This window comes from Stenella coeruleoalba, assembly GCF_951394435.1.
Source record: "Stenella coeruleoalba genome assembly, chromosome: 10".
Lineage (NCBI taxonomy): Eukaryota > Metazoa > Chordata > Mammalia > Artiodactyla > Delphinidae > Stenella > Stenella coeruleoalba.
Window position 1 is genome coordinate 58,246,657 of NC_137156.1, and position 144,179 is coordinate 58,390,835.

At 46.0% G+C, this 144,179-nt stretch overlaps 1 long non-coding RNA gene across 1 annotated transcript; it reads right to left on the reverse strand.

Annotated features, from left to right (window-relative positions):
• Nucleotides 1–647: 647 nt before the first annotated feature.
• On the reverse strand, nucleotides 648–112,852 carry LOC307192727. The gene is made up of 3 exons (XR_013830166.1): nucleotides 112,617–112,852; nucleotides 108,454–108,512; nucleotides 648–750 (listed from the first exon to the last, which is right to left on the reverse strand). It is a non-coding gene; the product is annotated as an uncharacterized lncRNA (long non-coding RNA).
• Nucleotides 112,853–144,179: the final 31,327 nt, after the last annotated feature.

Consider the following 144,179-nt stretch of genomic DNA (forward strand, 5'->3'; position numbering starts at 1 on the left):
TTCTTCGAAGCAACTTTCATTTCATAGTTAATGTTTCTCATTTTCTTTACTCTTATGATGAGTTCAGACTAGCAAAGTGAAGAGGAGATAAAAAAAACGAGGTGGCTCGTCTGGGCCACAGCATTTATTCAGACTGAGTCAGCGGGAAGTTCGGGGCAGAGGGCTGCCCTCCAGAAGGACTTGGAGGGAAGGCTCGTCACAGTGATACCCAGAGTGCCGACAGACGTTTCCCAATATCACTTCTACTGCCTTTTTCAGCTTGAATCCCCTGTTAGTAGGATGACGGTGAGCTTAGGGGAGGATATGAGATCATGACTTGCTTCTTCAGGGGGAGCCCTGGAGTCAGAAGGCAAGAATTGCTGTCACTTACCCTCACGTGACCCTGGCCACTTACTCATTTACCCCAAGCTTCCGCTGCATCACGTAGGACAGGAAACTGGGTTATCATATCTGAGCAAGGCAATATGTGCAAGTAATGCTTTGCCATTTGCGAAAGGCTCCCCCGCATCCTCTCCCAAGCACATTTAGCTATGAAACACTGCCCACCTTTTGTGGCTGGTTCTGAGTGTCTGACCACCTTGTCCTCATCCAATAGAGGGCAGTGTGGCTGGAGGCCCGGGGGAACTCACCCAGAGACCTCCTGCGTACCTGGGGTGGAAGGGTAATTGTCAGTGAGACAGACTTCCAATGATTAGCCGACAGTTTCCTCATCCGTAAAATGGTGACAACGGCAATTCTCCTCCTTGGCCACTAGAGGGGATAAAAGAGAGAATCCTTGGGCTTAACAAATACACACAGCCATCATCGTGAACAGCATCGGGCAGCTCACCCGTTGGTGCCCCTAACCCTACAGAGAGAGGCCCAAATACCGCAGTGGGCAGTTCCTACAGCCAGCTCTGCTCAGGGAGCCCAGGGGGAGTGCTGTACGCTTGGCACACTCCTTCTAAATAATGCCTCTGCGCTCGGAGTTCATTACGCCAAAGATGACATGTTGGGTAGACCCATGATGGTTTTGGAAGTGTTCTTCTCCAATATCAAAGATTAGGAAGAGAGAGAAAAAAGGATCAAAGTAGAGGCATCCAGTTGATTTATAGCCAAGACAGGCTACACAGTGTTTAGCTATAGTAAAAGCAAAGAAAAATAATGGAGTAAGGAAACATTATACAAATAATGTTGGTAGGAGAGCTGGTCAGCAACACTGAGAAAACATTTTGATGGTCATTAGGTCACGGTGCCACCTTGTCCCTATAAGCGAGCAGGACCCTACGGGGCCTTCTTGGGACAGACCCCGCCCCCATATCCTCTGCTGTAGCTCCTTGTTGAAGTACCTAGGTAACAGTATCTGCTACACGTTTCCTGAGTCGTTTTGCAGATGCGGAAACCCTCACGAAATGGAAGAAATGAACACATCCCCTCCAGAGCCTGGCAGAAACCAGGAAATATGCGCAACAACTTAGTGCCTTTTTACTTCACCTCGCCATCAACCGATCAGAGACTTGTGCATGAGCTGATTACATATCCTGGGACTCCCCTCCCTTGCCTGGCCTTTAAAAAGGCTCTGCTGAAACCCATCGGGGAGTTCGGGCTTCTCGCGCATTAACTGTCCCAGGCTCCTCGTCTGGAGCCTTGCAAGAAACGCTGCACTTTGTTTCAGCAAACCGCGTGTCAGTACGTAGGATTTACTGCGTGCACGTGAGTGGACCCAAGCTTTGGTTCAGTAACATCCCTGTCCGTGTCTTCTGCCACGCAGTGACCCCATCATCCCGACTGAAACATCTCAATGGCTGCATTCCCCTGGCATGCCCAGCCTACAGAGTTCAGCCTCCCCAGAGCTCTTTGGAGTAGGAGTGGCTGGTGCCCCCTCAGTAACGTGTTTCACAGGGCCTGAGCGGGGGGTGTCTTCTGAGCCTGTTTTGGGGACAAGGTGAGGAAGTGGGTGTGCAGGGCACATATGATAAATGCACTCCAACCCGCCGACCTCGCTAAGCCTTGGATGCCTTCCTTCTATGCTATGCCAGGGACGTTCTAGAACCTCACTGAATGTAGAACCATGAAGGCCAACTTTCAGCCAACCAACAAAGCAATCTCTTAGAGCCACTTCCAGCTGCTTGAGGGAACACATTCCATCCAGAATCTATTTCATCCTCCTTAATCTAATTTCCTTAGAATCCATTCCTACCTGTGTTCTTCAGGTTTTCTAAATTAGCAAAATCTTGCAGTTCTTTTGGGGGAACGCCCCTTCTGGCCTCTCCCCACGTCTGTGCTCTGGCGGCCGTGCTCTGGGGACTAGACGCTACCCTGTCCACCTCCTGAAGGTCTAGGCTGAGGCAGGACTCCTGGGCCCCAAATCTTTCTGCTCCCCCACTTACCACCTGTGTTTCTGCCTGTAGAGACAGTTCTCTGGGAAGCGGAATTTGCTGACAGAGATGCTCAACTCGATTTCGGTGTTTTTTGCCAGCGATTTTACTTTGATTTTGAAATTGAAGAATCCTTTCGATCAGGAAGAAGTCCCAGAAGACTGAGTCTTAGGAAATATCCAGAAGCTCTCTGGCCAGACAGGGCTGCTTTGCGGGGTTTCAATATTTACTGTAAAACTCCCACCTTGGTACTCCCTCCAGATGCCGAAGACCTGGAATTGTCATCAGAGACAGACTGTGAGCTCAGGTCTGCTGAGGAAGGTAGCGATGTTCTGGACCAGCTGCGGGCTTCTGGAAATGCTTCTGTGGCCGTAACCACTTTTCACCAAGCCTGACTGTGCCGGGTGGCCCAGTGGCTCCACACATTTCCTGTCCAAGCCTCCCAGTAACCCAGGGAGGGAGGTATCGCTCCCTCTTATGGATCAGGAAGTGGAGACTGGGTCTCACCCACGTGCTTCCCTGACATCCATATGTGCTCCCAATGGCAGTGATGACAAGGCAGGGAGGTTGGTTCTGTCCTCCCCAGATGACAAGACAACAAAGCTGGATGGTGGAGGGGGGTGAGGTGAGGTGAGAAGAGAGAGTGGGCTTCTGGGTCAGTCTGGGGGGATATGACTTGTGCTCTGGCCATGGTCCTCCAGCCCCCAGACACTGGCAGGAAGTGTCGCTCTGCCTCTTCTCACAGACTGGCAGGTTGCCTACTCTCTATTGCTTTTCCAAATTCCCAGGATGCAGAAGGGAGACCAACTCAAGCCATTCCAATTTTACTCCTACTTCAGAAGCACCTCCTTAAATGTTAGCTTTGAAAAGCCTAGAATTGGCAGCAACATGGATCTTTCAGATTATCTAAGAGTTGAGAAACTCATGCTGCTTCTGAAATGTACACGAGGAAGTGCATGAACTTCCAGATGCAAAGCAATCCTCTGTCGAACAGACTCAGTCTCGGGCTCTCGGCCGCCATGTTAGATGCTTTCAGACTAATTACTGACCAGAAGGACACTAAGTTAAAAAAATTTTTAGAACAATTCAACACCAGTATATAAGTGTAATGAGAACTACTTCTTTCTCCAATCATCTTTTAGCAAGTAACTTCAATTCTACATTATTTGAAAATTGTTGGAAATAGTTCCAAATAGTTGGAAAATTTCTCAAAGGTAAGGCTTTGGTGAGAGAGCTGGGACTTTAGGTCAGACAGACCCCGTACGTGTGATCCTTCACTGTGTGGTGTCTTGGGAAAACCATGAGAGTTCAGTCTCCTCATCATATAATGAGGATGGTAACCCCTTCAGAGGGCTGTTGTAGGGATCAAACTAGGTAAGTATGGGGTACAAATGTTATTAACTAACAGTGAGAACAGTTGAGCCCAACACACCTCAGCTTTTATTCTCTTTGCCCTTGGGACTCTGGTCACAGCAAGAGAATTTTCGTACATGTCCTAAGCATTCCTGCAAGAGTTTCCTTCTGATTCAATGTCTTAAAAAAACTGCCTTGGACACAAAACCATTTGGTAACCAGTGATTCAAAAAAACAAGCAAAACACAGGTAAGCACCAAAGTCAAGTTAACAGCCTGGTCCTTGGTACTTGAAGGGAAAACCAATTTAATCTACTAGACTTTGAACACGGAGGCTTCCTTCACGATGATTGCTGGACAGAGTGTTAATTGTTACCTACACAACCGTAAAATTAGTCAGCAACTTCCAGTTAAGCTCCTATGCCAAACAATGAGAGAATTAGCAGAAACTAAATCCTCCCAATCAGGCTGAAGAACAGATGAGAACTAAGGACACGGCATATGTCAGTCATGAGGAAGGTGAGGATTTAAATCCTTGGGGGACAGAATTCTGCCGGTGCTTCTGTCTTTATCCTGCTCTTCTGATACATCCCACAATGCAAAGTTGCAAAGGCAGGGATGTACGGGGAAATGAGAAATCACAGCTCGGCCTGTGGGTTAGCAGTGTCTGGTTTCTGTCGGGATGGAACCCAGCGGGAAGGGGACAGACTCTAAAAGTACAGCTACTGAGACTCGGTTTCAACATCCCAGCTGAACCGCAGCCTTAGACGCCGCAACGCAGCTGCTCACTTTCCTTCCACGGAAATTGCATCTGCTCGACAATGCAACCTACATGCAAAGAAACCCTCCTCCAGGTGGAGGCTGCTTTGAGCCTAATTAACGACAACAGGTCATCTCAACGTGGCAGGCTGATTTTGTTTTGGGTTTACTTTCAATTTGGGTTGTCGTGAACCGAATCCATTGGGAAGGGATTACGGAACACTTCCCCAGCCCTCTCCACACACACAGAGCCTCCCACCCTTCCCCCATCCCTAGTCCTTGCTGCTGGGACTAAATCTACAAGCGTGCAAGTGCCATTAACTGACATTCATCAAAACACTCTCCATTGTTCGCAGACATGAGCGGCCGAGAGGTGGAAATTACTTGGCATTTCATTTTAATCTGTATGGAAGACTTGCCTGACAAAACACATTAAGTGTAAGAATTGCCGGCTTGGGAGTGAAGCTATGTTTATGGCCTGCCCCCATCTTCCTCTGCTAAAGGAACGGCAACGACACTTCCCCCATCCTTCCCTACCTTCTACAGCTTACCTGCCCCTACCCCGCCATCATCATCCACCTTAACACTGAATTTTCCTTGGCGAGTGCAGCTTTTGTTAGCAGTGCCTGCAAAACTGTAATCAACATTCTGTGCCTCTGCAACCAGCATCTGAGATTAAAAACAACAACAACAAAACCCCAACAAACTCTGCCTTTAATAGGGTGTTATCGGTGGCATCTCCCTCGGCGTGCTACCCTGTGGCCACGGAGCTGCAGACCACAAGGCTGTGTGCTTCTCCGGAGACAGACTGTCACCAAACGCCTCTGACAAGGAATGGATGCCAGGCTAACGGATGCGCATAATTACCAAGGGACCCTGATTCCCCCTGCTGCATCCGACGGTTGCCGAATGCAACAGTGTACCTACAGTGCTCGCCATGCTAGCGCGTTTTCTGGGGACCCTCAAGTTTACACTTTTATCGTTCATGGTAATTTCGCACGGTACTGAAAAATAAAAGTAATTAAAGTCTCTCAGGTGTGGAAGCCTGTTTATTTTTCCTCCTTTTTCGGGTCTCTTTCTAGATGAGGAGGCTGTTCTCGGGGTAAGGCACAAGGTGAGCGGTCCACATTTTCTATTGCTGTGGCTGGCCAAGTTCAGACCCAGGGACCCAGGGCAAAGAGAAACGATGGCAGACGTATGGCACAGAGGGTGGGGGGCTATTAGAGGTCAGCAGGGGACCGCAGGGACACCTGGGCTTTGCCCGTTTTATGCCTTCTTTGCTCAGGGGTCTACTGATCGTGCCAACTGGTGCTGCCAGAGCATGGGTGGGGTGGAGAAATCCTGTCTTATGTGTTTTACTGTGATGAAATCTGTGCCCTGGGCCATTCCGGAGTTCTGCTTTTGGAAGAACTTTGGATTTCCAAGCTTTGAAGTATCACAAGCTCCCCCAGGCAGGAAGTTTGACATTTTGGCCTTGCTTTGTTGACCTTGGTGAGGGTTATGCGGGCCATGGTCTCTCCAGGGAGGCCTCTGTTGTCCTCCACCTTGGCTGGAAATACATCAGAGGTGTTCATTTCAGCCCTTTCATTGGGCCTTTGCCGTTTCCAGGATTTGGGGAATCAGGCGATCAGAGCGGAGGAAAGGAGAGGAGACAGGTGCTTCATGTTCTCCCCCAGGGAAGGTACAGGCGTCAAGGCCTCAGCCAGTGCTCCCCTGGAGGGCGCTCCCCCATCCCTTCAAACTGTGAGCCCTGGGTGGGTCTGGCCAGGGCTGCCCGCGCGGTTCTCGTGATGGAGTGAAGACCACAGGAATCCCGAGGTGTGTGCGTGGGGCGGCGGGGAGGAGCGGCACCAGGGGAAACCACTTCAGAGTGATGGAGAAGCCGCCCACCTGGGTGAAAGCCTGTGGCCTGGATGCCGTGGTCCTATCCCACCACAGGCATCAGACCTGCCTTGCTACCTCGCCCCAAGTAAGCATCTTCGGTCAAGTTTTGGTGAAAGCGTATATACGTTTTTTGCAGAGTGTGTGTGCTTTTCCATCATAGACAAGATAGAGCTGCTCACTGCTGAATTCATAACGCGACTATCTCAGGCTGACACCCCAAGAGAAGAATCCATTTTGTTATGAGGGCTTGGAGGCTTGGTACCAGTCACGCCCTGAACAGATCCAGCCCTTCTTTCCTCTCATGCCCCATCCAGGTTACCATGATGCACCTGAAAAATTCATACCTTTGCAGCTCAAAGATGTGACCTTTTGAAAAGATCTGAGAAGAATAACACCCACCCTGCTTTAAGTCATCATTTCAGTCTGTTACCTTTGGATTTGCAAGATAAATACTATAAGAGAGACTTGCATATGGCCCGTTTTTAAGGGCAGATGTGAATGGAATGGTAATTACTTGCTAAGAGTCACAGAGAATCACTGGAATTAACCATGTGGTATAGTCACATCGTGTCTAGAAAGCATAAGCAAGACAACGCTTATTCTACTAAATTTGTTGTGCATAGCTTTGATTCTTTGTCATATAAAAAGTACATTAGGGCTTCCCTGGTGGCGCAGTGGTTGAGAGTCCGCCTGCCAATGCAGGGGACACGGGTTTGAGCCCCAGTCCGGGAGGATCCCACATGCCGCGGAGCGGCTGGGCCCGTGAGCCATGGCCGCTGAGCCTGCGCGTCCGGAGTCTGCGCTCCGCAACGGGAGAGGCCACAACAGTGAGAGGCCCGCGTGTGGCAAAAAAAAAAAAAAAAAGAAGTACATTAAACAAATAATAATGCTCTATTAGCTTCCCTTGGAACAAACGGAAAGTCTTTTTCTTCAGGAAGGTAATTCCACAGATTATCAAATGGAGTCTTGTCCAGTTCCTTGACCCCTGCCTGTAAGATGAGGGCATCCAACTGAGACGACGACTGGAGAAGCTGGGTGATCACCCTCCCCATTTCCCACCGCCTTTCATACTGGCCTGTTTGATTCTCATCACGGTGCTTCCTGCCATCTGGAACTACGTCTTCCTGGCTTTACTTACTAGTACATCACGTGACTCTCCGCGGGAGCATAAGCCCCGTGAGGGTGGGAATCTGGTCAGACCTGTCACCTCTATCTCCAGCTCCAAGAGCAGTGCCTGGCCTAGAGTAGATGCTCAAAGCGTGCTTGTTGAATGAATGAACGAATGAGAAGCAGCGGTACCGTTCCACAGAGCTGACCACGCTCCCTTTGATCTTTGCAATCCCCCTGGCTTTGCACAGAACGGGGCTGAGGAAGCAGTACAGGAGAGTCTCATGGAAGCCGAAGGAGAGCAGGGGAGAACCTAAGCTCTGAATTAATTAAGCTAAGAGCTATAAATCAAGGAGAGGCACCAAGTTGCCATGGTTAAAAACCTCAAGACCCGGGTATCACGGCCTAGGGACGATTGCTGTGGTGCTTCCAGTCTGCATTTTTAAGACCGGAAATAAGTGCAGAAAAACAGGAAGGGAAAGAGTTGTAGAAAACAACGAAGGTGAGGCACCAAGCAAAGAGTCACACAGCCAAGCCCAGAAGAACCGTGTGATTCTGTCCAGGATTTAGAATGTGCGTGTGCCTTTGGGTGTGGGTGAAACTGGCCCACCCCAGTGAAGGCCCTGGAGGACTCAGACACGAACCTCTTCAGTTTCAAGGACAAGAAACAGACCTTTGCCTATTTCTTCTTCCAGATCTTACCACGGGTAAACATAAACTCTCACACGCATGTCACGTATTTCCCACAAAAATTTCTCTTAACCTAACCCATCATTCAAAACCTGGGTGTGGCGTAAGTTTTGACTTGCAGACAAGTAGGCTATAGATTTAATTCCCTGGCCTGAATGTGAACATCCCTTGTAAGTCTTATTCACTGGTTTCTCTGCCTTGCCAGTGATGTCTGCTTGTGATTCCCAGCCCTTCCATTTATCAGCCAACCTTTCTATAGTTAAGCAGCTAAAGTTGGTTATCAGTTTAAAAACTTCACTTGCTAATAACTACTAGTAATAGAAGAACATTACCTAGCTGAAATACTTTTGGTCATGTATGTGGCCTTTTCTTTCATGAGATTTCACATCTCTAAAACACTTAGAAAGGGGAGGGAAAAAAATAGGTTTTGGGCCGAAAGGGTTGCTTTCCTATTTTGGAATGAGTCCCTGGATCCTTTGTTAGGAAATGCCTACTGTGTGCTGAGTGGGGACACGCCAGAGGGCTGAGGTCAGAGCCCTTGGCACGTGGCAGGGCTGCCAGCCACGCCCAACCACAAGCCACGGTCGACCCAGCCACAATTTGGGGTGACAGGGCTCTGAGGTTTGCTAACCATCTTCCGCTGCATGATCCTCTTACGAATTTAGACTATTTAAAAGAGTATCGCAATTAATGATGGAAAAATAGGTCCTCATCTCATCATGAGGAAACGTCAGAAAAACCCCCAATGAGGGACATTCTCTGTTCTCTCTTAATGTGTCAAATGTGACAAAAGAAAGGCTGAGGAGCTGTTTCAGATTACATAAGAGCAAAGAGACATGACACCCAAATGCAAGGGGCGCTACTGGACTGGATCCTGGATGCTCTGAAAAAGAAATTGCTTTCAAGGATAGTATTGAGACAGGTGGCAAAATCGGAACATGGACTGTGATACTCCGTCAATGCAATCAACACATTACAAATACAGCAGCATCAATACAATACTATTATATCCATGTTAAATCTCCTGAATTGGATATTGTATTTGATTATGTTGTCAGGAAATACAAGCTGCAATATTTAAAGATAAACTAACTCTCAAATCGTTTAGGAGAAAAATGTCTGTGTATATAAGTACGTGTATATGTGTGTGCATATATAAATGTCTGTGAGTGTGTGTGTGTATGTGTGTGTGTGTCAGAGAGAGAGGGAGGGAGAAAAGTGATAAAGCAATTACTAATCTGGGTCCAGACTATATAGAATTCATTGTACTATTCTTACAACTCTTTCTTACGTTTTAAATTATTTTATTTTGGAGGGAATAATTTTTCATTTTCTTTTTCACCTTCTCTTTGGAAATATGTCATCTGTAAATACAGGCAACTGTGGGGTGTTTCTTCTCAATTTTTTCAAGGAGGCGGAAAAACGTCATACCTGAAGTAACTGACATCACATTGAACGTCACGGTATTTCTTTAAACTCCAATATTATATAACCCCAGTAATTACTTCATGTACTACACAATCTTAAACTGTTTCTTAATTTTCCATCTTGTTGAAAAGCTGCTTTGGGAGGAAATATATTTTACTTTTATATGGAAATAGATTAAACAGACGGTTTATACATTTTTCCCCTTAGTATCGTGTGGCTTAATTAAAAAGGAAGGGCATTACGTGATTTAAGTCAAAAAAAAAAATTCCTAGTAGTCACTCAAAGCGTCTTCCGGCCCCTGCCCCTACCTGGCAATTTCCGGAGCTAGTGGGGCTGGATGTCTTTGGGAAGCCACCCTACCTCTCATTTATGTCTAGTCATCAAGGGATATTCACTTTCAGCAAGCAAGGTCAACACAAATGTTGCGGATCTGACGCTAAAACATCCTTTCTTCCATTCAAATGGCAGATGATCAAAAGGATACAAGCGAGAATATTTTGCCTGGCACACGGCCTAAAAGTTCTAAATTTATGTATTCTATTTTTGCTTCTTTCTCAAATTGGATTAGTTACTAGGCAACTGAAGTATTTAATTTCATTTGCTAATAGTTACATTTTAATAGAGGCAGCTAGCCTACATGACCGACGCTGCCGATACAAACACAGCCCCGGCTCCAGCCTTGTCGGGCAGTAGTACGCACCCCTTGATTCTGGCTGCAGACAGAAACACTACTCGTATCCTTGCCTTTTACTTATTTGACTTTTAAGTACAGGAACAGGGATGTCTATTTTGGAATTCTTTATAGAAAGGATATTTTAAGTGATTTGTTTTCCTCACTCAAAAAGCTACCTGTTTGACTCGCAGACATAGAGAACAGACTTGTGGTTGCCAAGGGGGAGTGGGGGAGGGATGGACTGGGAGTTTGGGATTAGCAGATGCAAACTACTGTCTATAAAATGGATAAACAACAAGGTCCTCCTGTATAGCACAGGGAACTATATTTAATATCCTGTGATAAACCATACTGGAAAGAATATGCAAAAGTATATATATACACGTGTGTGTGTGTGTGTATATATATATATATAAATATATATATATATATAAAACTGAGTCACTTTGCTGTACAACAGGAATCAACACAGCACTGTAAATCAACTATACTTCAATAAAATTTAAAAAAAACCCAACAAGCCATTAAAGAAAAAAACAAGCTACCTGTTTCTGGCATCCTAAATAAACCCTCTTTTAGATTTCTGGTTCAAGATGGCAGACTGAGCACATATGTTTTCTTCCCCTCAGCAAGAAGGAAAATCAATCCTTAGTAGCACTGAAAGGGCACCATCAGTGACACAGACATACTGGTAGGTGGGACAGGTTGATAGAAAACCTGGAGTGGGGAAAACTGCTACCCCAAACAAGCCCAGCACAGCAGCAGGCTCGGTGGAGTCTTCTCAAGGCTGTGTTGAACCCCTCCAAATTCAGGGAGAGGGCAGACCACGGGGGCACTTAGGAGGGAAATGAGTTACAAGATAGGCTCTAAATAACCTGGACCAACATGTCCTCCCCCTTCCCCCAGTGTGCAGAAGGCTGGATGCAGTGTGTTGTGAACGTAGCTCTTAAAGAAGGCTGGGAATTGGCCAGGGTAGGGGCTACCCTCCTGGATTCTGAGTCTAGAACATCAGGTAGGGAGTACGAAGCTCCTCAGCAGGCAGAGTCGAGGGTAAGGAGAGGAAAATAGAAACATGAGCTGCACAGAAGTCAGCTATGGGAAACTGCTTCACCTCAAGGCAAAGCTTCCCTGCGGGGCCCCATGAGGGTTCCCAGCTGGCCTGCCTGCTCTCTTCCTAAATGCCTTAAAGGGAAATCTGCTGTTACGCCCCCCACAAACTGACTTAGGGTCTTAGCCATCCCTCCCATTCAGAAGAGGGATCTGCAGTGGAAACCAAGCATATGACTGCTGAGGAAACACGTGACGGTTACCAGCACCAATCCACAACTTTCTGCATATTAAAGAACTAGGAGATATTTGAGGAAATATTTTCCATACGAAAACAACCTGAACTGGCCTCCAATGCAGAGAATAGAACACACACACACACACACACACACACACACACACACACACACACACACTATTGTCATCTTTAGAGGGATACGGCACTGAGAAAACCCAGAGTAGGCTGTTGTGAAAATGGAGCCATTGAGAGCAAGAAAGAGTCCTCGGAAGCTAAAAACTGGTAAAAATTTGCTCAAGATTTTGTCTCGTGGGAAGGGTAGGTTACAAATTCTGATTTAAATTACATTTTCCTATAAGTGATGAGAGTTTGATGCTCTGCTTTCAACAACTAAAGAAGAATAGGACGTAGAAATTCCAAAACACCAAAGGAAAAAAAAAAAAGAAAAAACATTATGAGTACAACAATATAGAAAAGGGAGGCATGTTAAGTAGGAAATGAAAATAAATGACAGGGATAAGTTCAAACATACCAATATTTATAATAAATACAAACAGTTTAATTTTCCTATTAAAAGACAGACTTTGTGACGGGAAATACTTAGAACTGAGCTTTATGTTATTTACAAAAGACTTAAAATGGCACAAAACAGAATGACTGGAGATAAACCTAATATATGTTATCAAAAAGAAAGCCAAAAAATTCAGTCTTAATATTAGATAAAAATAGAATTCAAGGTCAAAAGCAAAGGGACTATTTTACATGGATTAAAGATACAATCTAGAAGATAATAGTCACAAAGCTTTATCACTGAACACCGCAGCATGGAATTATGTAACAAGGGTTAGAAATGCAAGCAGAAACTATTAAATCCATGATCATGGTGGGAAACTTTAGCACGTCCTTCTCAGAAAGTGATAGATCAAGTAGACAAAAAAAATAGGTAAGGATACAGATGATTTGAATACACAATCATCAAGCTAGATGAATTTCAAATTTAAACTCAGTTCCCAACTAACAGACAGCGTATGTTTAAATTTTCATGGAGCAGTTAAAAAATCTGACCAATTATTTGGCCACAAATAAAATCTCAATAAAACTCCTGGAAGAGAAAGAGTACAGGCCTCTTGGAACTCTAACCCAAGAATTAATTTATAAAAGAAAATCAAGCAGAGGGGGAAGGGAAAGTTGGGGCAAAGTGAGAGTAACGTCGACATATAGACACTACCGAATGTAAGATAGCTAGCTAGTGGGAAGCAGCCGCATAGCACAGGGAGATCAGCTCGGTGCTTTGTGACCACCTAGAGAAGTGGGATAGGGAGGGTGGGAGGGAGACGCAAGAGGGAGGGGAAATGGGGATATATGTATGCATATGGCTAATTCACTTTGTTGTACAACAGAAACTAGCACAGCATTGTGAAGCGATACGCTCCAATAAAGATGTATTTAAAAAAAAGAAATAAAAATAAATTGGAGACCACGTAGCAATGAATGATCATGACAGCACTCAGCTCAAAATCAAAGAGGGACTCCACGTTTTACGTGCATTTGGAAAACGAGAAAGATTAAAACTGCACTAAACAATCATCTCAAGAAATTGTTTAAAAAGAGCTCAACAAAGTAGAAGAAAGGGAATCAATAAAGATAAAAACAGAAACTGATGAAACAGAAAACAAACAAGTCAGTTTCATCATTAAAACCAAAAGATGTTTATAAAGACCAACCAAAGAGACCAGACTGGGGGCGGGGGGGGAAGTAAACAAAATAAAATTAGGACTAATAAAGAGAATAAAACTATAGATGTGGATTTCATTTCAAAATTATTAGAGAATATATATGCAAATCCCAATAGATTAAAAAAATAAATTTGAAAATAGAAATAAAATGATTTTCTAGGAACATATAAATGACTACAATGACTCAGTAAGAGGCAGGAAACCTGAAAAGACCAGTAACTATAGGAAAAGAAAATTGAAAAGGTAGTCAAAGTTTACCTCTTCCACCTCCAACCCCATCAACCAGGTCCCAGGACCAGATGGTTTTACTACTCACTCCTTCTTTTTTCTCACTTTTAACACCTTTAAAGTTTAAAGTACATGTTAATTCCTGTGCTAGACTGCTGTGGAATGTCGAAAATATGTAAAGATTCTCAATTTCTTCTACAAACCTAGTATAACCTAGATACCAAAAATGGATAGGATGGCACGAACACAGCAAAGTACAGACCAGCAACTCAAAGTGCCTATGAAAGTCAGACAGGACATTGAATAAAAAGAAATATAATATTTAATAGGAAATGTAGTAGGGATCAGAAGCACAATTTTATTAATGCATACGTGAGCAAAAATCCTAAATACGGTAACCAATCAAAATTAGTAGTGACAAAAAAAAAAGTAAAAAAAAGAAAAATTAGTAGTGTCTTAAAAGAGTAATACACCATGACCTGGCAGTGTTTGTCCTATGAATGCAAGGAAGACTCAACATCAGAAAAATTTATTATTATAATTCTATTATTAATAGATCGGAGGAGAAAATCACATGATCATCTTGGTAAATTCAGTAAAGGCATTTAATAAAACTGCACATCCATTCTTAATAAAAGTTCTTAATAAGTTCAGAGAAAACATTGATAAAGGATATAAACAGAAACCTACAGAACAATCTACTTAACCCTGAAAGATTAGAAGCAAGAAGGATGGATGCCTGTCATTGTCACTGCTCTTCCACATTACACCGCTGGTCTTGGGCAAGGCAGTGATGGAATAGGAAGTGAGGTGTAAATTTTGGAAAAGAAGAGAAGAAAACACAGTTCTTTTCAAAGTATGTGACTGTTACCCTCCAAAATCCAAAACCATCATTTGAAAATGACTAGAACTATTAAAATTGTTCAGTAAGGATCTCTTTATCTGTACCTCTATATCTCTACATCATGGAGATAGAGATATGAAAAGTGGAGAGAAGAAAGGAGACTGGCTAGGGACGTTGGGTGCCGAAGAACGACATGGTGGTGAGTTTCCCGGGTTGTCTTTTTGCCTCATATATTCCAGACTTGGAGTTGAAGAAGCCAACAACTTGGAAATGTCAATAGGTACAGACAAACATATTATAAAAAAAGCTGCTCTTTACAGCCAAAGGACCAGAAAGGGGTATCCTAGCAAGACAGAAAACTTTTAGACAGTAACCGATCTACTCTAGCCAAACATTGCAGAAAAAACTGGGACCCCACTCCAACCAGCAAAGACCAGGTGGGAAACCTAGGCTTTCAACCAGGCCAGGCTGTGCTAGGTACCCCCAATATACCCCACCTCCACCCCTGCTAGAGCAGTGTCAGAAGAGGCTGAGTAGGGAGCCTGAACTTTCATTACCACCCATTAATAATGAAGTACACCTCTTCCTCCATGCTGGGGTGGAGTCAGGGGAGGCCTTGTGGAAGGCAAGGACTTTCAGCAGGGGTAATGAGGCAAGCTACTCTCCCCAAACTGAGGTGTCAGTGCTGGCCATATGAAGAGCAACAAAAGGCACTCATATCCTTCCCAGACAGGTGATATCAGGTTTAGTGGGGAGTTGACACCTCCACTGCTGCCCAGAAGGAGCTCCTTCTTCCTTTGGGTATCAACAACAGAGGCTGAAAGGGAAACCTGGACTTCTACAATCACCTGGCAGTAGCGAGGTGATGCCATTCCTTCCCCTGCTGGAGCAGTGTTAAAAGTAGTCACCTAAAACAGAAAAAGCTTTGAATAAGATTCTGAGTCTCATAAAACCCAAAGTGTCCTGGTCTCAATCTAAACTCACTTATACCAAGAAGCAGGAAAATTTCAATTTGAATAATAGATAGATAGATCGATCAATGCCAACACTGAGATAACAGACATGTTAGGATTATCTAACAAAGATTTTAAAGCAGCCATCGTAAAAATGCTTCAATGAGCAATTAGGAACACTCTTGAAACAAAAAAAGAACAGTCTCAGTAAAGAAACAGACCTATAAAGAATAATAACCTAATGGAAATTTTAGAACTGCACAATACATTAATTGAAATAGAAAGCTCAGTGGATGGGCTCAACAGCAGAATGGAGGGGACAGAGGAAAGAATTTCTCATCTGAAACCAGGGAGGTCAAGTAGAAAGCGGCACAACATTTTTCAAGTGCGTTTCAAAGAACTGCCAACCCAAAATGCTATACCAGTGAAAATATTCTTCAGGAATTAAGGGCAAATCAAAGCATTCTCAGATGAAGGAAAACTAAGAGAATTTGTTATCGATCCTATAAGAATGGATAAAGGAAGTTCTCTAAACACGTAAGAAATGAAAATGAAGGAAACTTGGAATTAGGATGAAAAAAATGGAAGTAAAAATATGGGGAAATACATTATCCCTCTCCTCCTGAATGTTCTAAATTATGTTTGATGGTTGAAAAAATTATAGCACTGTCTGATGGGTTCTAAATGTAGGTAGAGGAAATATTTAAGACAATTATAAACAGGGGAGGGTAAAAGGATATAAAGGGAAGTTAGGTTTTTATATGTCACTCAGACTGGTAAAATGCTGATACCAACAGATGATAAATTACATATATACACAAGTACACACATATACATACATACATACAAGCTTGTAATACCTAGACAATCCACTAAAAAATCTATACAAAAACACACTCACAAACACTATAGATAAATCAAATGGAATTCTAAAAAAATGTTCAAGTAACCCACAGGAAGACAAGAGAAAGAAAACAGATGAAAAAGAGAGGGAGAAAGTACAAGCAGAAAGGAAACAAAATGGCCAACTTGAGCCCTAACATATCAATAATTACATTAAATGTAAATGATCTAAATATACTAATTGAAAGTCAAAGATTGGCTGAGTGGATAAAAGAACATGACCCAACTATATGCTGTCTACAAGGAACTCCCTTCAAATATAATGTTAAAGACAGGTTAATAGTAAAAGGATGGAAAAAGATATATTATGCAATCATTAATCAAAAGCTAGCAGGAGTAGTTATACTGATATCAGGTAAAGTAGGCTTCAGATTACCAGAGACAGAGATGAATATTACATAACATCAGAAGGGTCAATCAATCAAAAAAACATAGAAAATCTTAAATGTGTGTGCACCAAACAACAGAGCTGCAAATATGATAACCAAAACCTGACAGAACTGAAAGAAGATACAGAGAAATCCACCATCAGAGTTGGAGACTTCAACATCCCTTTCTCAAAAGTTGATAGAAAAACTAGACAGAAATAAGCAAGCGTATCGAGGAACTCAACATCATCATCTACCAATAGGAACTAATCAACGTTTACAGAACACTCCACCTGACAGCAGCAGAATGCGCATTCTTTTCAAATGCTCTCGGAAGTATTCAAAGAAAAACAATACCTAGAGCCAAACGTCAACAAACTGAAAAAACAAAACAAAACAGAAACCATACAGAGTATGTTTGTGACCACAATGGAATCAAACTAGAAATATTGTAAATAACAAAAAGATAACTGAACGTTCTCTAAACACTTAGAAACTAAAGACTTCTAAGCGATCCATGGTTGAAAGAGGAAGCCTCAAGGGAAATAAAATACATAGAACTTAATTAAAATGGAAATACAACATATTAAAATCTGTGAGACACAGCTAAAGCAGTGCCAAAAGAAAATTTTTTAGCACTAAATGCTTATTTTAGAAAAGAGGAAAAGTCTCAAATAATCTAAGCTTCTACCTCAAGAACCTAGAAAAAGAGCAAAATAAACCCGAAGCAAGAAGAATAAAGGACATAATAAAGAGCAGAAACCAGTGAAATTGAAAATAGAAAAATAAAGAAATGAGAAACAAAGTCTGATTCTTTGAAAAAACTTAGTAACATTGACAAATCTCTAACAACACTGATAAAACAAAAAAGAAAGAAAACACAAACTACAAATATCATGAATTAAAACAGAGGCTATTACTACATACCCTGAAGATATCAAAAGGATAAGGAATTACTATGAATAAATCTACACACATAAATTTGACAACTTAGATAAAATGAACCAATTCCTCAAAAAATACAAACTACCACAAACTCACCCAATATAAAGTAGATCATTTGAATGGCCGTATAAGTATTAAAGAAATTGAATTTGTAATTTTAAATCTCCCAAAGAAGAAATTTCCTGGCCCACGTGGTTTCCTAGGAGAAGTCTACCAAGGAAGAATTAACAACAACTGTATATATTCTCTTCCAGTAAATAGAAGAGGAGGAAACATTTCTCATCTTATGAAGCCAATATTATCCTAATACCAAAACCAGGCAGGGACAATATGAAAAAGAAAACTAGAGATCAATAGCCTTCACAGAAATAGATGCAAAACTCCTTAACAAAATATTAGCAAATAGAATTCAACAATATATAAAGTAATTATACACCATGACCAAGTGGGGGCTTATTCTAGGGGTACAAGCCAGTTCAACATTCAAATATCAATCAACGTAATCCACCATATTAACAGGCTAAAGAAGGAAATTACAAGATCATATCAATCAGTGCATAAAAAGTATCTGTCAAAATTCAACACCCATTCAAGATAGAAACACTTGGAAAAATAGGAACAGAGGGGAACTTCCTCAACTTGAAAAACGGCATCTACAGATTGTTGTAGAGTTAACATACTTCATGGTGAAAGACTGAATGCTTTCCACAGACATGAAACAAGGCAAGGATGTCTGCTTTCACAACTCCTGTTCAACACAGCACTGGAAGTTCTAGCCAGTGCACTAAGGCAAGAAAAAAGAAATTTATAAAGAACAGAAGGTAAGAAATAAAACTCTATTTCTAGGTAACATGAGATTACGCACAAAATCCCAATCAATCTAAAAACAAAACAAAAGAAAAATGAACAAATAACTCCTGGAACTCCTAAGGAATTTCAGCAAGGTCACAGAATACTAGATAAATATAATAAATATACAAAAATCAATTGTATTATTATATGCTAGCAATGAACATGTGAACACCAAATTTAAAAATATAATACCATTTACAATTGCTCAAAAAAAAAGAGAAATACATATTAATCTAACAAAACCTGTACAGAACTTGCGTGCTGAATACCACAAAATGCTAATGAAAGAAATCAAAGATCTAAATAAATGGAGAGACATACTATGTTTATGAATTTGAAAATTCAACATAGTGAAGATGTCAATTCTGCCCAAGTTGATATAGGTTTAATGTAATTCTTTACAAAATCCCTCTACTTTGTAGCTCTAGACAAGATTATCCTAAAATTTTTATATAAAGGCAAAGGTAGTAGAATAGCTAAAACAATTGTGAAAAAGAATAAAGTAAGGATCACTCTGCCTGATTTCAGGACTTACTGTAGAGCTATTCTATGGTATTGGCAGAAGGAGAGACACAGAGAGCAATGGAAAGAATAGAGAACCCAGAAATAATTCTACATTACTGCCTTACTGATTTTTGACAAAGGTGCAAAAGTAATTCAGTGGAGGAAGGATGGCTTTTTTTAGCAAATGATGCTGGAACAGCTGGACACCCACAGCTAAAATAATCAACCCCCTGAACTTAAACCTCACATCTTACACAATAATTAACTCAAAAGGAAAGACAGACTTAAATATAAAATGTAAAACTATCAAACTTAGAAAAAAACATGGGAGAAAATCTTTGGGATCTAGGGCTAGGCAAAGAATCCTTAGATATGACGTGACACCATAAAAGAAAAACAAAGTTGATGATTGGACTTTAACAAAATAAAAACCTTGTGTTATATAGGCTGGGAGAAAATATCTGGAAGCCACATATTCCACAAAGGAGCATTATCTAGAATATACAAGGAAATCTAAACTCAATATTAAAATCTCAAACAATCCAATTAGAAGGTGGGCAAGAGACATGAACAGACAGACATTTCACTGAAGAGGATGCAAAGATAGCAAATAAGCACAGGAAAAAACGTTCAACTCAACCATCCATTAGAGAAATGCAAATTGAGACCATGATGAGCTATCACTACACACCTATTAGTCCAGATGAAATTAAAACTTGTGACAGCACAAGATGCTGGAGAGGGTATGGGGACGTCGCTCATACATTGCCTATGGGAATGTGAAACGGTACAGATGCTTTGGAAAACAGTGTGGTGGTTCCTTCAAAAAATAAACACATATTTGCTGTATGACCCAGCAATTGTACTCCTGGGCATTTGTCCCGGAAAAATTAAAACTTATGTTCACACGAAAACCTGTACACACAATTGTTCGTAACAGCTTTACTTACAATAACCCTGAACTGGAAACAACCAGAATGTCGCCACATAGGTAAATGGCTAGACAAACTCTGGCCCATCCATACCATGGAACACCACTCCACAGTAAAAAGGAACTAGCTAATCAAAACTACCATGAGGTATCACCTCACACTGGTCAGAATGGCCATCATCAAGAAACCTACAAACAGTAAGTGCTGGAGAGGGTGTGGAGAAAAGGGAACCCTCTTGCACTGTTGGTGGGAATGTAAATGGATACAGCCACTACGGAGAACAGTACGGAGGTTCCTTAAAGAACTAAAAATAGAACTATCATATGACCCAGCAATCCCACTACTGGGCATATACCCTGAGAAAACCATAATTCAAAAAGAGTCATATACCACAATGTTCATTGCAGCACTATTTACAATAGCCAGGACACGGAAGCAACCTAAGTGTCCATCGACAGATGAATGGATAAAGAAGATGTGGCACGTATATACAATGGAATATTACTCAGCCATAAAAAGAAACGAAATTGAGTTATTTGTAGTGAGGTGGATGGACCTAGAGTCTGTCATACAGACTGAAGTAAGTTAGAAAAACAAATACCGTAGGCTAACACATGCATATGGAATCTAAAAAAAAAAAAAAAGATTCTGATGAACCTAGGGACAGGACAGGAATAAAGATGCAGACACAGAGAATGGACTTGAGGACACAGGGAGGGGGAAGCATAAGCTGGGACGAAGTGAGAGCACGGCACTGACATGTATACACTACCAAATGTAAAATAGGTAGCTAGTGGGAAGCAGCTGCACTGCACAGGGAGATCAGCTCGGTGCTTTGTGACCACCTAGAGGGGTGGGATAGGGAGGGTGGGAGGGAGATGCAAGAAGGAGGGGATATGGGGATGTATGTGTACATATAGCTGATTCACTCTGTTATACAGCAGAAACTAACACAACATTGTAAAGCAATTATACTCCAATAAAGATGTTTAAAAAAAAAAGGAACTAGCTATTGATACAACAACTTGGATAGATCTCAAGGACATGATGCTGAGTGAAAAAAAAAAGCCAATTAGAAAAAGTCACATACAATATGACTCCATTTATATAATGTCCTCAAAATGACAAAATTGCAGAGATAGAGAACAGGTTGCCAAAGTTAGAGAGGGTGAGGGGAGAGGGGTGTGTGTGACTATATAGGGGTAGCATGAAGATCTTCATAACGATGAACAAGTCTTCGTCTTAAGTGTGGTGACGGTTACACAAATCTACAAATGCAATTCCATATGGTTGGTTTAGATAACGTCCTATGATATTGGGGGAAACTGGATAAAGGATGTACAGGACCTCTCTATACTAGCTTTGCAACTTTCTGTGAATCTATGATTATTCTGAAAAAAAGAGGGGTTTTAAAAAAATCACTAAAGGTTAAAATATAAGCTATCCAAAACCAGGGACTGCGACAATTCTTGCATGTTGTATCTTAAGCACCTAAACATTGCCTTGTCTATAGTAGGTGCTCAATTAATATTGGGGAACTGGCTGAATACTCATTTATGAGAGTCCCATCTTTGGTTTCTGTTTGTAAAGGCACATGATTATAAATGGCAAATGGTGGTTATTTCCAGAGATGGGGAGAGATGAAGCAGGGAGGACGTGAGGAAAGGGAGATCTTCTAAACAATGCAGAAAAACACAGAGTAGAAGTCCGTTTTCCACTCATTTCTACCTCCATCATTGTAAAAGAGGATCTTTCTCATCTTAACGATTTTTAAAAACTGTAATATGTGCTTATCCTAAAAAAGCAAATAAATACATATATAAAGAAATATCCCCCATGTCTTCCTTCTACTGTCCTGACAGACGGCAAGTGGAGTAGTCTTGTGGCAAAAACACAGGACAGTGAGTGAGTTACGGCAGCAACCAGGCCAGGGGGCACCATAGTGTTTTCCAGCTATAGTTATCTCCCTGCTTTCCAGGCTGTCTCTGAATACACACTGGTCAAATTCAGGGTGGAAAATGCATGTTACATATGAAACAAGTCCAGGTAACTTAAAATATTCATGAATTCTTAGAATAGAAAAATTATATTATGTAAATAACATCTACCCATTTGAGAATCCTTCTCTCTTCCCAACACCCCTTGCCTTTCTGTCTTGACGCACAGCGCAAGGCATTTTTAAAGCACCGACTTGAGTGATAGTGGTCTTTCAACCAATTAATTGCCCTCTGCAGGGGGTGATGTAAATTCCCCTTACCATCAGGGAAGAAGCACTGAAATGTTATTTGTTATATTATGAATTTCCCTTTTAACTTCTGTTCTTCTGCTAGATCATGGCTTAAATGTGCCTATTTTCGGGCAGCCTCGTACCCAAGTACAAAAAGGCCGCAGCAGACAGTGAACCCTTAATTAAATAACATTTTAATTTTACATTATATCATATAGTACTTCAGGCTTTTCAGCGTGTATTCACCTACGTCTCTTTGAAACCACATAATAGCCCTGTGAGGTAGGCAGTATAAAACAATTTCAAGAAATGAAATATTATACCTAACATTTCACGTTCAGAGAGTGCATGAGTCAGAAACTGAGCCAGAGATTTCGGCCTCCCATTATCCCAAGCTTTTATGTGTTCTAGAAGGCGTACTGGTGGGGAAATAAACACATTATTGGTTACAGCCTTATGAAAAAGGAATGCCTAATTGCAATGACTGTTTCGCTTTGTTCTTCCTGTTTCACATAATGCCTCGACTTTACACCTGTTCTTCTCTCCTCAGATGTAAATTTTAAAAATTGTCAGATATTTATTAAAGCCCTACTTGTACGAATTTAGAGACCCAATATTCTAGTGCTAGAAGGGCTCAACTCACTTTCTATAGAAATACTGCTGGGAAAATTCTAGAATAAAGGAATCTTCTCCCATGCCCCCGCATCTTTAACTTTTAAAAATTACAACCTTTTCAAAAGCAAAGCCAGAGCACATCCTTGCTTTTAGAAAAAAATCTGGTGAAGTACAACAAAATAACTACAATGAAATTGTGATGTCTTAGTGACTACTGTCAAGCAACCGCATAGCACAGGGAGATCAGCTCCGTACTTTGTGACCACCTAGAGGGGTGGGATAGGGAGGGTGGGAGGGAGGGAGATGCAAGAGGGAAGAGCTATGGGAACATACGTATATGTATAACTGAATCACTTTGTTATAAAGCAGAAACTAACACACCATTGTAAAGCGATTATACCCCAATAAAGATGTAAAAAAAAAAAAAAAAAAGCCAGCAGATTTACTAAGCTGGACAAAAGTGTAAAGGTCACATACTGCTTCAAGCTTTAAACGATCTTCTTGGTGAGAAACGTGACTATTAAAGGTTGTGTCAGCCGTGGAGGAAAAATGGAGCTGGCAAAATGACATGTGTCACACATACAAAAATCAGTGGTGAAACTATAGCAAATCTGGAGATTCTGCTAAATAAGTGGGACTAGGAGGCAGGGCAGGCGTTATTCTGAATGACACCTTCCCCAGAGCTGTCTCGGGAGGTGCCCCGAGATCAGTGGCTCTCAAACTTGGCTGCACAGCGGATTCCAGGGGCCTGTTTGAAAATGCACAGCTGCCTCTGTCCCTCTGCCAGTTAGTCGGTTTAATTAGTGTGGGGCTGGTCCTGGGAGAGGGTTTTATAAAAGCCCTCGCCTCTAGACACTATTGATTGCGCGTCTTTTCCATACGCCTCCACCCTGTGCCTGGCCCTGAGGTGACTGCAAACCTGGGGCCCCTGGAGAGTTGACAACATGGGAGCCGGAGGGCCAGGCTTCCCAGGAGGAGCAAAATGCACTGTGAAGCAGCTTGGGGAGCCCCGCACACTCCCTGGGGTTCAGCGTGCCTCTCGTATCTCTGGGTTATAACTCCGTGATCTTGAAGCAAAGTGGAAACCAGGTGATGTCCACTGTGTCTCGTGAGCGGCCAGCTGCAGGGTGGGAAATGTGCTAAAAGTGGGATCCTTGTGGTTTCTTTTTAATTTTTAGAGACCCCCCCCTTTCATCTTCCTTTGTAAGAAAAAAAAAAAAAGAACATGACCGTTGACAAGGGTTAGTAATTCATCACTACCCAATCTGGATTTGGGAAAATCAGCCTTATAATTAATCGGCCAAGAATCACATTTTCCCACGTTGACTGGCAAGAACATTTCCAGCGTCACAGCTTAGACACCTTTCTTTAAAAAAAAAAAAAAAGTGACTCAGGATTAAGGGAGGAAACCATCCCTTTCTCTTGCTACCACTGGGAGTGAATTCTGACACTTTTGGTCCAAGAAGCAAAACACTGTGAACACCCCAGACTAAATAAGGTACAGTTTGCTGAACAGAAAGACACACGGAGAAAGGCAGTTAAACCATCACAGCTATGCATAAAAGGCTGCTGGAAAAATGTGCCTCGAGAGGCAAACTTTTTAGGCCTGGCCCAAGGAGGAACAGGAGATGAAGACCAAGGACCCAACTGCAGCAAGAGCACGGCGAGTCACATAACGTCGGCATCATACGGCTTAATTATGCAAGAGGGAGCAATTAAGCTTTTGATTAGGGCCTTCAAATACAAAGGCAGAAATCACCAAAGCTTTCATCTCTCCCGTGCTTTTTTCCCTCCCCTCTTCTCGGGCCTTTATTAAGAAACAGATAAGCAGAGAAATGCTGCGATCCTGACCGGTACCATTCCGGCTGGCCACTCGCCTTGGGAGCTGCCCTCGCGTCTGTCTGATTGGCTGAAGACCCACGGAGCCCTCTAGAACTTGCTTTGCATCTACAAGGTGATGGGAGCACTTCACCACGGCTGATTTTACCTCTTCCAATTAAGTATTACTGTTGTAGTTCTTTTCCCGATTCATTATTCATTGAGCATTAATCCCCTTAAAAGTGGTCTTTGCAGGGAAACTTTGCTTTTTAAAGATCAGTATGTGTTTAATCAAGGGAGTGGGTCCCGGCTTTGCTGATGGGCAGGCAGCTCTATAGAGGCAAGCCGCGGGCCTCCCCGCTTTTCTCTGCTTACGCTGTCAGCCCCCCATCTCTGCCGCTCTATGAAATACGTTTTCTGCCTCTCTCAGCTAATAGACTCTTCAGAGATGGAAGTTAATCCTTGGGCGAAGCAATGTTAAACCGCCCAAGGAAGAATTAAATATTTCAGAAGAGAACATGGTAAAAAATAGCATGTGCTATTTTAGATTCTTTGAAAATTTAAGCAGAAGAGCAAAAAATAGAAAGCGGCTTGTCTGCAGTACAATGGCTCTAAGTTCACTTTCGTGAGATTCTTAATAATGTGGAGGGAGACCGGGAAAACAGCCATGTGCTTGGACGCAAAGAGGGGATCTGGCCGCTCCCGTCAGAGGGGGCACCTCACATTATTAAGAACCTCACAAAAGTGAACTTCGATCCACTCTACCAAGTATAAGGCTGTTCCGACCCCTTAGGTGTGAAAAGAACACGCATTCGAAACATGGAGATTGACCTATATTTCCCTTCCCCTCGCAGTAACAGAGCGAAAAGCAAAACTTTCACCCTTGGGAGGAGTGGGCTCTGGTGTTCGATGCCGTGGGTTAGGATCCTGGTCCACAGTCACCAGCCCGTCAACTTGGAACATTGCTTGGCTTCTCAGCTCCTCGGCTGACGCCTCCGGAAAGCAGAAGTGCTAGGAGCCCCTGTGGGTGGGTAGCTGTCGGGGTGACATGTGACAGCGCCCTGTGTCTTGCTGAGCGGTGAGCAATCAATACAGGCTGGATTATAATGGTATAGTAATGAAACGGACTTAACCTGGATACATTTTTTTTTTTTTTTGCGGTACGTGGGCCTCCCACTGCCGTGGCCTCTCCCGTTGAGGAGCACAGGCTCTGGACGCGCAGGCCCAGCGGCCATGGCTCACGGGCCCAGCCGCTCCGCGGCATGTGGGATCCTCCCGGGCCGGGGCACGAACCCGTGTCCCCTGCATCGGCAGGCGGACTCTCAACCACTGCGCCACCAGGGAAGCCCCTGGATACATTTTTTAACCGCCAAAGTACAGAGAGAAAGCACTCTCGCCTCTGCGGACCGAGGAACACCAGGTAATTGTCAAAATGCTGCAATCATTTTTCTATCCTGCACTTTTACGATCCAATTTCTTGCTCTGCTCACAGCTGCTTTCCAGAGCCCACAGACTGTGGTTAAAACATATTAGCTGGAGTCCGATTAGCAGGCTTGAGTATGTATGTATTTATGGGTGACTCAAAGAGGCACAAGTGATGTGACTTCAATTGTTTTAATTTGCTAGGCTTTCTCTCCCTCTGTCTCGGCGGGGATCGCAAGAGACAAGCTCCCTGGCGCCTGGGGCTCCGCGTGCTTATGCAAGGGCCGGCGGGGAGAGCGAGGGCTGCTGTGACCGTGCCGCTGGCCTCCTGGGGATGTTCTACCCTGGAGGCTCATGCCACCCAGGCAGGGGCTCCTGAAGGTCCCGAAAGCACCTCCACCTCCAACACCATGCAGGTGTGGGCTCAGCGCTGCATCTGGCCTGGACTCGCCTTGGTTCCCACGTGGTGAGGGCAACTCTCACTGCTTCCAGCCTCTGTGGTTTGGGGACTGGTTTCGGGTCCCCAGGACAGGGGTCAACAACGGTGTGGCAGAAAGCCCAGATGAGGAGCAGGGTCTCCCAAGGGTACCTGCTGGGGTTTCACTCCTCACTTGGCCTTGGGCAAGTCCCTTAGCCTCTCTGGGTCTCAGTTTCTCCATCTGTGAAATGGAGGTAATAAAACCTACCTTCGAGGGTGAGGAGAGGAATTGAATTGAGGATGCCTCCAAAGTGCTTCGTGGTTTAAGACTAGATATTGGCTCTGATGTCAGAGGATTTAGATGTCTCGTCCTCTCCAAGGCCTCGTGGCCACACAGCTGCAGGCCCTCAGATGCCCCTGGACTGACTGACACTCTTCAAAGTCTTGCAGGGGGAGACTCCCTGCTTCTACCGGCAATATCCCACCCCCTGGAGGCTTTGCCCGTCTGAGTGCTACTGCCTCATTCCAGTCTTTTCTCAAATGCCACCTCCTCCTTGAGGCTTCCCAGGTTGCCTGCCAGCCAGCTCTCTCCCCTTCCTTTCCTGGCCTCCCGTCGTACATTATGAAGCCACGTGGTGTGCGTTATGGATGGACACGTGTCATCATGGGCCCCAGACACAGGGATTGTGTCTTATTTATCCCTCTGGCCTCTCCACTTCACCCCATCCATGGCTTGCACTTAATAGGTATACCCCATGCTCCGGCTGAACTGGAAGTTTGCTCACCTGAACTCAGCAACCCATCTTTCCGAGATCCCCGACTCAGGGTCTGACAGTTTATGTAGCAGGTGCCCAACTCATTCAGACATAAACAAATGCACCAGATCCAGCCCCTCCCAGAACCTGACAAGAGCCCTGCTGCCGCGGGCACTGGGAAGGACGCCTGACCGAGAATCCCTCGGTGTCTCTGCAAGGGTGCACAGTGGCCTGGGGCAGGAATGGGACTTTTCATGGTAGGAATGTGTCTGTGTCATAGAGAAGAACAAAGCTGATTCCATATTGACTATTCCTTTAGCTCTAACCTTTGTGTTCTGTCGCCTGTGCTTAGTCATGCTGACTCTGCACCTTTTGTAAAAGAAGTTGCCTACAGCCTGAAATACGCAGGACAGCCCATTCTTCAGGCTCTGACCTTTAAAGGTATAACACTTTCCCTTTCATACAGAGATAAAAAGTTGCAGAACAGAAAATAGCATTTGTCTTGTTGGAGGTTTATAGGGGCATTGTGACTGGACCTAGTGGACAGCTGCAAGAGCAAAGGAATCCAGCACTAAGAAGTTTACAGCAACTAGTCACACCCCCTGCCCTTTTAGAGTAAAAGAAGCCTGAATTCTAACTCTGGGAAGATGGTTCTTTGGGACACGAGTCCACCACCTTCTCGGTCTGCTGCCTTTTCGAATAAAGTCGCTATTCCTTGCCCCAACGAACTGTCCCTTCATTTACTGATCGACCTGTTGTGTGGCAAGCAGTATGAGCTTGGACTTCATAACAGCTAGACAAAAGCCCTGGAGGTAGACGTTTGTGAAGCACACAGGGGAAGGCACAAGATAGCTAGTTCTCCCGCGGCACACTGCAGACACTGTTAGTGTGCAATGTTCTAACTAAGGGGCTGTTCAAATTTGGGTCTCCTGAACTTCCAGGAGCGCCTCTTGAATTTCCGCCGAGCATATCTGATGAGGGTGGAAGCTGCTCAGGCTGCCATTGACACTAGACAGGAGTGTTGGGAACCCGGCTTCTGGGGCCGGGCAGGCCTAATACCGCCGTTCCCAACTGAGTGCCCCTGATCAAAGGTACCGATCCAGGTATGTCCTGGGCTTCTCTGTGAAGTGGGGAAAGTGACATACCCCACCTCACGGAGTTGTCTGCCACATCAATGAGCTGTTGCATGGAAAGCCTTGGTATAGCACATGGTAAGTGCTGAGTAATGATCACTATTAGTGAAATACTGCTGCAGTGAGGAAACGATTCCACTTGGAGTGAGTTAATTTTCTATAATCTAGTGTGAACCAGAGATTACGGGTGAACCTGTTTTGCTTGGTGAGTTTGAACGGGTATGAAGAAATCAGGAAAGAGAGAAGAAAATGACGATTGGACCCAGGTGTATCCAGACCACGGCTGCCCGCAGATGCTGAAATCTGCTTTTTAAAAAGACAGTTCAAGAAGAGGCAGTGGAATGGGGTGGGGGTGAGAGCAGGGCTTGAGGGAGCCATTTGAATGGGTTTTTCTCCCTCACTGACCTTAAGTTTCAAAATAAACTTATTGTCTCATGACAATAAGTACACCCTAGCTCTCAGCTCATCATCCAAAGATTAGAACTAAATAATAACAGATAACAAGTGAACACCTGTTGTCCTGGGATGGGCTTACTCTTAGCCAAGGAGGGCCCTAAGTGAGGGTCTGAGAAATCTGCATCCTCAAATGCCCTGCGCTTTTTAAATCCAGTAGAACTACAACAGCCTCCTTCAGTTACTGTGTGAAACGGATGCTGGGGAGCTGCCTTTTCTGAAATTTATTGGTACAGTCAGAGGGGCAGGAGGCCAGCCTTGCACAGTGGTGTTTAGAAGGTGTTCAGAGGAGCTCATGAACTGTCTGTCTCCATCCACGGATGCAGATCAGCTCAAGAAATGGAAGAAAACCACTTTTAGTGTGTGCAGGGGACCAGGGGGAGAGGGGTGGTGGTGAAAAGTCATCAAGCGTACAGACTAGAGAATCATTTCAAGAAGAAGGAAGTGTCAAACCACTGTGGCCAATCTATTTAAGGTGCCACTGCAATTAACAGGTAATTTACAATGTGCAGGAGAGGTTCTGCCTCCAGAAGCACCTGCTTTTAAGCAGTACGCAATGTGTACACAGTGGAGAATATCTCCTGGAGATGCAGGGCTTTATATGTTCAGAAAGGTGGCGGAGGGTACAGGTGAGCTCACTGCTTTTAAATGCTTTTTTTTTTTTTTGGTATGGATGTTTGCAATCTGGTTCTCATACCTGTGATGAACTCACTGCTACTAATCACTGAAAAGGCCTCCCGGGACCTCAGTACCCACAGTGGCTCCAGAGACCGTCAGCACCTCACTGAGGAGTTGGTAGAAATGCAGGTCCTCGGACCCACCCCTGGCCTGCGGGATTGGAATCTGCACTTTACTCCCCAGGTGAGCACAAGAAAGCGGGAGGAGCCGGCTCGAGGGCAGATTCTGATGAAGTGAAGAGCGGGAGACAGGCTGCCTCCTATCAGACTGTTTGTTCAAAAATATATTCTCAAGCACCAGTTGGGTCAGACTTTCAGGGAAAAGCAATTAAGTGCAGGTAGAGTTTGGAAATGCTGGTTTCTGCTAATTTCGCTCATCAGTTGCTGGGAGCTCACTTTGTATTTTTCATCACTATTACTCAGTCTTCGTGGGTTACAAATCCATTGCTTCTCTTCTCCTTAATGATGCTTTTTCTGGAGGGAGGACTGACCAGGGACGCATCCCTGTGCCTGATTATTGGACTCCAACCCACCCCTTTCCCAATTTGGTTGCTCTCCTGTCATCTTCTACTCCTCCCCTGCTCCTGGGTGTGCACAGCTCAGCTCTTAGCCAACAATCGTCATCTGCTTAGGCTGTTCAGCCTCCCTGCTCCCCTCCACTTCGGCTCTTACCATCTCCATTAACCTGCCACCGAGTCCGCATCATCTCCCGTCTCCCTTACCCTGCAGCTTGGCTGTGGGCATGCCATGTCTTTTGCTTGCCCCTCTGGGTCCCCTCTCCTCCCTTTGTTATCCAGCTCTGGGATCTGGGAGGCTGACACAGAGTGGGAACTTCATCAACGGCTCCCTTCCCTCCTGAAGGGAAGGCGAGGGAGGGCAAGATATCGATGCCCTGGACTCAGCCTCTGCCGGGTCCCTTGCCACACCACTCTCTGTCTCAGGTTCTGGGAGCAGCTCCCTGCTCTGGTCCTGGCAGGCTGGCTGCCGCTGCTACAGACCCTGAGTCGGCACCATCTCCGTGGTTCTCCTACACCCTGCCCACACCTCTGCACACCATCCCTTCATTAAACTCTCCTCAAAGGACCCAGCTTGAGTAGACCATCTGTCTCCTCCCATGCCCCTGACCCGATACACATCTCTGCTACCCTACGCATCCTGCATTCTCAAAGGTCCCCACGGCCCCCTGAAAGACAAAGCCAATAGTGCCTTCTTTCACCTCCATTCTCTTGCTGCTGCATCTGAGAGATGGTTCCCCTTGGATCCAGCCCCCACCCATACATCACATTCAGGATGTCTGAAAGAACTCATTTTGCTCCCCAAATGTGTTCCCCCTACCCCCTTCTGGGGGCATCGCGACTTGCCTGACCCAGGCTTCTACCCTACCATCGCCTCCACTACCCCTCCCTACCTCTGTCAGGGAGTTTCAGAATCATCAAGCTGGGGGAGACCTGAGACTTCCTGGTCCATCCCAATGGGACACTGAAGCTTGGTGACCAAGCTGCCCAAATCTGATCTGGCTGTTTTAGGATGTCGGTCGGTCCTCAGATGAAAGGTTCAGGCTCTTTCCATCTCCCTGCCTCCCCTTTCCTGACATGGGTGCTTCAGGGTGACGGGCACCTCTGCTCATTCCCATCTCAATTTCTTGATTCTCCCGAAACATCCTTCATCAGCTCCTTGATGGTTTGTTTCTCCAGCCCAGTCTCTCTCACTCTAAGTCATTCCACCCACTGGGACAATTAAGTCGTCTGAAAAATACCATTTTGAACATATCACCCACCAGCTCCAAAAAGCTCCTGGCTTCCCAGCTTGCCCGGGCACACAGTTTGGTGTTCTGTCACCTTTCCAGCCCTAGGACAGCCCACCACCTCCTCTCTCCTGTGGAAATAAGTCCTCCACCGAGGCTCCAGGGCGTGCACACTGCCACCCATTCCACCACACCCATCCTGCCCCCTACTCCTGTTCACACTCGTTTCCCAAGCCCAGCATCCTTCTGGTGTTCAGATCTGGCTTGGGAAACCCTAGAGGGTTCTCTCTTTCTCTCATTTCCTACAGTCTCTTATTTTCTGTCCCATTTATCATTAAACAATTAGTCATGTCCTACTTCTGGCTGCCTTGATCGGCTATGAAAGACACACGTTTAACTCTTCAGCTGCCGCTACCTAATGTTTCCAACTAGATCCGCAGTGCTCTTATCGTTGTGTATCTCTACATCTCTCTTGCCATCTAGCAGAGTGGGATACAAACGGAAGGGGCCAGAAAGACAGCATGCCACCCTCCTCCACTTCATGACAGGAGCATAGATGAATAAAAGATGGTAAAGCCCTCGGGGAGACTCTGAGTGCCCTGGGAACCAGAGAAGGTGCAGTGACAGTCATTCAACTCCTGCTGTCCTCCAAACCATCTAAAATGAGGTCTCCAGTTTCTGTGTTTTATATAAATCTGGCCTCGTTACAGCTCATTAAATATATTGCAAACTCTACTTAAATAGAGGTTATGACATCCAGATGTTTTGCTCATCCAAAGATGCTGAAATGTTTCTATATTCTGACTGTCATGTGACAGTCAGAGACCAGTAACACTAACCCTGCTCAGGTACAAGCCCCGCACCCCACGCTGCCTCTCCTTACTATCGCCCAGTCTAACCAGCTCCACGCTGCAGCAAGACTGACTGTGTCATTCTCTATCACCTTGACCCTTCAGTTCCTCGAGGCCAACCCCTGCCCCCCACCCTGCTGTCCCGTCAGGATGGCTCACCCCTCCCCCAACTCCTTTGCAGCACCCCTCTACCTAGCAGCCTCATTAACCCATCCTTCAGATTTTTTCGTAAATGTCACTTAGTACCTGTCTACAGGCCCTCCTGCTCACAAGACATAAACTAAGCGGCAGAGACTTTGGTGCAATTCTCTCAGCATCTGGAAGTTCCTGCACATAGTAGGTCCTCAACGTGCCTGTTTCACTTGCCTCAAGATAAAACTGTAACACGGTGGAATTCACGAGGCAGCCATTCTATGTGCCGAAAAGTTCATTCTTGTCTCAAATTCATCTCAGCTATAATAGGAAAACCTGCTCTGACCCTGCCGTGGAATCCTCAGCTGGCGAGGAGGTGACAGGCTGAGTGAGGGCTCCTGGCACCTGCAGTGGCAGCAGACACCTCTCCTCAGGCTTTTACTGGCCTCACCGGGGACACCTAACCACTGAGCAGCCTTGGAGAAGTCACCCAGATACCGGGCCTTGGTTTTCCTCCTCTTTTTAAAAATGGTAGTAAAATATATACATATATATAACATAAAATTGACTATTTTAACTATTTCTTTTTGTGTGTGTGTGATTCCTTTCGCTTTATTTCAGTTTCTTCTAGTTCGATGTCATGTTATTTTAACCATTTCTAAACGCACAGTTCTGTGCATTCTCATCTCTATGCAATCACCGACATCCACCTCCAGGACTTTTTCATCTCGCCAAAGTGAAACTTTGAACCCATTAAACCCGTTTCCTCTTCTCCCCTCAGCTCCTGGCAAGCACCATTCTACTTTCTGTTTCTATGACTTTGTCTACTCTAGGCACCGTATACAAGAGGAATTGTACAGCATTTGTCCTTTTATGACAGGCTTATTTCACTTAGGAGGACGACCTCAATGCTCATCCACGTTGTAGCATGTTCCTTCTTTTTTTTTTTTTTTTTGGCGGTACGCACAGACTCCGGACGCGCAGGCTCAGTGGCCATGGCTCACGGTCCCAGCCGCTCCGCGGCATGTGGGATCTTCCCGGACCGGGGCACGAACCCGCGTCCCCTGCATCGGCAGGCGGACTCTCAACCACTGCGCCACCAGGGAAGCCCACGTTCCTTCTTTTTTAAGGCTGAATAATATATTCCATTGTACGGACAGACCTCATTTTGCTTATCCAATTCATCAGTTCAGGGACAACTGGGTGGCTTCAACCCTTCCCCCGGCGAAATGTAGCAGGTGCTGCTGCTATGCTGCCCATATACCTTGGCACTCGCTGGTGCTTCCCAAGGCTTCTTGCCCTGGATCCCCTGCCTGAGGCTGCAGGGGACAGGCTGGACGTGCTGGTACATTCACAGCCCCAGGAGCAGCCCTCATGGCCCTGGGAGTTGGTGGGTGAATGCCCCACCAGCACCCTCGCCCTCGGTGGCTGTACATACCTGCTCTCGAATGAATGCCCGCTGTCCTGGCTCCCTTCTCTGCCCGTCTCCTCTCTCCTCCCCGCACAAGCAGCGCTGCCTGGGCTCACCTCCCAGATAAAGCAATTGCTCCCGAATCTGCCCGCAGTATCCACCCCTGGGGGAACCCAAATTAAGGTCTCACTCATGCACAGAGGCCACGATGGAGGCGGCGCCGGACACACAATGTGTACTCTGCGGATGGAGAACCCCATTTTCACCCACAGGGGCAACGGTCCCTGCCCTGCCACCCAGCGGCATCTCAGGAGAGGGATCCTGACCAAAATCACCCCGGAAAGCCTCCTGGGAAACGAGTGAGGGGGGCCCTTTCTGCCTGCCCCAGGCTCACGACAGCGCTGTCTGCTCCGGCGGAGACCAGCCAAGCTGCGCTCGGGTTCATGACGTCCCCACCCAACATGCTGAGTAATGTCTCCCCTGCACAGGGAGAGACTCAAGGGCAGTCCGGCCCCAAGCACATCTCACTCCTGCAGTCGGGAGCCCGCCTTCCTTTGGGGGCTCGTCACACGCTCTGTGCCGATGCCAGGATGTGTCCCGGCAGCCGGGGGAGGGGCTGGCCGCGCGGAGGTATGGGTCCAGACCAAACACCAAGCCTCGCCCACCGCAAGGGCAGAGGACTGGGTTTTCCTTTGAGTCATCGAAGCCTCCTGGCTACCTTCCTCTCTCTTTTCAGCAGCAAGGCTCGTTCTGCCCCACTAACCCTTGCCTGCAAACAGAAGATTCAGTGACATAGCCCCTGGGCTCTGGTGACGCCAAAAAAGGCAAGAGCGGGGGGGCGGGGCTTTTAAAGCAGCAGCCACCCCCCCCACCCCCCCCCCCGCGCCCAGCTCCAGTCGCCTTTATAATTGTAAGTGGACGTCCTGTCGTTACTGAGGTCACAAATCTCGCTCCCCGCCATTCTGATTCAGTGTCTGCCTGTGGGAACATGACGGCTTTTCGCAGATTCAGCTGGGATGGACCCGCGTGGTTGCAGGGCTCCTGGCTGCTTCGTTTAAGAAACCACCACTGATTATAAAATGGAACTTACTAAATTCCACAAAGCCCACACGTTCCTCTACTTCTTTATCCATGGACGACTTACTCCACCCTGCCCACCAAGGCCAGAAGCAGTCCCCATTTATTCAACAGGTATTTATCAAATACCCTCTCTCTGACCTATGGTACTGGATCTGGGAGCGCAGAGGGAAGCCTGACACAGGGAGGGGCGTGCCCTCCAGAGCGTCCAGTACAGTGAGCGGTGGACCCGTCAGGACCCACAGCAGCGAGCGCTGACAATGTGTCACAGCTCTTCCAGACGCTTCCGTCTGTTCCACCCTCCAGCAGCCGTCTTCACATCAGGAGTGAGGAAGCGACGGGACCCCACTGTTTCAATTCACCCGGGGTCACCTGGCTGTCCAGGGTCAAGGCAGGGTCCCACCCAGACAGCAGGTCCCAGCACCACACTCTCAACCTCTGTGTCACATGGCGTCCCAGAAGCCCAGTCGAGGGGTGATCTTGGCCTTTTGCACGGTCACTGTCTCTGCATCTGTTGTCTCCTTTCTGAGTCTCAGGACAGAGCTGTCTCACTGCCACAGGGAACCCACATGGAAAAACAGACGTCTGCTCACCTTTCTGAACGGGCCAGGCTCTTCTGACCCCTGTTCAGAGCAACTCAGCCTGAATCATGGCTGAAGTCAGGGTTTTGATGGAGAGAAACAAACCACAGACCTCTTATGAAATGTTAATCGGGACGTCAGGGCTCTGAGTTTTGATGGAGGCCTTCCTGGACGCCGAGGGCAGCCCCTTGACAAGGCCCTGCCATCTTGCTTTCATGAGTCGCTGAAATAGCCTTACCCCATCTCCTTTGCCAAGTTACAAATGTTTCAAAGCAATGACGATCACGATAAAATGGCCACAACAGAATATGTGTAGAGAAATATTCATGCACGTATGCAAGCCCCTACACTCACGCCTTGCATTTGGATTGTTTCAAAGAATCTACACATCTCTCATCAGAGGCAGAAAAGACGTGGACGTTCACACGGGGCACTGTGCCAGGTAGTCGGAAGGATGCAATGGTTTCCGACTTGAGGATCTCAGAATCTAATGAGAAAGAGAGACCACCAGAGAATTTGCTTTAAGATGCTATGATGAGGGCACTGGGTATCATGATAGCATAGGGAGAGGGGCCACTGATCCTGCCAGGAGTGGGGCGGGGGCGACTGGGAGTCAGGGAGGGGCCCCCCAGAAGGAGACTGATGGTGGGGTCTTGAACATGAAGTAGCAGTAATTTATAGTTAATAAAAAAAGAGAAAAGGATGCAAAGCAATGCGCTAATGAGGAAGGGGCATTTCCTAGTCAGGGATGTGAAGGCAGGAGCTCAGGGTGTGAGCTAAGGAGCTTAGAGGCCTCGATCTGGACCCTTGCCCCAACCTGCTGGGCCTGGGACCTTGAGCAATTACTCCATGTGTCTCCTCACCTGTAGAATGCTGACTGCACACACCATCTCATTTAATCCTCACTACCATCCTTAGCCAGCCCAGTACCTGTTCAATCACCTGCTTATTAGAATGGTTCACATACAAGTCACTGTTTATTTTCAACCACGACAATGTCACTTTGATCTAGCGAAGGCTGGGCAGTGCCCCTAACCCAGTGTCTCGGAGTTCTGCAGCATCCTGGGCTCCCGATCTGGGTCTTGAGACATCAATAAAAGATGACTCTTTCGTCTTCCTGTACCATGCTTCCTGGCAGAATAATACATGAGAGTACATAATAGCTGACATGCTACCATGAACAGGAGGGGAAATTCAGCAGGCTCCGACAGAGCTCGTTATTTAAATGGTCATATGCTTTGCGGGAGGTACCGTGCGTCGGAATGGGATGGGGAGCTTGGCTTGAGGGAGAAAGAAATTTCCACCAAACCGACAGTTAATTGTAGTGAACTGCAGAAAACCCAGAAGAGGAGCCCCTGTTACAAGAAAACAATCCACAAATAAATCGCCAGTCAACACAGCTCCAGGTCCACGGCAAAGTCCTCTTCCAAACGGCGCAGGAAAGGAGCGAGGGAAATTTATGATTTTTTTTTCCTGGGCATATATCCGCCTATATTTCTGACAAGTGGTAATGGAAAATAGGCTTACTGCATGCTCCTATTCTCATGGCTGTTGGTTCTCTGACTTGCTTTCTGCCTCTCCCTGCTCTGGTAACATTCAATCTATTTTGTGATGCTGACATGTCTAGTGACCCAGACTTGCAGGAGGCTTGCTTAGAATTTTAACTACAGTTCTCTTCTTGACTCTTCCTGGCTTATCTGTTTCTTCAGTGTTCCTGGCCTCTGGTCCTTGGCACGAAAGAACCCAGAAGGCAGCAAGTATGAATGAGCAGTGGCCTTGACTCTGGCGGGACTAGGGACCAGAACCGTCCTCGAGACAGGCTTTCACAAAAGGAACTGGGGGGAGAATGACAGGGAAGGTACAGGAGAGTCACCGTGGTTTCGAAGGCACTGAATGCGAGGCTCCTAGAAGGTACCTTAATAAAACCTACAGAAACATGGTGATGGAGGAGAACCTGGCTTCTCTGTCCCCTGACAAGATCAACAGTTAGACAGCTAGCCATGAACAAAACAGCTCTGGGAGAGTCCAGAGTCCATTTGAGAAATTTTAACAACACAGTGCAACAAAAACCCTGAGGAGAACCACACAAAAGGCAAAAAAGAGAGCTTCCTTCTGCCTGCGGCATCCCATCCCCCGAAGCCGGCACCAGGAGGGGATGTCCCAGCCAGAAAGAGTCCCCACACCCACCAGGAAAGGAAGGGTAGAGCGAGCCGCTAGTTTCCCCAGCTTCTGGGGGCACTGTGCAAAGGTCTCGCTTTGGTTTCACCCTAGTAGGTACTTTCTAGAACCTTACAGAACCGTGCTTCTCAAAATTTACTGTGCACACGAACTCCCTGCAGATCCTGCTTTGGCAGGTCTGGTGTCTCAGGTTCTGTGTTTCTAACCAGCCCCTACGGACCACACTTTGCAAGATTCTAGGTAACCTAATTCAACCCTCTCATTTTCAGGTGACGACACTGAGGTCCAGAATGCGGCAATGACTTGGGGAAAGATGGTTAGAGAAAGAAATGAGTCTAAAATCTGGGCCTGTGATTCCTAGCCTTGCGCCCTTTCAAAGGAATCACTTAAGTAAACAGGGAAACAACAGGGGTGAGGGGCCTGCCCTCCCCTCGTATTCAGTCTTAGGTAGCATTTTACTTGGCTATGTCGCTGAGTTTTGGATCGTGGTAAGTGAAAGCCTGAAGTGGGAAATACCAACTTCAGAGTAACTGCCTTCTCTGTGCTGAACCTATATCTTTGTTGGGGCTCTGGAAGGAACCAAGGAGGGCTGATTTTATCAAGTACAGTGCTCTCAGGGCCATAGAAAAGGAGCTGTCTCCTGTCCCCTGAGGTCACACAGTAACAAGAAATTCTCAGATTCTGCAGGAATGCGAGGCTCCCGCCTTAATAAGAAGACATTTGATAACACTCTGCACACGCTTTAATGCGACTGCGTCTTCCTGATCTGGGTCACAAACAATCAGAGGGTTAGCAAGTATCAGCATCTGGAATACTCTGAGTGTCCCTCAAGTGGAGGAAGGACGGGTAGGTGAAGTGACTGAGACCAGTGGTTCCCAAATGAGCTGGCCTCTAGCTCCACGCACCAGTCATCCAGGAACTTAAATGTGCAGCAACTCCGCAGCGGATTCTAACGCCCGACCAGTTTGGGGGAAGAGCACCTTAGCTGGCCCCTCAAACTGCCTTTCAGCCTGGGATGGTGCAACCACCTGAAACCAGGGCTGAGACCAGGTGGCTCGTGTGCCACCCGGCGAGGAGGGGGAGAAGGGCCCCTTCCCATTATTAACAAAGGAGTAATGGGGGGTGGGGCTTGGGTCCCTGCCCTCTGCCTCTGTTTGAAAAGGACCAAAGCCACCCAAGATAAAGAAGGGCCACTGATGAGCTGCCATCATTGTGAGAGAAGGGCGATCTGGATAGCTCTGAATTTCTCAGAAAAGAAAGGGAGCAAAACCGAGGCTGTGATCTCAAAGTGTCCAGGGAGGCGCTTCTAGAAAAGACGTGCCTTTGAAAAGCTCTTGAGAATCGAATGAAAAACATCTGACGTGCGACAGATCTCCTCTGAAAATGGGAGCTGCTTGCTGGGTGAATCCTGTGCTGGGGGATAGCATGGTTATGGGGATGGCGTATTGGGGAGGGGCGTGGCCCTCCAGGCTCCCCCACTGCCTGCGAGGGGGAAAGGGCAGTGAAAGAAGATTCCAGCAAATGAGCCTCCAGGGAGGGGTACGGGGCATTATGGACCTGGTTCTGACCCTCCAGCCCTGCGCTTTGCCACGTGAATTGGCCGACTCCTTCCACTAAAGAGGGGAGGGGAGCACGGCCGTGGGACTTGCTTTGGCCAGGAAACCGAGGCGGAGTGACGGTGTGCAGTCCGGAGCCTAGATCACGGGGGGTCTGACGTGTTTCCACTTGCCCTCTCTCTCCTCTGCCTTTGCCACGAGCAGAGCTTGCCTGGCCACCCGACTGGTCCACAGAGAACTAGAGATGTGCAGAGCACGGCCTCCCAGCTGCCACATCTTGAAGCACAGGGGCCCCGCCGAGCCAACCCTGCCTCAGCTGAGCCCCTGCAACCCTGCAGACACAGGATAACATGAGTGTTGCTGAAGCTGATAGTTTCTGGGGCGGGTCCTCGTGCAGCCCTAGATGACCAAGGAGACAGGCAACAGGCAGCCAACGTACATCCTGCCAAGTCAGTGCTCTGCAGGGCAACTCCTTGCTCTGGAGGATAAATCACTGAGCCACTAATGGAGGGGACAGGACAGTGCCACTAACGGTCATCGCTGACTCCGATTTCGTGATCCCCTGAGTTTCAGCCCTTTGCTCAGATCCCTACACGTAATAAAGGAGAAACTGGACTTTTAATCATGGTGGTTGGCTGGAAAGTGTGACACTTTTGCTAATAATAAACACGCGATGGTTAACGCTTTACCGTGTCACACACCTTCCGCCCAGGTCCCTTGGTGCGCCATAAACACTTGGTCATTCAGCATCTGGAGGCCTGCGGCTTCTGCTCACTCTCGCAGCAAGGAGAGGCAGCTAACTCCTGGCCTCGGGGACAGTTCCCAGGCTCCTGAGTTAATAGGTTTCTCAGAGGGAAGAAGAAGGATGAGGAATTACCCACAGCCTTGTTGGAGAAGGAAGGCATTGACTGTAAATAATTTCCTATCCATCCAACTGCTTGCCATGTCAGAGCCTGGCTTGGGTCTTAATCCGGCTTACCTTCTTTCTGACTGTGTTAACTTAGGAAAATCAAATTTTCAGAGCCTCGGTTTCCTCAGCATAAAACCTTAAGAGCTGCTGTCAGGGTTTTAGATAGTAACTATGTAAGAAAAAATTCCTGGCCTTATGATTAACAAGTAGGTACTCAAGGGTAGCTAGTTTCTTTGTCAGAGCACAGAGTTAAAGCAGGGTTGCAATGTGCCATTGCATAGGTTGTTAACTGCGCAAAAACTCCCAGCCAAGGAGGGACAGGGGGCTGAAATCCATCCTGGGCTCTGCAGGCCATGTCTTGTGTCCTGTGTGGTCTGTACCTGTCAGGGAAAAAGGGTCCCTGCTTATAATCTGCACAAAGGCTCTATGGCAGCCGTGAGGGCAAGCTCAGTGTACTTAAAGCTATGTTTGTGCTGAAACTTCTCTGAAAGACCGTGAAAAAAACGATCACCTAACTGGGTAACTTGCAAATACTTACAGAACTTAAAAAAGAAAAAAAAAAAAAAGTCAATTGATTTTTGCCTTCACCCTGGAGATTTTGATTGAGTAGGTCTGGAGAAAGGCCTTGCAATCTGTATTTTTAGTCCAAGTCCCAGGTATCTGCACACACCAAGGTTCACTGTAAGGTTTCTGGTCCCCTTGGTCCAGGCCTGGGCTCCCAGGAGCCAGGAACAGGTCAAACAAACAAACAAACAAGAAATAATCTCCAGCAGTTCGCGTTTAAATCTCAGAGTTAAAAATGCAGAATTAACCCCTGTGTCTTGTTAACAAAGGTTTCGGTCAGCCAGGACCTCCCAGAGGTTGGGGCACGGAAGGGGATGCACGGCAGAGGGGGCAGCTTGGGAGGTGGATCTCTGACCAGTAGCCTCTGATGCACACTAATGACAGGACAGAGCTCGGCCACCAAAGGCAATTACAGAGGATGAGACATCTCGCGCAGGCCAGCGAGTCAGGGGACTGCGGCGGGATCTTATTATCTCTCTGTCTCGCTTAATAGGAATTAATAGTTGGAAGGGGATAAAAGAATGGTGTGTGACGTTTAGTGCCAATGCAACCTAATATGCATGCTATGTTTTTATTTCAGAGAGGATAAAGGCCCAAATTTTATACTGAAAACAAATGTTAAAAATTAATTATAAAGAAGACACCAGAGGGCCTCAAGCCTGTTCCCTGGGTGACTGATTAAATGCCTGCCTCATTTAGACTGGTATAAACCCAATCTCTTGGAAGAAGACCAAAACTATTTGCCAATGTCCACAGAGACTCTCCAAGAAAACGATCCTGGTGCCAGGAAAGAGAAAAACATACTTGCCACTGCTGCCCGGAGCCAGCCACCGCCAATGGCATTGAATCCAGTCACGGGCAGGAAAGCTGAATGATTCTGCAAGGTCAGTGTGGGTGCAAAGCATCCTTCATCACCTGAAACTGACCATCGATGAACCAAACCAATGATGCTGCTCGGGCCTGTGAGAAAGTGGCCTGAGGAGCTCCTCCTCTCTACAGGCTTTGAGGGGATGGGGGCTTTTTTCTAACCCCTGGATTTTGTTGGGTTTCAGAGAATATCTTCCCAATTCTCGGAATGGGCAGGCTCTAACTGAAAACTGCTGAGCTAGGACGTAAGCCAACGACTCCATTATCTTTTGAATGTTAAAATTACATTTTCATGTATTGAGATGCTCCTATGTTGGGTACATAAATATTTATAATTGTTATATCTTCTTCTTGGATTGATCCCTTGATCATTATGTAGTGTCCTTCCTGATCTCTTGTAACAGTCTTTAAAGTCTATTTTATCTGATATGAGTATTGCTACTCCAGCTTTCTTTTGATTTCCATTTGCATGGACATGGTGGGGAAGGGGAGGGTGGAATGAATTGGGAGATTAGGTTTGACATTAACACACTACTATGTGTAAAACAGATAGTTAGTGGGAACCTGCTGTATGGCACAGGGAGCTCAGCTCGGTGCTCTCTGACGACATAGATGGGTGAGATGGTGGGGAGGGGGGCAGTGGGAGGGAGGTCCAAGAGGGAAGGGAAATAGGTATACATATAGCTGATTCACTTCACTGTATATAAGAAACTAGCACAACATTGTAAAGCAATTTTACTCCGATAAAAAAAAAAGTGAAATTACATTTTAACGGCAAGATAACATTTTCCTTGTTAAAATAAAACTGAAAGATTACCAAAAAATGCTGAAGTCCCCCTTCAACACTCCCCACCCCACCCAAACCCTAGTTCTTTCTTTTTGCCCCAAAGGTAACCGCTGTTAGCAGTCTGGTGTGGTCCTCAGACCCACAGAGAACACCAACCAACAGAGGTGTTCTGTGTAGGATTTTTCCACTGGTGATAGCACACCGGGCATATTTTCCTGCAACTTGCATTTTTCATTAAATGACAAGTCTTGGAAACTGATTCATGTTGGTACGTATGCTAACCACAGCATAATATTCCAAAATACGCATACAATTATTCCATGTTCAATGGCAAAAACATCCATGTTTCTTAGGCTGTTCATAATAAGGTCCCGACCTACATTTTCTACTTTATTTCCCTCAGGTCCCCCCTACCACCTCCATGGAAACTATACTCAAACCAGAGAACCCACCTGCAGTTTCCTACAAGGGAGGGGCGGCATTTCAGCCGAGTCCTGTCTGCATCATCAGCTCCCAGTGGGCAGGCATCACACCTCCTTTATGTGCCCCTTGCACAGGGCCCTTACCACTTCTGCTGGGCATCTATTTCCACTGTCCCTTCTTAGTAGCGAGCTTTGTAGGAGTATGAGTACGGACCAGGGATATAGTCGGTGCTCAACAAATTTTTGTTTTTAAGAAAAGGAAACAAAGTCTTAACTGATTCTCTAAACTGCTATGGGAGGAGGAGAGAAAGGTCCAATAGAAGTTGGACTGTGGATACAACATTTTCCTTCTTTCCATCATCCATCCCTCCATCCATCAATCTAACCTCTATCCATCCATCCAGGCATCATCCATTCATCCACCATCTGTCCATCCTTCCGTCCATCCATCCATCCTCCATCCATTCACCCATCATCCATCTATTCTCCATCCATCCATCATCAATCCAACCTCTATCCATCCATCCAGGCATCATCCATTCATCCACCATCTGTCCATCCTTCCGTCCATCCATCCATCCTCCATTCATCCTCCATCCATTCACCCATCATCCATCTATTCTCCGTCCATCCATCATCAACCCAACCTCTATACATTCATCCAGCCATCATCCCTTCATCTACCATCTGTCCATCCTTCCGTCCATCCATCCATTCATCCATCCATCCTCCATCCATTCACCCATCATCCATCTATTCTCCGTCCATCCATCATCAATCCAACCTCTATACATTCATCCAGCCATCATCCCTTCATCTACCATCTATCCATCCATCCACTTTTGCTTCTTTTTCTTTTATGCTTCCTTTCACCTCTCCCTCCATCCTTCCTCTTTGGTGGCAGCTATGAAAATGTGCCTTTCAGATCTCTAATTATAGGGAGCATATTGATAACCTGCACTGTGGGTTAATTCACGAGAAGCATGAGACTGTGCCCGCCACATAGATGTCTGGCACCCCCTTGGCCACGGCTGAGGTGCGACAGGGTGGGAACAATGGCTCACGTCTGCTGGGGCGCCTCTGTGAGCCATGTCCCAAGGGTGCACCATTCCTGGAGTCCTCACGCAATGGGAGAACGCCTTCCATTTTTGTTTTATCCTGCTGTGACCCGGGATTTGATCGTTCCTATTTTAGAGTCAAAGGAAGTGACCGCGTGGAGAGACCCGCGCTCGGCGCCCACACGAGCCCAGATGCTCAGACCTCTCTGAGCTCCTCCAGCCTGAGGCTGTGGGGGCCAAAGAACAGCTGAAGAGCCACTAGAACAAAACCGGTTTCCTGATTCCTCTCAACTCCGTCTGGCTGCCGCTTGTCTAGGAACATACAGTATGCCCAGTACCTACTGAAAAAAGTTGGATTTTAAAAATTTTCTTATAAATTTATTTATTTTTAAATTTTTGGCTGCATTGGGTCTTCGTTGCTACACGCGGGCTTTCTATAGTTGTGGTGAGCAGAGGCTACTCTTTGCTGCGGTGCGCGGGCTTCTCACTGCGGTGGCTTCTCTTGTTGTGGAGCACGGGCTCTAGGCATGCGGGCTTCGCAGTTGTGGCTCATGGGCTCAGCAGTTGCGGCTCATGGGCTCTAGAGGGCAGGCTCACGAGTTGTGGTGCATGGGCTTAGCTGCTCCGCGGCATGTGGGATCTTCTCGGACCAGGGCTCTAACCCGTGTGCCCTGCATTGGTAGGCAGATTCTTAACCACTGCGCCACCAGGGAAGCCCCTGGATTTTTTTTAAACCAGATTATGCCCCATAGCAAAGATGGGCTCCTACTCCTTAGAATTTTCTAGATTCTGAGATTCCACAGCCTCCTTGGCACACCCTCCTTCAGTTCTAGACAAGCGTTTACAGCCTCAGGTTCTTTCACCCAGTCTAAGAGCTCTCCCTTTCCAAGTATCAGTGTGAACAGCGGTTCCCCAACCTCAAAGGCTGGATCGAAGCCTCTGCCTTCCTTACTGTGTAAGTTCCCATCACTTACACACTGATGCAGCCATCGCCTTCTTGACTGTATCGCTGGAGGAAAGTGAGACCCTGGAGGGCCAGAAACAGGTGATGGCACTGTCAAAAAGTGGGCTGGAGACAGTGTGCAGGGTGACTCCTCAGAGGTCAGGCTGCAGGCACTCTGTCAGGTCAGCTAAAAACGGCAGATCCACTGTATGTGTACACGTACACACGTACACACACACACACACACACACTGGAATACTACTCAGCCATAAAAAAGAACGAAATAATGCTATTTGCGATAACATGAATGGACCTAGAGATTATCATCGTAAGTGAAGTGAGTCAGACAGAGACAAATATATGATATCACTTGTATGTGGAATCTAAAAAAAAAACCAATACAAACGAACTTGTTAGGGAAAACACTGACCGAAACTGCCCACCCTGGCCAGGCAAGATAGTAGCCACTTGCATGAGTTATCTTAACAACGGGAGGTCCTGATAAGGAACGCGGAACTAAAAAGCTACCACCAACCAGAAGAATTTGGGAAAGTTCAAAAGGAGAGAGGAGATGCCAGCCCGTAAGTCCTACCAACCTCCCAGAATCCTTCTCTTGCCTGAGCGATGTGCACACCACCACGAAGGACTCTGAGTCAGAATGACTGGCCAGAGACAGCCCGGAAATTAACCCCATCACCATAAAGCCCGAGACTGCGAGCCACGTGAGCCTGGGTTCCCTTCCCCTCCTGCTCTCCACCTGGGAGCTCCTCCCAGTAAAGTCTCCTCCTTTGTCAGCAGGTGTGTCTCCCAGGACAATTCATTTCTGAGTGTTAGACAAGAGCCCACTCTCGGGCACTAGAAGGGGTCCCCTTCCTGCAACAGACATATTTACAAAATAGAAACAGACTCACAGACATAGGAAAAAACTTACGGTTACCAAAGGGGAAAGGTGAGGGAGGGATAAATTAGGAGTTTGGGATTAGCAGATACGCACTGCTAATATATAAAATGATAAACGAGGTCCTACTGTATAGCACAGGGAACTATATTCAATATCTTGTAATAACCCATAATGGAAAAGAATCTGGAAAAAAATATATATGTAAAATATATGTGTTATCTTAACAGGAGGTCCTGGTAAAGAACACGGAACTAACAAGCTACTGCTCGTTATATATATATTATATATAATATATATATAACTGAGTCACTTTGCTGTACACCAGAAACTAACCCAACATTGCCAGTCAACTATACTTCAATAAATTTTTTTTAATTTTAACAACTTGAATCCAACAATATAATAAAAATATAACATATCATAAAAGAGCAGCTCCATGTAAAGGAATGGCCAGCCCTCTCTGGACTGTCACCCCCAAGTCTATCCTGCTCACCTCTTCCGTCCTAGCTTCCCTCGGCTTCCGGGACTGACCCTCTCTCTCAGACAGCAGTGGCTGCCCTCTGTGTCTGCCCACCCTTCCAGGCCTCTGCAGATAGATCATGCCTTGTGTCCCCATTTCCCAGTTTCCCCTACACTTATTTTTGGGAAATAGGCTTTTAAAAGCATGTCTGCTTGTCAGCATCCCATCAGCCGTTTTCCTGGCTGGTTGCTTCTTCTTTTCCACATTTCGACTCATATTCTCTATGACAGGGACCCTGTCCCCACTGCTCACACGCCCCCTGTGTCTCCCATCTCTGCTCCTTCTAATTCTCTCACTGCCTGTTTGGCACACTTGCCCTGTCTCAGACCTCCGTTCCCATCTTGCCTAAGTGGACAGGCCCCTGTGTCCAGTATAGAGCTGTCTCTCCAGGGGGCAGCCCTGCCACCATCCTGACTGTGACAACCTGACCCCTAGATCCAGCTGAGCCCCTAGGCAGCTCTCAACACACCATCCACTTTCAGGGACGCAGTCATCATATTTTAGCAAACAAGTGCCTGAGGGCCAGCCTGGGAGTTACTGGGCAGGAACCAGCCGTTTGAAAGGACTGAAACAGACACAAACAAGACCTACCCAAAGTGTTTTAGCTGATGGAACTGGCGAATAGAGAGGGTATGTCTGCATATGGAGAGAAAAACTAATTTCCATCCATTTTGTTTTTCACACCCCAATAAATGAGCCATGGGTGCTGGCAATGATAATAACACGAAAAGAATGAAGGTTAAACCAATAAATTTCACTTTGAAAAGTCAGATGAATATTAACTATATTCCTATTTTAATGATTCGAAGATAAAGTAGAATCTAGGAGAGAATCTAAAGCAAATAGTCATTTGTGACTATTCCATTTCCAAAGGAAAAGGTAAATGAATTTTTTTTTTTTTTTTAAACAGAAGAATTTAAATTCCCCATAAGGGTTAACTTACTCTTTTAATTTTTACTTCACGTGTACAAGAACACAAAAAAGTTATTCTGATCTCGATGTGGAAAAGACAAATTATTTCAAGTTCGTGTTGCCTTTCAGATTGTTGCATAAGCCCCTAAACAATTTGCAGGGTATAAGGGGTGGCATCTACCACCACCCTAACACCCAGGAAAAGTCCTACCCCTGGGACTTCCGTGGTGGTCCAGTGGTTAAGACTCTGTGCTTCCAATGCAGGGGGCCTGGATTCGATCCCTGGTGAGGGCACTAAGATCCCGCGTGCCACGTTGGTGCAGCCAAAAAGAATTCTTTTAAATAAAAAATAAAAATATGTATATAAAAAAAGTCCTACCTCCGCCTTATATTTTATTCATCTTTGAAGAGACTAAGACATCACAAATTCCCGAGAGCACGAGGTGACAGCTCCGTTTTGCCCTTGCCCCGCCGTCGTTATCGTTTCAAAATGACTGCATTTTAAACGTGGCTTTCTCTGTCAGCTGAATGAGAAGTTCGATTCTCCCCACTGAGAGATGAGGCTACCCAAAGAATCACCAAAATGTGTTCCAGAAGCCTCTGCTGGCAGCACAAATGAGCAGCCCTTGCCCGGCTCCGGGGTGCACTGGGATCCGGCAAGAACCAGCTCTTTCACTTTACAGGCAAAACCAAACTGACCGTCCTTTACACATGTCGAGTAGCATGATAATTGATTCAGGCAAGCTTAAACCCCCCATCTTCCCAGGCCACCAATTATTGCTGGTTTTCTCTTTTCTTTCCATTAACTCTTCTCACAGTGACCCTCCACCCAAGGGCTGGCATTTCTCCTCGTGTGCTTCTTGGGGAAAGTATCCCTCCCTTTTCTGAAACAGCATCCTTCGAAACTGCAGGCAACGGGTTTCTAGGATTGCTATATTCCTGCCAGGGAAGCGAGAAGCTTAAGCGAGCTCAGACCTTCACTGGTGTGGACTCACATCCTTCAACCTGCACACGTTTTCACAGATGAAAGGCAAGCCATCATCGTCTTGGCAAAGGGGCATCGATGTTATCCCTGTTGTCCCATTAATCACATTTAATGCTTGCGTCTAATAGTATTATCTTTGCTCCCAGTTCCAGAAGCCTATAATTTAACCTGAGCACTTTTCCCCAAAGTGTGAATCAGGTTCATACACTCTCTCTCTCAACCTCCTTTGTGTTTCTAAATTAGAAAACCAAAATGTCACTTTTCTCAGATATGATATACTCTCAAGGTCAATGTAAAAGAATAAGGCAATTAACTTCCTGGGTAAATTGCAGTAGGGTGGGAAAAACACCATACCTGAAAAAGTGGTTAAAAAAGAAAACCCTTTCTACAAACGACATCCCTTGCTTAAGACCAAAATGATGAATGCAGGTCCCAAGGCTCCTATGAAATGAACAACGGAGAAGGAGTCTGCACCCCGATCTGCCGCCAGCTGGCCACAGCAATGTGCTGTTTTTATGCTGCTGGGCACAGTGACTGGAGTGGTTGCTGAAGCAGATCTGTGGCTAGTTTCTTTGCTTTTCTTTCTTTTCCTCCCCTTTTGATAACTTCTTTCAAATTTTCTTTTTCTTTTTTTTTTTGCGGTACGCGGGCCTCTCACTGCTGTGGCCTCTCCCGTTGCGGAGCACAGGCTCCGGAGGCACAGGCTCAGCGGCCATGGCTCACGGGCCCAGCCGCTCCGCGGCATGTGGGATCTTCCCGGACTGGGGCACGAACCCGTGTCCCCTGCATCGGCGGGCGGACTCTCAACCACTGCGCCACCAGGGAAGGCCCTTTTAAATTTTCTAATAAAACAAGTTCCATTTCTGAATTTCCACTGGGGCCATTGTGGTCTCACAAATAATGGGAACTCTATGCAGTGACTAAATACACTGAGTTCTGTTAGCGACTCTAGTAATTATAAAGAACCAGACCTACACAGAAACAAAGACAGAGGCAAGGTTCCAACTAGTTGCTCCAATCTTGTGAGTTTTCTTCCACGTTTGATTACAGTTGGGGTTTAAAATTTTGCTGTCTCCTCCTTCTGCATAAATAAAAGTGAAAACACATTTTTATTTGTACATTTCTTTACAAGAGTCACATTGTGACTCCAAAGTTGAAAAGATCTGCTTACTGTATTTGACTGAATTTCTGAACCACGGTGTGGGGCACACTGGGCTGGCCCAGAGCCCTGGAGTTCCCGTAACCACAGAGGTCAACAGCCCGCCAGTGACTGAATTTCCTAAAACCTGGCCAAAGGCGTCAGTGGTTCTGTGGAAGAGCTTGACCTCAGACTACAAGATAGCCTTTGGAGCACGGCTGCACCTGGCAGACCCAGGTGTGCCCCGAACACAGGCAGGAGGCGCTCCCAAAGCAGTTTCACATCAAGGTGCGGGCTGGTCCTATCACCTTAACTCGCTTCAGAAACAGGAGCGGGGCACGCTGAACTGAAGGGCTATGCCAGCATCGTCTCTTCCCAGGCCCCCGGGTGGGCACAGGTGTGTCCGCGTGGCTGTGACGGTGGGTTCTCATTAGACTCTGGGGAAAGGCAAGCCTGTGGCTCAGAGTCCCCCTTCAGTGAAGGCCCCTGAGGAACTGGCCGTGGCTTCTAAAGAGATATGGATACACACACTCAGGCTTGGGCAGCAGCTCCCCCAGGCATGTGGAGGCGTTTTAAGAACTCTCCCCAGCTGCTCCAATCCCCAGTTCCCCATCAAGTCACTCATTTTCATTGCTCTCCAAACCCATCTCCCACCAAACGTCTAGGTATTCTCCCCTCCCATCAGTGATGGTCTCCCCTCTCATTCCAATCTCCCTGATGAGTCCCACACTTCCTACACCAGCTATGAGCCTGCCTGAACACACCTCAAAAACAGCAGGCTCGGGCTTCCCTGGTGGCGCAGTGGTTGAGAGTCCGCCTGCCGATGCAGGGGACGTGGGTTCGTGCCCCAGTCCGGGAGGATCCCACATGCCGCGGAGCGGCTGGGCCCGTGCGCCCGGAGCCTGTGCTCCGCAACGGGAGAGGCCACAACAGTGAGAGGCCCGCGTACCGCAAAAAAAAAAAACAAAACAAAAACCCAGCAGGCTCTACAAAAGTCCCCAGCTTCTGCCACAGGGATGCCCCAGGCCCCAGCCCCACAAAGGACTGCGCACAAGTCTCCTTCCCACTCCTCTGGGGTGCAAGAAGACAATGCTGAAAGCAAGGACGGTGTGGCTGGAGGACATGACCATGGTGCCAAGGACTGGAGAGGCTGCATGGGGACCATAAAGAGAACAGACACTGCCTGCCCGGTGGCACTCTGAGCCCACCTTTTCCTGTGATCCCCAGTTGCAAATCTTCTCAGCCGTTCTGCAGGCACTTTTCTAAGCTCTACAGCCTGGCTCGGCAGGGCCACACCCTCCTGCTGCTTCCCCAGGGCTGTGATGAAAGATGCAGAGTGACACACAGCCGCTCACGGCTCAGTCTCGGCACCTGGGGCAAAAGCAGCCCACGGCTGGTTCCTGCAGCCCCAGCTGGCAAATAAAACCTCCGGCACTCAGATGAGCCCAGCAGGGTATGCAGGGGGCCTGTGTCTGCTGGGAGGTGGTGGGAGGGGCCCAAGGGAGGGAGACGATCACGCCTACCCCTGGGCCCCCGCCGTGCACGAGGTCTGAGCAAAGGGAACTGGAGAGCGGAGCTTTGCAACCAGCTCCACATGGCGCTGGCAGGCTCTCTTTCCCCATGACTCACGCCGCTTCACTCTCAGGACTTCTTAATGTCTTTTATCTGCCACAAATGTTCTCATCAGGGAGCTGGTAGGTGTTAGATGTTCAAGCAGACTCAGGGGTGTGAGCACACACGTACACACACACACGCACACACACGCACACACACACACGTACACACACACACACACACACACGCACACGCACACACACACACACACACACGCACACGCACACGCCATCTTCCGAAAAGCACATTTGTCTCACTTAAAAACAAACAAAAACGACACACCTGCCTGCCTTAAAGTACTTCTCTGGGAATGGACAGCCTGGCTCTGACTTCTGAGCTCCCGTTTCACTGCCTCGAAAGGGATGAGCAACTTTCTCCTCAAAAGGAAAGCAACACCTTAGGCCTAGCCCCACATCCCACTGGAGCAGGTACACTGGCGGCAGGGAGGTGGCCAAGCGGGGAGGACAGCAATGAGGACAGGACAGCAGACGTGCGGGGCTGAGCAGATGTTGCTGATGCTGCCCTGCCTAAAGCCCGGGCATCAGGGCCGGCCTGATGCAGGACCACTGGGGCAGCGGGGGCAGGGATAGCTGGAATTCTCTGCAGAAACGGTGAGGCGAGAGCGAGAACGTCAGTGAAAGCAAAATGTGATTCATAACCAACGCTCTCTATTCCCTCCCTCGCCTTTAACAGTTGATCATGTAAGGTGGTTTCCCAAATTTTCAAGTCACGTTTAAGATACTCTGAGAAGGCCATCTCATCTGAAAAGCCTGAAGTCGTCACCTTCTAGGACCCCAAGCAAATGAACAGATTCAACTCCACTCCACAAACCCTCTGAGAAGAATAAGGAACGGCCCTTGGGAAGCTGATGGCTTCGGGAGGAAGGAAGGCAAGTATAGATCTTCCTCAACTCACGACGGGGTTACCTCCCTATAGGCCCATGGTTAAGTTGAAAATATTGTAAGGTGAAAAGCCATTTAATCCACCTAACCTACCGAACATCACAGCTTAGCCCAGCCGGGCTTAGACATGCTCAGAACACTTCCAGAAGCCTACAGTGGGGCAAAATCATCTAACACAAAGCCTGTTTTATAATCGAGCATTGAATCTCTCATGCACTTGATTGAATACTGCACTGAAAGTGAAAAAGAGATGGGTTGTCTGGGTACAGAACGGTTATAAGTGGACTGGTTGTTCACCCACACGAGCGTGTGGCTGACTGGGAACTGCGGCTCGATGCCCCTGCCCAGCATCACGAGAGAAGATCGTACCACCTATTACTAGCCTAGAAAAGATCAAAATTCAAAACCTGAAGTCCGGTTACTACTGAATGCGTATGGCTTCCAAGCCAATGTAAAGTCAAAGAACCGTAAGTCTAACCATTGTAAGTTGCGAACCATCTGTATACGAAACCGCAGAATAAGGTAACTGATATCAGGGACTTGCCTGGCGGTCCAGTGGTTAAGACTCCACGTTCCCACTACAGGGGGCACGGGTTCGATGCCTGGTCAGAGAACTAAGATCCCGCGTGCTGCGCGGCGAGGCCCCCCCTCAAAAAAGTCACCGATGTAAGAGTGGTGCCCAGAAGACGTGATGGAACACATATGATAAACTATGTTTGACAAGGGAACCAGGGAGAGACAGCCCAGGGAGGTGGCACTTGGGCCTCACAGAAGGGCCGGGCAGGGGAAGGCAGAGGGGAGTGCTGGCGAGGGCCTCCAGAGATCTGGGACCACCAGGCAGCCCACGACAGGCAGGCGTGGGGCAGTCACCTGAGACTGGAAATGGGGCTGGTGTGCCTTCCTGAGACCCCGTGGGAGTGGATGGTGGTCAGGTGCTTCCTGGAGTGAGATGACGCCTCCAGTGTGTGGGGGGGCTATGGGGGGAGGGGAGAGGAGGTGGAAGGGAATGTTCAGAGCTGAGACTCATTGTGAAGGCAGAATTCACCGACCAGGGGCTTGAGGGACGAAGGAGACAAAAAGATGCGTCTGCCAGTGAGAGGCAGAGGTAGGGGGCTGGGATTCAGGGTACCACAGACTCTGAGGGCAGGGGGAGGAACCAGGGCGGGAAATACACAGAGAAAAGAGAAGCATCTTGTGTCTTCCCGTTTTGGAGCCCCCTGTCAGGAGACAGCTGCCTTCTTTGCTGCGCCCTGCACACCTCAGTGAGGCAAGGTCAAGTACGGCGAGAGGCCAACGCCAGCCGTTACAAACAACACAGCATCATCCAATGGGACGGGGCCGAAAAATACAGGCTAAACGTGAGGTTGGAACAGGGACCTATGTGCGGTCGAAGATGAAATGGGGGCACGAGAGACCACTGTAAAAGCCCAAGAAAACTGAGGGGCCCTGTCACCTTCCTGCCTCGGAAGGCTGACACTTCGGCACTGCCGACGGGAGGGCAGTTCAGAGGTCTAGGAATGCCGGTTCTCTCTTCAGCAGGCAGAGGCACTGCTGTGTTGCTCTGGTCCCGGAAAGACCAGGGAGGATTAAGGAAATGGGGTCTCTCTCCAGGAAATACCAAGCACTTTACAAGCCTTATTTTCAGATTAACGCACGGATGCTATCACTAGTACTGATTCCCAGCAGGACGGGGCTGTCCAAGCTCGCGTACTCCCCGTCCGTTCTCTCTCTCACCTCTGCCGCCCTCCCACAGATGGTCCTTACTCCTCCATGTTGAAGCCACAGCTCCACAAGGCATCCTGCAGGGGTCCCGAGCCACAGCCCTGGGTCCCCAACTCCCTGCCCCCCATCAATCCCCAGAACCTCCACAGTGGACCCCGAGGCACACGACCTTCTCAAAAGAACCCAGGGCCATGATGTGAGGGGATTATACAAGATAAAACGACCCAGCTTTTTACCTCGCGTTACAAATTGTACTTAAAAAGGGGGAAACGCAAGACATCTTCCAAACGCGCTCTTCCTGGCACCGGTTGAGCTTCTGCCTGACTCACCCTGCCTGTCTTCTTTGCCACAGAGGGAAGGGAGGAAAAGTGAGGAAAGACCACAACTGCACTTCACAAAGAGACTTGGTTTACTTACATAAACACGTACTTCTGAGCGCAACATGTCATCAATTCCATGACTGCGGGGTATTGTATCTTACGTTAACTGCAATTAGGTAAATCCCGCTTGTCTTAAGAAATGAAATGAAAGCTGAAAGAGTGCAGAGAGACAGTCTCTCCCCAAGGCTACAGTGCGCAGAATCCTGATGTCTCAAAACAACTCACAGTTTCAGGAAAAACAACCCACTTATCCTATGGGTCTATTGGAAACCTTCTCCAAAGATCTATATATTTGCTTAATCTGGTGACCCATCTGGGACTTTTCTCTACCCTCGTCCTTTACCCAAAACATCACTTTTGGTGCTTTTTGAGGGAAAACATCTAGCTGCTTACAAAACAAACAAACACAAAAGAAAACAAACAATACTTATAAACTGCTCATCGGGTACTGAACAAATATCTACAACACGAAGCAATCTCAGTGCCATGCTTGTTTTATTTTAGGGTGTCTTGGAACTAGTGATTGCTTGTATTGTAATCAGTTACATTTCATGTTCTATCTCTGGAATTAGATGGTAAGGGATTTGAAGCAGCAAGGGAGTCTTTCCTTTCCACAATCTCCCACATGCTGGCCTTTCGTACCACGGAGTGAGTTTCTGAATGAACAACGCACAACTGAATGAGCGGCCGAGTCAGTTTACTGCAGCTTTGTTAGGACCAGCTATGTTGTTCCCTGTTTTACGTGAATGAACATCTTCTCAGGTTGGGGGCAGGGGGAACGGATGGGTGGATTTGGAAAAGACTGGTCAGGAAAGATGGCAAACGCATGACACTTGAGCCATTCCTCCTCCTCGTGCCCTTGGCAGACACTAATAATCAATTACAGACTCTCTGTGAGCGTTGATTAGATCTCAGATTTCATCGTGGATGCCAACCCAATCAATCGCAGTAGCCACCCTAAGCGCCATGTAGTGACGGATCTATTTGCCTTCTCTTTGTTAGATCCAGATTTTTTAAAGCATCCCTTTACTAGAAAAACAAACATTTCTCTGGTCTTAAGGTCACTTCTTTATTTTTAAACCCCTTCTTCCTTCCTGTGCTGATCTTTCCCCCTCGATAGCCTACCTCACTCTGTTTAAACAGAACTGTGTGTGATAATCTAGCTGACTCTCCTTGCGTTGCCCTTTGTTCCTGTTCTCCTAGATCAAATGGCTAAATGTCCCGGACTGGGGGGATGCACTGGCCACCTGAGAGCGAAGACGTCCTTACAAGGGGAGGATTAGAAAGTGACAGTCAATGAGGTTGATGGGCGAGTCTTGGGCTAAAAGGTCCTTCCTACAGCAATACGCTGTGTGCTGGTGGCACTGTCCCAGTGAGGGAGAGAGGACAGAGCCAGCGTGGTGTACGTAACTTCGGGGTTTCTTGGAGGGGACTGTGACCCCATGCCTCCAGGGTGCAGGGAGAGGACTGGAAGGGTGGGCCCTCGGGCTGGGGGAGGTCCTGCATGGGGGAGAAAGGAAGACAGGCCTCCTCCGTCTTTTGGGAGCTGGCGGGGTGCCCAGTGGGTGGCGCCTGTGGAGGGATGGTGTCTGGTGCCTATCCAGGGTCCACTTTTCCTTTTCCCTGTTCCAAGTCTCTGAACTGCTGACCTGGGTTTAGATGCGGCAGGCTGACTGCGGCTGTGCTCGGGGAAAGGGGTGTGAACGAAAGGAGAAGCAGGGCCACCCAGAGGCAGCATCACTGCCAGGGAGGCTGGTGGTCCTGGCCTTGCAGGGAGGTGAGTTGGAGACAGGCAGGGACCCTTGGGAGGGCAGGGGTCAGCGCACAGAATCAGCACCCGGCTCAGGCAGAATGGATCTGCGAACCTCCCAGTGCGGTCCCAGTCTCGCCACTGGGGAAGCTGGTCAAGTGGCCTGGGGTGGGTGGGCCTAGAAACGATGAGGTCTTGATTCTCCCCGTGGCTGGCGGGCGGCATGGCATCTGCCCTGTACACCCTGCATCTTGGGTGAGAGAATGGGTCCTTGCTGGGCAGACGCTGCTCTGGGCATGGGAATGGTGGCCCAAGGCGTGGGTGGAGGAAGGGCCGCTGCTCGGAGCCCGCCCTAAACGCAGAGCTCTCCCTGGGCTCCAGGCACCCTGGACCACAAACGCAAACGTTTTGGCCTGAGAGCGTTTAATAGCAGACTGAACTCGTTTGGATAAACAGAGGTCTCCAGTTTCTCCCTCTGTGGGTGTCCTGTGGTCACCATTTCCTCCGCTCTCCTTGAGGGGATTAGGAACGCACTGATAAATTAACACCAAGGGTTGCCACCAGTGGAACTCAGACCTAAGTCCTGGGAGAGGGGAGCCCGTACCATTCTCCTGTGTGGGCTTCTCTCTGGCTCCTGGCCCCTCCTCCTCCTGTCTTCACCCCACGAGGCCTCTTCTGAAACCTGTGCTGGGGGACCGAGACACCCAGCTTCCCCGCACTCCACATCCCCTTAGACCTGCAGGCTCTCCTTCCTCCTCTTATTCCCCAAAGCAAGGAGGAGCCCGATAAACAGATTTAGAGCGTGTTATCTAGGAAACCGGGCTGCATTTGCCTGGTTTCTTTGCAGCTCAGAAGACATACAGTCTCTACCCTGTAAAGAAAAATCTAATTGCATTTTAGATCATGCTTCCGTTTGCTTCTCTATAAAATAAGATCCACGCAAGTCTATAAGCTCCCCTATAGTCCTCAAATTGACTGCACACCCCACACGCTACAGAAGCTGATGAAAGAAAAAAAATATATAAAACTGACCCCAAGCTCGAGACTAAACACGCTTCCGCAGCCGCAGATGCACAGGCCTTCTTGCACCAGCAGCATCGCGCAGACAGTGGGGATTTGTTGGGCAAAGTTATATCAGACTCCAACCGGGGGCCCCCCTGCCCCCCACCCAGCTCTGTCCTTTGTGCCAGCGACAGTGCAGATGTGCTGACTGGCGACGGGTGGGGAGAGCAGCCCCATCAATGCTGGACATGTCTGGGGGTATGCTAAGGACTAATTCAAAGCCGGCAATGGCTCGATGGAAAGCCCTTTGTGATGGGCCCCTCCCCAGGGGCTGGGATGTAAGGACCAGGCATGAAGGACCCATTTCAATTCAACAAGAATGTACTGAGGTCCCACCAGGTGCAAGGCACTGCGCTCAGCCTGGGGAGAGGCCGGCCGAGAGGGACAGAAGACAGACCGTGGTGTCAGGGCTGCAGTCAGTCGAGCCCCTGGCATCGAGCTGCACCGATTGAACAGTGGGGATCTTTGCACCCATTGTCCCCGCACGTCGAACTGCTCACCCGAGTCGGGGGAGCTGGGGACTCAGAGTCGCTGAGGAATAAATGGGCACGCTTTTGCCTTCCGCTCGGGACAGTCCGTTCTACAGCAGCTCGAGGTGACTGACTGCCCCTCTGCAGGTGGCACCCAGGGGGTGCCAACGTCCCCGCCCAATGCTTTCTCCCCTACACTCCTGCAATCTCACTTAGCACGGTCCACAGAGCACCCAGTGACACTCTCCCCAACCGCCCTTGTATTTTCACACGTGTATCTCAGCGGCTTAACGATATGTTGATTTCTGAGTGGAACTGAAGATGATCTTTGAAATTGGATTAAGCATTTCAACACTTGCGAGTTAAACCATCCTTGAAATGCGAAGACTAAAAAATGATATCTAATGGGTTTGTAGATAAAATTCCCTTAAACGGAGGAAAAAGCTTTCTGCCATGAGCCAAAAGGGTCTTTGCACAATGATGTGTAAAAATAGCCGTGGCAAAAGAAGTCAATGAAAGTATCTACCTGTTTACTCTGGTTCAGAATTTTATGCAAAGGCACAAGTGGGCCAAAATCATAAGTGAAATTTTATCCCCAAATCAAATCCTCTTATAAAAACGATTACCAGAAGATCTCCGTTTAGCAGTGCTAAGCCTCAGTCAGTACTGTGATGCCTTCACGTTTTAGCGTAAGCGACGAACCCAGACGATCTCCAGGAGTTTGGCACTGTGGGGTTTCATCTGTATTCAAAGTTCTTATCTCCAATGGAGAGATTTGTGGGGGAAGTCCTGATCAAACTAGACAGCTCTGCCTACAGAACAGCAATCAACTCAGATGCCAATCTGGAAGATCCTTCACAGAACCAGAGTCTGCGCTACTGAAAAAACTTTAAACATGCAGGATGAACAGAGTAGATGGTAGAAAAGCTACCTTTCATTTGGGAGAGAGGGAAACCTAGGGTCAGACACTGCTGAATTCAGAGGCTGATTCCTGGTGTTCTCAGGTGAGTCCTTCATTAACAGGACGCCTCACCCAGGTGTTTGAAAAGCCCCAACGGCTGGCTTCAGGTGTTGGTGGGGTAGGCAGTATATCCTGGTGGTAGCTCTGGGGTGACAGACTGACGGCAGGTATCACCCACGGAAGACATTACTAGTTCACTCCTCATCTGCGCCCGTGGAAGACATTACTAGTCAATCTCATGCAACCTCATACCTCTCAACACTCAGGCAGCAACTTACCTCAGTAAGGTCCCCCTACCGTGACAAGGAAAATCCCCCAGCCCAAACCCAGAAAGCAATTGCTTCACCTATAGCTTTCAGACCCGGAACTCAAGGTAGAGCTGCTAAGGAAATTGATTACAAAAGTCTTATGCTTAAAGACAGCATTCAGATGGCTCCCAGCAGCCACGTCTAGAATTCCAAGAATGGACTGGTATGAAGAAGGCTAGCTCAACAAACTTGGTAAAAATACCAGCTAAACCCAATACACTGGGCCCTTTGTTTATCTGGGCTGTCCGTAGAGGAATGTCCCAATTCAGAAGGATTTATAAAGAGCTGAAATGACCATTCACCAAAGACGCCTTGGGTTGCTCTGAACTGATTAACAATGGAGGGTCGGCCACGACCGAGGACTGATGACCCGGGAATTATTTGGAAGCCAGAGTCTTCCTGTCAAACTGAATTCCAACGATAACCAAGTCACGGAGGCTGCAAAGTCGCTTATGTGTTGGTTGGATCACCTGTTCAACCTCCATCACAAGCCTCTGTTGGCTCATAAAGGTGGAACCCAGAGACCTCTGTAACGGTGGAAGAAAACCCTGCTGCCTCTTTAATCCTGGGAACTAGACGCTTAACAGAGGGGTAGGAATCCATGGCTGTCCACAAACATGTCTGCGCTCTTAACTAACCAGTGGACAAGAAACGTGGTTACCAAAGTCCGGAGAGGTCCCTATAGTTCCTAAGCCCTCCCCTGCAGAGGTGGAGGAGGTTCTGCTGGTTAGAGATGATCAGCAGAGAAGACGGATGATCAGAAGGGGACGATCCACAGCTAAGCTTCCGAGGCACGGCGCTATATCGGGCAGTGCCTTGAAACTAATAAGAGTTCATCAAATGTTAACATTTCAAGAATCCGATTTGCTTTTAAAAATAGCATTGTCAGGTCTATCCATATAATCACATCCCTTGCATCCCGATGAAGTCTTGGAGTGGGAGAGAGGGGGTGACTTTTGGTGACTGCCAGGTAACTTCGCGGAGCCGGCAGCCTGCTTTGTCTATGCCCTCGCCCACAGGGAGTACCCATGAACCTCGTCCTGTTAATAGTGACGGCAATTATTAAGTACCTTTGTGCTTTACTCCCCTGCCTAAGATTTTACTGTTCTCTCTGCTGGAACCTAAGGATACCCACAGAAATATACTTCACTTGTCAACGTTACTGTGCCTGTGATTGGGGTGGGGGGAGAGGAGCAAGAATTTCCTCTGAAGCAGGACTTGCCTGGTGGTCCAGTGGTTTCAGACTGCGAGCTTCCACTGCAGGGGGCACGGGTTCAATCCCTGGTCAGGAAACTGAGATCCTGCAAGCCGCGCTGTGCGGCAAAAAAAAAAAAAAAAAAAAAAATTTCCTCTGAAGCAGTCGGAAATAATATCTTGATGGAGAACTTGGAACTGGACAGAGGAAGCTGCTGCTTGGAGCAGCTGTTTATAGCTCAGCCCAGGGAGCCCAACGTCCCACCTGGCTGGGAGGAATTCCAGGTTCAGTCAAGTCTATGCATCTTCCAAAGGCTTCTCACCTCAATATGGTTTTCCAGGGTGTTATTAGTGCTGGAAAAAGAAGGCATTTCCTGGTCTATCATGGTGTGTGTGGAGGCTGTATTTCTCACTGCAAAGCATGTGATGGGTTTTTGGATTTATAGAGAAATGTAAGCAACAAGGGCGTACTTTCCAGGGTCTGAGTCTCAGAGCTGAGAAGCCAAACCACCACCAATGACCTTCATGATCATTACCCTGCGCCCATTGTCTTATTCTCACCTCTCTGACAAGGAAAAAAAATACAAATGAAGCGAAAACATTGGGGTTATAAAACACTGTTCAACATACCCATAACTTGGGAAACCAAAAATGAGGCATACACTTAATAGACAAATTTCTGAAACATGCAGCAACATATTAATGGTGGTCCCCTTTACCACCTTCCTCTGAAGTTCTGTATCATGTACAATCATGGCATTGACTGTGTTGTACTCCCCCTAGAAAGTTCTTCATTCTGTTATGCGCATACAGAGGCTAACAATAGAGTATTTAAAATATGACCGCTCACACCTAGATTTTTGCAGGAAATAACCCAAGTGTTATTAAGGGCCCACCAACACACCATACGATGCTGTGAGGGAAATTACCGTACTGGATTTCCACAACTGATGCTTACTTTGAAATCTCTTATCATTTTTATCCACTCAAGTGAAAACGGACACTCTCTGTTCTAGATTAATGGGAGTTAGCTAACACAGTAGCCTCCAAACTCTGTTGAGCACACAACCCCAAGAGTGAAAAAACAAACAAAAAAACCCCAAAAAACCCCTGTGATCCTGCCACGGATAGATGCATATTCATGAAGCAGGCGTATGCACTACTGTACTAACATACTGGGCCCATGAACAAGTGTATGAGAACAGAACTTTTCTAGTCTACTGATCTGCATTTTTCCTGCACCACAGTGGGTTATATCTTGTGTGTTCCCACTTTGGAGAGCTAAAGTGTAGACAAATGAGAAGAAAGTGGTCAGCATGACACGGCTGACGTTAATTTGCCACCTGGGAAGCTCCATAAACCTGCCACTCAGGCCTCTCACACGCAGCCCAGCCATGCACTGAACACCCCCAACAAGATGAGCCTCGACCACCTGTACCTGGTAGGTCACCAGCAGGAACTCATTTTTCCATGGGCTGAAAAGTCCCTTCCCACAGCAACATTCACAGAAAGCTCTGCCTGGGGACCTCAATGCAGCTGGCTGAGGCCCAAGGAACTTCTGAGAATGAAGCATTTCCCTATTTTTTTCAGATGGCTTGTCTACAAGATGATGAAATAGAAAAGCTTCAGTGATTCTTTTTCTGCTCGGAAAGCTATAAATACAAATAGATAGCTGTCAAGAGTAGTCATATCAGAGGTTTTGGAATGTTTTTAAAGAGCTCTGATGTTAATTAGCACATTATGGAAAGTCAAAAAACCCTGGTGCAGATCTGCTGCATCCAGATCTGTCTTTAAAACAGTCAATAAGAAATGCTGAGAATGTGTGTGGTTTTCTATGTCCTCCACACAAGTTCTGAGTGGCAATGGGAGAGTTCTTTCAAGTTCAGATCTGGGGGAGGAGTGATGGAGATTAGAAGTTAAAAAAAAAAAAAATCAACCCCCGAACTATGTGAACCCAAAACAAAGTCTCATAAAATGTTTGCTAACCTCAATTCCATCTTTGCTAGGTGGAGGCTCTGAACGGTCTCCAGGATTTGGACCACCTGGTCTAACATCCAAAATTAGCAGAAAGCAGGAATGCGATACCTCTGCTGAGGAATGAATGAATGAATCATGAATGAATAAACAATCCCCCAACACTGTGAAGCACATCACCGAGGTGTAGGTCTCAGCCTGTATACTCTACTGATTTGTTTTACAGACACGGTAGCCTTCCGGAGGCTAATTTGTTTTCTTTCTTAAACTACATACTGAGAACACAGGTGAAATAGAGACTCCTGGCCTCCAAGAGCTCGGGGAACAGTGAGGATGAAAGACGATCAGCACAGAAGGTCAATTTTGTGTGCTCTCTTAAGAGTCTGAACTGCAGGAGGTCGTGGATGAGCAGAAAGCCTTTGGCTTGAAGCTGCCCTTGGGCTGGTGGCGGTGGGTGAGCGGAGCTGGACAACAAGGAAGGTGGTGAGGGAGGGAGGCTCCCAGCACAGGAAGCAGCTCCTGCGGACGCGGGGAGGCAGGGCAGAGGGTGTCACTGGGGAATGGTGCCAAGTTCAAGATGCTGAGGCGTGGAGAAGGCGGCTGACTGCCTGGGAAGCACCCTGCAGTAGAAGGCATTTTCATTTTATCCTGCAGGCAATGAGGAAACAAGCTGATTTTAAGTAGGACACAGACTTCTTTGGTATTTTTTGAAAACATGACTGAATTTGAACCAAAAAAAAAAAAGAGAGAGCGCTCTAACAATGTGAAAATATCCAAAAATAATGCCTGAGCTCAGATATGTTAAAATATCACTTTTGTTCTTCTGTATTAAGACCCCTCAATTCCAAATCATTAATAATGGGGGCAGAGTACCTTTTGACTGATCAGAAGGGGGCCTGCTTCACGGAGCAGAGCTGAGCAGAGCAACCTGTATGCGGTGTACATCCCGTGGATGTCTGTTATGTTGAACGAGATAAGCTTAAGATTCAGGTGGAACCAAGTGAAAGGGGTCCCATTTTTTATACATGTTATAACGGAGCATCCCCTTGAGAAACTACGGCCGCCTAGAAATGTGTGCTGGACAATGTTTCAATGGAAACAACTGTATGCAAATGACGACTGAGTTTTATCCAGAAGGATACAATAAAGATGTAAGGTGACCAGTCTTGCTACGTTAAAACCCAGAAAAATAAGAAAGAACTTTATGCACATCCACGACGTACCACAAAAACGATGTCTCTGGCTGCCTCTGTCCTTTACAGGCACCCAGGAGAAGGGAGGAACATGCTCAGGAGAGAGCGTGGTACGGAAATGCTGATGCCTATTGGCTGGAAGAAACTGCCCTCAGCCATCCCAAGCAGCACGATCTCATGACGCTACGAAAGGAGGTTGGTGTGTTGGACTCGGGGTGGGTGAGGCTGGCAGGTTGGGCATGACTGGAAGTCAAAACAAGCTCCAGCCTGTAGAAGGTAGGAGGGTAACAGGTAGGGACCTTGAAGATGGTGTTCTCCAAGCTACAGAAAGGGCCCAGTTCTGTGAAGTCCCTACACCAAGAGGGGCACAGCATCTAGGGCTTGTGGGGAGGCCAGAAGGGAGGGGCCGCCCATGGCGGGATCACCCCCATCATTTAATGTGCGGTGGGCACACGGCCACAGGGGCACGAAGGTTATGCCGGTATCACAGAAAGAGAGACGCACGGTGGCCCGTGTGGAGCTGAGCGCGCCGCCTCTCTACACAGCTGAGAAACCAACGTCGCAAAGCCAGAGGATCATCGCGCCACCCGCCCTCGGGATGCAGAGCAGCCTTTGCTCACCAGAGGAGCACCCCGGCACCCTCAGGGGTGGGCGGGCAGGAAACATCTCCTAGCACTGCACACCCCCTCTTTCCTGCACGCGTCTTGGGACCTGCCCCCCTCCACGCCAAAGGTGCTGAGGCAGACCTGCAATCGCAGAGAACCCGGCTTTCTCCGTGAGGCTCGGACCATTAACATCGTCATTGTTATTGCGAGACGGTGTTCGTTAGCGAAAGGTGCTCTTCGGAGGAGCAATTTTGATCTGAATGAGCAGAGACACACATGACTGGGAACAACCTGCTTGATTCCCTTCTTGGCTGACCTCTCCTGGCCTTCCCCAACCTTTCCTGCTTGTGATATGTCACCGATGCCTTGCTGCTTTGCCATCAAACACTGGCCCTGAGGTCAGGCTTTGCTTCTACAGAGCTGCTTTGTGAAGAGATAAAGGTCTGATCTACCGCCAGAACCGAAGCTCCCACCTGTACCCTGTAAGAAGCAACTCAGAGCGGCTACAGAAGGTTGACACAGGCAAGGGCTTGCCATCTGGCTGAGGAATCAGGATGGGACAAAGGCCCAGCGGAGGGCCACGGATTGAACTGAGGATCCTGACCTGCCCGGAAAGGTATAGACGCTAGTCCCAGAGGCCACCTTATCCAGGGAGGGATCCCCACATGGTAGGAGGGGTAGGTAAAAGGGGGAGACTTGAACTCTGTGAGTCAAGGGCCTACCAAGGTTCTCCAACCTGACCAAAGCAGCAGCTGAGTACCACAACTGGAAAGCCCCTTACGAATAAACAGGCAGCCCCTTCATTTTATAGATAGGTAAGTTGCCTCCTACTCTGGGCCTCCGTTTCCCTAATGCGACACCATAAGCGAGCGATCGGGGCAGAGTACTGGGCACAAGAATCTTGGGGTGTCCTGCTTACTAAGTGATTCTTGTTCCCAACCCACCAAGCTGCTTCCAGAAACGGAGAATCACTTTTCACCTCCCAGCTCAGAGAATGCCTTAAAACACATTCAAATCGTATGCAGTCTAAAAGCTTGATGACAAGACTCTGATTTTGGCAAGCGATGTGGAGAGACGGTTCATAAAAGAGCTCATTCAAATAGCCAATAAACACAGGAAGAGACGCTCAACCTTAGGAGCTGTCAGGGAAATGCAAATCACGGCAACCATCAGCTGTCACTTATCACTCTTGAATTTTTACCAATCTGATAGGTGAGAAATCCCGTGGGTCAGGAGGGGCGTGGCTGCAAAATCACTGGTGGAAATGCAAAGTAATTCAATCCGCTTAGAAAGCAATCTGACGACAGATTCCAGCTTAAAGAACGCGTTCCCTTACACTTAAGCCTCAAATCTCACTCCTGGCAATCTTTTCTTTGGTAGACACTGTTGGGTTGGTTTCCTTCTCAGCACTCACTTCTTCCTTCCTCTTTCTAACAGAATGCCAGGTTTCCTCAGTATCCACCTCTGCCCCCATTCAACTCACCAATCCCCACCCATAGCTCCTTTCAAGGCCCCATGAGGTCCAAGAGTAATCCCATCTTCCTCGCCTGTGAGCGGCTCCAGGACACAGGCCTAGGCCACATCAACTCTTGGCATTCTCCTGGTCCCATGGCTTGGTCCAGGACTGGACAATGTAACCTACTCTGGGCCAATGGGACTGAAGCCAAAGTTTTCTAGGGGCTTCTGGAAAGGAGGATTCCTTACTCTTTGGAGACATATCGGAAGCCTCTCTCTTCCTCTGGCTGTTGTTACATGCAGTGGCGGGCCAGAACTGACGGCACCCATCTCGCTTTCAGTCTAAGAATAAATCACAACCATGGAGGAGGACAGGGGCCTGCCTGAACCACATCTGCCACTGACCTTTCTTGCCCATGAATCTCTTCTGTTGGTTTTCTTCGCAATTTATGAAGTCTTTTAAACACAGAGAAAGGTATACAGAGGATAAGGGAGAATCCATCCAAGTGCCCACAGCTCAGATCTCACAAACGTTTACATTTTGCCACATGCTCCCGTTCTGCGCGTTCAATCAAACTTTAGACACATTTGAAGTTCCCTTTGTAGGTTTCCCTGACTCCGTTCCTCTGTCTCCCTCTCTAAAAGCAATCACCATCCTGAAGTTAAGCAGCTACCCTTCCCTTCATCTTTTAATCTTTACATTAGGTATGCAGTAGATTGAACTATATGAATTGGTCAATATGAACCATTTTTACCTCTGTATTGATATTGTATCTACATATACCTATTTTATATAGCTCAACCTAATAAATTTTTTAAGACATGGCATCACTGTGTACATAATTTAGCAACTCTAGTCACCAACATACTTTTGAAATGTATCCATGTCGATCCCTGTCACTTTAACTGCCACTCAGAAGTGCGCTGACTGCATGCGTCATAAAGTCGTTTTACAGATGGGTGTTTAACTTGTTCTCCTTTTCTTTTCTGTTTTTCTTTCACAGGTGCTGCATCTCCTGGTGCTCATGGGGAGTCTCTTGAGGGTAGAACACTGAAGTGGAGCTGCTGGGGAGGGGCAGGATCTCGAGATTTACTAGGTGCTGTCTGCATTTCCAGCCCTGCCATCCAGTAAGACAGGTCCTACTTCAAAGCTTCCTCTCCAAAGCTTGCTCCTTTTGGCCAGCCTTCAACATTTGAGCTAATCTGTTGGCTGTGGAACGGTTGCCTTTTGAGGTTTTAATGTGCATTTCCCTCATTACTAATTGAGCATCTTTTCATATGTTTATGGACTATCAGTTTTCCCCTTTCTGCAAAGAGCTTCTCCCTACACTTTGACCATCTCTCTATTGGCTTGTTAGTGGTTTTCTTATTGAATGCCAGGAGTTCTTTGGGTAGGCTGAATTAGTTCCTTGTTATGCATTGCAAGTATCTCCCAATGAGAGGTTTGTTCTTCCCCCTTCTAAAAATGGTTACTGCTGTCATTCATGAGTTTGAATTTTTGTGCTGTGAGATTTATCAATTATTTCCTTTCTTCGTTTGTGCTTTTTTGTGTCTTGTTTAAGAAATCCTCCCCTCACCTCAACACAGTAAAGGCCATATATGACAAGCCCACAGCTAACGTCATACCCAAAGGTGAAAATCTGGAAGCTTCCCTCTAAGATCAGGAATAAGACAAGGATGCCCACTCTCGCCACTTTTATTCAACACAGTTTTGAAATCGTAGCCAGAGCAATTAGGCAAGGAAAAGAAATAAAAGGCATCCAAATTGTAAAGGAAGAAGTAAAACTGTCATCATTTGCAGGTGACATGATATTATATATAGAAAACACAAAAGACTCTACCAAAAAACTGTTAAACTAATAAACGAACTCAGTAAAGTTGCAGGATACAAAATCAATATAAAAAACTCTGCTGCATTTCTATATGCTAATAATGAACTATCAGAAAGAGAAATTAAGAAAACAATCCCCTTTACAATTACATAAAAAGAATAAATACCTAGGAATAAATTTAACAAAGGAGACGAAAGACTTGTACACTGAAAACTGTAAGACACTAAAGAAAGAAATTAAAGAAGACACAAATAAATGGATATTCTATGTTCATAGATTGGAAGAATTAATACTGTTAAAATGTCCAAACGACCCAAAGCAATCTACAGATGCATTTCAATCCCTATCAAATTCAAATGGCATTTTCACAGAAACAGAACAATCATAAAATCTGTATGGAACCACAAAAGATCTCAAATAGCCAAAGCAATCTTAAAAAGAAGAACAAAGCTGGAGGCGTCACGCTCCCTAATTTCGAACTGTATCACAAAACTATAGTAATCAAAATAATATGGTATTGGCATAAATACAGACACGAGATCAATGGAACAGAATAAAGTGCCCCAAAATAAACCCACACACATATGGTCAATTAATTTATGGTAAAGGAGCCAAGAATATACAATTGGGAAAGGGCAGTGTTTTTGATAAATGGTGTTGGGAAAGTTGAACAGCCACATGCAAAAGAATAAAACTGGACTACTATTTTATACCACACACACAAATTAACTCAAAATAGATTAAAGACGTGAACGTAAGATCTGAAACCATAAAACTCCTAGAAGAAAATAGAAGGTGGTAAACTCTTTGACATCTGTCTTAGCGATGATCTTTTGGACTTGACACTGAAAGCAGAGGAAACAAAAACAAAAATAAACCAGTGGGACTACATCAAACTAAAAAGCTTATGCACAGCAAAGGAAACCATCAACAAAGTGTAAAGGCAACCCACTGAATGGGAGAGAACATTTGCAAATCATTTACGTAATAAGAGGCTAATATCTAAGATATATAAAGAACTCATGCAACTCAACAGTAAAAAACCAAACAATCTGATTAAAACATGAGCAGAGGATCTGAATATACATTTTCCCAGATAGCCAAGGGGTACAAGAAAAGGTGCTCAACATCACTAATCACTAATGCATTGGATTTCAAATGCAAATCAAAATCACAATGAGATATCACCTCACCCCTGTTAGAAGGGCTATATATGTACATATACACACACACACATAAATGAAGACAAGAAGTAACAAGTATTGGTGAGGATGTAGAGAAAAGGGAACCCTTGAACACTGTTGGTGGGAATGTAAATTGCACAGCCATCATGGAAAACAGTATAGAGGTTCCTCAAAAAGTTAAAAATAGAACTACCATATAATCCAGCAATTCCACTTCTGGGTATTTATCTCAAGAAATGAGAACACTAACTTGAAAAGATACCCCCATGTTCACTGCAGCATTACTTAAAATAGGCAGGACATGAAAATAACCTAAATGTCCACTGATGGGTGAATGAATAAAGAAAACATGGTATGTATATATACATATACACACTCTCACACACAATGGAATATTATTCAGCCATAAAAAATGAAATCTTGCCATTTGTGGCAACACAGATGGACCTTAAGAGCATTATGCTAAGTGAAGTAAGGCAGACAAAGAAAGACAAATACCATATGATCTCTCTTACATGTGGAATCTAAAAAAAACAAAACCCCCACAAACCCCCGCCCCCCAAAAAACTGAGCTCATAGATGCAGAGAACAGATTGGTGGTTGCCAGAGGTTGGGGGGAGGGGTGGGAGAAATGGATGAAGGAAGTCAAAAGGTACAACCTTCCAGTTATAAAATAAATAAGTCCTGGGCATGTAACGTGTGGAATGGCGACTATATTGTATTGCATATTTGAAAGTTGCTAAGAGGGTAGATCTTAAACGTCCTCATCCTAAGAAAAAAAAACATTGTAGCTATGTATGGTGCCAGATGTGAACTAGACTTATTGCGGTGGCCATTTCACAATATATACAGATATTGAATCATTGCATTGTACACCTGAAACTAATATAGTTTAAATATCTCAATGATAATAAAAAAAAGAATGTGAGATGAGGTTGTCTCCAGCGTCCCTCCAGCTTTCAAAGCCAAGCGTTCTTGGATTTAAGGATAATACTTTGTTACACTGTTGCTAGGGCTGGTTCTCAGCTGTTTTAGCTATGGTGGAAAGTTTTAAGAAAGAAACAGAAAAAGACTGCCCTGAGGTCATAAAGATAATTTGCCTGGTTTTCTTCTAAACACTGAAAAACTTTGTCTTTCATATTTAGGTCTTAGATCCATCTGGAATTTATTTTTGTGTGACATGTGAGAAAGCGACCCCAGTTTACATTTCCCTGCATGAGAAATCAGTCATCCTAGTGCAGTATATTGACTTGGCTTCCTTTCCCACTGATTAATAGCTCCACCTCTGAACTGTAACCCTGATACACACTTAGACCAAAGGGACAAACTAGAGAACACAAATACATCTCTGCAAATACCACGTTATTTTAATAACTGTATCTTTCCAAAAAAACCTCTCTCATTGCGCAAGGCTGCCTTCTCTATTCTTTGTCTTGGGTTTTTCTTAGCCCTTTACCCTTCCACATGAATTTTAGGATCAGCTCATTAAATTCCGTGCAAAATTTTATCGAAGCTTTTATTGAAATTGTACTGAATTAATATATTAATTTGGGGAAATGGATATGTTAGTTAGTTGGTCTATTTAGCCATGTCCTTGTCCTTTGATAGTTTTAAAATTATTTGCATACACATCTCATACGTTATTAGATTTATTTCTGAGCTTCTGAGTTTTTGGAGTTAATGGAATCTTCTAAATTTCACTCCCTACTTAGAAGATGCAAGTGCTCAGGCATGCTACTGAATTTGTATTCAGAAAAGTTTCCGAATTCATGGAATAGTTCTAATTGCATAGATTTTCTTGGATTTTCTAAATTGACTACCTTAAGGATTTCCAAAAACTGATACACTTGTTCTCATTTCAATCCTGAATAGCCCTTATTTCTCTTCGGTTGCATCTTAGTGGCCAGGACTGCTAGTAGAGATGTCAAAGAGAAGTGATCCAGCCACTCTGTGGTCCAGCAAAGTGGTACAGCCTCTTTGCTGTATTTCTGCATGTAACATTTCTACAGGGTGTTTACTGCAGGTTTTTGACAGATGCCCTTTATCAGGCCGTCTATTCACATGGGTCAAAACATTTTCAAACATTGGGAATGAGAGTAGAATTTTTGATTTCTATGCCTTAATTGAAATGCTTGAACTCTTTTTCTCCTTGGATCTGTGACTGTGGTCGATTCTAATAGACTTTCAAATGTAAAGCCATCCTTGCATTTTCTTGTGTCGATGTATTCTTTACTAATAAGTTGCGGCATCCATTTCACTTACGTATTACCTGGGATTATTGTATCACTTTTACTGTGTTTATTAAGCTCTTCCTTTTCGAGCCAGTTTGAGTCAGGTCTCCTCTTCCTTACAGCAGAAAGGGCTCTAGCTGGCACAATCCCACTGAAATGAAAGCCGGTGGGCACTGCTATAAGCACACGCACGTCTACCACAGCAGAGGCTGCTCAGGGAAACACGCTGCCTGTGCTGTGATACACCCATTCCCGTGGAATCTGCCGCCACCGACGAGGACGGGTTAGGGTTAGTAATTCACTGTAGGGATCAGCCCACTTTACAAAGCGACGAAAGTAAAACGCAGAGAAGCACACATAGGATGACTTCACTTGCCTCAATGACCAAATTATGTTTTCTCTATGTTATGCATATGTGACTATATATCTGTGGAGAAAAGTATGGAAGAGAACGTCCAGGCTCTTAATGCTGGTTGTCTTGGGAGTGGCAGATAAGGGAGAGGAGAGAAGGGTTGTTTACAAAAAATATGTCCACAATGAAAAAGATCACACAGAACGTATGATATGATTCCCTTTGTGTAACATTTTTTGTTTTGTTTTGTTTTTGCGGTCCACGGGCCTCTCACTGTTGTGGCCTCTCCCGTTGCGGAGCACAGGCTCCGGACGCGCAGGCTCAGCGGCCATGGCTCACGGGCCTAGCCGCTCCGCGGCATGTGGGATCTTCCCGGACCGGGGCACGAACCCGTGTCCCCTGCATCGGCAGGCGGACTCTCAACCACTGCGCCACCAGGGAAGCCCTGTGTAACATTTTTTTAATACTCTTCTCTAGCGTCAGAGATTTTTGGAGTAAATTGTATTTATGGAGTGAGAAAAAGTTTAAAGATTATTTTCATAGTAGACTATCACAAAAGATGTCCTGGAAAGACACATTTATTTGATTTCATCTGAAAACATTACGTGCGTGTCAGAAATTACCCTCACTGAAGCCAAACAGCTCAGATACCGTAACAGTATTTGCCAGTTGGATGGCTCACACCTGCAGGGCAAGGGCAGGGGCCATAGTAGGAGCTGGAAGGGGCTTAGGTGGGCATGTTCCACACTGACCCCGCAGCACCCCAGGGTCTGTATCCTAGCAGCCAGTTCAACAGATAAGAAATGTTGACATTTCATCCACTTCTCAGAGATGCCACAAGCCAAGAGGGAAAAACCCTGAGCTGGTTTCTCACCAACTCCAAGCCCCAGGCAGGAAACAGAGAACACTGAGGAGTGGACCCATTTGCTCCTGGCATCTTCTCTTCTCCTTGTTTTTACAGCAGAGGAACACTGGAGATGGAAGAACTTAATTTTTTTCACTGGCTCCAGAGGGAAGTCACTTATCCTAAGAAAAGGACTTAGAAGGACGGCAAGGCTGGAGTGGCTGCTGGGAGTAAGAATACGACACCACCACCAAGCGTCTCTGTGGACTACCCGAGGACATCCATCCGCCACTAGTGACCTTCTCTCTCTACAGTTTCTTTGTAAGGAAAATGATGGACTCAGAAAACATTTGCTAGCACTTGCTCCGGGCCAGAAGCTTGGCTAAGCACTGGGGATCGGCAGGCCCTGCCTTCCAGGAGCGTAGAGTCTACTGAGAGATTCCACCATTTAAGCCAAGGTTTTAAGTCCTCGAACAGAAAACTGCAGAGTAGTATGAAAAACCACACATAGGATAAAACAAAAAAAAAAAGGGAAGAGGCTTATCTCTAGATAAAATGAATCCAAATGAATTTCACAGAGCAGCATGGTTGAAGTCTTCTGTCAAGAACGTGGGCAAAAATGTCTAATACTGTGGAAGTTGTGAGGGAGAGAGAAGGAAGGAAAAAAATGGAATGAAATAGAAACAGGAAGAGGAAAGTAAAACCCAACAGTTATCCCCCATGGCGTTGGGCACCACTGTAAATGCTTTGCAGCCATTCACTCATCTACCCACAGCCTCCCTGAGGTGCTATGATCATCCCTGTCAGCTCCACGGAGAAGGTGGGAAGTGGCTGAGAGGCACAAAGGGTTAAGCAACCCCCTTCTAAAAATCTCTGATGCTAGAGAAGAGTATTAAAAAAATGTTACACAGGGCTTCCCTGATGGCGCAGTGGTTGAGAGTCCGCCTGCCGATGCAGGGGACACGGGTTCATGCCCCGGTCCGGGAAGATCCCACATGCCGCGGAGCGGCTAGGCCCGTGAGCCATGGCCGCTGAGCCTCTCAGCCACCAGCTCTACTTCCTCAGAAAGAACCCTCGGAAAGCGACATTTTCCCAGAGACGCGTGGGTCCCTTGGGTTGGAATGAGGGAGCTGGTCTAGAAAGAGTGTCTGCGCGTCCAGCTGCAGACTGAGCTGTGTCGGTGCCCAGGGCAAGTCGATGAACTGCCACCGGTTTAAATCCAGGTTTTAAATAGTGTTGAGCATTTCTTAGAGGCAAGGTTCCCTGCAGCCCTGAGGGAGTTTTGCAGAGGATGGCAGTGGCAGAGATCAGCGTCTCCTTGAGGGTCCCCGGGAGCAGCAGGTGGTGGTTGCCGTCCTCCTCACCATCATCAGTGACCCTCATACAGACTGAGCGCTTTCCCTGTGCCAGGCGCTGCTCTAGCATTTAACATTCAGGCTCACCAAGCTTGGAAGCGAGTATATACTGTTATCAGGCCCATTTTGCTGATGAGGCCCTGGGAGGTGAAGCAACTCACCCAGACGTACACGACCAGGGCTCGAACCTGGCTGCTCTGTCCGAATGACTAGGTGTGGGACGCCTCACTGCCATGCAACTCTGGCCTCAAACCTGCACGCCCCGCACAGCAAACCAGAGCCCTGCGATTAACTGGCCTCTCGCGCTCTGGACAGCAGTTCATTGGCTATCTGTTGTGAATCTAGCCTGCTCTTTGAGAGATCTGGGGGTCCTCACCTCAGCATACCCCAAATGGCATATTCCAGAATTCCTTCCCACCACATACACAGAGGACATTTCTTTCCATCTTGTTAAATTTCCCTACAGTGGGAATGCACTTGGGGGGCCATCCAACCTGACTGCCCTTATCTGGCTGTGTCGGGGGGGAGAAGGCAGCGACTCTGGCCTCACCCGTCCACCCCATGTGTGTGTCCACTGACCCGATGAGATGCAACCTAGTCCCGAAGCAGATGTCCTTGGTTCCAGTCTCAGGCCTGCCTTTAACAGGCCATCTCCCCAGGGAGATGACGCAGGGCTTAGTTTCAGCTTCGTAAACTCAGCAGGTTGGACAAGATGGCCCAGAAGCTTCCCCCTCACGTCCCAAATCTCAACTGTACACCTTAACTGAGGCCTTCTCTCTCCACGCTTTGGCAGCCAAGCCTGAAACTTGTTCGCCGGTTTTCATAAGCCTCTGTCTTCAGGATTGCTCCTCTTCTTGGTAACAGAACTGGAGAAAGCCAGAGTGGGGGGATGGGGGGACGAGTGGGTGGGTTATGGCTTGTAACGGATGACAGCCCACAGTGCTCTCTAGCCCTGAGCAAAATGTAAGAGCGAAACACAACCCAAACCCAAAGCAGCAGTGACACTTCTCTGCCGACTTTAAACACAAGCTCTAACCGGCAGAGCCAGTGCTGTCGGTTATTGATCCCTAATCTTAGTTTAAAAGGGAGGACCAGGGCTTCCCTGGTGGCGCGGTGGTTGAGAGTCCGCCTGCCGATGCAGGGGGCACGGGTTCGTGCCCCGGTCCGGGAAGATCCCACATGCCGCGGAGCGGCTGGGCCCGTGAGCCATGGCCGCTGAGCCTGCGCGTCCGGAGCCTGTGCTCCGCAACGGGAGAGGCCACAACAGTGAGAGGCCCGCGTACCACAAAAAGAAAAAAAAAAAAGGGAGGCACAGACAAAACCGAACCCAGTGGCTCTGTGTTCTATCGAAGGATGTTGGCAGCTCTTCCTTTTAATTATCTAAGAGAAAATATCACAAAGAGCCAAAGCTCTGGGTGCAGGCAAGCCTGGGATCCAATCCTGAGTCCGCCCTGACTCTGCGAGACGGGCAACCAACTCGGGTGCTCGGAGTCTCAATTTTCTCAGCTGGAAACAGCAGCATCTCCATCACAGGATGCCCGCGAGCATTCAATTAAATCATACATAACAAGTCCCCAGTAAATGTGTGTTTGTGTTTGAATACTCACAAACAACCCAGAGCAAAATTAATTTTGAGAGAACTATAAAAGGGGCCTTTAAACATGACCTAATGCACAGGATGTCCACATGTAAAAATGTACACTATAGATCTGTGTGTTTTACTGTATGTATAATATACCTCAATTTTAAAAGTTACAGGAGAAGAAAAGGGCCATTAATAATGACATTTACAGAACCAGTCTGCATTCTAGTGAAAATTGGAAACAAACGTCCAGCCGTAGGTGAACAATGAAATAAATTCAGGTACTTCCACATGGTAGAATACTGTTTGTCTATTAAAATTATGTTTTCAGAGAATGTTTAATGTCATGAGAACATTCTCAAAATAAAATGAAAAGTGGGAAGAAAACAGGATATGAAAGCTGTGTGTAAAAAAAAAAAAAAGAAAGTTGTGTATAAAATAGAATTCCAATTTATAGCTTACATCTGCACAGACCAAGGCTAACGAATCCGATGAAGGTGTTATCCGGTGTCATCCCTGGGGGCACAACTGTGGGTGGTATTTATTTTTCCTTCCTCATTTTCTGTATTTTCTAAATTGTCTAAAGTGAACATATATTACTTTTAGAATCCGAGAAAAAAACCACAGTAAGAGATAAATGCATGCCATAGAGCACTTATAAGCGGTGACATTACGGAGATAAGGCTTCCACTAAGGTACTGCACTCCCAAACGGGCGCGGAGGTTGCTGCAGAACAGAAAAACTTCGCGCATTCTCATCACCTGAGAAAATAGAGCCTTTGACTCCAAATCCAGGCAGAAAAGCTGGAAACTGGGTTTTAAGACGATCAAGATGATTAACCAAAAGCCCAAGGCTTCGCTTAAGCACTCTGATTGGGAAATCAGGGACAACAGGGAAAGAGAGAAAAACCTGGAGGAGTATTTCAGAATTGCAATCCTTAAGACACAAGAGAAGTTTCTCAATGAGAAAGTCCTTGTTTCTAAACAATTATTTTTCGGTGACACAGAGACTCAGTCGGGAATCACCTTACGGTTTTATTATCATTATTACGACTGTCATATTATTTTGTAAAACAGTAAACTGTCTGACATGTGAGGATGGCCTTCCATTTTGGAATTTAAAAGATGAGAAATCGGAGTTTATCTCCAAAGAAAAAGATTATTAAATCTCTGCAACAATGAGGACTTTTGCTGTGTGGGTTTTTACACTTGCATCCTTCCTCTTTTAAAAAAAGATGTAAAACAGAATATCATCTTTGATTTTTGGTCTTTATCTCAAAGTGTCTAATATTCCTGAAGGGATAACATGAAAGGAGGCCAGAAAGTGAATTCCCTCTTATCCCAGCAAGTGCTCCATATGACACTGGGGGAGGGGGGTTATTTAATTATTGAGGTGGAGTGGTTTCAAAGGGAGGGTGGATTGAGGAGAACCAAGGGCACTGCCAGGGGATGGGCATCCCGGTCCCTAAAACCTCCTGAACTCCTGGGACAAAGCTCAGCGTGCAGCGCTCGGCCACCCCTGTCCACCAGCTCTCCTCGAGGGCACTGCCAGTGATGCTGTGCCCACCCTGCCTTCACCCAGATGTCAGGTCAGACTGAGACCCGGCCAGGAGCTGCCATGGGCTTGAGAGTAGACTGCATACACCCCAGGAAACGGGCAGGGATCCCAAGATGAGGGTGGGAAAGCGAGCACAGCTGGGCAAAAGGCAAGGGGGACACCTCAAAATTCCAAGGACAGGGCAGGAAAGGGACCCCAGTAAAAAGGGCCAGCTATGCCCGCTGACTCTCCAGACAGTACCTGTGCAGGTAACAGAGTGTGGATTTTAGCCAAAGCCTTTTGATCTTTTCACAGTTAACAAGCTGGACTGGGGTACTTATTCCCTGTCAATAATATCTCAATAAAGCTGGGAAAACAAGACGAAAAAAAAGAAGTGTCTTTCAAGTTGAGATCTGAAGAATGAGAAAAGAGGGGCAGGATTTCAAGGCAAGATCTCCGTGGGGAGAAGCAGGGTTCATCCAAGGAAATGAAAGAAAGTGGGCAGAGGTCCAATGGTCCAAGGCCCTGGGAGCAGGGTAAAAGATTTTGGCTTTCCTTTTTAAGGTAATGGAAAGCTTTGAAGAGACTGCTGGCTCAATTCTCCCAAGAATAGTTTATGATTTGTACCATCCTAGATGCACCAGAGAACAGTTAATTTATTACGTTATAGATGCCTTAAGGGCTAATACTTTCAAGGAACTGATTGAGAAAGGCTGCGTCAGACTGTATTTCAGTAAACTCCTTTTGTTATTTTAGTAACCATAGCCCTCATTCGGGGGTCTAAGGCTGAATCTGCTTTAGGCAAACCTCTACCATTCATCCTGGGGCAGACAGAAGAGCCTACTGGTCACATACACTTGGGTTGAAATCCCAACTCCGGCTCACAAGCTGCATGACCTTGGGCAAGCCACTTAACCTTCATGTCTCAGCTACTGCAATACTTACATCATTACCTACTTACTTCTTCCAACAACCCCAATCAATAATTCATATAAGGAGTTTGCCACATGCTTAATCTGTTGACTGGGCATGTACTACTATATTATTATTATCAAATAGTATTTGAGGAAGCACTTCCCGTGTCATGTGAGCTAGAACTGCACTCCTATCTTCCACAATGGTTGAGAAGCTACTTCATTAAAACATATCTTTCGTTCTCAGTCTGTGTTCAAGGCTAAGTTCCAGTCTCCAGTAGGTGAAAATAATTGGGGATATTCTTTTTCAGGGACTGGTGTTGGTCAAAGTTTTCTGGGCATTCTGGATGAGGGAGGCATGATGAAATCCCCAACTTGGGGCTCAACTACAGGCAACACGTAGCAGTCTCTCTTGGGGTTTTCCGGGAGCCACTGCTATATGATGTGCTACTTGCTGGGTTAGATGGGCCCTGAGCCACCAGTTATCTCTTGGGAAGTATCTTCTGTAGACATTTCTGACCAATACTATTTTAAGGGTCATCTGAAAAGTGGCAGAAATCAGTCAGGCATTATTCTCTCCATGGACCAAACCACAATGCTTCTCTACCCACTTTGGTCAAGAAAGACAGGAAAACCAGTCTTGGATGTGTCCCAAGCACCTAAAACAGTGGGTGTTCCATATATATTTGTTAAAGGAAGGAAGGAGTTGGGGGTTAGAAAATCTTTCCTGGCATTTTGATGTGGGAAAATGAAGCCTGAGAAGGGGATTCTACTGGGAACAGTAATTTTTAGCATCCTGGGATGTGTGGGCAGGGTCCACCTCAATCTTCAGACTTTCAGAAGGAGGCTGAGAGTTAAACCCACTAATTCAACATTCTAGTCTGTCTCATTTCATGGCTCACAGGGCCCTTTCCCACATGTTCTTTCAGTTTCTGGAACAACTCTGAGAAATAGATGTTATTACCTTCTTTTTAGGGACGTGAAAACTGAAGCTGAGAAAAGTACTCAAACCACGGTGCTAGTCCCAGCCCCTAGAGCAGCTGTTAAGATGCAGAATCTCAAGCCCCAGCCTCAGACCTACTGAATCAGAACCTCAGATCTGGGGAGGGAGTGGCCTGGGGATCTGAATTTATAATAATCACCCCTGGTGTTCTCAGTGCAGCTCGATTCAGGAACCACTAGGTCCCTGGGTGATCACAGTGCTGGGAGCCCCACCTGATACTCTCCTCCTGTGTCTTCCCGTTCATCTCCCAGTGTCCTGTCCCTCGATGGACCATGAACTATTCTCATCTGCTAACTCTATCTGGGCCAGATTTTAGACCACCATCCTGGGAACCAAGCCAGCAGATGGATTCATAGAGTCTGTATGGGGCAACCGAAGCCAGCCTATCTTTTTCTCCCCACGTAATGCCAATTCGTAAGGTATTTCATTCAATTACACTGATATCGGTGTGAACTTTAAAATGATAACCAAGAAGAACTGATGGATTTTAGAATGGATTTTAGATCGCGCATGGCCAAACGATCAAATGGAAGAGGGGCAAGGAAGTCAACCATTTCACATGCAAAGGGCCTCTCAACAGTGCCCAGGGCCAACCCGCCTCCTTCTGTTGAAAGTGACTGGGAATAATGGAGAATGCATTTGAATGAAATACTCAGTGTGGTGGTCCAGTCTATGTATTTACACCTACGTGTTATGTTATTGGTAATTATGCACTTCCGGTTTGAGGACCAGTTAACAGACACCTTTCCACATGCTTGCTTCTCCTTCTCACTTCTAGGTTTTTAGAAAATATGGTTAAGAAAACAAAGCAGAAGGTGAAAACACTTGACATAGAAAACACGGGGACATTTCCTCAAATAACATGGAGGATAGAGTCACAAATAAACTGGGGCTATAAAGTCTAGAAAAGATGAAGAGTTGGCCTGATCTACAAATGATCTTTAGCCTACTTGCAGATTTTTATTCAAAAGATGTCGACTGCTAATTTTCGGCAGAAACACAACACAGTGCTGTAAGTGATGAACATGTCTTGGCAGAAGGAGAGGGAGAAGAAAGACCTGCTTTTGCAAAATCTGACTTGATATGTTAATAAGCAAGAGAATAACAGAATTGTGAGCAAGATCTTAAAGGTAATGTTAAAGAAAAAAACCTCAGAAGATAGCCAATAGAGTCAAATTCCTCCAAAATACGGGGTAGTGGGATATTCAGATCTATAGGATTGAAAGAGGCCCAAATGGAAAAAACAATGTGATTTTATAGTACTCTCTTCTGGGCATGATGGTATGCCTAGGAGAAAAATGACTGTTCTGGTCACTCATGCCCCAATAAAGACCCTGGTACCTTCCATCAGAGTCGAGGACAAAAGTTGGGAGATGTGTTTCTCAAAGTGTGACTCTGGGGCTTCCCTGGTGGCGCAGTGGTTGAGAGTCTGCCTGCCGATGCACGGGACACGGGTTCGAGCCCTGGTCTGGGAGGATCCCACATGCCGTGGAGCAATTAGGCCCATGAGCCACAACTACTGAGCCTGCGCGTCTGGAGCCTGTGCTCCGCAACAAGAGAGGCCGCGACAGTGAGAGGCCCGCACGCCGCGATGAAGAGTGGCCCCCGCTTGCCGTAACTGGAGAAAGCCCTAGCACAGAAACGGAGACCCAACACAGCCAAAAATAAAAATTAAAAAAAATTACAAAAAAAAAGTGCTCTGTAAACTTAAAAAATGTGACTTTGTTTTGCATTAGAAATCCAAAGTCAGAAGAGATACCAGGATGATCTATCCCTCGCCTAGTCGAAGGTTCTACCTTCTGCAAAGGAAGGGTCTGGAAAGAAACAATACTTTATTTTCAATGTCAATTATTTTGCCTGATGTTTCTATTCCTTGGTTTTGTAAATACCATCAACAGCATATAATTTAAAGCTACCTCGGAAGTGTTCTTTATTCTGACGCATCTGGGCTCTGTGTGGACAGGAAGAGCATTATCTAGCAAGTTAGGGGTCCTACCCATTGAAGGACACTGGCAGTCCCCCCAAGTGAATGCTGAAACGGGAAACTCTGAGGTGTGCCAATCTGTCATAACCACTGGCTTCTCGGTCGCTCACCGCCTACCTGGAGCACCCGGGGCAGGAGAAGTCACTCAGCATTTCTCAAAGCTAACATCACCCTCCAGTTCCAACTGTTCTGCAGCGATGCAATGGACTTTAAGAAGAGATGGGCTAATGCCCATGATTGTAGATGCCCAGAACAAAGGGAAACCCATGTCAGGCCTAGGGAAGGCAGTGGGAGTTAAGGGAGAGAAGGAAAGGAAAGACAATAGTGCCTCCATAGTCTCTGACTTAATAGAGGCAGGGAGAGAACAAAATGCCAATTTCCTCTATTCAAAGGTGCAATACAATAGCCAAGACATGGAAGCAACCTAAATGCCCATGGGCAGATGAATGCATAAAGAAGATGTGGTACATATAGACAATGGAATATTACACAGCCATTAAAAAGAATGAAATAATGCCATTTGCAGCAACATGGATGGACCTAGAGATGATCATACTAACTGAAGTAAGTCAGAGAAAGACAAATATCATATCACTTATATGTTGAATCTAATTTTTTTAAATGATACAAATGAACTTATTTACAAAACAGACAGACTTACAGATATCGAAAACAAACTTACGGTTACCAAAGGGGAAATGCGGGGCGGGGGGAATAAATCAGGAGCTTGGGATTAACATACACGCACTACTATATATAAAATACATAAACAACAAGGACCTATTGTATAGCACAGGGACCTCTAGTCAATATTCTGTGATAACCTATATGAGAAAAGAATCTGAAAAAGAATGAATATATGTATATGTACCACGGAATCACTTTGCTGTACACCTGAAACTAACACAACATTGTAATAAACTATAATCCAACTATATACAACTATTATACAACTATAATCCAATAAAACTTTTTTTAAAAAGGTGCAATAGAGAAGATGGGCCCTCCCCTGGATCCACCCCACCGCGGGTCCTGTCCTCCTGTCCTAACGACTGCTATGAAAAGAATAATTACACTTGATATCTGCTGAGCGCTTACTGGGGGCCGGGAGGTCTCGGCACTTTAAAACGCTATCTTGTTTAATCCTTAGAATACCCCTGGGAGGTGGGCACTATGATGACAGAAGGGAAACGGGGCTGAGAGGGGCAGGAGCATTTGTCCTGCTCACAGGGCTGGACAGGGCGGTGTAGAAGTTCCATCTCTAGTGCCTCTGTGGCACTGGACCACAGAGGTGGAATCCTGAGGACAGAAGGAAGTCCACGTAGCTGGCCTAAATGCCAGGGCCAGCGTCACAGGCAATGCCTGTAGTCAACAGAGCAAAATGAATTAGTAACACCTGGTCATAGCCTCCCGGCACCCTTGGGTGCCCAGGTCACTTTGGGAGACGTAAGAATTCAGGGAAAGAAGAAAAGCCCAGAACAGAGGGACTCAGAGGAGGGACTGAAGCTGTTGGCAAAGGCCTGAGTCAAGAGCCAGGAGAGTGTGGTCACGAGGGGAGGTTCAGAGAGCCAGCCTGGATGTGGTTCACCTGCACTCAGCTCTGCCACTGACTGCTGTGACCTTGAGCCAGCTATTCAATGTCATCGTGCCTCAGTTTCCTCATCTGTTCAATGGGGATGATACCTCATAGGGTTGCTGGGAGGGTTAAATGTTTAGATTTAAAACTGTAAGTCCTGGGCTTCCCTGGTGGCGCAGTGGTTGAGAGTCTGCCCGCCGATGCAGGGGACACGGGTTCGTGACCCGGTCCGGGAAGATCCCACATGCCGCGGAGCGGCTGGGCCCGTGAGCCATGGTCGCTGGGCCTGAGCGTCCGGAGCCTGTGCTCCGCAACGGGAGAGGCCACAACAGTGAGAGGCCTGCGTACCGCAAAAACAAACAAACAAACAAACAAACAAACAAAAAACCTGTAAGTCCTTATTCACTGTTAGCTGTTACCAAATCACCTGGGTAGTACAGCAACTCACTGAACAAGATTTTAGCTTAGAAAAAGATCACCAAATCGATGGCACCTTCATCAGCCTGAGTTTCCCCCAAGACCATTGCCTGCAACAGGACTTCGCAGGAAGACGGTTTAGCAGGAGTGGGACAGGAGGTCAAGAACGTACCGGGTTGGCTGGATCTTACAAGGACAGTCCAGGGAACCTCAAGAAACACTGGCAGAGGATGAATGAATGGGGAAAGGGATCTCCGCCAGCCCTCACCCTCGTGGACAACGTGCTATCAGGGGGCTGGAGAGGCAGAGACCCCTCGGACAGGGCATCCCTGGCTGCTCCAGCAGGAAGCTGCCCACAGCTGCTTGGGACCAGGCTCTGCAGTGGCTGCGGTTAAGAGGGTTCAGAATGGTGCATAACGTGTCCAACGTGTTCAGTCAGCAAATCCATACTAAGTCCCCGCTGCGTCCCAGGCAGGGAGAACACAGCAAACAACAAGCCAGGCGAGGCGTTTGTTCCCTCTTCCACTGACGTGAAGGAGACGACAAGAAGCAAGGAAACCACAAGTCTGTTCTGTGTGTCTGAGGCGGGGTTTGGGGTCGGTAGACGCAAACTAATACATTTAGAATGGATAAACAACAAGGTCCTACTGTATAGCACAGGGAACTATATTCAATATCCTGGGATAAACCATAATGGAAAAGAATATGAAAAAAGAATCAGAGACTGGCACAACATTGTAAATCAAATATACTTCAATTAAAAAAAAAAGAAGGAAAATTAGTAATTTTAGATAGGGATAAAGTACTTGGAAGAAAATAAAACGGGCTAACAGGATGAGGAGGAAGGCTTCCTTTAGACAGAAAGACCAGAAATGGCCTCTCTGAGGAGGTGAAATTTGAGCTGAGGCTCCAGTAGCAAGAAGGAGCCAGACAGAATGCAAAGGGCCAATGCAAAGATCCTGAGGTGAGTTCCAGGAATCCCTGGAGGCCTGCTGGGAGGAAGAGTGAGCTGGGGGACAGCTGGGAGGTGGGGGAAGGGCAGGCAGGGGCTGGGTCCTGAAGGACCTCGGAGGAGGCCAAGGTATAGAGCCTGGATTTTATTCTGAGCCCACTGAGAAGCCAGTGGAACATTTTGTAGGCAGGGGAATTCCGTGATCTGGTTGCTGTGTGAAGAAGGAGAGCAAGATAAGAAACTGGGAAATGAGTAACTGCTGGTTTTGTAGGTCAGAAGTGGCTGAATGCTGGCAATTTCATCTGGTTCACCCTGATTCCTGCCCTGTTAGACTGTCATTGAGAACAAGAGCAGTGTCTTAATCAGGCTCTGGTGGCCGCTGCCGCCATGAAGTCTTCCATGGGAGTACCAGGGACAATGGCCCTGAACCAGGAGGAGGAACTGAACCTCCCAGGTGGCTGGAGGTGGAAGCACAGCAGAGGGGTCTCGCTGTGTCCCTGCAACCCACACAGTGCACAGGAAATGATCCGTTACTGTTTCTGTTCTACCATCTTCCCAGGTACTGAGTTATTTATGCTCTGCCAACACACAGCACGCTCACCACGGATGCCCTTGACCACCTGTGCTTATCTGCTCAATCACAGACACAGAGAAGGGAGGGCCTGAGCCATGGCGCTCCTCCCTGGTTCTTATTCCTCCTACTGCCTCTAGCTGCTGCTGTTTTTTCTTTCTTTCTTTTTTGCGGTATGCGGGCTTCTCACTGCTGTGGCCTCTCCCGTTGCGGAGCACAGGCTCCGGACGCGCAGGCTCAGCGGCCATGGCTCACGGGCCCAGCCGCTCCGTGGCATGTGGGATCCTCCCGGACTGGGGCACAAACCCGTGTCCCCCTGCATCGGCAGGCGGACTCTCAACCACTGCGCCACCAGGGAAGCCCTGCTTTTTTTTTTTAATTTTTATTTGAGTATAGTTGATTTATAAGGTTGTGTTAGTTTCAGGCGTACAGCAAAGTGAATCACTTATACATTATATATCTATATATATATATATATATCCATTCTTTTTCAGATTCTTTCCCATATAGGTTATCACAGAATATTGAGTAGACTTCCCTGTGCTATACAGTAGGTCCTTATTAGATACCTGTTTTAGTTATAGTTTTTTTTTTGGAAGAAGGGAAATTCTTCAGAGCAGGAGAGAGGGGTCTGGGTAAGGGGTGACCACAACCACTGATGAGCGTATCTGTTCCGTACAGTGACAAGCCTCCATCTGCATCTTGAACAGGTCCCAGGCTTAAGGATTTTGTGGTTAAGCAAACTGCAGACTGGTGAACCGCCAAGCCTGATTTAGCACCTGGACCAGATTAACACATTCCTATGCTTCTGTGCATCCACCTTTTACTTTGGTGCCTGGGACGCTCACTTCCACAGTGGTATGAAGGTGATGCTTTAAATTCTGTGTGAGAAGATGGCACCAAAGTTTATCTTGGGGCTGTGTAACGGATATCTAGTATCCAGTAATTGCCATGCATTTTAAGAAATTTCATGAGGCTACCGTTACCACTCTTCATTTCCACGACCATCAGCCGTCTAGTAATCAAACAATACCTTGACGTTACTGTACACTTTGGTTTTTCTGTTTTTATCCTTGAAGCACAGAGGGAACGTGCTTATTTAACCCCTCAGCCATCTGGAGACTGTTATGGAGAAATCCTCTGGGGCAGAGACAATGAAACTTCACTGTAAATCAAATCCCACGTCAATCATTATTGATTATCAGCCAGGAGGGCGCTGTGTTGGGGATAAAGTTTGAAGAAAGGGCAAGTACTTTCTCTTTGAATCTATTAGAAATTGGTTACTGAGGGCCTCTGGGGCCTGCCCAGAGTCATTCTTAATTTATTCTAAGATCCGTTGGGTTTGTTAACATTGGTCAATCATCTAGAGTAGCAAAATAGGCCACTGACCTGAAACAGAGAGCTTAAAATATGTAAATTATATAAAGATGAAACCACTAAGGTATTTTACTGTCTCCCTGGAACTGAGCTCTGCAAAAGTACACCAAAATCAAGTCCTTTTCAAGTACACAGAAGACGTGGTTTTTTGGAGGGGATCATAATGACCCCAAAATGATAATGTTAAAGGGAGCCTAGAGACAGCTTTGTCCCAAAGGTGGCTAGAAGTCAAATACTGGCTACAAAGGGAGGCCAACTCTACCAGCACAAGCAGGCTTTTTCATTACATCTAATTTCTCAGGGGAATTCAACACATCCTAGTGGGGTAATTGGGACATCCCAGTTACCCCAGTGCACAGGAGATCAACACCGACAGCCAAAGAATTCCATCCTACTCTGAGCTACATTTTAAAAACAAAGAATAGATTTGTGTGTCAGTAAATATCGACACACAGAATCTCTAACACTCCCCAGTCATTTCATTCCCGACATCACCCTTGATAAACAAGAAATGACCAATGGTATCTGCAAAGTGGAAATGACCTTTCCCCTGCTTCTGATTCAATCACGACAGACCAATACAGTATCATTTTGTCCAGGTACAGGCTTTTATATTAAACAGTTCCCTTTCAATTATTCACCAAAATAAAGGGAAAAATACATATGTGAATCCTTGAATCAATCAAATAGGTTTGCCTCAAATGTTTCTGATATTGAGGAATATTCCATTTGCTGTTCTTTCTTGGGACAGAAGCCTAAACAACTAAACAAACCAAAAAAAAAACTTTCTTTTTTTTTTAACTTTTATTTTTTTATTATTATTTTTTAATATTTTATTTATTTTTGGTTGCTCGGGTCTTAGTTGTGGCACGTGGACTCTCTAGTTGAGGCAAACGAGCTCAGTAGCTGCAGTGCGCGTGCTCAGTTGCCCTGTGGCATGTGGGATCTTCGTTCCCTGACCAGGGATTGAACCCTCATCCCCTGCATTGGAAGGCGCATTCTTAACCACTGGACCACCACGGAAGTACTGAGGGCTTTTGAAAGTATTCTTTCTATTCATCAAGAGTTTCTGGTAGGGAAAAGGTCACTTTCCAGGTTAAAAAAAAAATCACAACTAGCGACCTGATGGTAATGGTCTTGAATGGAGCTTGAAAAAGTTCCCTGTAGTCTTTCCAGTGAATTGAAAGAAGACTGCACACTTGTTTGCATGTGTTACTATCTAATAAACGTGTGCTTGTATGTGTGTATCTCACAGAAGCACAAGAGGATTCAGACCATCAGTAAAAGATTTTATACACCATCACCATCCCCAGGGATTTAGTGCCAACTCCACATACAATGAACAAAAGGCCACGCAGACAGTGCCACGAAAGGGGGGGGGTGGTTATTACTGTGGTGGTTATTATTTCAAGGCGGAGTATCTCTTTGCTCAGGGGGAGTCAACCCAGCTCACTTTAATTCTTTCCTTCTTTACATTCTCGGTGGTAAGTTTCTACTGCCCCCAAGACCTCAGAAAGATCCATGTACTGCTTAGGGGACTAAATGTATTAAGTTGTTACATATTCATTCTGTGTTCGATAACACCGGAGCCGGGGCTCACAGACAATGGTAACGTGCCTCCTGTAAAACAGGCACAAAGACACACCAAACACGCTCACGCCTACTTGCTAGAGTCGCTCCCGTAAGCTTAACAGTCACATCCCAACTCATCTCTGCTGTTACTCGTAAAAATGCAGCCTCACGCCATCTTCAGAATATCAAGTCTATAATTACTTTTCAGCAATCAACGCATGTCAAACATGTTTGTAAAATGGATAAATAATAAGAACCTGCTGTATACAAAAATAAAATCCGAAAAAAAATGTTTGTAGTAAAGATATAAGATAGAAACACTTATATTGCCTAGTTAACATTTGGTCTTCTCATTTTTACTGAACCCCTCCAACATGAATATGATGCCACCAGGAAAAGCCTGTTTAAGAATTGAAGCAGAAGAAAAGCTTTGGGGCCCCTTTTCATGCTGGTTACTTATACGTTATTGATCTGCGGTGGTTTCTTTCTTGCTCTCTCTCATAGAGGCAGATGCTTCATTCGTCTCACCCTAACGGCTGTCATTTCTACCCATGGATTAAATCATATGTGTGTACTGCACAGTACGTTCATCTATTTTATGTATAAGATGAATTGGCAGTAGATTGAAAATTTAGATCATTTTTAAAAGATTAAAAGAGGCACATCAAACAGAATATACAATGAGTCTGTAGAAAATATAAACCCCAAACAAGTGTTCCTATACTTTAGTTATTCATTCTTACACGACTCCTTCCCCCTAAAATACAAGAAACGCATACTTTTTTCTAGAGTTTAAAATCAGAATACTATTTCACGGGGTGAAATTTTTATTGCTGTTAGATCAGTTATTTCCATTAAGGAAATGTATAATGATTTAATCACTAACAATACAAACATCTTTTGTTAGAAGCACATTTTACATTGATTAGAACTCCTTGGGTTGAACAGGCTTTTAAAGTACTGAATCTAAAAACAGTTCTATCAGGGATCTGTAGAGACATTTTTGCTAAGTGTTCACTGGCCTAAAAATATCTTTTAGAAACAATTTAGCTAATTTGACTGGGGGGTTCACATGAACATATTGACCCACAGACTGTGATTTCCTGTATGACAGAACCTACCAAATTAGTAACACAATCCAGGTCAAGTTTATAGGCATAACAGAGTTCCTGAAAAATATAAGCAGGTCTATGGAGATAAGTTTGTTTTTTTAAGTGATGGGGTTGTGTATGGATGAGTAGAGGGCTGGGAGCATGGAAAGATGAAAACCACAGTTGAAGAGTTGACGTGATGTCTCCCTTTTCACTGCAGTCTCCTTTGTAATGAAAGGCAACATTTCTTTTCATGTACCTTGATGGGAACATGCTGTTGACCGTTTCACAGAAGTAACAGCAATCCTGGAACCATCCCCAGACTGAAATAACACACCACACTGTCCAGTCTTGACCACACACCCCAGAAGAAGTTACTTCTCAAATGTTGGGCTTTTAAAAATAACTGCCTGCTTTATTTACAAACACTAATATTGAATTCAGTGATTCCTCTGGGGGGAAAAACTGCCATGCCTAACTAGCTTTCCATAAAACAACAAAAGTCAGTGGTCACTAGGTAGAAAATGAAGGGGTGGGGCGAGGTGGGACGACCACCTTTGTCTTTCATCCTTAGCAATGAACATGTCTGGGACGCGCAGACGTCTCCACGACTTCAGGATTGCCTAATTACTAAAATAAAACACACTTTACACATAAATCAATAAATCAACCTGCAATGGCAAGACTGGTAGCCGGTTACTAGACAAAATGAATATGCATAAGCACCACCTCCTAGGAGAGCTTCTGTGCCAGGGCGGATCACAAAATCTAAAAGGACGGTTCCAGGAAGGCGGCCGGCGATGCCCCGTGAGAAATGACACGTAATTTTACCCGCCAGAGAAAATGCTCTGCCAAGAAGTCGGGGGGAGGGGACGTGCTCAGCCCGCAGGCGCCCCGGTGAAGACCCCTTACCTTGGACAGGGGTCAGAGCAGGCGGGCAGCCGGCTGGGTCCCCGCCGGCCCGGAGCGCACCCGGCCCGAGCCAGGCGAGGACCGCGCACCCAGCTGCCGCTCCGAGCGCCACTCCACTACTCACCCCATCGGCGTTATTAATAGATGTTAATGGCTCCCTCAGATCCAGGAGAAACCTCTTGCTTTTTGTTATCTGGAAATTCCAAGGTTAAAAAAAAAAATCCCAAAGCGGCAGTGGGCTCCCTGGTGCCGTGGATGCCAGTCCGCATTCCGCCCCCAGCCGCCTCCACCCTCCGAGCCGGCCCCCAACTTGCTGCATCGGCGGCCAAAAATCAATCCGAAGCCGGAGCGATCGGGCGCGCAGGCAGACAAAGACTTCACCTCGGGCAGGGCCGGAGTCTGGCTTTGCTTTGAAAGCAGTAACCTTGCCAGTGGCATTACAGAGAGGGGTCCTACACGTTGTTTTTCTCCAGAGGATTCTTCTATGACATCCAAAAATACTCAAGTCCTGACACCGTCCCGGACGCTGTCCCTTTACTGTGGGACAGTCACGTCCCATGATCTTCCAAAAAAAATTCCCAGTCCCCTTTGTGTGAGGCCAGAAAGCACTTGGCAGTCTCCTGGCCCCCATACTCCTGACACCCTGTGTTCTTTCCTGACACACCCACCCTACTGGCATCCAGTCCCCAAGGACCTTCCTCTCTTGCCCAGGAACAGCCTTCTAGGGTCCCTTGGGTTTGGGGAGGGAGAGGGGTGGGAGGGAGGGAGAGGGGAGGGAGGGAGGGAGAGGGGAGGGAGGGAGGGAGGGAGGGAGGGTGACAAGCGGGGAGGAAAAAAGGAGGAAAAGAAGGAAGGAAGGAATTAGGTTTAGTTCATTCAGAGGTGTCATAGTTAATATCAATCAACTTTTGCTGCTTTTAGTTCCAAGACAAACTATGTTACTGAATAGGTGAAAAATTAAAAAAGAAAAAAAAGTATCCGGTGAGATTTGGTCTGAATGCACTTTAGCGGCCGACATACAATGCACTGTTGTGTCTGCCCCTTTGGCTGTGTTACTTAACCCCCAGATGAGCCAGGCCATCTAGGTTTGTCACATACCAAACACCCAGCAAGGCCTGCCATATTGGTGACTGAAGCAACCCATGTTACCAATTCAGCTGGTATTTGCCAGAAAAGTATGTAGTTCACCTCAGCTAAGAACTCGCTAGTTTTACAATCTGTGATAAACCAATCTGTGGAGGTGGGCCGTGGGTAGGGGACTAGCTGACTTCCAACTTTCTTGACACTCAGGATCTTCCACGCTTGGAAAAGGAGGCCACCTAAACTAACAGCCTTTGTTTCTTCATTGTGTCTTCCGGTTCTTGGTCCAGAAATCGTCAAAGGACCTTTGTAGTTAACACAGAACCATATTAAACATGCCTGTTATGAATTTTAATTATTTTAATTAAGTTACCTTTTTCTACTTCTTAGTATTCATTCACATCTATATATATAACTTTCTCCAAAGTAATAAAACTCCATTAGTACAATTACTATTTTTCAGTAAATCTGATTTCCCTTTTCACCATGACTCTCAATCAGTGAGAATTAATGGTATAATAACTATAGAGGTTGCAACTGAAGACACAAATGAGAGAAGAACTGGGAATTTCACTAGAACCTTGGAATAGTTTTATCAATTCCTTATTCTCTTGCCCTTCTCCATCCACGGGCCCCACAAAGAAGGACAGGATAAAATGCGATAAAGTTTCAGAATAATGGATATTTTGAGAGAGAGAGACACATACTTTATAACAGCCAACATTTCTTTCTCTTTTTTTAATTGGCTTTTAATGAGCAGCTGCAAAAGTTCAACAACCTATTAACTACTTCAGGGTCTGCTTTATGAGAAATGTGATCCGCCTACACAACCCAGAGCCCTGCAGATTCCAGTAAAGAGGGGTAATACAGTTTTAAAACTCAATCAATATACCAAAGTAATTGCACTGGGCATGCATGGCCTGGGAGGTGAAGGTGGCAGGGAGAGCGAGGTAGACTGAGATTCACCTTCTTATATGCAGATAAAGAACTGCAGCTATTTTCTTGTTTTCACCCAAAGAATGAAAAATGTCATTAATTCCTTCAAGACAAACGCAAGCAACTGGCTTTGTTGCTCTTTCTCCCTCCCTCCCCCTCCCTCCCTCTCTCCCTTTCTCTCTCTCTCTCTCTCTCTCCAGCTTTAGAGAAAGGCAGCGGTAAGATTATAGCAGCGATGGAATCACAGGGTCTGGCTATATTAGCAGAATCACAGACAGCACTAGGGCGATGTCTTCGCTCTCCAGCTCTCTAATTATTTACCCAGATCAAGCCTGACTGCTGGAAAATCAGCTCTCTCCAGGAGGTAACCAAGCTGAAAGGTTCTTTTCACTGAGAAATGATGGGCTGGTGGCTGGCATCCAGCCTACAGGCCAGTGCGCCCTTGTGGGCAGTGTCACGAAATAAATACCCAGGACCACACCATTTCCCTCCTTCATCCCCAGGAAAGTATTGGTCAGTTTCAGAAAATCAGCAGAGACGAGCATGTCTGCTGTACAGAAAACACACAAAGATTGAGCCCCTACAAGACACAGTTCTTCAGAATTAATTTGGTGAAATGAGGGACGGAGCAAGCTGAGGTTGCTGGTATTTAACAGTTGGAGTGTCCGTGCAAAGTCCCTACATGCAGACAAAGCCGATTGCTTCATTGTTCCCACTGACGGGTGGGTGCTGTTTTCTCTCGCGCAGGTCTCCAGAAAACAGAAACTGTTCGGGCAACATTTATGTTCTCATTTGCTTGGGCTCTCAGAAAACAGCAAGCCACTAGCCCTCTGTCAGCTCCCATGCTCCTCCAAAGCTTTGGGTCACTCTCTTGACTCCACAGAAGAAAAGCTTTTTAAAAAATCAATTGAAATCAATCTCATTTATATTTGTCTGTTTCTAAAAGCTTTGTTGGAAGCGACACAATTCAAATGCTTTGCACTTTCTTATTTGCTTTCCTCGGACTGCAAAACTACTGTCTCACACATGCAAATTTTTAATTTGTCAGACCCACGATGGGATGGATCACCTTCAGATTCCTTTATTTTTCACTGCTCACAGACGAACATGGCTGCCAGCGAGGATCTGTCTGAACGTGAACGTGAACGTGAACGTGGGGGCCTGGCACACACATCACCCCTGCTCATTTACCTACGCACTTCAGAAGGTGCAATGTCAGGGTACATCCACCAAATCTATAACAGGTCTGGGGAGACAATGTACGTATTGTTGACTGGTATTTCAAATTTATGTTGTGTTTATTCTAACGCTATAATCAATTTGTATTCTCCACATATACAGCCACCTCTTAATAGTACATCTGAGGATTCTTTTTCCCTGCCTCTCGGTCAGGAGTGGAATTCCAAATCTGCCGTGGTTAGACTGCCGATGTTTAAAAACAAACTTCCTTTTTAAAAATCCCTCTTTTGGACAACTGGCATTCTAACTTGAGCTTGAGAAGCCATGGACTTTTATTCCCGCATTCAACATCCAACCGAGCTACTTCCTTTGAGCTCAGCTGGGATTTGTAATATATTCATCAAATTTCTATCATGAAACATTTGCATCAATATTACAATTTTCTACGTTCAGGAGAAGGGGCTCAATAAATTCATTATTTAGAAAGTAACTAAGTATGGGTCTGCTAAAAGTCTATATCAAGTTTCTTATTAGACACCATAGAAGCACACCAAGAACCAAGTATTAAGAGAAAAATTAACAGAATTTTGAAGAGGGTATAAACTTAACCAGCTGGGATGATGGGGTCATCTCTATTTCCAATACAGAAACCACTGCTCAACTGTCTGGTGATATCATTTAAAATAGGGAAAAGTTGATCTTAGTAGGAGGGAAAAAGCCCTTACCCCATCTCATGTTGACAAGTTGTTTTATAGGAAAAAAGAGAATCATTTACATTAAATTATTATTCATTGGGAGAATACATATTAATTATAAACAATTTCCTCTTTGGTATTGAAAAAAAATTTAGATGGAATGTAGAGGAATTTTCCCCAAGTTCTAAGAGAAAATAATAACCCCAGAATTCTCATAACCATCACACAGACTATAGACTACAGTGTGCAAATTTAGAATTTTTTATCTTCTATAGAAAAATGTTTATTGTAGTGATTGGAGTTTAAAAAAAGCCCCTCTTTGGACGCTAGGGACATTTCCACTGCTCACAGGGTTTGCAGCTGTTTAAACATTTTGAGCTTTTTGTCTCAACTGGATCTGGCTCTACTCAGACCAAAATCACTGTTTTATTCACCTGAGTGCAGGGCAAGTTCCATTTTCCTTCCTGGGACTACTGAATGGTCCCCCCTCTATTTTTCACCCAACGATACCAGATATAAAGTTATGGGAGCATTGATACATACCCCTAAAACAAACTAAGCCAGGACCACCCCAGCCTGGAGAAGAGCCATTTGATTTGCTTTATGGCCAAATTATTTCAGGATGGAGAACCAGCATAGTCGACTGCATGGGGCATCCCTGGAGGAGTGCAGACCACCTGTGACAGCTCATCTCACAGCTGATGAACTGAGCTTTCCTCCTGGTCTAGATTCCCTTTCCTTGGCCTTGGTGCTAATCTTTATTGGCTGTGTGTGACCCCCATGTTTTCATGGAGGCGGTCCAGTTGGACCACGAGTGCTTCGTGAGCTGCTCATGAGGAATCACAAGATAGTAATTCTAAAAACCAATACTACCTCATCGAGTTACGGGGCCAGAGTGGCCTAAGTCATTGAAGTATCAGTGTTTGAAAGGAAAATGTAGTAGACCCGAATGTAGCTGGCGTTTATGCAAACTTGACATGCCAGCACTGCAGCATGTGAGGGTAGGGGGCTGGTCTATTTTGCAGAAGAGGCAAAGTGACAGGAATGAAGTGACACGAGAAGCTCTTGTCCCAGTCCAGGATCATGTCCACTGAATCAGGGTGTCTCCCTCAAGAGTCTGAGCTCTGAATGTCCAGCTAATACTGGGATGGGATGGTCCCCTGGATTTTTTGGGAAGCAAGGGCCTCTTGTTACTCTCTACCATCTTTCAACCCTAATTCCCATTCACCTTCACCCTAAAGGCTACTCCCATCCCCTGCTCAGGCCAGCACCGTCAGTATCAGGAGTGCTGCAGTTGGAGCCTGGATCTGAGACTCCTTTACTTACATAAGCGCAGGTAAAGGTGACCCCTGTGTGATGCCACCCTCTGGCTAGGATTCCATCCGTGTGGAGAATGCAGCTTGAGTCTGTCCGACCAACACCAGCATCTAGAACTGGGGCCTGTTCATGAGCAACAACTGAGACACGAGGGTGCGACTGGTCTCGGTCAAGGTCAGGAACCACCTCTACTTCTAGTTTTCTGAGCTCTTTGGTCTTTCCCCATGACTACCATCTTACAATCTTTCTATCATGGCCTCGCTATTACAGCTGCTCCAACCAAAACCCCATTTTACCCCAACTGTCATCATCTGTGAAGATCTTGTAACAGGGAAGAACAAAGCTGACCCCATATTGGATCTGTTTCTTTTACTGGAACCTTTGTTTTCTATTGCTTTTGCTACAAGTTAATCACTAAAGGGATGTTGCCTATAAGCTTAAAGCATACATAATGGCCTATCTCGGGGAACCCTGCCTCCCCTGCCCCTGGTGTTAAGCGAAAACACCTTTGTTTAAGCTCACAGGAAACATCCTGACCAGGCCCACCTGTGAATGGCTGGCAGGGAAAGAAGAAATGAACACATCCTCCCTGGAGTCTGGCCAGAACCAGGAAATATCTGCAACAACTTATCACCTCCCCCTCTTTGTTCTATAATAGAAACTAGCAACCAAACCCAGGCAAGATGGTTCTTTGGGACACAAGTCCACCCTCTTCTTGGTCTGCTGGCTTTCCAAATAAAGTCACTATACCTGGCCCCAACAACTCGTCTCTCAGTCTATTGGCCTGTCGTGCAGTGAGCGGTATGAGCTTGGACCGGGTAACAATCTCACCTCAAAACCCTCAGCTGCTGATGCGGACATGGGCAGGGCCAGGTCCTGTAGCGGGAGGTTTCAGATCCGACTTTTCTTCCCACCTCGCCTCTCTGTTTTCCTGCTGCTGTCAGTGCGCTGTCTGGAGACTGACCACACCTGACCTGTTGTCAGACCTCAAGAGCTCCAGATGAGAAGACTGGTCACGCCACTTACATGCTGATGAAAGTCAACGCTTTCCTGGACAGACCCAGACAGTCCCCAGATTCTCTGGGGGAAAGACTGTCCACGTGGCTTCACAGACCATCACCATATCTGAACCGTCCTCACTGACGGACCTCGTCTTGGCCGTGAACTGGAGATAAAGGGATTTGATCCCATTATGGCATATAGGGTTTGCACACTTGCTTCTTTCCAGCAGTTAGTTCCTCTCAGGCTTGGCTGATAGGCCAGGCATGGAACGGAGAGGGCAGCATCCAGCTTCTCTGAGCCTCAATTTCCTCATCAGTTACATGGGAAACGTGCAACCAGCCTCACAAAGTTTGGGTAGAGATGAACTGAGATTACGTGTGAGAAATCTGGCACCGAAGGCAAATCGTTGTTCATCCTCTCTAACCTACCCAGGATTTCGGCCACCAGGAAGTGGTCACCATCTTTTTCCTGGTGAGAAGAGACCTGTCCTCCAAGCTCCCCAGAAACATGTGCCACAGCTGCCTTGGGGAGCCCCTGGCCGGCTGTCAGGGAGAAACGGCAGGTGGGTGGTGGGCAGGGGGGCTTCTTTCTCCACCTGCCTGTACCAGCCCTGTTACCTCCCCCAGGTCCTCCTGGCTTCTTAGCAGATGGATTCCCAGACATTCCTGTCTTTAGACTCTCTCGGGTTTACCTCTCCGTCCACCCAGAGCCACGGCTGTAAGGCCACCCTAGAGATGAGCAACACACACACAACCCTGCCAGTATGGCCCTTACCAGCTAGTAGGGGCAAGAGAGACAAAGCAGACCACGGAAGCTGCAGAGCATTATGAAGAAACACAGGAAGCTGGGGCGGGTGCCTGGCGAGAGGGGAACAGGAGACATAACACGATCAGAGTCGCGTTTCTCAAGCCCACCCTGGATGCTGTATGGCCGGAGATGGAGCAGAAGCTGGGGACAGGCAGACCAGATGCAGACGGAGGCCGGGGTAGGAGCCTGAAAAGGGAGGTGGTGGCCTCTGCTTGGGTGGTGACTCTGGGGATGAGGTGCGTGTGGGCGAGAGGGAGACAAAGGTGCCAGCAGGCTTGGGGCTTGTGCACTCAGGTTGCTGGGGCTCCTGGTGCCTGGCAACTACAGGGGAGATTTTCGGTCCCCTGAAATGCACCCACATCTTGGCCATGAGGCTAAGAATATCCCACAAGGGAACATCCGAGGCAGGGAGGGTTGGGTGGGGTCCCTGAACCACACCCCTTACTGTACATAATGGCCTGAACCCTTGGGCCACCATCTGATGTCTGCTTCATACGTGGCACTTGGATGGGGCAGAAAGAAGTACCTGTGAGAAACCTGAGCTGGCCCCCAGGTCCCCAACTGGCCTACAGAGGACCACGCCACTGGATGAAGCCTTAGGTTGGGATCACAGGAGGGGTTCTCTCAAATGCGACGAGTCATGTAAACATGTGTCTTTCAAAATGACAGGGAGGTAAACTGGAAGATTGGGGTTGCCATATACACTCTACTGTATATAAAATAGATAACCAACAAGGACCTACTGTAGAGCGCAGGGAACTCTACTGAATACTCTGTAATAACCTATATGGGAAAAGAATCTAGAAAAGAGTCGATATATGCATATGTATAACGGATTCACTTTGCTGTACACCTGAGACTAACACAACATCGTAAATGAACTCTACTCCAATAAAAATTTAAAAATAAGTAAATGGAACTTGAAAACAAACCAAAAAAATACAGGGAGGTACACAATGGCAGGTGACACTCCCCCTTCCCCTCACCCCTGGCCTAGGGAGTCACAGGCAAAAGCAATGAACCAAGTACAGACAGACACACAAAGAATGGTGTCACTCTGATAGGACAGTCATTCTTCCCGAACTGGCGCCAATCCCTGACCTAATCTTATTCACCAAGAAGCAACAGCACGTCCAGAGAGCGAGCTGACGGAAGACAGCCCAGACCCCGGGTGGAGCTCGGCGTGGCACAGATGCATTAAATAAACAGTAAATCGCATCAACTCCCTGAATGCTGTGATGTGAATCTTCTGATTTTAGGTTGGCGCCTCACTAGAGCTGTCAACCGTCTCTGCCTCTATAAAATAGGAATTACTACTGCTTTTCATTGGTTGCAAAATATCCCCAGCTGTTCCAAAGAGTGCTTTCCAGAAACCAGTCAGTTTTCGCTGCAACAAGGCTGAGCCCCTAATACATGCCAGGCGTGGTTCTCTGGGCGCTACACGTACACACTAATTCGATCCTTGCATCCACCCTGGGAGGCAGTACCGTTATTTTACAGATTCAGAAACTGATACACAGAGAGGTTAAGGAACTTGATCAAGGGCACACAGCAGTGACCGATGGCACAGCCGGGATTTGAAGCCAGGCCGTCTGAATTCAGGCCTGTGCTCCATGGTTCTCATGAACAGTCTCAGGAGCTCAGCCCTGTGCTGAGGGCTTCAGCCACTCACCCTGCCTCTCTTCTCCCCCAGCCCTGAAGCCTGTGTCCATCTACCTTGGTTTCCCATCTTGCTAATGTGGGTACCCGGGGGGATCAGGGCTCACAGGTATTGTGCGCCCCTGAGCAGGAACCCATTCCCTATTTTTTCAGCATTTCCCTAGCTAAGGTTTAGGCTGCCCTGAGACAGATGTCTGATTATTATCTGGGGTAAAAAAATTCAGGGTGGATACTCCTCAGAAGCCAATACCCATAGTTGAGAGCATATGGTTCTAAATTTTGCAGAGACAGAAATCTAATATTGAAACAAAAAGTAATTCTGCAAGTCTTTGAAACACTTCAAAAACTGATCTGCAGAGGCAGGCATAAATCATTGTGAAGGAAACTTTTCTTCCTAATAGGAAAAAAAAAAAAACCTAAGGGGGAAAATAAAAGTTGAGGAAATGACTCACTGATGTGTATGGAGGCGAGAGATAGTGGGCCCTGAGGAGCCACATGGATGGTTTACAGAAGCCCGGAGGCCCAGCTGGGAGGAGGAAGCTGGGAAATGAGGCCCCTGGAGCACATCTAAGCTTCTAACTCGTTCCTTCTTTGTCTTCTTCCACAGCTCACGATTCAGAAACACCTGGGGAAGGTGGGGAGCCGGGCCTGGGAGCCCGGGCTCAGGCTGCTCAGAGTCCAGGCCTTGGAGATGCAGGACAGCAACAAGGAGTGCCTCTACCTCTTCCTAGCTGTGTGACCCCCAGCCACTGGCCTGCCCTCTCTGAGCCAATTTCTTCATTTGCAAAATGGTGACAGCAGTACCTACTGCATGGGTGGTCATGAAGATAAAAGAAAGCACCCACACCAAGGGCTGAGGAAACACTACAGAGGGAGAGCTAACAACGGCAGTAATAATAAGGCTGGTAAATCCCTTTCTGTCCTGGACCACGGTGCTCAGGGCCCAGGTGGCCAGTTCAGGTCCAGCCCCGAGGGACAGAAAGCACATACCTTGGACATTCCCGATTCAAATGATGTCCCTGGAGCTTGAGCCAACTGTGGGGCGTGATCCTGAACTGAATGGGACCCCTGTCTCCTCACTGGGCCCTCGGGTCAGAGCAGGTATTGCAGGCCTGGGGGGCCGGGAAGAAGTGGCCTGCCTCGGTGGTAGGGCAGGGTTGAGGGGTAGATACAACCAAGTAAAGAAGGCTTTCCAGGGACTTTGGATCTTCCTGCATGTTGGACTAGCTCCAAAGCTGTGCTGTGTCTCAGTCAAGACACCTCCTTCCGGCCAACCTGTGTGACCAGTTCAGGGGGTGTCTGTGGGATCCCCTCACTGGCTGATGGAGCATTCATGCCAACGACCAGGGTTACAAATAACCATCGTCCTTCCCATGTGGGGCTCTAGTTTCCAATCCTGGGACCTTAAATCATGAACCAGCCTGCTTCCTCTCTGATTTGCCTGGGTGGGTGGGAACGGCTCCCCACCGCCCACACGGGCTGCCGCGTCATCCTGCAGAGGGACCCTGGGCCGTCTGGGCCCGTCACGTGCTTGCGTCCAAGAGGCAGCCCACCACCTCCGCCGGCCCACAGACTCCACGACGCTCTGCCAGCGTCGCCCGCCCACTCAGCAAACTCAGGAGCCAACCCCGGGCTGTTGGCCCAGGCCATCGCGCTGCCTGGGGACAATGAACCCTCTCGGTGTGCTTTACATCGAATGGCCGAATAGCCTTCTTAAAGCAATGCCGCTTGACCATTCTCAGGTACAGTAACTCCTATCAAGAAAGACATAACTGGTGCTAAAGTGAACGACGGGGCCATCCTCGCACATAAAAGGACTTCTCTGTGCAGGCTTGTTGCGAGTTGTCCTTTTGCAGCGCCTTGACTGTCACCCAGAGATTGACAGCAGAGCCGAGAAGGCGCTGGCCGTGTTCTCGGGGAGGTGTTCCCAGAGGGGCCACCCAGAGTCACCCACATCCTTTGAGGCTGTGGCCCTGGGGTGGCCTGGGAAGCTGGGGTGCCCGTGTGCTCCTGGCCCTGGGGGGCTGCAGCGGAGGAAACCTGCGCGGGGAGGGGGAGACGGCCTGTGTTCTTTCCCCTAAAAGTTTGCCGAAGGGACTCTTGGCTGAAGGCCAAGTTTGGAATGCGCAGCAGCTCGTCCTCGTCCTCGGGCCACAGTCCCCTGGGGGCTCGGCTGTGGTTTCTCCTCTAGGGCTGAGCCCCAGTGGACCCCTGGCCTGACTGTGGGTATAGCCACTGCCGCAAAGGTCTCCACGCGGTGGGTGAGGCTCACGGGTGGGACAATGACGAGGCCCAGGGGAGCACCAGCCGGGAGCACCAGTGTGGTGGGATCAAGAAGGGAACGTCCCCAACGACGGCCCGTGGGGATCTGCAGCGCTCGCTGCGCAGCCGCTCCCCTCTGCCCCGCGGCTGTGCCGTAAGTCCCGCGGCTCCGTCTCTGCCTGTCCCACCTTTACATCCACCCCACTCTGAAATACTTGACATGTTTGTAGTTCCTCGAATAAGCCCGGCCTTCGCACCCTCCCTCGGGCCTCTGCGTGCATCTGTGGCCTCTGATGCCCTTCTAGTTCCTCCTCCTTCACTAAGATTGAGCTCTGGAAGCTTCTCCAACTTGGCCCGGCTGGATGAGGCCCTCAGCATCTTGGCTCAACCCCTCCCAATGTTCCTCCTGATGGGCTGCCAGCCTTTCTCCCCCCGGCAGCGGGTGGCAGGAGAGCGCCCTTCATCTCTATGCATTTGTCCAGAGCAGGGGCCTGGCTGTCCTCTCGGTCCCCGGGGGATCTCCCGCAAAAAAGCGGGGAGGCGATGGCTTCGAGGGTCTGGCTCAGCCATTTGAGGCTACCCTCAAAGCAGCTGCCCAAGAAAGGGGCTCAGGATATAGCCAGGCGGGCTAAGCCAGAGACAGGGGTAGAGGTGGGGTGGGGACAGATGACACAGGGAGGGGGCAACAGTGGGAGGGTTCCTGGCATACTTTTCCCTCTACTACAAAGACATGCCAACTGTGTCTCAAAATTCTCATTCCTTCCAAGACCAGGGTGGAGAAAAGTGTTTTCCCAAAGTACCATCAAGGAGCTGGGAGGCTGCTCTGAGAATGCAGGGATGAGTGAGCAGCTCTGATGGGGGGTGGGCGGGGGCCAGCGTGGGGAACAGAGTTCACTGCTGGAGGATGACGCTGTGTGTATGTGTCTGGTCAGTGGGTGAGAGGTCCAGCACATCCACGCACAGGGGAAAACCAAAGGCCTGGTCACTGCCAAGGGCATCTAGTCAAGAGCACTTAAAAATGCCACAGGCACCTGGGCGGGAGTATGTGATGCTGGTAGAGCTTTGCAGGGGGCCTGTCCTTAGATGTAGGGACCGACTGTGGCTGCAGGATGGAGTTGGGGGTGGGAGCGGGGACCCTGTGAGCAGCTGCATATGAGCCCGGGCAGAGAACCAAGAAACAGAGGTGCAGGCAAAGGTGTGGGGCTTTGGGAATGAGTGGTTTGGCCAAAGGCATTGAAGGAAGCTTGCGGGTAACCTGTGAACCAGGCCTTGAGGGAGGTATAGATCAGCAAACACGGGGGGGGGGGATGAAGAACAGGGGGACCACGCACTGAGGCCTGGGCTGCAGGGCACAGAGGACCCGGCTAGCAGCCTTGGGTGGCCGGGGGCCGTGAAGGCAGGGTTGGGTGGGTGAGGGAAGTAGTGGACAGCCCTTTCCTCATCAAGAAGCCCTTAGGAGCTTTGATGTGAGTTCTGTGAACTGACCTATGGTTCCACAGCTGAGGAGGGATAACTGGAGAGGAGAGCCATCGAAGCAGGCAGAGGCCAACTCAGAGCCTTTTTGATCAGGCCGGGCATGAGACGGCGCAGGTCTGAACTCGGTCAGCATCAGAGTGACCAGAGGACGTTGCAGGGGGACCAAGGCCGCAGGACTCAGGGACCGCACTGGGGGGGGGGGGCGGGGGAGGAGCAGCTGAGGTTTGCACCCTGATTGCCAGGGAGCAGGGTGGCATGGGGAAGGGGACTTGGCCCACTTTCACGTCACTGAAGGACACACCCGGCCGGAGCTGCAAAGCAGGCTATGGAAAGGTCACCGCAGGCCCAGAGGTCATTTGCTCGGTGGGCGGAGCAGAAGTGATGAGACTGCAAAGAAGGCAGGAAAAGGTGAGGGGCGAAGATGCTGAAAGCCAGCATCACATCGAGGGTGGCTGGACGCATAGCAGGTGTCCAACAAGTGAATACAAGCTAAGGGGGGCAACCCCACTGAAACTCCTCCCGCACATCCTGAACTCCTCCGCGACGGAGCCAGAGGCAGGCTGCATCAGCAGCGCCAGCGGAGCTTGACACTCGTCAGTGTCCAGGCCTCCCCCCCCCAGGGATTCTCACTCAGTCTGGTGGGGAACCCTGACGGCAGCATGTCTTGAAAACCCCCTAACCGTGAAGACGGGGTTGAGAGAACTGAAAGAAACGATCTAATTCTACACATGAGGGGTGGGGCTCAGGAATTTGCTTATGAACATTTTTTCCTGAAGAATCTCCTAGGTGATTCTGAGGCAGGACCAGATTGGAAGATCCTGGGTCTGGGGGAGATGGTGGGGTGCAGGCTGGGAGCTTCCAGAGGACAGAGCCGCTCACCCACCTGTGCCCACCACGGTCAGGCTGGCTCTCCCCACACAGATGGAAGCCTCCTGGGTATGCCGGGCAGCATGGGGTCCCCCTGGGGGCACAAGGGGGATGGTCACAGCTGCAAGGCACACTTCACCCCCTTTCCCTCCCACTGGCCTACCGCTACAGTCTTAGGATGGTGGGAGCCAAAGAAACCAAGCTCCACCAGGACGAGTCCACTCACCCAAGGACTCTGTCCCAGAACAGGCTCTGAAAAGGTCACAGTCAATTCAGTCAGAAGACCCTCTCCATTTATAGAGGAAGCTTTCACCGCCTTTAGGAAGAGGCCTGTCTGCGGGATGAGTGAGTTGTCATAACTTCGTAACAGGTCTCGCCTTGACTGAGGGGGTCCATACCCTTAAGCGCACCGGAGGCAAAATCCTTCCAGACACAGAGACCCCAGTGTAAGTAGACGGTGAAGCTCTAACCACGGACAACAGGATACAGTGACCAAAAAACAAGGAAGAAGTGGCAGAAGAAGCTTCTATAAGGGCAAATCCAGACTTTTGCCCATAAACCTCTTATCCTAAAGCCAGAATTCTAAGAGGACCTCAGAGGTACAGTCACAACCAAACAAAGTAGCCAGGACCCAGAGAGATTCTGGGACAACAGAGAGACTGCCCAGTTGGGGACTGGGTCTCAGAGAAGCAACAAAAGTCAAACTCATGGAAGCAAAGAATGGAACAGTGGTTGCCAAGGGGGCGGGGGGAGAATGGCAAGTTGCTAATCATGGGTGTGAAATTTCAGTTATGCCAGATGAACACATTCTAGAGCTCTGCCGTACAGCATGGCACCTACAGATAACAATACTGTACTGTACACGGAAAAATCTGTGAAGAAGCTAGATCTCATTATAAGCGTTCTTATCACAAAAAAAAAAAAAAAAAGAGTAGTAACAATATCATGCACTGGGCCCCGAACTGGGAGGACTCGGTTCTATTTAAAAATGTGGGGAAAAGAATCTTAAAAAAAAAAAAAAAAAAAAAAAAAGAATGGATACCTGTATAACTGATTCACTTTGCTGTACACCTGAAACACAACATTGTAAATCAACTCTACTCCAATAAGAATTTAAAATAAATAAATAAAATGTGAACATAAGACAGCAACAGCACAGCCATGACTTGCCTGGCAGCTGCACGTGGAGAGCGCACAGTGGTCAGCACTGACCCGTCCCCAGTTTCCGGAGTGTGCGTGGCCCTTCACTCACATCATCCACAAAGAGGACTTTATGCAAAGCTGACTCACTTTCCTGTCAGAGGCAACACTGTTCAATACATACAGCCCCCAGCTACATGTGGCTTTTTAAATTTACATTTTAATTAAAATTAAGTAAGATTTTAAAGATGCAGTTTCTGAGTCACACTAGCCACCTTTAAGCGCTCAGTAGCTACATGTGGCGAGTGGCTCTGTACTGGACAGTACAGACAGCGAACGTTTCTGTCATCACAGAAAGTTCCGTCGGACAATGCTGCTCAAGAAGTCTGCTCTATAAGGGATCCAGTCAGCCTCATGTTCAGAACTAGAAAAATTAAGAATGATTAGTCATCGTGGTCACTGGTGGCGACATCCCTGGACTATTACAGAAGAGAATAAAAAGCAGAAAACCCTGGAATTCGGCTGACTCTCCTGCCTTTACGGACATCTCTAAAGAAACAGGAACTCTCACCTCTATGCATGTTCACTTTGTGCTGGTGTTTTGTTTTGTTTTGGTTTGGTTTTTATTTAGCTGTCAACTTAAATCCTTGCCTAAAGAGTGTCTGTCTGTCTGCTTTACTCCAGCATCCCAGCTCTGCAAATCCCGGGTAAGATACGTCTCCTAAGGAGCGTTCATAAAGGCCTGAGGTAGAGCTTTGCCCAGGCTGGAAATTCACATCCTCCAGGTTATTTCCACAGATTGTATGAGAGTGGAAAAGCCTGACAATGTGGATCTCTAGTAGGTTTCATATTTTTAAGTCTTATCTTGAACGCTTATCTTTTACTTTTAACGATACGAAAGAAAAATGATTTTGAATAACTTGTGGAGAGGTATAGGTGTGTTTGCAGGAGTATAAGAAAAGCATGGCGATGAAACAATGATTCTGAAGAGGGTGTGGCCAGCTTGCTGGGGAATAACATCAATTTCAAATTCTTGGCTTGGGAATAGAATTCAGAGGCTGGCCACTCCCTCTATTTGGCCGAGACAAAATCAAGTCCATCAGACGATGGGTCTGCATGTCCACACCTGTCAGTGTGACCAAAGCCCAGTCTTAAGGGAGGCAAGGGCACACCAAGATGAAGAAGTTTAACCTGAAAGTGGGATTAACTGGTTTCACTTGATTTTTTTTTTTATTTTTAAAAATGAGACTCTCATTCCTTAAAGCTACCCTCCTCCACTCAAAGCACACACACCAAAACCAAAATAATCCAAAAAAACCATCACACGTTACCCTTTCGCCAAATTCAGGCATAACCGTGGTGGATCAGCCTATCAGTAAGAAAATGACTTTTGCCACAGCATTATTTCAAGCCAGCACTAACCTGGGGAAAGAGTTAACCCTAATTTCTTTAATGTTATAGGACATTTGGTTATGTCAATTTCTTAGTATTGTTTCCAGTTAAACCGGAAAGGTTTAGGCTTGTTTGAAATGGTATATATGTTTAACTATTAATAAATAAAGCATAACAATATACTTTTTTTTTTTTTCTGCGGTACGCGGGCCTCTCACTGTTGTGGCCTCTCCCGTTGCGGAGCACAGGCTCCGGACGCGCAGGCTCAGCCGCCATGGCTCACGGGCCCAGCCGCCCCGCGGCATGTGGGATCTTCCCGGACCGGGGCACGAACCCCTGTCCCCTGCATCGGCAGGCGGACTCTCAACCACTGCGCCACCAGGGAAGCCCCAACAATATACTTTTAATAAAAGTGTATTATATACTTACAGGATATACATAGAATATATTATTAACATATCAATAAACATTTGGGCTGGCCAAAAAGTTCGTTCGGGTTTTCCCACACGACACTGCCGAAAATCCGAACGAACTTTTTGGCCAGCCCAACATAAGACGTCATCAGCTGACTGTGAGCCCCAAGTTATCCCCTCTCATATGGGGGATATGGATTTTTTTGGTATACAATCTAGTGATTCATAATTTTTAAAGGCTGTACACCATTTAAAGTTATTACAAAATATTGGCTATATTCCCTGTGTTGCACAATATATCCTTGTACCTTATTTTATACCTAATAGTTTGTGCCCCTTAGTCCCCTATACTGCCCCTCCTCCCTTCCCTCTCCCCTCTAGTAACCACTAGCTTGTTCTCTATATCTGTCAGTCTGCTTCTTTTTTGTTGTGTTCACTGGTTTGTTGTAATTTTTAGATTCCACATACAAGTGATGTATACAGTATTTGTCTTTCTCTGTCCAACTTATTTCACTGAGCATAATGCCCTCCAAGTCCATCCACATTGCTGCAAATAGCAAAATTTCATTCTTAAGAGGAACATGGGGGTCTAATAAACCGAACTTGCTCAAGGCTCAGCAGAAGTTCTATGCCCTAAGCAAGTGGTTTGAGCATGAGCAATTAAACCTGAAAATAAACATTTTATTAAATGTAAAACTAGATTTATTAAAAGTAATATATACCAAACTACTACTTCACTGATAATTGAATTAATACACTGTAATCTGTCTTTACTTTGCCTCAACGTGTTCTTCACGAAAGTGAAAAAACACCAACTTTTAAAAATGCGTATTATCCTTAATCCATCGCCATCAGCCTCGTTATTTAAATCATTGTTGAAAGAAAAAGTCGTCTCACTACTGTTCTTCTTTTAAATGAATCTAACTTTAAATGAGCTGCTTCGAACAGAAGAGAGCTCTGACTCTGCCTTCTGAAAATGTTGCAGTTGCAAGAAAACAAACATCGAAGAGTTCCAGTTACTTCCTAACGTTCACTTAGCGTATGCAGAAATCAAACCTCAGAAACTGTAATGTCCCTTCTGTGAAACGACTGCCAATTCAACTCGGTTTTCAAAATCTGTGTTGAATAACGATTTTTAAAAAGCAATGTAAAAACAAAAATGTAAGAGCCTTACCAAGTACCTGGTGAGTATACTGATGTTGTTTTTAATTCTACTGACATAAAAGATATGTGCTTTAACTTGTTTTGTCTTTAAATATTCTCACTGTAATATGGTAGGAACTGGTAAGAAAGCAATCTATTCAACCTAGGCATTTATATTACCAACACATAATCTTGAATATCTTTTAATCAGAAAACAGCTTGCGTAACTTCTTCTTGGTTCCTTTCATTTCCTCCCTTCATTTTATTAAAATAAATCAGTAAAATGATCCAAAATTTAAGACAACAGCAAGGCCTGTAAAAGCACATTTCAGACTTTGGGAAATTTTTTCCTTCCCATTCTCTCTGCCCTGCGATTTCATTTTTCCCTTTTGTTGGTGACACCCAATAAGTCCAAGTTTTAACATTTGCAGACATTCATTTCTCTGTAGGTTAAAAGTTAATAATTTATTCGAATAGCTAATTCCCGAGTTTAAAGTTCTCATGTAACGTAGTTTTTGCTAAAATTTCAGCAGCATAATTCCCCAAGCTTAAACTATTGAATGTGATTGCCTCTTTGTGCAAGAAGCCGCATACTATAAATAGTTTCTAACTGTCATAAAACAGTATACATATATAAGAGACTATACAGATAAAAAATTTTACTCATACAAGATATTGCTAAAGTCTATAGCTCCCCTATAATCATATACTGTTGCATCTCTGCAACTGGCGAGTTCTCAGATAATCCCATTTTCTTAGCAAACTTTGCATGCTCTCTTACTGCTAATCAGAAACCTTAAAAAACAAATCAGAAGCATTTTAATGAAGTAGATGAAAATAGGCAAAAGTTCTTGAAGCCCTACAGAAAAATAGCAGATATGATCAGGGCCTGATGTCACATCTTTTATACCCTAATAGCCTCACTTGTCCTATTTTCACACACTCTGTGATAAGTAGGTTCTTCCAGTTGTCGGATAAGACCTGAGATTTAAAAAGTGAAAACTCTGCCCTAATATGCTTTTAAAAATCTTGAATACCGTAAAGGAACTGGAAGAGACACTTGTCTAGAACGTGATTTAGTTTTTGCCATAAAAAAAGCAAACTAAAACCTGATAAGGAGGACATCCCTGGTGGCACAGTGGTTAAGAATCTGCCTGCCAATGCAGGGGACACAGGTTCGAGCCCTGGTCCGGGAAGATCTCACATGCCGTGGAGCAACTAAGCCCGTGAGCCACAACTACTGAGTCCACATGCCACAACTACTGAAGCCTGCATGCCTAGAGCCCATGCTCCACAACAAGAGAAGCCACCGCAATGAGAAGCCAACGCACCTCCATGAAGAGTAGCCCCCGCTCGCCGCAACTAGAGAAAAAGCCCGCGTGCAGCAATGAAGACCCAACACAGCCAAAAAAAAAAAAAAAACAAAACCCTGGTAAGCAAAAAGCGCATTGACTTCATTCACTTATAGGACACCAAGAACTCCCGACGGCAGGTAGGCTGCACCCCAGCCGGTGGACTGGGAAAGTGTAATATACCCCACACCGTCTTGGGGTGAAGCAGGATGACAGCTCCTACAATACCCCATGTTCCCTCTGGGGCCAGATTCCACACAGACGACCAACGGCAACAGAGTCAGAGAAAAGCTACAGAAAGTAACCAAAAATACCACTTTCCCAGAAATACTTGCCATCACGATCACTGCTCTATCAGGAAAAGAGAATTTGAAGAATTACCCCTAAAACTGTGAAGTTGAGATTCCTTTACTTATCATTCAATAAGAAATTTAAAAAGGAAAAAAAAAAAAAAGATTTCACTTTCCTAACGCATGGCTACTCCTCTGCTCAGTTGTTCTTAAAAATAATTTATGTAAAGCAGGATTTTCTCTAAATATACCGTGCTCTCCCATGTACACATTGAAAATATTTGCATACAGCAAGTGTATGCACTGATACACACATGGTGAAAAGTTAAAAAATATGGACTGCATAAATCAGTAGCTGATTTTAAATATACACCAACTTAAACAGATTTGTTTGCAATTTCTGAATTCCTCAGGTAGAAAAGATCTTTCTCGCTGGCTGCGATTCTAGAAGATGTTTATACTCTAGAGGGTGTGCAAAAATGCTTCCCCATATAAACAAAGAAAGAACGGTCCCAGGATCTTGGTATTCTAACCTTGCCTTTGCTATTAAATATCCACCCCATGAATGTGAGGAGACTGGTGGAATCAGTCTGTCATGCTACAGTAAACATGATATTTTGCGTGCTGCCCAAGACATTTTTTTTTCCTCACGAATATAAGTCGCCTGCCATTTATTATGAGATTTTTTTCCCCGATTGACACCCCATTATGTATATTCAGTCAAGCTCAAACAAGATTTCAAGTGATCAATATACTATTTGTGCCAAAAGTCTATTAGCCGCTGTAGCGATAAACTCTGCAGCAAAACCAAAAATGGAGAAATATTTAGTGAACTGAATTACACGGAAATCCATGTTTGGGGCAAGGAAACAGAGACAGGAGGCAGAAAAGCAAGGGGAAGAGAAGGCAGCAGAGATGTTTTTCCTAATAAAAATCCGCTTTCTAGAGCCTGACCGTTGATGCAATGCATTCAATGCCTAAAGGTTTTTCCAAAATAGCTTAAATTACATGCGGAGGTCTCTACAGAGGCAGGTAAGCATCTTCCCCTGGGTCCCTTTCTGAGAACAGAGAGTAAGGAGCCATCCTCAGGAAATCTGTAAAATCCCCCACCATCCAATGTCTTTGTGGAAGGAGTAATGGCCTCCTGCATATTTTAACACTTGCCATTTTATAACTGAAGTGTCCCAGATCCCAACAGTGTGACCTTCATCAGCTGAGCTAAAGAAGCATTTTGCTTAACGGACGTGGCGGGAAAGCTAGCTCGATAGCAGCCATGGGATTTCTTCTGGCACAAAAGAATGCTGCTCCTGTGTGTAGCTACGTATCAAAATCTGTTTGCTTGAGCCAGGAGAAGATTAGAATAGGCAGGGCCACCCAGAAAGATGTGACATCTGGGGAAGTGTCAGTTCAGTATTGCCCAGACACCAAAGGTACCTATTCTATTGCCAGGAAAATAATGGGGTGAGGAGGAATAGAGAAAAATACCAACGGACGGCTGTCTTGGCAGTTGTATAGAGTTACATCGCTGTACAGTGAACAAATGTTGGTCTAAGGTGGGTATCCCTCCACCTACCCAAGGGGATGATATCACCTCCTCCTAGCCTTTTACTTATCAGGCTAGAGTCTTGGTCAGAAGCAATGAAAATGGGAAGAACTGTTCTGCATAGAGCTCCAGAATTACCAATGTTTGATTATTTGGTTTGCTGAACTTACATTTTGAACCACTCGCAGGCAGAAGAGCAGAGTCACCATCCACTGTATCAAAGGAACACCTGTAAGATCAACATATTTAGATCATTAGCAGTCTGGGTAGTTTCCACATTCCATTAGTAGCAAAGATGATTTACCATAATTTGACCAAAGGAGATGCATCCTGAGCTACATCTGGACAAAAGCTATTTCTCGTGATATTTCTAGTTCTAAAACCTAGAGCATGACTACTTTTAAACTGGCAACCTAAAGGAAGACACATTGTAAAAAAATATACTTTACTCATAATAGGAACAATTGTATGTGTTCCTTGCCTCTTCTTGAGGGTCCTAAGCCCTAAGATACCCAAGCAAGGCAGAATCAGAGCCCAACATCCACCAGGGAAGAAACAAAAACTCTCCCCACTACCTCAAGTCTCTGTAAAATAAGTAACTGAATAATTCTAAATAGCAATTCTAGTTTGTGTAGGATGCATGCGTATGTGGCAAACTGTGCATACCAAAGTGTATTCTTTCATTTTGCAGAGATGAATGTGCAAGTGTTTAATGTCACATAATTTTAAGAGCAGCGATTTCCAAATGGTTTTTTAAAGGCAACTCCCTACGAATACTCAACCCAACCCAACAGTCACGTACCCCCAAACGTACGAAGTTTTCATTTTTACATAAAGCCAAAGATATTACTAAGGTTACTAATCCTACAACTCCCTGTAATAAGTGGATTAGCAAAGCGTGTTCTCTTTTATTTCCTTCAAAAATACACATAACCTCACATTCTCAAAAGGGAAACAGGTAGATTTTTGGAGGCCAGCTCTAAAGGAAGTCAGATATCAGACAGCTCTCTCCATCCTCTAAGGCTCTCTAGGGTCCTAAACAAGCTTGGTGTCCATTAACACTATCTCGTGTGGTGAAAAGTGAGATTTGTTGGCGGGCCAGAGAAGCCCAGGTGTTTACGCAGACAGCACGTTCACTTCACCGGGAGGTGGGTGTGCTGGAATGCTGCTCATACAATGCTGTGTACACATTTACTGCCGGAACTCAAGGAGGTACTGTTCTCGAACCTTCCTGCACTGCAATTAACTATGCAAGTGGGCAGAGCTAACTTCCACAAAATAATCGCTGCAAATCTTAGGACAAGTCCCTCTTTGAAACCAGGCTACCAGGGCGCCAGTGTCTGAGCAAAGCACCAGAGACGTCCTCGCAATTGGATTCTTGAAGCTGCAGATGAAATCTATTTTGATTTCAGAATGACCCGCAATCACAGGCAATTTACCTGATTGTGTGTTCCTGGTGAAATCGCAAAGTCTTCTAGGTGCTAGGATTGATAGGTGTGGTTTGTGGATTTAAAAGAGGGGAAAGATAGTATTAGAAAGAAGGGTAAAAAGCGGAAGGTGGTTTCAGCAGCTTTGAAGTTACATTCGTTCCACACAGTACATGCAATTTTCACCTGGAGTCTCACTTCAGACTGGAATAACTATTGATACAGTTATTCTGTTATATAAATGGTCACCACATCCAGATTTAGAAGTGCATTAATTCACTCCAGCCATCAGGGAAAAAGTAAAATTTTCTCTTCTTTAAATGATTTATTTGCCTTTAAAAAATGGTAACATCAAGTGGGCGTCCTTTTGAAATTTCTTTTTCTTTCTTTCTTTTTTTTTTTTAAAGAAAAGGGAAGAAGAAAGTCTTGGTATCTCTGTTCCTCATGGTCAGACTCGCTGTCTGCAGTAGACGATGCGGGTTAGCATGGCTAGGACAATAATGAATTGTGAATTTATAATGAATGCCTCTTTCTTCAGAGCAGCTCAAAACATTGTCTTTCCCATAGATTTGAAATAAGGTTTGAAATCTCCTCGCCTTGTTGCAGAAATGGCCTTCGTCTAATCTGACATGACACGACTGGCTTCCGACTGAAGGACCAAGGAGCGGAAGGTAAACTCATTCATCTGTTTCCTGCTGCCATTGTGCATCTCTGTTCTGAGATGCCCAGTGCTTGTCTATTCCACAAGCAGGTTTATTGCCTGAAAATGAAACCTCTCTTTCTAAAACACCTACTTTTATAAAGAAATTCTGTTCAGAATTCCAGAGCAAAAATAACTCTTTTTGGCTTCACTAAATGCTTTGATATTTGTCCTTCCAAGCACGTCTTTTAACCCCAGCATCTTAAAATTGGGAAGCAGCACCCACTTCAGATCCCTTTTCTATCCAAATCAACCTCTCAAAGTTAAATGGATATTTTAACAAGCTGACAAGTGAAACCACGTAACACGGTGCTTTTTCAAGACCTCCCTATGGATTAAAGCCTAACCCCCCCCAACCTTTTAGTAATTATTTAAATAAACGTTAACACCCAAGTCTAGAAACTGCCTCTCTGTGCACCACTGCAATTGTTGAATTCCTTTCCTGGCCTTTCATGCAGATGCTCAGAAACAGGGTGGGGCTCCCTGGTCCTGCATGCCATGTTAAGGGAGTCTGTGCTGCAAAGAAAACTCAATTAATCATTCATTGTCCAGTTTCTCGGCATCCTTCACAAATACCTTTGAAATAATCATATTGGTAGGAATGCCACTATTTCTAATGTCAAGATTTAGGTGCAAATCTCTGGTGTCAACCCAAATGTTCTGTGCACAAGCATGGATGACAGGTACTGAAATGAAGGTGACAAGTCAAGGAATCGGGAAAAACCTCCCTGAAGAAAGGATGTGAGGAGGAGACGAGTTTTTCTGTTTATGGATATCTGTGTTAAAGATCTTATTTTCCTTAAAAAAAAAATTTTTTTTTTTTTTTACAGGTATAGTTATTTAGATTGTATAAGTAAAACCCAACCCTCCTAAGCCATGCTGGTTTCCTTATGAGTCAGCAGGCCATGAGCAGTTCAGACAGTTCAGCCCAGAGTAAACGGGCAAGAGCTGTCTTTGGACACACCCATTTTGCTAATCCTGACTCTGATTTTTTAAAAAATCGTCGTTATGCTACTTGGTGTCTGACCGCAGAACTTGCATCAAAAGCTGCACCCTTCCACCTCCACCTACAAGGACTCAGGCTCCCATGTGGGATCACTTCCCTTCAGCTGTTTTACTGAACACAATTGCATTTGGGCTCATTTCTTCCTTGATGGGCAACTCCTGTTTCTTTTCCTCTCTAGTCTGCATGTTATCAGCTTGACATTCCCTTCAGATGCGTATGACAAATCAAATTGGCCATCATCACATTCATCGAAGAAGGAGTTTTCTATTTCCAAGGACTGGTTTCCTCCACTCCTCTTACAATCATGGACACACCAAAAAAGCCCATGTCTTGGATTGGCTTTTTTTTTTTTTTTTTAAGGGGGGAGGGTGGCAAGAGATACTGAATAGATACAACTCACTCTAAGGACAGAAAAGCAATCAACAGCCAGAAAGCAAAGGGCACAGTCTTAGAATGTGATTTTAAAATACCTGGTGCCTACACCTTAAACTTGAAGCATTTATTCAAAAATTATCACTAGCTTTGAAAAACTTTACCAAAAAATGAAGTGAATTATTTTCATTATTTCATTATTTCCCTGTTCCATGTCTTTTTGCATGATTCAGCACTTCTAATACACAATCCTGCCAAGAAGTTAAAAGGTAAATGGAATATTTTCTGGGTGCCTTGAAGCCTCATACACTCTTTACTGAAGCCACCTGCTCTCCTGCTACTACAGGAGCATATCAGAAATACGGAGGTCACCGGTTTGCTGCTGTAACACCCAGTGACCACCTCGGAGCAGCGCAATTTCCCTCTTGGGTATCTAAGTGGCTTTGGGGGACGGAATGACCCGCCGCAGAGCCTTCGCCCCATCTCGGGCTCACCCTACTCGCCCGGGAGCCACGCACACACAGGCAAACTCGAATGCACCTGTCTAACCCCCATCAGCTGTAGCTACACCCTCCACCTGATGTGTCTTTTCAACCTTTGTCAAGTATCTCAAGACAAGAATTTCCCGAAGCCCTTCCCCCCAAATCTACGTTTTCGCTGGAGCCCCCAACCCGCAGGAGCAGCAAGAGGAGGCCGAGATGGAGAGGGACCTCGGACTCGCTCTGCAAACTTAACCTGCGCATCGCACGGACCCGCGTCCTCATCTGAGGACCCGCACGTCCCCCTGCACTCTCCCCGCAGCATCCCACGCCCACACCGCACACTCACCTGACGGTAGGCGAGCCGCGCGCCACCGCGGTCCAGCCTCCCGTCACGACCTCCGCGGGCGAGCTTCCGCGCTGGGTGCCGGGGACCGCCGGCCGGCTCCGGGCAGGGCGGCGGGACACCGGGAACCGGCGGCAGGAGTGCGCCCGGGCGGGTCCGCGCCGAGCCCGAGCGAGCGGGCGAGCGGGGCGGGAGGGGCCATTTGTAAGCGAGCAGACGCTACCACCGCCCCTTACTCGCGGGGGGCGGGGGCGGGCGGTCAGGTGACGGCGGCCCACCCTCCGCCGCCGAGCCGGGTGGTTCCTGCCCAGGAGGAGCCCCCTGGCGCGCTCTGATTGGAACTCCCGCCGCAGTGGCGGGGGAGGGGGACACGTGACAGCCCGGCCCCGCGGCCCGGCGCGCCCCACCCACGCTGGGCACCCCATCTTCCTCCTGGAAAAGCCGGGGGACACAGGGAAGGCGGGGGAGCACACGGGGTGCAGGAGAGCCTACCAACCCTTTTTGCCGCCGCCCGGGGTGCTCCCGGCCGCTGAACCCGGAGAGGAAGGGTTCCCGTGCGGCCAGCCGGCCTTCAAGGTCCTCCCACGCTGCCCTGGACCGCAGTACCCTCCCCCACAAGTCCAGGCACAGGCACTCGGTATAGACCATCGCCACTCCATGGATGCCGGTGGCACTTAGGAGTGTGTTTTGTTTTGTGTTTTTCTCTTTGCACACCGGCACAATGTGCCAGAGAGAACCCACGACGAGGCATTGCAGACACCGCCCAGCTCGGAGGCCCGGGAGACCCCCGGGGATGTCTGATGGCCCCCGAGCTAGTCGCAGAGGGTCTCGGGGCCTACTTCCTCTGGAGGAGGAAGGGGCGCCGCAGGAGCTGCAAGTCTCTTACCCTGCCTAGGAAGCAGGCCGGTGGAGGGGGGGAGAGGACGGCCATCGGGGTGCGAATCCAGCTTCCAGCCTCTGGGAAAACGTTGCTAATAATAAGGGTCAAATTAAAACGACTAAGCTCGTGGTGCTGGCAGCGACGCGCCGCACGGTCGTGGGAAGCCCGGCTATTAATCACCCATAACCAGCATTGCTTTTCTCACGTGGGAGAATGGGGCCGTGGGAAAGCCCCCGGAGTTGCGCGCTGTTCTCAAGCCCCAGTGGTTCCGCAGAACGAATGGATTCCGCAGCCTCTTCCCCACCTCCCCGAGGCCCTCTCACTCGGCTGCACCACCCGAGAAGGCAGGGATTCGGAGAAAATGCGGTGTCACGTTCCCCACGGTGCCCGCTGACGCGTCTGCGCCAACTCCTGCAACACGTGGGGACCGCGAATCTGGGTGCCTGCTCCCCACTTGGGTGGTTATGTGGGTATAATTATACGATAATGTGTTATAACGAGACTGGAGGAAGTCTGTCTTTACATTGGATTCTCTCAAACTTTTGTCCAAAGGAATTTCGTACTCTATTAGGGCGGGGAATCGGTTTCTAGCCGAGGTCACCGCGGCTCTCAGCGGAGTCCAGGAAACCGCCGGGAGGAAGACCGAGGCCCCTTGTCTCTGGATGCTGTAGCCTCTGTTCGCCACTTCGGCCAGCCTAGCAACCCGTCTTTCGCCCTTGAGGGCCTATTCTAACAGGAATGTGACAGTGTGGAAGCCAGGGAACCTTGACCCATTGGTACCTGGGCTTCGCTGGGCATGGAACAAGTGGTGAGCAGGTTTAACCGTAAAGCTTCTGGCACAAAACCTAGGTAGGGAACCTTTGAGGAAGCTGAGAATATAATCATTGTAAATTGGGTAGGGAAAGGGGGAGAAGTATCTGTTCTAAAAATAAAAGCCTGGCGGCCGTTACGTCCCCCCCTTACCCCCCCCCCCCCCCGCTTCTCCAAACCACAGAAGGTTGGGGAAATCGCATCAGTAAAGTGTAAGTCCGTCGGGAAAAAAAATGCTCGGTTAAAAATCAACACCTCTTTAATAGGAAGATGGGTAAGTTTTACATTTCCAGGTGTTAATGATACCACCACATTAAAAGGTTGATTGTGACAAGAGAATTGCAGCGCACAGGACGCAGACAGCATTTTCACAATCGAAAATCAGCAGTCTTCCTCCTCGCATTCACCCCCATCCGGCCGACTGGGGACCGGGAAGCTGTAGCGCAGGGTAGGCGGCGGGACCACTTGTTGCGGCACCGCCAGAGGAGGTAATTTCCAAGCGGATCTGCGGATCTGGCGGAGATGCAGTTAAAATCCTTCACCGGGATGCGGACGCTCCAGAAGCCGAGGCAGGCGGCGAGCACTGACTCAGTGCCTCGAGATGCGTGTGTGTCTGTGTTGTTGTTGTTGGTGGTGGTTTTTTTAAACTAGAACGCTGGACCATCTTTGCCTGAAATGCTTTGTCTTGCACGTCTGGGAATTTACTTTGTGCTGTTAAATGCTTACCGCGCGCGCGCGCGCACACACACATACACACACGCGCGCGCGCGCAGGGGGTCGCCCCGCATGGGGGAAGGTGAGTGGCACAGATGCTTCGGACTTTCATGGACTCTGCCCTTGGGAAGCAGAGCGAGGGGGACGGCCTCGAACCTGAGTCAGGTAACTCGGAAAGGTCCTTCTCCCGCCGCTCGGGGAGTAGGGAGCTGGGGACCGAGGTACCGGGGCGGTCCAGGTGCCCACACAGCACCCGCCACGGTGAAGGGCAGAGATGTCGGGAGGCAGCTCGGACAAGGGCAGGCGGGTTCTCGATTCATTGTCTACCAGGTCACGCTCTGTTGAGAAAATGCGCGATACCCGAAGGGGGAGAGGGAAAGAGAGGGGGAGAGGGAGGGGGGGGAGAGGGAGAGAGGGGGTGGAGAGAGAGAGAGAAAGAGAGAGAGAGAGAGAGAGACCAAGTGTCCGTGCAGGGCCGACCCGCTCGCCTGGGGAGGGGGACGCGAGGCTCGTCCCCACTCGGCTCGCGCGGCCGTCTCACCGGCGCCGGGCGGCCACTGAGACATTGCCTTCAGCGTCCTCCGGTGGCATCCTCCCGGGTTTGCGTAGCAAAAAGCCGAGGACTGTGGGTTTCGAGTGACCACGTCTTAGGGCCATAGAAAGCTGCCTCTGGGGTCTTGGGGACGGAGAGGTTAATAGAGTGACGAATTTGTCCTGGTTTTTCACATAAAATTAGGCTGGTAATACCGAGCGCTTAGAAGACTGCTAAGAATTTGGAGGTGTGTGGGATGAGGGCGGGAAGGGGTTAATGCTAGGTTTAGGACTACTATGGGAAATGCCCAATTTAAAGATCTCCCCATCTTGGGTCGCGCTCTCGGAAGCTCAACCCATGTGGAGGCGCCGCTGCGCGGGCGGTCACCTCCCCGCGTTATGACACCTGGCGGTACCCTGCAACTCCCACGTCCCCGCGGCCAACCTCTCCGCGCCGGCCGGAACCAGCAAAAGTCTTTGCCCGCCCACGCCCCTTTAAACGGACTCTGCCTTTTCCTTTTATTCGGAGGACAGGTTAACGCCGACACGGACCGCAGTGTGGCCCGCAGGCACCACACGGCCCGCCGCCGCCTCCCCCGCGCCGGGCGGGGACTGCGGAGCTGCTGCGGCAGCAGGGCCAAAGCCTTCCGGTGCCTCCCGCCCCCTCCCCCCCGCGGCCACACCTCAGTCGCGGACCGCCCCCAACCATCCCCGCCCCCCTTCCCTCCCCCGCGCGCTCGCGGCGCCAGCCCCGCCACCGGCGGATGGCAGCCAGACGCTGTGTGCCCGCGTTCGTGTGCTGGCATAGGGAACCGCACGCGACGGCGACCCCACCACTGCCCCCAGCTCGGGGTCCACCCATGTAGAACCCACCGGCCCTCGCGGGTCCCCGGAGCCAGTCTCCGGAGCTCGGCTGCGGGTGCAGTTCTCCGAGCCCCTCGGCGCTCCCACCAGGCTCTGTCCATCCCAGTCTTTCCCCCATGCCAGGGTGTGGCAGGCAGGGAAGCCCCTTCGTCCCCGCCAGCGCTCCCAGACATCCCCGGACAAAGCCGCCGGGCTTCCCGCACCGGCGCGGGAAGGAGGCCGCCCGCAACGGGGAAGAGAGGCGCGCGGAGAGCGCCTCCAGGCGCCGGGCCTCGGTGCGGTCCCCGCCCCTGGCCTGTCAGCTGGGTGCCGGGCTGGGGCTGCGGGGGGCGCCTGCACGGGGCGGGCGCCCCACCCGCGGTTCCTCCAGCGCCGGCACCCGGTCGCCGCGGCGCCGCAGGAAGGAGGCCCAGCTGCGCGGGTTGCTCCACACCCACGTGCCTCGCGTGTGCGCGCCCCCGGCCCGCAGAAGCTACCCGGCTGGCGCCGCCGGGATTTCTGGGCGGCCCCACCCTCCCCGGCCGCCACGCTTCGCTCCTTGCGTTCGGAGTCTCCTTGGCGTCTCGGCTGCAGCTTCCAAAACCGGGCGCCGCCTCTGCCAGCCGGGCTGCCCAGCACGCCTGCGGGCCGCTACTCAGAGGCCGCACCTTCCGCGCGCGTCCCGCACTCACCTTTTCCTGTGCAAGGTGGGGTTCAGTCACTGCACCCCGGCTGTTCAGCCACCGCCCACGGCCTCCTGGAGAGTGCAGCACGAAGGCGTTCCTGAGGCGCCAGCACCCTCCTTAAACCCTTCCCTGTCTTTCAGCACAGCACCTTCGTCAGCTGGCCACCCTCCCCGACAGTAGGGAAGGCATAGCTCTCCCTCTGTTTTCTCTTTTTTCACCATCACACCCGTGCCCACCTATAGACACACACACCTGAACACCACGAGGCCACGACCAAGATCGCTCTCCAACTCCTAATTCCAACACTATGCAGTGCACATCACGTAGCCGATAGCAAGGTGAGGGAGTGGCACTCAGGAGCTAGGTGGTTTCTTAAAAATTATGAAATAGATTTCTGCCCCTGGCCATGACATTTTTAAGAGGATTATAATTTATTTAAAAAAAATAAATAGCCCAGAGGAATTCACACTTTTAAAATAATATTAAAGTAGTTTGAGATTATCGTAGATTCACGTGAAGTTTCTTAAGAAACAATATAGAGAGATGTTGTGCTCCCTTCACCCAGTTTTCTACAATGGTAACAATTCCCAAAACTGTGGTACAATGTCATAACCAGGATATTGGCTTTGATCAAATCCACTGATCCTATTTAGATCTGCCCAGTTTTACTCGTACTCGTGTGTGTAGGTATTTAGTTCTATTCCGTTTTATCATATGTGTGGGTCCAGATCCACTATCACAGTCAAGGTACAGAACCGCTCCCTCACACAGGATCCCTCTTGTTGCCTTTTTATAACCACACTTGGGGGAGGGGTGTCTGATAACCACTAATCTGTTCTTCTATAATTTTGTCATTTCAAGAATGTCATATAAATGGTACTATACAGTAACGTCATCTTTCTGGACTGGTTTTATTCACTCAGCATCATTCCCTTAACATTCATTCAAGTCACTGTATCAGTAGATTCTTCTTTTTATTGCTGGGTGGTATTCCATGGAATGCAGCTACCACAAAGGTAAACAGTTCGTTTAACCCTTCATTTGCTGAAGGACATCTGGGTTGTTTCCAGATTTGGGCTGTTACAAATAAAACTCCTAGGAACATTTGTGTACAGGATTTTGTGTGAAGATAACTTCATTTCTCTGGGACAGACGCCTGAGAGGGCAATTGCTGGGTCGTATGGTAAGCATATTTTTAGTTTTGTAGGAGACTGCCATACTCTTTTCCAGAGCGCCTGTGCCAACAGCAATATATGAAGGATTCAGTTTCTCCTCATCTTCCACAGCATTTGGTGGTGGTATTATTTTTTATTTTAGTGATTTTGATAAATGTAGTAATATTTCATTGTGGTTTTAATTTGCATTTTCTTGATGGCTAATGATATTATTTTTTATATGCTGGTTTGTCATCTCTATCCCCCTTTTTGTGTGTTGTCTGTTCACATTTTTTGCCCATTTTCTAATTAGAGTTTTTTGGGGTTTTTTTACTGTTACGTTTTGAGAGTTATTTTTTTAAAGCACTTTATTGAGGTATGATTGACATACAAAAAGTTGTGCATATTTAATGTATACAACTTGATGACTTTGGAGATAAGTATATACCTATGACACTCTCAACCACAATCTATGCCATAAACATATCTATCACATCTAAAGGTTTCTTCCCACCTTCTTTTTTATTATTAGTTTGTGATAAGAACACTTAAATAAGATCTACCTTCTTAGCAAATTTTTAAGTATATGACACTGTATTGTTAACTATAGGCAATAGATGTATACAGTATATATGTTTAGATACTAACCCTTTATCAGATACATGTTTTGCAAATATTGATATTTTCTCCCATTTTGTAGGTTGTCTTTTCATTTTGTTGATTGTTTACTGTGCAGGAGCTCTTTAGTTGGATGTAGTCCTACTTGTCTATTTTTGCTTTTGTTACCTGTGCTTTTGGTGTTATATCAAAGAAATCGTTGCCAAGACCAATGTCAAGAAGCTTTTCCCCTATGTTTTCTTTTAGGAATTTTAGGGCTTCAGGTGTCCTGTTTAACTCTTTAATCCTTTTTTTTTTTTTTTTTTTGCAGTACACGGGCCTCTCACTGTTGTGGCCTCTCCGGTTGTGGAGCACAGGCTCCGGACACGCAGGCTCAGTGGCCATGGCTCACGGGCACAGCCGCTCCGCAGCATGTGGGATCTTCCCGGACTGGGGCACAAACCCGTGTCCCCTGCATCGGCAGGCAGACCCTCAACCACTGCACCACCAGGGAAGCACTTTAATCCTTTTCGAGTTAAATTTTGTGTATGGTGTAAGGGTCTGATTTCATTCTTTGTGTGTGGATATCCAGTTTTCCCAACACCATTTATTGAAGAGACTATTCTTTCCCCATTGTGTATTCTTGGCACCTTTGTCAAAAATCAGTTGACCATATATGTGTGTGCTTATTTTTCTGGTTTCTCTATTCTGTTCCATTGGTCTATATGTCTGTTTTTATGCAAGTACCAACAATAGTGTTGACTATTTTGTTTACTGTAGCTTTGTAATATATTTCAAAATAAGGAAGTGTGCTGTCTCTGGCTTGCTCAAAATTGCTTTGGCTACCTATTCAGGATTTTTTGTTTTCTTGTCTTGTAGTGTCTTTGACTTTGGTACCAGTGTGACGCTGCCCTCATAAAATGAGTTTTAAAAGTGTTCCCTCCTCTTCTATTTTTTGGGAAGAGTTTTAAAAGGATTGGTATTAATTCTGCTTTAAAAGTTTGGTAGAATTGACCTATGAAAGCATCTGGTCTGGACTTTTCTTTGTTGGGAGGTTTTTGATTACTGATTTAATCTCTTTATTTGTTATAGATCTGGTCAGGCTTTCTATTTCTTCTTGATTCGGTCTTGGTAGGTTGTGTGTTTCTAGGAATTTATCCATTTCTTCTAGGTTGTCCAATTTATTGGCATGTCTTTTCATCCTCTTCACATGAACTTTTGCAGAGCAAAATCTTCCAATTTTGAAAGATATAATTTATCATCCTTTCATTTTGTGGATTTTGCTTTTGGTACCAAGTCTAAGGACTTTTGCCTAGCCCTCAATTCAGAAGATTTTTCTCCAACTTTTAAATAAATTTTATAGCTTTACATTTTAAATTTAGTTCTGTGATTCATTTTGAGTTAATATTCCTGTAACGTGTGAAGTTTAGGTTGAGATGTATTTTTGCCTATGGTACCAAGTTGTTCTAGCATCATTTGTTGAAAAAGCTCTCATTGCTTCATTGAATTACTTTTGCACATTAATGAAATGTTGGTTGGCATATTTGTGTGGGTCTATTTTTGTGTCCTCTATTCAGTTCCATTGATCTATGTGGCTATCACTTTACCAATACCACACTGTGTTGACTTCTGTAGCTATGTAGTAAGCTTTAATATCAAGTAGAGTGATTCCTTTCACTTTTTTCTTCTTTCTTAAAGATTGTTTTAGCTATTCTAGGTCTTGTTCCTTTTCATATAAATTTTAGAATGGGCTTTCTGTAACTACCAAAAGAAAAAAAAAACCACCTTGGTGTGATTTTGATAGTGATTGCATTAAGTCTATAGATCCTTTTGGGGGGAATGCTGACATCTTTTCTATGTTGAATCTTCTAATCCATGAGCATGGTATATCTATTCCTTTACTTAGGACTTCATTGATTTCTTTCAGCAGCATTCTGCAATTTTCAGCATACAGATCCTGTTCATGTTTTATTAGATTTATACCTAAAGGTTTCATTGTCTTTGGATCAGTTGTAAGTGATATTGTACTTTTAATTTTGGTTTCCACATGAGCATTGTTAATATAGAAATGCAATTAATCTTTGTGTTTTGATCTTGTATCCTGCAACCTTGCGGAATTTACTTAGCAGTTCTAAGAGTTTTCTATGTGACCGTTATGTTATCTGTGAGGAGGGCCAGTTTTCTTTCTTTCTTTCCAATCTGTATACCTTTCCTTTCTTGCTTTATTTCAGTGTCTAGAACTTCCGGTACTGTGTTGGATAAGAGTGGTGAGAACAAACATCCTTGTCTTGTTCCTAAACTTAGAGGGAAAGAATTCAGTCTTTCACCTTCAAGTATGTTTTTGTAGGGTTTTTGTAGATGCTTTTTTATCAAGTTGAGGTAATTCTCCTCTATTCCTAACTGGTTTAGAGTTTTTTACAATGAATGGATGTTGGATTTTGTCAAATTGTTTGATATCATCCTATGATATGGTAAATTCATATCGCTGATTGGTTTTTGAATGTTGTACCAACCTTAAACACCTGGAATAAATCCCACTTGGTCACAGTGCATAATTCTTCTTGTACATACTTTGATTCAATTTGCTAATATTTTGGTGAAGGCTTTTGCGTTTAATTTCATGAAAGATATTGATGTGAACTTTTTTTTTGGTACCGCATTTGTTTCATTTTGGTATCAGGCCCTCATAAAATGAGTTGAGAAGTACTCCCTTCTCTTCTATTTTCTGGAAGAGATTGTATAAAATTGGTGTTAGTTATTCTTTGAAAGTTTGGTAGAATTCTTTGGGCCTGGGCATTTTTTAATGAGTTTTACTTACGAATTTAATTTCTTTAATGGTTATAGGACATTTCAGGTGATCTATCTCATCTTTGTTGAGTTTTGGTAGCTTAGGGTTTTCAAGACTTTGATTCATTTCTTCTAAGTTTTTTCATTTCTTCTAATAAGTTGAGAATGAAGTTGTTCATGGTATTTCACCTTTTCTTTTTAATGACTACAGCACAGTGATATCCCTAGTTTCATTCCTGACATAGGTGATTTGTTTCTTCTTTTTATTTTTGTACATCTTGCTGGGGGTTATCAATTTTATTGATTTTTTGAAGAACCAGCTCTTTGTTTCATTGATCATTCTCAATTGTGTTCTTATTTTCAATTTCATTTATTTATGTCCTTCTATTTATTTTCTCCTTCCTTCTTCTTGCTTTACTTTTCTAGCTTTTTGAGATAGGAAGTTACATTACTCATTTGAGACCTTCCCTATTTTCTAGTGTAAGCATTTAGTGCTATTAATTTCTCTCTTGGGACTGCTTCAGTTGTGTCTCACAAAGTTTGACATGTATTCTCATTCTCACTCAGTTCTATTATATTTAAATTTTATTTTGGGAATTCCTCTTTGATCCATGTTTTTTTCAGAAGTGTGTTATTTAATTTCCAAGTGTTTAGAGATTTTTTTCTGTTATTGATTTCTAGTTTGATTTGATCTATGGTCAAAGAATACACTTTGTATGCTTCAATTCTTTTAAATTTGTTGAGGTTTATATTATGAGCCAAGATATGGTCTATATATCATGGGCTCTTGAAAAAAATGTGTATTCTGCTGTTGTTGGGTGGAGTTTTTCATTAATGTCAATTAGATCCTATAGGTTAATGATGTAGTTGAGTTCTTCTATGTCCTTAATGGTTTTCTGGCTAGTAGTTTTTATCAGTTACTGAGAAGGGGATACTAAAAGTCCCCAACTTTACCTGTGGATTTGTCTATTTCTCCTTTAAGCTCTATCAGCTTTTGTGTCATATATTTTGAGGCTCTGTGGTTTGGTGCATATACATTTAGGATTGTTATGTCTTCCTGGTAGATTATCCTTTTCATTACATAAAGTCCAGCTTTGTCTCTAGTAATTTTCTTTGTTCTGAAGCCTACTTTGGTATTAATGTAGCCACTCCTGCTTTTTAAAAACTTAATATTTGAATGATATATATTTTTTCATCCTTTTAAATTTCAACCTTCCTATATCATATATTTGAATATTCATGCACTTTTCTAAAGCTTTTTTTGGCAGTCAACTGTTGAAATTCTAAAAGTTATTTTGTCCAATAAAAAGTTTATGGTTTCATGGCATTGGATTTGGCAATGATTTTTTGGTTATAACACCAAAAGCACATGGAACAAAAGAAAAATAGATAAATTCACCAAAATTTAAAACTTTTATGCATCATACAATACTATCAAGAGAGGGGAAAGACAGCCCGCAGAATGGGAGAATATATTTGCAAATCATATATGTGATAAGGGATTATATAAAGAACTCCTACAACTGAACAACGAAAAACCAAGTAACCCAATTCAAAAATTTGCAAAGGACTTGAATAGACATTTCTTTAAAGAAGACAAACAAATGGCCAATAGGCACATGAAAAGATGCTCAACACCCCTAGTTATTAGGGAAATGCAAATCAAAATCATAATGAGTTACGACTTCATACCCATTAGGATGGGTATTATAAAGAAAACCAAAAACAAAACCCAGAAAATAACAAGTGTTTCTAAGGATATGGAGAAATTGGACCCTGTGCATAGCTGGTGGGAACGCAAAACGGTACAGCTGCTGTGGAAAACAGTTTGGTCATTCCTAAAATGTTAAACTTAGAATTACCATATGAAGGAGCAACTCCATTTCTAGGTTTACACCCAAAAGAATTGAAAGCAGGGGCTCAAACAGATATTGCACATCAGTATGCATAGAAGCATTATTCACAATAATCAAAAGATGGAAACAACTCAAGTGTCCATCAACAGATTAGCTGATAAACAAAATGTGGTATATACATAAATGGAATATTGCTCAGCCCTAAAAAGGAATGAAATTCCGACACAGGCTACAACATTCATGAACCTTGAAAATATTACGCTAAGTGAAAGAAGCCAGATACAAAAAGACAAATATTATGTAATTCTACTTATATGAGATACCTAGAGTAGGCAAATCCATAGAGACAGACAGTAGAATAGAGATTATCATGGACTGAGGAGAGAAGGGTATAGGAGTTATTGTTTCATACGTAAAGAGTTTCTGTTTGGGATGATGAAAATGTTCTGGAAATGGACAGTGGTGATGGTTGCACAACATTGTGAATGTACTTAATGCCACTGAACTGTACACTTAAAAATGGCTAAAATGGTAAAATTTACTTACCACCATAAAAATTTTCCAAAAAAAGAGAAAAGCTTATGGTTTGATTTGTCAGAAATATTTACCTACGCTACAAAGGTGTTTCTATACAACTTGCAAAGGCTCACTGTCAAGAGGTCCTCCTCACCTCTCTCCCCACTCCAATTTTGTTATTGTTTACTTTTGGTGACCTGAATCTGTTTCACCCAGGTTTCCTTGCTGAGTCAATTAGAGGGTATTTTTTTTCCACCCTACATGACAGAAATGAAAATAGCCAAGATATATTGATGCTTCTGGCTCAGGAAGTATCTTCTCCTTGTCTCCCCACTTATATGGTCACTGAAGGCAACACTGACCTTGGCAAACAGTCACCTTGCCAGTCCCATTGACTTGCCTCTTCAAAGACAAATACGAGAACTAAGTGAAACCTGCATGACTTCTTATTTTTCCCCCAAGTTTTTTTTTTCTCTCTGAACCTTTTTAGCTTTCACTATTATGGTTATAGCATCACAAATATAAAATGCCTGTATCACTCCTATCAAAAGGCTTAATATTTTAGAGATGTTTTTTTAAAAAATGATTGTTCTCTGCCCCCAGGATTTGCTACATATTTGTAGGGCCCAGTGAAAAATGAAAATGCAGGCTCCTTGGTCAAAAAATAAGAACTTCCAACTGGAGAAACGAGTTAATTAAACCAAGTGCAAGGCCCTTCCAAGCACAGGTCGCGTGCTGCCTGTCCATGTCAAGAGTCAACCCCACCCCCAACTGACTCTTGGGAAAACGTTTAAGTCAAAAGAGCACCCTGAGTACATTGAGAAGTTATGTGTGGGTTGCATTTTTATACACAAAAAACACAAACAGGAGGCAAGTCTTCCAACCTGCCATGTTGTTAGTCCCTCACAAGCAGGGTGTGCTAATAAGTAGTCCCTGCTGAGCTCAGAGGCAGCACAATGAAGTGAAAAGTCTACAGAACTGGCCAGATAAAAGACTCAGTTCTTCATTTCATAAATATTTATTGAGCACCAACTAATGAACTTGGCTCTGGGCCAAGTTCAATTATCTAAGTGTTCTATCTGCCCTGGGCAGATAGAGCTATCACCCTGGGCATTTCAGTCAATCTTTGATACCTTGGTTCCCTGGGTTGTTTGATGGGAACAAAAGTATTGCTCATCCGAGAACCTTCCGGAAATAAGATGACTCCAGAGGTTTAAGTTGAAATACTAGTTATAGTCATTGGTTGTAAGATTTTAATAATGACATCTGCTAAAAGTGACATTATCAAAAATAGAGAATGAAGATAGATTATAGGGTCTCAGAGTAGCCTGTGATTTTTTTCTTTCTTAGCTTTCTTTTATCTGAACCACTCCATGGGAGATTCCATTTCCAGAAACCATAACCGGGTCCTCCAATATCTTCTATGAATCTATAGAATTTCATCCTTGAACTTCAAAAACACTAAAACCAATAATGAGGCACTTTCTGGCATACCTGGCTTTACACAACTGATGCATTCCTAAAAAAAGAGTCAACTGAATTGTTGGAAACTGAATTATATTTGAAATACACTAGAGAACTTGGATATTAAAAGAAAACTTCCATTGGATCCTTTTGTACAACAAAGAATAATTTTTATAAAGTAAAAAATTTCCCCTAATTTGCTTGATGTGAACACTGAGGCTTAAGCACAGAGAGTTTTGTGACTGTAGAAATGGAAGCCCATTTAGACTGCACAATGGTTCCCCATCTTCCTTTTCAGCTCCAAGGATGTGCAGGTGTAAAGAAGAGGTGGAAAGTGTGGGAGGATGTCAGCATCCTTTACCAATGTTCATAATCCATTTCCTACCTGAATGAAAAGTGTTTTCCTAAGCACAGGAGGACAGTAGGACCCAGAGCCTTTGATGGGATCAACTCTGATGTGACAATGGGAGCACTTTTCAGGAAACACACTGTGAAGAATAACAACAAATATCAATTAAACTCATAATTTTAGTCAGCTGGTGTGAGGTGTGGGGTGAGGGGGTTCACAGGTCATCAAGCCCTTGGCTTTCAAACTGGAGCAGCCAGGTAACTATCAAGTGATATACAGATTCTGAGACCCCACCCCATTCCAGAAGGAACAGGGACAAAAACCATATTTCCCCCTGGTCAAAGGGATGCTCACTGGTGGTAATAAGGCCAAGTGACCTTTGGCCAAGAAGCTTTGGAAGGGATAGAAGGGGAAGCCGGACTGAGGGCAGAGAAAATATGATTCTCCCTCCCCCCCACCCCGCCTTGGGGTACACATCCTATATAGTCCTCTCCCCTTGATTGTGAACAGGACGTATGAACATGATGGGATATCACTCCCATGATTAGGTTCTGCAGTATAGCAAAGATGTAATTAAGGTCCCTAATCAGTTGACTTTGAATTAACCAAAAGGGAGAGTCTCTTGGGTAGACTGATCTAATCATGTAAGTCCTTTAAATCTGAGGCTAGAATCAGAGACAGAAGTCAGAAAGATTAAAGCTACAGCAGATGGCTTCCTGCTGGCCTCAAAGAAGATGGAAGCCATCATGAGTTCTACCCCTGCAAGGAATTAAATTCTGCCAACAAGCTCAGTGAGCCTGGAAGATGACACCAAGCTCCAGATGGGACCATAGCCCTGGCCAACTCCTTGATTCCACTCCTAGAACACAGGATCCAGCAGAACTGTATCTGGGCTCCTGACTGACAGGAGATGTTAAATTTATATTGTTTAAGCCACTAAGTTTGTGGAAGTTTGTTACACGGCAAAAGAAATCTAATACACTAAGATACTTCTATTTGGAATAAGGAAATTTTAGAAGAAAAGAGAGATGGGAGGAACTTGAATTACAGAGAGCACCAAGATGGAGCTAAGTCTGCTGAGGCCTGTGATGTTTGTGAGCACTGGGGTTTAGGTGGTCTACTACCTGAAACACATCAACCAATATCCCCTTTGAACAGAGAATTTAGGCATGCCTGGGGCTGCCTCTGGAGCAAATTACAAATGACTTCCCTTGGAGCACATGGGTGCTAGGGAGTCATTAAGGACAAGTGATGTCCAAAGGGCACATTACTCCTCCATCTTTATGAATTTCAGGAAGAATTATATCTATTTCACCATCATTATTCAGTTAAGCCAGAAGAGAGACAGGCTTAGAACAAAAATGATTTGATTACTTATTCTGATTACCTTCTATTCACCATGATGGTGAAGGAGAGATTTCCTGCTGTAAGTAGTACAAGATCACCGAACACCAACATCTAACACTGATACATGCAACTGGCAGCAGTTTATTAGTCATGGAAACTCAGCCCAGTGGAGGAGGACACCACACATCACATAGGGCCACACAAGGGCTCCGTGGGGGAGCAAGTGAACCTGGAAGTGGGGTGGGGTAGGAGGCAGCCTTTGTAGTAACTGGTGGTTGGGAGTGCTGCCTGGTTCTTGCAGAAGGACATGATTGGCTTGTTTGAATAATTCCACAGGCTGACAGGGAGGTGAAGCCCATGAGATTGAGGACTAGGTGGGGTGCAGCTGGTCTGGCTGATAGAGGAACTAGCCCAGAGGGAAGCCTTTCCTGCTGTGTGGGGGGTGTATATCCAGAGAGAACAGGGGAACTCATAGAGCCCTGTGCAGCTCAAAGATGTCAGGGAGCAATTGAAGTTTGAGGTCTTACACTACATAACTAAAGGCTCCTAAACCTAAATTTAAAATGAGATCCGGAAAAATTAACCCAACAGATATGGACAATAAGTGTGCCTATCTTTCTACCTTAATCTAGTGAATACTGATGTCAATTCCAAGGAAGTGAAATAAAATTGTTGATTATTTTTCTATTTTTGCCACAGACAATTAAGATTATATATGTGGATCTTAGAAGTTAGGTTATCAGTTATTTTACTTACAATGTCTACTTTCAAAATTTATTCAAATTCATAAGAGGGTACAGCAAATATGCCAGATAGAATAGGAGAAAAAATTATCAATAGCTTTCCTTTAAACCAGCAATAACAAATTAAAGAATGAAATAGGAAAAAAATCCCAGTTACAATAGCAATGTAAAAAATAAAATGTTTTTTTTTGCCCAGCCACTCCACGGCATGTGGGATCTTCCTGGACCAGGGCACGAACCCGTGTCCCCTACATCGGTAGGCGGACTCTCAACCACTGCGCCACCAGGGAAGCCCAATAAAATGTTTTGAAACAAATCTAAGAGATGTAAAAAATCAGTATGTAGAATATCATAAAACTTCACTGATATATTTAAAGGATGTGAATTAATGAAGAGACATACTCTGTTCTTGGATAGGATGCCTTAGTATAATGCAGATGTTGGTTTCAATGAATTCGTCTGTAAGTTCTATATAGACTCAAACAAAAGCCCAACAGGATTTGTCCTAGAATTTGACAAGCTGATTCTAAAATTAATCTGGAATGGAAAACGAATAAAATAGTCAAGGCATATTTTTGAAAAAGAAAAATAATGAAGGATCCCAAATATCAAAAGATACTGTAAAGCTTTAGTAATTAAAAGTGTGATATTGGTCTAGAAATAAACTAATTAATGGAATATTTAAGAGTTCAGATACAAATTCATATATTTAAGAATTCTGCATAAGAGAAATCCAGCATATTTAATTCAGTGAGGAAATATGGACTACTCATGCTTAAGATAATTTCCTAACCACCTGGAGAGAAATAAACTTAGATTTTATCTCTTGTCATAACAAAAATATTTCAGGTGAATTATGAAGCAATTCTTAGATAAATATGGGGCTATGAATTAGAATGTTTATCGCTTTGGGAGTAAATTTAGCATTGTTAAGCAAGAGACAAAACATAAAATATTGAAAATTGTCGGTATTAAAAAACTACAGTGTGATAAAAGATGTTATAAAAAATTAAACTGCATGTTATTGACCTGAAAAAATTGCAATGTATATAACAATGAATTGATGTAGAAGTATATAAAAAACTACCAATCCAAGAAAAAAGTCAACACAGCCCAATTAAAAATGGGAAAAAGATGAATAGACAGTTCACAGAAAAGGAAAGACAAATGGCCAATAAACATGTGACAATGTTCAATCTCAACAGTAGTTGGGAAAATAAAAATGAAAACAATGAAATATCAGTTCTAACCCATCCAATTATTTATATGTTGATAAATGTCCTGAATGGAAGAGGGTAAGAGAGAATTGTGTACTCTTGTACATTGTTGTTGGGAGTGAATGTTGATAGCTTTTCTTGAAGTCTATTATGTATTATGTTTTAAAATTTAAAAGAGAAGAAATTAATGAAATAGAAACTGCCAAAGAATAGAATAAATTAACATAGCTGAAAGTTGATTATTAGAAGATATCAACAAAACAGCTAGACAGTTCAAGGAAAAAAAAATAAGAAAGAACACAAATTACCAATATCAGGAATGAGAGAAAGGATATTGCTACAAGACCTGAAGGCATTAAAAGGATAATTAAAAAATAAAAACAATTTTATGCCAATATATTTGATAAATTAGATAAAATGGATAAATTCCTTGAGAAATACAAGTTACCAAAATGGACACAAGATGATAGAGAAAATCTGAATAGTCATATAACTAAATATAACTTGAATTAATCATAAAAAACCTCCCAACACATAAAATTCTAGGCCCAGATGGTTTCACTGGGGCCCAGATGGTTTCATTGGTGAGTTATATCAAACATGCAAGAAATAACACCATTTTAATCAAACTCTTTCAAAAAATGGAGGAGGTAATACTTTCCAATTTATTAGTCTAACAGAATCCTAATAAAAAAATCTCACATAGTTATTACCAAAAAAATTACAGACTAATATCCCTCATGAGTACAGATACAGATATTCTTAATAAAATATTAGCAAATTGGGCCCAACATTATACTAAAAGAATAACATATCATGATCAAGTAATGTTTATCTGAGGAATGCAAGGTTGGTTTAACATTAAAGAAAATCAATCAGTGTAATTTACTGCATTAACAAAATAAAGGAGAAAGCTCATATGATCATCTGAATAGATACAGAAAAAGCATTTGACAATAGTCCACATCCACCCATAACAACAACGCACAGCAAGCTAGGATTAGGAAGTTATCCCTCAATCTGATAAAACAAACCTATTGAAGACATATAGCCAACATCATGCTTGATAGTAAAATTTTGAACATTTTCCCCAAGACTGGGAATGAAATGAAATGCCTACCTTCACCACCTCTATTCAACATTGTACTGGAGATGATAGCCATTGCAACAAGTGAAGAAAAAGAAATAAAAGACACAAAGATTGGAAAGAAAGAATTAAAACTATCTCTATTTATAGATAATATGATTTTTTGGTATAAAGTTCTATGGATTCCATAAAATAACTATCAAACTCGGAAGTTAATTTAGTAAAGTCACAGGATACAAGGTCAATATACCAAAGTAAATTGTATTTTTACGTACCAACAGCGAACAATTGGAAATGAAATTTTTAAAAATTAATTCCATTGTTTAAAAATGTAAAATATTTTTAAACAATGTAAAATTTAAAGTAAAATATTTAGGATAAATTTTAACAAAAGCTATACAAGAACTTTAGACTAAAAACTGTAAAACATCCTGAGCTAAATTAAAGAAGGTCTAAATAAATGGAAAAATATATCATGTGAATTAATTGGAAAATCTACTGGTTTAAAATAGCAATTATTCTTAAATTAACCTACACGTTTCTCTCTGTCTCAATCTTAATCCCAGCAGACTTTTTAAAAAAGAAACTGACAACTAGATTTTAAAACTTGTATGGTAATGCAAATGACCTTGAATATCCAAAGCAATCCTGAAAAGAAACAACAAAGTCAGAGCATTTGACTGTAAGAGTTACTATTGTGCAGAATGGTGCTGGGATAAAGGTCAGCAAATAGATCAAAAGCACAGAACAGTGAGCCCAGAAATACATCCTAGTTTATGCAATCATTTGATTTTTAACAGCTAAAATAATCCAATGTAGAAAGGAAAATAAATTTTTCAACAAATGGAGTAGGAATAAATGAATATCCATATGGAAGGAAAAATGAACTACTATTTCTACCTCACTCTACTCCAAATTAATTTAAGATGGCTCCTAGACCTAAAGATAAAAGCTAAAGCTATCAGTTGTTTACAAGAAAACATTGAAGACTATCTTTGTGAATTGTGGTAGAAAAAAGTTTCTTAGGCAGGTCACAGAAAGCAATAACTATCTTTAAATTGACAAATTAGATTTCATCAAAATTGAAAACATCTGCTCATCAAAAGACATCATTGAGGAAATAAATAGGCAAGCCACAGACTGGGAGAAAATATTTGCAAAACATAAAACTGACAAAGGCCTGGTATTCGGCACATGCAAAGAATTTTGACAACAATTAAGAGACAAATACTTGAGAAAAATGGGCAAAAGTTTTGAACAGGTACGTTACAAAAGAAAATGCTATATGGCTCCCATAAGGACTTGCAAATGCTTGATGACAACAGTCATCAGAGGCTCACAATTTAAAACCACAATAAGATACTACCACACACCTCTCGAATGGGTTCAAATTAAAAAGTAACAATACTAAATGTTGGTGAGGATGTGGAACAATGAAAATCCTTACAAAAAGAATATATGGAGTATGACTTCATTTGAATGAAGTTCTAGAATAGGCAAAAGGATGGAAAACTCTCAGAAAAGTAGCTGCTTCTGTGTGTGTAGGGGTGAGAAGGGGCATGAGGAAACTTTCTTGGGTGCTGTTTACGTTCTATATTTTGAAGGAGTTTGGTGAGACACAGGCATACAATTTATCAAAATTCCATGAACGTTCATTTAAGATCTGAACATTTTCTTACACATAAATTCGACATCAAAAGAAATCAAAACTCTAAAAACACATTTAACACTAGTCAACTATATGCAAGTTGAAATAGTTAGGGGAAAGTGTACTGATTTCTCAAATTTACTTGTAAATACATCAGAAAATTAGTGGATTAATGGACTGATAGAGGAATGGGTAGATACATGATAAAACAATTATACAAAAATGTTAATGGTAGATAGTGACATACTGGTGCTCACTTAAATTTATTTAATTTTTGCTGTTTGTTTGAAAGTTTTATAATAAAGTGTCGGAAAAAAATAGGCACACCCTTTGACCCGCTCCATTTATGTCTAGGTATTTATCCTAGAGAAATACACTTTAGACATGTACCAAAAGTCATACGTAAGGTTAGTCACTGCAGTATTGTTTGTAACAGCAAAAAAAAAAAAACAACACACCAAAAAAACGGTGGGGTTGGGTGGGGCATGTGAATGCCTATGGTTAAATATACTGTGGTATATCCATAAAATAGAAAACTACGTAAAAGCTTAAAAAAAGAATAAGGTAGACCTATACGTACTGATACAGAAAAATCCCAAGGTATATTTTAAAGTAGAAAAATAAATTATAGAATAATATGCATGGTATGTTCCCTTTTGTGTAAAATTTTAAAAATTAACAATTAACATGGCATATGTATAAATATATACATATATAAATGCATAGAAAATGGTCTAGAACAAGAGTTGGTATATTTTTCTGTAAAGGGCCAGATAGTAAATATTTTCGGCACCGTCACTTCTGTTGCAACTACTTAATTCTGCCATTGTAGTGTGAAGGTAGCCATAGACAGTACATAAAGGAATGAGCTTGGCTGTGTTCCAATGGTGGTGGGTCAGATACAGCCTGTGGTCCATAACTTGCCAATCCTGATCTAGTAGTGTGACTGATTTTGCAAGGATGCTCCCAATTCTTCACCCCTTCCTGTATCTATACTGTTTGCTATATATCTTTGTTTTATCCTCTCCTCCCGACTCTGAGCTCAGACATGTGATTTGCTTTGAATCAATGGAACGTTGTAAGGGGGACACAGTGGAAGCTTTAGAGACGCTGGTACACTGGGGCTTGCTTGCTCTTGTGCCTCTTCCATCACTTAGAGAAGATGCCTAGGCTGGCCTGCTGGAGGAGGAGAGACACCTGGAGAAGTGTCCAGTCTCCACGGTTGTCCCAGCTGAGGCCACCCTAGATTGGCTGATAGTCAGCTGACCCTCAGACTTATGGGCAAACCCAGGCAAAATGAATAGAGCTGCCAAACCGACCACACCAGACATGTGAGCAATGCATGCCTACTGTTGTGTGCCACCCAAGTGTGGTTGTATAGCATCAGTTAACTGATACGGAAACAAAACACACCCAACTGATAGCATGACTCTCTTTGAGAAAGGGAGAGGAATAGGGATGGCTTTTGCAACTGAAAAAAAATTTTTTAGCAAAGAAAAACTGTGTAGTGAAATTCCAGAATTCAGAAAATCTAAGTTCCAGTGAAGATTCTTTGGAAGGTCAGGCAGAGGCACAGATACAAGTAAAGGACCAAGGTCTATTTGCCGTTTCTTTTCTTCTATCTTTAATATCTTTCTATTTTTTTTCTTGATCCTTTGCCTATAAATATGTTCGTCTTTTGTATGCTAAAAATCCTCTCTTGCCCTTCTAACCTTGGTTAGCTTTAGAGCTCTTCTTTCTTTTTTAAAACTTAATTTTATAAATAACACACATGCCAATAAAAATTCACAGTACAGAAAGCCCAACATAAAAATAAAAGTCTTCTTTCCTGCCCACCACCTTTCTACTAGTACTGCTCCCTGGGACCAATAGCTTTCAAATGATTCTGCTTCTGCTTCTTTTCATTTTTTTTTTTTTCTGGTAGTTATCCACATTTTTCTAAATCACTGCTTATAGCTCTATTTTTGGACTTGTATATTTTGGACTCTCTGTAGGAAAGATACGGCATTTAGCTGATGTATTCTACCCCTCTGCCCTCACCCTGCCTTCACACAAATTGTCTTTTGAAATTTTTAGTTCTTCTGTTTTTATATATGTTATGGCTTTAAATAATATGCTAAAACATCTAGTTCCTTTATTCATAGTGGCTTTTACATTTTTATCAAAGTAATATGACCACCCAGTTAAAAGCAATCGCCCAGTCCTTTCCACCTTCTGGGCCCCACCTTAATTCCTCCAAGTCAACCACTTCTAAATGCCAGATGTGCACACAAAGCCCCTGGGGCTCTATTTATCTATCATCCATCTATCTGTCTGTCTATCTATTTATTTGCCGCGCCACGTGGCATACAGCATGAGGGATCTTAGTTACCCGACCAGGGATTGAACCCGTGTCCCCTGCATTGGGAATGTGGAGTCTTAACCACTGGACCACCAGGGAAGTCCCTGGGGCTCTGTTTAAATGTAAACCCTAATTATAGGTCTATAGGTGGGGCCAAGACTCTGCATTTCTAACAAGTTCACAGGTGATGCTGTTGCTACTGGACCATGGACCACACTTTGAGTAAAGATGTGTAGAGGCTATAGCAAAGGATCCTCTTAGTCATATGGGCTTGGAATCTGAGGCAGAATTTTAGTTCTTTTGGGGACTGAGTTTCAGACAAGGAATAGGAGGCCCAAATCCAGCCTTTGGGACAGGGCCAGTGTGACAGGGAAGCTGAGGGGGCAGTCTGTGTCCTTCCGAAGCCTGGTTCTTTATCTGGACCAACAGTTCCAAAGTCTTCATTCTACTTAATTCCTGGCAAAAGTATCATTACACAAACACCTTCCTGTTGGCCTGCTTTGACCAACTTGACCTCCCTAGGTGCAGAATAATTTCCAAGTTCCAAGGCAACACTTGTAACCTAAGGAAAACAGAAATGCTGTTTAGAGGCAGGGGCTCTTCTCTTACTGCATTAGCTAAATCTCTCTCCTCTCCATCAATCTAATTCCCAGCTTCTACCATTAGGTCATGGTATATAATTATAGCATATCAAAAATTCATATATCTAGCACTCTCCCTTATGGCCATCTTCTATAAAAATAAGTAAATAAAAACTCTGGATAGCCATACTAGAACTAAAATTCTGCTTCATACATTTGTCTTCGTTTGGTTTCCCCAGAAGCAGATTCTAAGACAAGGACTCAAGTACAAATAGTCTATTTGGAAGGTGGTCCCAGGAGGGGAGTGGTGAAGTGAGACAGGGAAAGGAAGGCAGTCAACAAAGGATGTGGAATCAGCAGCTTATCATCGTGGGCACCTGGAACTTAGTCCCTTTGAGAAACCCTGGGAATAAATGTAAAACACGCATCTTGTCCCACCTGAGGGGGAGGGAGCTGTGTTTATGCAACAACCCCTCGGGTGAGCCTTGCTCCTGGGGGGAGCGGAGTCCCTGGCACTCAGGGTCTGCCGTGTAGGCGGCAGAGAGAGCCCCCAGGAAAAGCAATGTGGGCGCAGGCAGCTGGAAGTCGGGCCACAACCTTCTACCATATCAAACCGCTCCCTCCAGAGGAGGGACCCCTCTGACCAGCACCCAAAACCTGTTTACTTCTCCTTGACCCTGTCTGCACATAAGATGCTGCATATTAACAGCGTCAGGGCAGGCAGGTCGGCTACAAGTCTGTCCCTGACAGGTCAACTGTCTCATACTAGAACAAGGGCAGATGTGATCCAGGTGTCCTGCAACCAGAGGTTGGAGAGCAACCCCAAATGGGTTGTGGAGACCCCTGCTCCGGGATCCCTGGGGTTTGACACTGTGGAACACTCAGCTCTGTTCCTCTTCCCATACAATCTGCCCTGCACCCTGATCATCGCCTTTATTTCCCCAGGAATATATGTCAAGGAGATAGATCTGTGGAGAAAAGCCATCTGGAGGGGCTATTTTCATAGGAACTATTTTAAGGCTGTCCTTCCCGTCCACCACATCCTGACATTTGGTATATTTAGCATCATCCATAGACAGGGCTAATGGATTTTTTCTTTGCAAATCATTATGATTCAAACCACTGCGGTCTTTATTCTTTTTTAATTGCAACTAAGTCACGCACACATACACACAACACACACATTAATAGCTACCTTATATTTATACACGAAAAACGCTTCCCAGCAAAGGAACTCTAGTGTAACTTACAAGCCTTTGCCACTGAACCCTTTTATGTGGTGGGGGAGGGCCTAAGGCTGCAGGTTGGCGGGTATTGCCTTCACACTGCACACGAAATGCACATGTATTTGGTCAAAGAAGAGAATGCGCAAAAGGTGTTTAAAATTGACAGCCCAAGACAGGAGTAATTTAACGTGCCATTCTTTGTCTACCGCTCCTGTAGGTAGAGAGCACTGCTGATCTGCCTCACTGAATACAAATTTGTATCATCTCTGCCATTAATATGGTTTCTTTTCATCCCATGAATTAATCTCCTTTTGCCAGCATAATAATGGCTGTGGAGGAACAAGTTCCAATGTCAGGAATCAAAATTGCAGTAGGCTCAGGCTTTCTGATGCAGCCCCATGGGCTGTGTTCATTAACGGCAGATAAAATAGGAATCGCACAAACAAAAGCAGTGGCCACAGTTCACCTCTGCCCTGGGGCCACCATGCCAAGGCTTGACTTCCCACTTTCTCTGATGACTGATTTGGTGAGTTTCTGAGATACTAATCCAGGCATCACACGCTCTACTGTTTCGTTTTTTTCTTTTTAAAATTTTTTTTCATTCTTTTCTCTTAAGAATTTATTTTATTTATTTTTGGCTGCGTTGGATCTTTGCTGCTGAGCACAGGCTTTCTCTAATTGCGGCGAGCGGGGGCTACTCTTTGTTGCGGCACGCAGACTTCTCATTGAGGTGGCTTCTCTTGTTGCGGAGCAACGGCTCTAGGCGCGTGGGCTTCAGTAGTTGTGGCACGCGGGCTCAGTAGTTGTGGCTCACGGGCGTAGTTGCTCCGCGGCATGTGGGATCTTCCCGGACCAGGGCTTGAACCCGTGTCCCCTGCACTGGCAGGCGGATTCTTAACCACTGCGGCACCAGGGAAGCCCCTCTACTGTTTTTAAAATCAGCTGCTTAGTATCATGGTTTGGGCCTGGTCTTGAATGCTCTACCCTAGGCTGGACCCACATTCTCCAACAGTAGACATTTGGTCTTATAGGTTTCTGTATCCCTGCAGCCTCTTGCACAGTACTTGACACACAGATACCCAGAAAATACAGGCTGGAGTGCATATACAGTATAGGTGAGTACACTACCCACTATAGCAGGAGGATATGTGAGTAAACTACAGAGCATAGTAGCCACACTGGGATTCAGCTCCCCTGGGGTAGGCAACCTGCATAGGGACAGACCCTACTTTTTTGATACGATGGACTTGACAAACATCTTCAACAGCATGATGATAGGGGCTCCAATCACTGAGCACTGAGTAAGCACTACAGCAGTGGTTCTCATAGGTGGTGCTTGGATCAACCATAACATTACAGGAGACTGGTTAGAGATGTAAATTCCAGAGCCTCGTCCAGACCCTAGAAACTCTGAGGAGTGGGGCCCAGCCATCTGGGTTTAATCACCTTCTGGGTGATTCCAGTGCACAATTAAGTTTGAGAACCCCTGTATTCAGACTAAGAACCCGGGCTCTGGAACCAGAATGCCTGGGCTACAATCATAGCAGTTCGACCTCGAATACATTCCTCAATGCCTCCATGCCTCAGTTTCCTGATCTGAAAAATGGAGAGGTGCTAGTCTGTATTTTTCCCGAAGCACACCTACAGACGGAGATTTGGGCAAAAGTAGTCTGTATGGGAGGTGATCCCAGGAAGAGGGACTAGGGAGAATAAAACAGGAAAAGAGGCCAAAACAGATCCTGAGGGGCAATGGGGGTAAATTCCACTGGGGACTCCACAAAGGAGTGCGGGATGAATAGCCCAGTATTTACCACTATAACTAGCCCATCGGTAGGGTGACTCCGAGATGTGTTCTACAAATTCCCCTCCTTCATTGATTAAGGGTCACTCCTGTGGCGTCAACATCCTGGCACCTATAGGACATAATAGAGTAAAACTGGAATATATAAGGACCTCCTTCAAACCTTACACACAAGTGACAAGGCCTGGGTGAGATGAGTCACATGTCTAACAGCTCGGTGATCTGCTTCCGCTCAGCCTACTGTGCAACGAGCCACTTTGGCAGCAATGTGGCAAATGCATAGGCATTATTTTGAGTTGGGTTCCCCCAGAGGCACACTTTGAGACAAGAATTCAAGTGCAAGTGGTTAATTTGGGAGGAGATCTCAGGAAGTCCCTCGAGGGGAGTGGGGAAGTGAGTCAGGGAAGTGAGGGAGGCCCATGCAGGATGCTTTTTGGAGCAGGTCTCCACTGGGGTCCAGCACACACCTCAGAGCTGTCCCACTCTCACTGACAAGGAAGCGGGCACAGTTATCCACTATCTCCCGTTGTCTTCAGCACAGGGCTGTTGCCAGGGCCATTGACTCTCCACCCTTCCCTGTATGTGCACAGAACAAGCTCCCATGACCCTAAGATGCACTTAGGCAGAGTTGTGAGTGTTAACCCAGCAACTTGCACGTGGGGGTGAGCGCCATGCTACACGGGTGGACACCGGTCCCTTCGGGGTACCCGTGCCGGGATATTTGGAGCTGCATGCAAATAGGAAGAGCTGCAGGTGTTGGCAGGATCCCGGTGCAGCTGTGCTTGGTTCCGTGAGAATGAACTGGAAGGGAGAGAAGCAGCTCTAAGCCTGGAGTCGGGCTGCTCTGGCTGGCAGGGCCATTCCCTCTCCTTCCACGCTCAGGATGGAGAAGCGGGGGAGCGTACTTTCTCTTCTGTCTCCGTCTCACTCACTCACATGGCAGCGGGGCGGGGGGCAGTGGGGAGACTCTGCACCTCACCCCACAGCAGTCCTTCAAGAAACCCGAAGCTTTTAATTACAAAGGGAAAAAGGAAAAACATACCTTTTGTGGCAGGAGGTGCAGGGCTGAGATCTCCCTTCAAGGAAAGACAAGCCATTCAACTGGGAGGAGGCAGGCAGCTGAAGACCCTCAGCTCTTATTGCCTTCATGGGGGGGGCAGGGGAGGGGAGAGTCGGCTTCCGCCTTAAAGGGCCCTCACTTGCCATGCAGCCCCCAGCTGGGGACTGAACATGGTGAGGCCCTAGGGCCCGACCATTTTGCCCAACACAGCACTTTTCTAATGGACAAATTTGTTCTGGAACTCTCTTTCGGGTCGGCCCAAACTTTGGCACACTTGCGTGGCAAGTGAATGTTCTCCCAGCTCCATCCCGCCTCCTTGCGATCTTCTTGTTCACAGGTGTTACCTCTCAACAAGCTTCCTGCTCACACATGTATGGGGGAGGGGAGAGAGGGATGCAGAAAGTGACAAGATGTTCCCAGTGTTAGTAATTGGTGAAGCTGAGTAAAGAGTATATGGGTGTTTGTTGCCCTAGCCTTGCAACTTTATATTTGAAATTAAAAAAAAAAAATTTGTAGGAAGAAAAACGTACAAGAAACAGGAAACTTCTCAGAGAATCACTGCCCAGGGTGGCGGATTAGCTCTGGGGCCTCTTGCCCTCCTGCAATGGGCCTGAGCGTCTCCTGGGCAGCAGCGGATACAAGATGAATGAAGTATTTGCCTTCTGTGGAAGACCGGATGCTTCACGCTGGAGAAAAAACCCAGCTTAGTCTAGAAGGCACATGGGGCGCCATCCAACACATTCCAACAGCAACGCCGCAGAGCCCAGCACGGTCCCTCTTCTCTGTGTGAGGAGCTCCGGGCATGGGCTGGGGGAGGGCCGACGCATTCATGGAGCCTTCCCAAGGGGCAGAAGACCCTCTGCAGTGAGTGCAGGTGCAGAATGCAGGAATTAACCTGGAAGAGGCCAGCCCAGAGCAGAACCTAAAAAAAAAGTGTATTGAATATCGTCTTAGGATCCTTCAGTAATGTAAAAATGCAAACACAAATCTACTGGGAGCGGTGAGAATGTAGTCGGCTCAGGTCTCCCAGGGTGACCAGATGCCCAGGGTACCTGTTACAGTCCTGTTCACCCCTCATGTCCAATCGCAGACGTGTCCTGGTTTGGATGGTCAGTGATGTGGTCACCCTACTTCTCTCCCTTCTGATCCTTCTTGCCATTCTTTGGGCAAATATTTGCTGTGGGCCAGGCTCGGAGCTTATTCATGACAGAGTGAACAGCATGGTTTTTTGGGCTCTGAGAGGATGCCGCCCTGCCCTTCCATCCCCAGGGGTGGTGGAGCAGAAAGAGCAGGGGGTTTGCAGTCAGACAGAAAGGGGTCTGGATTCTGTCCCCGCAATCAGCTCCCTAGACCTGAGTAAGTTACAGAAACCCTCCATGACTCAGTATCCCATCTATCAAATGGGGACATTGCACCTCACCTATCTTTCAGAATGCTGTAAGGACGAACTGTGTGAATGAAAAGTGCACGGCACATGAAATATTTCCAATAAGCGGTATTTTTCTTATTAATAGGGAACCTCCTCAAGGGTTCTGCAGCTCAGAGGCCCTCCCTTTGTGGAGAGGGCACCTGTATGAGATTGATGTTCCCATTTTACAGGTGAAGAGACTGAGGCCAGGAGAGATGTATGGGGATAGGGAGCATTGTTACCCACTAAAATTCCTCTTAGGGCACCGTGGGGTTTAAACAAGTATAGCCACGACTGGCTACTTAATGGGAGTTGGGGGCCCGGGGGTGCGACGCAAAGAAAATGTGGAGCCCCTTATTCAAAAATTATTAAGAATTTCAAGATGCTGACAGCAGAGCATTAAATCAAGTGCGGGACCTTTTTGCACATGAGGTCCTGCAACTGTGGCAGGCTCGTGAGGCCAGCCCTGAGTGTGGTCCTTGGAGACGTAGCCGCAGGGAGCAGGTGAGACCCCCAGGGCAGACAGAAGCACCCGAGCACCTGCAGGTACCTGCCACGTTGCTGTGCTCACCACACGGGGAAGGATTTGCTTTTCACGCTTGGGTCTTCAGTGTCGTCTATTCAAACACTCAGCGACGGATAGAGATGGAGCAACTCAGAGGCAGCCCCAGGGGCATCGAGAAAGTGGGACTCAGGAATCCATAGAAACCACGGGGAGGGCTGCGGGCCTTCTAAGGGATTGGGGAGCGGAGGCGTCTGCTCAGCTCTCTGCACGAGGGGGAGGTTCTGGGGCACGTGTCTGCGGGGGCAGTGGGATGGGCCCGTGGGGGGCCCAGCTCCTCCCCTTGTGCTGTCACTGAAGCAGCTCAGCGCGCTTCTGTCTGATATGGGGCTCCACTTGGAACACACCGGCTCGGGGGTTACGCTGCTTGGGCTCCCTGAGCAACCTCTGGGCAGTGGGTGGCGGTGGGTGGAGGACTGTCCCCTGCGCCCTTTCCACAGGCGTGGAGCAGCTGCCTGGGTGAGAGAGTCTGCAGTCTAGGCTCAGCCAGAGCCGGCTTCCCGAGTCATCCTGGCCTCATGGAGAAACACAGCCTCTGTGGCCGTTCTTGCTATCTTTAGTTTCAGGCGAGGCCTGCAGTACCGCTGGAGAAACCCAGTGGCAGGTAAAACAAGTACGGTCTCCAGCATCTCTCTGGAGTGGTGTGGACCGTTGCTCCCAAGGTCTGCAAAGTTCACTGAACATCAGGACTTTCTCTGTGAAGCTTTTAATTCACCCATAGGAATTGTCTCAAAGACTTCAGGCCAGATCCAGCTCATAACTGATGTGTTATTTGGCCTAAACAGTGTTTTTTAAAAAATCTAGACACAGTATTTAAAAATCAGTGATTTCATATAAAATTTTGAATTTCTGGCCCCTCTTGATAAAAGTGCCTTTTGGCAGCCCTGGCCATGACTCTACATGTGGCTACACTTACCTGGAGCAGTCAGCAGGTGCCTTCTTCACCTGGTCCAGGTTCGCCACTCACCACGGTCCCCACCCAACCCACGTCGCTCACTTTATCACGCGCCTGGACCCTGCGAACGTTTGCTCTTGCACGGGTGCTGTGCTATGAACACACCTGTTGTCCCCAATGTCTCCCATGGAGTTACTGGACCTCAGATGTCATTTAGCACATACTTCATCTTGCAGCATGGGTTTCTAGCCAGGGCTTAGAACTCTCTGAGTTTGTTTAATTTTAGAGTCCAATATTTAATCTCTCTCTCTTTTTTTTTTGCCTAGGAGAGATTTTGGTGACATAAGTGTGTGCTGTGAGCATAGGAAGTTAAGTCTGGATTCCTGCTGGGTCAAGGGGCTTACACTTTGCTCATACTTTTGACCAACCTTCCCCAGGGCTATCTGAGCCCATTCCTGGCGCTTTGAATCTTTGGACCCCATTCTCCCTCTCGGGCTCCATCGCTCCATCTCTCTCTCCCTCTCTCTCTCTCTCTCTCTCTCTCTCTCCCTCTCTCTCGCTCTCTCTCTCTCTCTCTGCAAAATGAATACAACACGAGACCTGTGTGGCAGATTATCTCATTAGCAGAGCCCTCGCAGGAGAAGACTGGATGGTTGCTGAGCATGTTGGTAATTACGTCCTTGGTTTGAGGCCAGAGCCCCTCAGCCTCCCCGGCCGCTTGCCAGCTCAAGGAAGAGACCACAGGCTTCCAGCCCCACCCGGAGAGCTTGGAGCCTGCCACTCTGGAGAAGTGAAGCTATTTCTGTGTGTGTATGTGGGAAGGGTGGGAAGACGGAAAGAAAAGTGAGAAAATGTATGTAAGCAAATATTTCAAAGAAAAGAGGGGGAAGCTCATCTTTAAACAGCATGATAAAAGAATTGACAGGATCCTGCCAGACCCCCAAATGAACAGCAGGCCCCGGGTCCCTTTGTAGCACTAGAGAGACTCTCGTGATTGCCAGGTGAAGCCTGAGTGCAGCCCGGAAGTCCTCTGGAAAGTAAGCCAACCCCGGTTGCCTTCCCACCTGCCTGGAAATGATCAGCGGGCCCTGAAGCTGAGCTCAGAACCAAGTCCCAGAAGATGACTGTGCTCTATTCCACTGCAGCCTTCCTGGACGATGCCTAGAATTTAACACGTTTTGTGGCAATGCCCAAATGACTTCACTCTGATTTACTTACGGGAACAAAGGATGAAGAGAAGAAGGGCAGGCAGGGCAATCATAAAGCTGAGTGAATTTTGTCCTTTAACACGCAGGAAAAACAACCAGGAAAGGTCGCAGCTACACAAGAGTCGTTTCTTCCTGTGGACTCTTCCTGTATGCACGTTTAGTAGATTCTAAAACTAGGCCCCGCCGCGCCCCTCCTCCTCTACCTTCAAGGGGAAAGTTGTAAAAGGTAAAGGAGGAGATGGTGAGCGAATCGGGAATGAATAGGACTGAGGTAAGGACATCATGACAGAACCCGATCAGCTGCTCATTGGGGACATTTGTCCACAAGTGACTGGCACAAAATAAAATTGCACCAAAAATCACTTTCAGTTTTGAGGCGGTTTTGACATCCAGGCTTTTCTTTGTTTCAGTCATTTCGGAAAGTGTAGCTTCTGATTTCTGTTTCTGATTCATGTTCCAGTTCAAAGAATTTGGATTTGGTTCCATTTGAATTTAAAAAACTAGCATTTTTTTTTTCTGGGTTTGGTTCTCGGTGGGTTAAGTTTAAGACCCAGGCACACGGGCTCAGAAACATGCATTTCAACATGGAAAGCTCAATGGAGCCAAACAGTCTAGTTACTGATTAGAATAATTAAAATATCAGAATCTAATGGATAGGAAGTATGCAGAAGAGCTTAGACGTACCCACAGGGAACTGAACTAAGGCAGTGGAGAAACCCATCTTTTACGACAAGCTGGGAACCAGTAGTGCTAATGCCAAGAACCACACAATAAATCTTAGTTCACGGTGAGTTTAGATGTGTTTTTTGGTGTCAAAAAACATGTGGGTGAAACATATTCATGTGGATGAAGACAGGCCGAAGTTTGGTATTTCCTGCTATGGTGGATGCTTTTGGTACCCCACTCCGATCCCTTTACAGCACAAATGCACCTGATCTCTGGCTGCCGGGAGTGTTGGCTGAGAAGAGCACACGGCTCCCGCACCCTCACCCCACCCCTGCCCACTGGCCTTAGCCTAAGGAATAGGAGCCGTGCCACACCTCAACCTCCCCCAAGGTTACAAGTCACCCTGACCCCCACAAACCGGAGCGATGACTAAATGACATGGTATTACAAAGGCGCCCCTCTGCCTTACGCTGGGACAGCTCTGGTGCGATCCATGCTCCAGAGCTCCCCGTGGGGCCAGGCTGAGATGGTCTCCAGACGGAACCACATCCTTACCTGGCTCCTTTCCCTGCTCCATCCTGCTCCCCTG